Source organism: Alternaria arbusti (genome assembly GCF_024043155.1).
Source record: "Alternaria arbusti strain BMP 1465 chromosome Unknown scaffold_23, whole genome shotgun sequence".
NCBI lineage: Eukaryota > Fungi > Ascomycota > Dothideomycetes > Pleosporales > Pleosporaceae > Alternaria > Alternaria arbusti.
The window spans coordinates 1-103943 of record NW_026249963.1 but is presented as its reverse complement, the minus strand read 5'-3'; the positions used below and the strand labels follow the sequence as shown (position 1 = coordinate 103943).

The 103943-nt window shown below is 53.2% G+C and overlaps 35 protein-coding genes across 35 annotated transcripts; 20 read left to right on the top strand and 15 right to left on the bottom strand.

The window, feature by feature from the left end:
• Positions 1 to 878: 878 nt before the first annotated feature.
• On the top strand, positions 879 to 1396 carry RPL33B (60S ribosomal protein L33B; the record flags this gene model as incomplete). Its single annotated transcript, XM_051451070.1, has 4 exons — positions 879 to 947; positions 1003 to 1072; positions 1139 to 1212; positions 1277 to 1396. 4 exons carry the CDS (start codon positions 879 to 881, stop codon positions 1394 to 1396), a joined length of 333 nt encoding a protein of 110 aa, XP_051297733.1.
• An 801-nt stretch (positions 1397 to 2197) lies between these two features.
• Positions 2198 to 6136, bottom strand: J4E86_010571 (uncharacterized protein; the record flags this gene model as incomplete). The annotated part of the gene is made up of 1 exon (XM_051451069.1): positions 2198 to 6136. The coding sequence occupies one exon, from the start codon at positions 6134 to 6136 to the stop codon at positions 2198 to 2200; it is 3939 nt and encodes a 1312-aa protein (XP_051297732.1).
• Positions 6137 to 6657: 521 nt separating this feature from the next.
• Positions 6658 to 12401, bottom strand: J4E86_010570 (uncharacterized protein; the record flags this gene model as incomplete). The annotated part of the gene is made up of 6 exons (XM_051451068.1): positions 6658 to 6784; positions 6835 to 9038; positions 9768 to 9976; positions 10060 to 11907; positions 11961 to 12242; positions 12308 to 12401. The coding sequence occupies 6 exons, from the start codon at positions 12399 to 12401 to the stop codon at positions 6658 to 6660; spliced, it is 4764 nt and encodes a 1587-aa protein (XP_051297731.1).
• A 1495-nt stretch (positions 12402 to 13896) lies between these two features.
• On the top strand, positions 13897 to 14486 carry HTZ1 (histone H2A.Z; the record flags this gene model as incomplete). Its single annotated transcript, XM_051451067.1, has 3 exons — positions 13897 to 13915; positions 13974 to 14056; positions 14157 to 14486. 3 exons carry the CDS (start codon positions 13897 to 13899, stop codon positions 14484 to 14486), a joined length of 432 nt encoding a protein of 143 aa, XP_051297730.1.
• Positions 14487 to 16396: 1910 nt separating this feature from the next.
• Positions 16397 to 17700, bottom strand: VRG4 (GDP-mannose transporter into the lumen of the Golgi; the record flags this gene model as incomplete). The annotated part of the gene is made up of 4 exons (XM_051451066.1): positions 16397 to 16836; positions 16889 to 17272; positions 17322 to 17409; positions 17458 to 17700. The coding sequence occupies 4 exons, from the start codon at positions 17698 to 17700 to the stop codon at positions 16397 to 16399; spliced, it is 1155 nt and encodes a 384-aa protein (XP_051297729.1).
• A 541-nt stretch (positions 17701 to 18241) lies between these two features.
• On the top strand, positions 18242 to 18915 carry J4E86_010567 (uncharacterized protein; the record flags this gene model as incomplete). The annotated part of the gene is made up of 2 exons (XM_051451065.1): positions 18242 to 18553; positions 18601 to 18915. The coding sequence occupies 2 exons, from the start codon at positions 18242 to 18244 to the stop codon at positions 18913 to 18915; spliced, it is 627 nt and encodes a 208-aa protein (XP_051297728.1).
• A 671-nt stretch (positions 18916 to 19586) lies between these two features.
• On the top strand, positions 19587 to 20235 carry ADI1 (1,2-dihydroxy-3-keto-5-methylthiopentene dioxygenase; the record flags this gene model as incomplete). The annotated part of the gene is made up of 3 exons (XM_051451064.1): positions 19587 to 19616; positions 19667 to 20038; positions 20098 to 20235. 3 exons carry the CDS (start codon positions 19587 to 19589, stop codon positions 20233 to 20235), a joined length of 540 nt encoding a protein of 179 aa, XP_051297727.1.
• Positions 20236 to 20843: 608 nt separating this feature from the next.
• J4E86_010565 (uncharacterized protein) lies at positions 20844 to 22463 on the top strand (the record flags this gene model as incomplete). The annotated part of the gene is made up of 1 exon (XM_051451063.1): positions 20844 to 22463. One exon carries the CDS (start codon positions 20844 to 20846, stop codon positions 22461 to 22463), a length of 1620 nt encoding a protein of 539 aa, XP_051297726.1.
• A 339-nt stretch (positions 22464 to 22802) lies between these two features.
• On the bottom strand, positions 22803 to 25594 carry J4E86_010564 (uncharacterized protein; the record flags this gene model as incomplete). The annotated part of the gene is made up of 5 exons (XM_051451062.1): positions 22803 to 24212; positions 24302 to 24684; positions 24789 to 24876; positions 25469 to 25488; positions 25561 to 25594. 5 exons carry the CDS (start codon positions 25592 to 25594, stop codon positions 22803 to 22805), a joined length of 1935 nt encoding a protein of 644 aa, XP_051297725.1.
• Positions 25595 to 27897: 2303 nt separating this feature from the next.
• J4E86_010563 (uncharacterized protein) lies at positions 27898 to 29068 on the bottom strand (the record flags this gene model as incomplete). Its single annotated transcript, XM_051451061.1, has 3 exons — positions 27898 to 28720; positions 28771 to 28966; positions 29065 to 29068. The coding sequence occupies 3 exons, from the start codon at positions 29066 to 29068 to the stop codon at positions 27898 to 27900; spliced, it is 1023 nt and encodes a 340-aa protein (XP_051297724.1).
• A 1333-nt stretch (positions 29069 to 30401) lies between these two features.
• On the bottom strand, positions 30402 to 35002 carry INO80 (putative DNA helicase ino80; the record flags this gene model as incomplete). The annotated part of the gene is made up of 3 exons (XM_051451060.1): positions 30402 to 30559; positions 30609 to 34842; positions 34892 to 35002. 3 exons carry the CDS (start codon positions 35000 to 35002, stop codon positions 30402 to 30404), a joined length of 4503 nt encoding a protein of 1500 aa, XP_051297723.1.
• A 1711-nt stretch (positions 35003 to 36713) lies between these two features.
• Positions 36714 to 37739, top strand: J4E86_010561 (uncharacterized protein; the record flags this gene model as incomplete). Its single annotated transcript, XM_051451059.1, has 3 exons — positions 36714 to 36803; positions 36854 to 36912; positions 36962 to 37739. 3 exons carry the CDS (start codon positions 36714 to 36716, stop codon positions 37737 to 37739), a joined length of 927 nt encoding a protein of 308 aa, XP_051297722.1.
• Positions 37740 to 37930: 191 nt separating this feature from the next.
• On the bottom strand, positions 37931 to 38758 carry J4E86_010560 (uncharacterized protein; the record flags this gene model as incomplete). The annotated part of the gene is made up of 1 exon (XM_051451058.1): positions 37931 to 38758. One exon carries the CDS (start codon positions 38756 to 38758, stop codon positions 37931 to 37933), a length of 828 nt encoding a protein of 275 aa, XP_051297721.1.
• Positions 38759 to 39394: 636 nt separating this feature from the next.
• J4E86_010559 (uncharacterized protein) lies at positions 39395 to 40465 on the top strand (the record flags this gene model as incomplete). Its single annotated transcript, XM_051451057.1, has 1 exon — positions 39395 to 40465. The coding sequence occupies one exon, from the start codon at positions 39395 to 39397 to the stop codon at positions 40463 to 40465; it is 1071 nt and encodes a 356-aa protein (XP_051297720.1).
• A 168-nt stretch (positions 40466 to 40633) lies between these two features.
• Positions 40634 to 49074, bottom strand: J4E86_010558 (uncharacterized protein; the record flags this gene model as incomplete). Its single annotated transcript, XM_051451056.1, has 5 exons — positions 40634 to 41263; positions 41875 to 46508; positions 46581 to 48132; positions 48199 to 48311; positions 48363 to 49074. The coding sequence occupies 5 exons, from the start codon at positions 49072 to 49074 to the stop codon at positions 40634 to 40636; spliced, it is 7641 nt and encodes a 2546-aa protein (XP_051297719.1).
• A 526-nt stretch (positions 49075 to 49600) lies between these two features.
• J4E86_010557 (uncharacterized protein) lies at positions 49601 to 51386 on the top strand (the record flags this gene model as incomplete). Its single annotated transcript, XM_051451055.1, has 2 exons — positions 49601 to 49658; positions 49717 to 51386. The coding sequence occupies 2 exons, from the start codon at positions 49601 to 49603 to the stop codon at positions 51384 to 51386; spliced, it is 1728 nt and encodes a 575-aa protein (XP_051297718.1).
• Positions 51387 to 53307: 1921 nt separating this feature from the next.
• Positions 53308 to 55024, top strand: J4E86_010556 (uncharacterized protein; the record flags this gene model as incomplete). Its single annotated transcript, XM_051451054.1, has 2 exons — positions 53308 to 53318; positions 53392 to 55024. The coding sequence occupies 2 exons, from the start codon at positions 53308 to 53310 to the stop codon at positions 55022 to 55024; spliced, it is 1644 nt and encodes a 547-aa protein (XP_051297717.1).
• A 3048-nt stretch (positions 55025 to 58072) lies between these two features.
• J4E86_010555 (uncharacterized protein) lies at positions 58073 to 58823 on the bottom strand (the record flags this gene model as incomplete). Its single annotated transcript, XM_051451053.1, has 2 exons — positions 58073 to 58423; positions 58482 to 58823. The coding sequence occupies 2 exons, from the start codon at positions 58821 to 58823 to the stop codon at positions 58073 to 58075; spliced, it is 693 nt and encodes a 230-aa protein (XP_051297716.1).
• An 833-nt stretch (positions 58824 to 59656) lies between these two features.
• J4E86_010554 (uncharacterized protein) lies at positions 59657 to 60637 on the top strand (the record flags this gene model as incomplete). Its single annotated transcript, XM_051451052.1, has 2 exons — positions 59657 to 60386; positions 60435 to 60637. The coding sequence occupies 2 exons, from the start codon at positions 59657 to 59659 to the stop codon at positions 60635 to 60637; spliced, it is 933 nt and encodes a 310-aa protein (XP_051297715.1).
• Positions 60638 to 61382: 745 nt separating this feature from the next.
• Positions 61383 to 62016, top strand: J4E86_010553 (uncharacterized protein; the record flags this gene model as incomplete). The annotated part of the gene is made up of 2 exons (XM_051451051.1): positions 61383 to 61515; positions 61601 to 62016. The coding sequence occupies 2 exons, from the start codon at positions 61383 to 61385 to the stop codon at positions 62014 to 62016; spliced, it is 549 nt and encodes a 182-aa protein (XP_051297714.1).
• Positions 62017 to 62901: 885 nt separating this feature from the next.
• On the top strand, positions 62902 to 64609 carry J4E86_010552 (uncharacterized protein; the record flags this gene model as incomplete). The annotated part of the gene is made up of 2 exons (XM_051451050.1): positions 62902 to 63177; positions 63356 to 64609. The coding sequence occupies 2 exons, from the start codon at positions 62902 to 62904 to the stop codon at positions 64607 to 64609; spliced, it is 1530 nt and encodes a 509-aa protein (XP_051297713.1).
• A 700-nt stretch (positions 64610 to 65309) lies between these two features.
• J4E86_010551 (uncharacterized protein) lies at positions 65310 to 66791 on the top strand (the record flags this gene model as incomplete). The annotated part of the gene is made up of 2 exons (XM_051451049.1): positions 65310 to 65749; positions 66221 to 66791. The coding sequence occupies 2 exons, from the start codon at positions 65310 to 65312 to the stop codon at positions 66789 to 66791; spliced, it is 1011 nt and encodes a 336-aa protein (XP_051297712.1).
• A 430-nt stretch (positions 66792 to 67221) lies between these two features.
• Positions 67222 to 69206, bottom strand: J4E86_010550 (uncharacterized protein; the record flags this gene model as incomplete). The annotated part of the gene is made up of 2 exons (XM_051451048.1): positions 67222 to 69108; positions 69156 to 69206. The coding sequence occupies 2 exons, from the start codon at positions 69204 to 69206 to the stop codon at positions 67222 to 67224; spliced, it is 1938 nt and encodes a 645-aa protein (XP_051297711.1).
• Positions 69207 to 69932: 726 nt separating this feature from the next.
• On the bottom strand, positions 69933 to 70178 carry J4E86_010549 (uncharacterized protein; the record flags this gene model as incomplete). Its single annotated transcript, XM_051451047.1, has 2 exons — positions 69933 to 69998; positions 70047 to 70178. The coding sequence occupies 2 exons, from the start codon at positions 70176 to 70178 to the stop codon at positions 69933 to 69935; spliced, it is 198 nt and encodes a 65-aa protein (XP_051297710.1).
• Positions 70179 to 70611: 433 nt separating this feature from the next.
• Positions 70612 to 72339, top strand: J4E86_010548 (uncharacterized protein; the record flags this gene model as incomplete). The annotated part of the gene is made up of 1 exon (XM_051451046.1): positions 70612 to 72339. The coding sequence occupies one exon, from the start codon at positions 70612 to 70614 to the stop codon at positions 72337 to 72339; it is 1728 nt and encodes a 575-aa protein (XP_051297709.1).
• A 3405-nt stretch (positions 72340 to 75744) lies between these two features.
• Positions 75745 to 76570, bottom strand: J4E86_010547 (uncharacterized protein; the record flags this gene model as incomplete). The annotated part of the gene is made up of 4 exons (XM_051451045.1): positions 75745 to 75915; positions 75965 to 76032; positions 76096 to 76182; positions 76240 to 76570. The coding sequence occupies 4 exons, from the start codon at positions 76568 to 76570 to the stop codon at positions 75745 to 75747; spliced, it is 657 nt and encodes a 218-aa protein (XP_051297708.1).
• Positions 76571 to 79314: 2744 nt separating this feature from the next.
• On the bottom strand, positions 79315 to 80328 carry J4E86_010546 (uncharacterized protein; the record flags this gene model as incomplete). Its single annotated transcript, XM_051451044.1, has 1 exon — positions 79315 to 80328. The coding sequence occupies one exon, from the start codon at positions 80326 to 80328 to the stop codon at positions 79315 to 79317; it is 1014 nt and encodes a 337-aa protein (XP_051297707.1).
• A 729-nt stretch (positions 80329 to 81057) lies between these two features.
• On the bottom strand, positions 81058 to 82335 carry J4E86_010545 (uncharacterized protein; the record flags this gene model as incomplete). Its single annotated transcript, XM_051451043.1, has 3 exons — positions 81058 to 82017; positions 82064 to 82151; positions 82202 to 82335. The coding sequence occupies 3 exons, from the start codon at positions 82333 to 82335 to the stop codon at positions 81058 to 81060; spliced, it is 1182 nt and encodes a 393-aa protein (XP_051297706.1).
• A 267-nt stretch (positions 82336 to 82602) lies between these two features.
• Positions 82603 to 83367, top strand: J4E86_010544 (uncharacterized protein; the record flags this gene model as incomplete). The annotated part of the gene is made up of 4 exons (XM_051451042.1): positions 82603 to 82608; positions 82687 to 82732; positions 82789 to 83063; positions 83122 to 83367. The coding sequence occupies 4 exons, from the start codon at positions 82603 to 82605 to the stop codon at positions 83365 to 83367; spliced, it is 573 nt and encodes a 190-aa protein (XP_051297705.1).
• A 434-nt stretch (positions 83368 to 83801) lies between these two features.
• J4E86_010543 (uncharacterized protein) lies at positions 83802 to 84687 on the top strand (the record flags this gene model as incomplete). Its single annotated transcript, XM_051451041.1, has 2 exons — positions 83802 to 83841; positions 83900 to 84687. The coding sequence occupies 2 exons, from the start codon at positions 83802 to 83804 to the stop codon at positions 84685 to 84687; spliced, it is 828 nt and encodes a 275-aa protein (XP_051297704.1).
• A 739-nt stretch (positions 84688 to 85426) lies between these two features.
• On the top strand, positions 85427 to 86135 carry J4E86_010542 (uncharacterized protein; the record flags this gene model as incomplete). The annotated part of the gene is made up of 3 exons (XM_051451040.1): positions 85427 to 85459; positions 85526 to 85607; positions 85735 to 86135. 3 exons carry the CDS (start codon positions 85427 to 85429, stop codon positions 86133 to 86135), a joined length of 516 nt encoding a protein of 171 aa, XP_051297703.1.
• A 3966-nt stretch (positions 86136 to 90101) lies between these two features.
• On the top strand, positions 90102 to 91761 carry J4E86_010541 (uncharacterized protein; the record flags this gene model as incomplete). The annotated part of the gene is made up of 3 exons (XM_051451039.1): positions 90102 to 90149; positions 90200 to 91282; positions 91414 to 91761. The coding sequence occupies 3 exons, from the start codon at positions 90102 to 90104 to the stop codon at positions 91759 to 91761; spliced, it is 1479 nt and encodes a 492-aa protein (XP_051297702.1).
• A 1222-nt stretch (positions 91762 to 92983) lies between these two features.
• Positions 92984 to 96357, bottom strand: J4E86_010540 (uncharacterized protein; the record flags this gene model as incomplete). The annotated part of the gene is made up of 10 exons (XM_051451038.1): positions 92984 to 93043; positions 93093 to 93243; positions 93297 to 93491; positions 93543 to 94404; positions 94456 to 94646; positions 94695 to 94728; positions 94782 to 94991; positions 95124 to 95191; positions 95312 to 95925; positions 95992 to 96357. The coding sequence occupies 10 exons, from the start codon at positions 96355 to 96357 to the stop codon at positions 92984 to 92986; spliced, it is 2751 nt and encodes a 916-aa protein (XP_051297701.1).
• Positions 96358 to 97011: 654 nt separating this feature from the next.
• J4E86_010539 (uncharacterized protein) lies at positions 97012 to 100155 on the top strand (the record flags this gene model as incomplete). The annotated part of the gene is made up of 8 exons (XM_051451037.1): positions 97012 to 97146; positions 97201 to 97393; positions 97446 to 97470; positions 97533 to 97891; positions 97938 to 98543; positions 98578 to 98707; positions 98939 to 99121; positions 99171 to 100155. The coding sequence occupies 8 exons, from the start codon at positions 97012 to 97014 to the stop codon at positions 100153 to 100155; spliced, it is 2616 nt and encodes an 871-aa protein (XP_051297700.1).
• A 2367-nt stretch (positions 100156 to 102522) lies between these two features.
• Positions 102523 to 103502, top strand: J4E86_010538 (uncharacterized protein; the record flags this gene model as incomplete). Its single annotated transcript, XM_051451036.1, has 4 exons — positions 102523 to 102625; positions 102680 to 102920; positions 103009 to 103283; positions 103333 to 103502. The coding sequence occupies 4 exons, from the start codon at positions 102523 to 102525 to the stop codon at positions 103500 to 103502; spliced, it is 789 nt and encodes a 262-aa protein (XP_051297699.1).
• Between the last annotated feature and the right edge of the window lie 441 nt (positions 103503 to 103943).

The window sequence follows — 103943 nt, the reverse complement described above, 5'->3', positions numbered from 1 at the left end:
TGAGTATACCGAGCGGCCAGCACTGGTAAGCTAGCTCCCTGGTGGGGCCCGTCGCAATTGAAGACTTGCAGCCATGTTGGCGTGCTGGCTTCCCAACAATGGACTGTACGTGACGTGTGAGCGCGGGAGACATAATGGCGACGTGAGAATTTTGCCGTTGGCTATTTGGGTTCTCCCAGGCCGTGACATGATGAGTGAACCACACCTGGCCTGGCCGGACCGATGACGCATGGTCCTCAGGGCGACGTGCGACACGCGAAGGCTGGTCAGTCAGACGATGGAACATGCCCAGGCGGATTGCTAGACTGATAGTGAACCGCCATGCTTACACATCCGCTGCAAGAGAAAGCCCGAACGAGCAAGAGGGGGCTGGGACGAGCATAAGCGTTGCCGCGGAACGTCGGGAGGAGTTGTGCCTTCATCAATGACCCTACATACTGAAAACGTGAATTCGAGCGCGTCTGTTCCAAAGGTATTGCCAGTCGTCTGACTGCTTCTATTGTCAAGGAATGGTGATGCGAGTGCGGAAGTGCAGACACATCCATACTCGGACCTGCGTGCACCGCAGTGTCTTTGCTATCAATATCTCAATGTGCATCTAAGACACCCAATTGATACTTTCAGAAGACTCATTAATCCCAAAACCTACATTCCAAGATTGTAGTTTGGTGTTCTTCGCGACTGCCTGCGGCGAGGCAACGGCAGCGTTACGCCACACAAACTGTGGCTGGTGTGGCGCTAGTAAGCGAGAACGCCCCACTGGACATGAAGCAATTCGTCTTTCTCTTTGGCAACGACGACTTCTCTGTACTAACGACAGCATCAACCCCGACCCAGACGTCCCCTTCACCCCCCCGAGGCCGCCCAAAAAATTCGCCATGTCTGCCGACAACAAGTCCCACCGCCTTTACGTCAAGGGCAAGCACATCAGCTACCAGCGCGGCAAGGTTTGTGCGCACCGAATTCGCGTATTGACGCTCCCCTTCTGACGATGAACCGCAGAGGAACACCAACCCCGGAACCTCTCTGCTCAAGCTCGAGGGCGTCGACGATGTCAAGGCAGCTCAGTGGTGTACGTCTCCGCGCTCCGCGTGTCCCCCCGACGCTCGAATTTTGATAGCTAACGTACCGACGACAGACGCTGGCAAGAGGGTAGCCTACGTCTACCGCGCACAACGGGCGATCCAAGGCTCCAAGATCCGTGTCATCTGGGTACGAATTCCCATCCCACCGTCCAGAAATCCACCCAAGACAAAAAAGCTAACCCAAACAACAGGGCAAGGTCACCCGCCCCCACGGCAACTCCGGCGTCGTCCGCGCCAAGTTCAAGAACAACCTGCCTCCCAAGTCCTTCGGTGCCTCCGTCCGCGTCATGCTGTACCCTTCTTCGATATAAGCTTCTCCGACACCCCATTTTTTGGCGAGAACGGGAATGAAAGCGGTCGAAAAATAAGGCAATGGTAGTTGATGGATCACCTCAGGCGCAATATTATACCGGGCACGGAAGCAGATTCGAGAACAATTCAGTTATCTTTGGGGAGACACACATGCACAGTCTTTCCCATACACAACGGCAACTTGTTCGGGCTGGGTGCGACGGTGTGAATGTTGATGTCCTGAAAGTCCATAACAATGGCACTTTTCAATCAAGATTCCTGACAAGATCAATGATACATGTTCAAAGTCATTGGGTGCATTGGCGTGATGTCGTGGAGATGGGGTTGTTGCGACAGCTCGGAACGTACAACCATGTGCTGCTAACTGTGTAGGCTATCTTCCGTAACGCTGCTACAAGCACTACCCACCCATCGCGCGATCGCTATACCATTCGTCAACGACAACCTTGGTCGCATGACTACAGACGATGACAAATGATACAAAACCGCATAAGGCCTATCGATACCTGACTAGTCAGGGTCTACAGGATCGAGCTCTCGAACACCACCTATTCTGGCATGTCATGAGCACGCGACACGTCACGATAGCATAAGAAGAAGGCTTGGGTTTCATCGTATTGCACTACACCCTGGGTATCTACCACCATTCCTTCATAACTTCGTAAGGCCAATTGACATGTAGCGAGTTGCCACTCGAACACATGATGCTAACTATGACCTCTATATCCTACATGTAATCGCTGTCCTCCTGCCGTGAACTTATGTACCCATGTCCTCCTTCTGCTGCCCGGGTTGTTAATCTATCGTTTCCATGGTGGTGGATAGAACGACGAGTAGGGACTCCGACCATCCCATCCTACTGGTGGCTGGCTCCATGGATCATCGCCCTGATCGGGATGCTGTGCTACGCTGCTGGACTGACCTCCTGGTTGGGTGTCTGGCAGTCCATGCAGAACGGCCGACTCTCCTGGCTGTGCGTCTTGTAGAGCGTCGTACTGACCGGAGTTATCTCGTCCTGGTTGCGTGGCTGGCAGATCTTCGTCTTGATTAACGTGAACTCCTAGTTCCGTGGCTGGCGGCTCATTCTGACTAAGAGGCTCTCCCGGTTGCATGGCTGGTGAACCACCCTGACTAAGCCGCTCTCCTGGTTGGAAGTCTCTCACTTCTCCATCTTCTTCCTCTTCTTCCTCACTGTCCTTGCACTCTCCCGTCATCCTCCAGTTCGGACCAGAAACGTCAGATCCAAACAAATCATCAACACGCTGTGGCTGGGCTGACGGCGGCGGCGATTGCTCAGAACCCATCACACCCATTGCCGGTGGCGGAGGATCTGAGCGCGCAGGATCAACCCTGAAACTCACGTTGGCGAGATCCGAAATGGAGATATCGTTGCGACGATGAGCTCCAGACTCGGCACGGAGGGTAGCCAGGAAAGCTGGTCGAGCGAAAGGAGGACTGCTCTGTTTGGGCGCCGGTTGGAACACGGGAAAGGACTGCGACACTGCCTGTGCATTACTCATACCTCGCATTGGCGTCATCGCGTTGAAGCCGGCTGCAAACGCGCTGTTGTCTTTGAGCTTGAGTGCCGGCAAGTCGATCTGTTTCGCCTTGTCACTAGCAACCGGCGTCGCTCCACCACCATCTTCATCATCTGACTCGTCTCCTTCAGCACCCAGTCCATCACCCTGCTCGCGGAAGGTGTGGTGGAAATTGAGACCGAAGATACCGGAATCTCGAGGCGCATCGTCTTCCTCCATGTGCTTCAGCCACTCCTCTGCTTGCTTGTAGTCGTCGTCGAGGTTGACTTCGTCGTCGGATACGACAGTGAACGTTCCCTGTTCAATAGCTGAGATAGTAGGTGGACTGACAAGGACGTTGGTGTTTACTCCGTTGTTTCGTGTGAAGAACGACGTGTCTGGTGCATGCGAGGTTTGAGGGAGCGGTTCACGAGATGAAAATTGGCGTTCCAGGTTTGCAATCGTTTTGTCTAGATCACTGTCCATCAACGAGCTAGTAGGTCGGGGCTCCTCCGCTGGTGGTGTACTGTGCTGATTTGAGTCGTGAATACTGGAAGGAAGATGTGGACGCTTCGCGGCCGGCATGGATGTGCCCGATACTTCATTGTCTGCATCGCGTTTACCTAGAGGTCGAGCCCTAGCACGAGCACGCTTGCGAATCTCCAGCGTCTGAGAGAGGCGAGCACGATCAACATACGGCGACAAAACCTGAAGCGACTTCACCGATTGCGATGCCGACTTTTTCAACTGACCCTTCGCAGGCAGAATAGGCCGCTTGTCCACTTCCATTGCCTCATCGATTTCCCTTCCAGTCTTGAAGTTTGACCAGTGACCAGGGCGCTCATAGAATTCACTACCATGTGGCATCGTGGGCAACATCTTCATACCGCCAAAATAAGTAGATAGAAACGCCCCAGCACTCTCGTAGTCGTGGGCAATCGCGGGTGCATGGAAGTTGAACTGGGCGCCCTTGCGAGTGACAGATGCCCAGGGAAGAAGACCAGTGTGAGCAAGGACGACGCGCTGTATGACCCGGCTGAAGTCTGCTGGATCATACGGAGGGAAGTCTTGCGTCTGACGATAGTCCTCGGCTATCAGTCCTAGTTGCTTTGCAAAGTCCGACAACAAGGACAGGGTAATGTAATGACCCTCTAGCTTGGGCTCTCCGCGTACCTCTACCCAGTCATGACAATCTGTGTCGCCCTCATTGATGCAGGCGACAAGGCGGCCAGGAGTTGCCAGGCGATGTAGTTGGGTCAGATTGAACATTCGTGAGGGCAGGTGATACAAGACCTTGTGCACCTCTTCGATGTTTGTAGTAGGCTGGGTCTTGATCTCACTGGTCAAACGCGTGAATGTGGCGTGTAGGACCTCCGGCATGGTACCTAGACCCGCAAGAGCACCGCGAAGCTTCTTGATATCTGCAAACACAATTACTCCGTGCTGGGGTGCGACGAGGCGCTCATACTCCTCAACAATCGCGTGACGCCACTCTGGGTAGGCTTCGCAACAGCTCGCTAGCCAGTGCAGGAAGCAACGCTCTTCGAAGCCACCCTCGACCTGTGCCAATGGCACTGTTCGCTTGACTGCGAAGGTCTGCCAGGGTTCTTCCACCTCGCCGGCAAGTTGTTGGATCTTGGTGCACACATCCCGCGGCGGCAGGTCCCATTGATTGTGGTAGAGTTTCGTAGCCAGGCCGTCTAGGTATGGATGCCCCAGAGTCAATATCATATGCTGCTCTTCGCCGATCTTTGGAAATGGATGCAGGAGCGACCACTCATGCTCCATCTTTTTGATCATATCAGAGCGGCATAGCCCTACCTCACGGCGGGTCGCATTGTGGATCTGAGCGTTTCGAGCAGAATGCCAGTCATCTCGCTTCTTTTGCACCAAGTTGAGCATCTTCTTGCCCTTCTCAGACTCTCGCGATTTGCCTTTCGGTCCGAAGAAGTCGGCGACGACGCGCTCCATGAGAGCGGATTCTCGGCGAGCAACCTCGGTCTTCTTCGCCATGAAGGCTTCGCCGAAGGCATCTTTCGGTGGTGCCTTCCGCAGTTGCCAGATATCGCAGCAGCTCTCAACAATCTCCATCGCGGCGCGACCGTCCTCGATCATCTTCTCCAGAGGTTCAGGCATGCCAGCAGGAAACGACGTTGCCCGTGTATAGTCGACTAAGAGCACAGCTTCGGGCTTGTAGTCCCCTAGGCGAAGCAAGACACCCTCTTTGGTGACGTTTCCGTGAACGATCTTGTGGAAATGCAAGAAGGCGAGGGCTGAGAACAGTCGCCGCAAGAGCTTCAAAGCGATTGTGAAGCGCACGCGCGGATGTTGCTTCTTGATGTCCTCTTCGAGAGCCGCGTATGACTTAAAGCCCTCATGCGTCTCGGTAATGACAGCGGGGATGTGGTTGATGTCGAGCGACTGCAAGTAACGAACGACAGATACATCGACTTTAGCCTTGCCGAACTTGAGAAACTCAGCATCCCGAAGTTCGCGGCGATTTCCCACATGGCGGAAGAATTTCGCTGTCTCGATCTTGCCTGTGAAGCGTTCGAGAACCCGGCAGGTGTTCGCGGACACTTGTTCAGAGAGCGGCAGATAGCGAGTTCGCGCCCAAGCTTCGGGGCGATGAGCGACGTCTTGTAGGTGGGGATGCAGCTCTGACGGCACGAATGTGTCCATCCGGTAGATTTCTCGTACTGCCTTCAACATGAAGATGTCGACTCGCAAGCCGTTGACGAAGACGTGGTTGACTAAGTTCTGCCGCAGATAGATCGCTTGTGGAAAATGGTTTTGTGCATGCGGGTCGCTGAATTGAATGGGCGCACCGTTCACCTCCGTGATAGTCTCAGAAGCGGACTGCAATCGCCAGCTGCCGTTCTTCCAAACTGGTACGATTCCGAACAGAAGCAGGCTGGCCCCATCGTCAGGGAGGTACACATCGCAAGCCGGAGGCTGCGGGCTCTCGAGGTTGGACAGGCCTATGGTGTAGCAGGGTTGACCTTGGACGAGATGAAGAAAGACATGGCAGCCGTCTAAGGACCACTCGCCGCCGGCTCGTGGAGACCTCAAACGCGACTTCCTATAGGCTGTGTTGTGGTTTGCGTGGAAAGCTTTGGGGTCGTGAACTGTGATGATTCCGACGACGCTATCTGGAGAGAGCCCGTCCGGGATAGGAGGATGGCGCGCGTCAATAGGCTCGTCTTCTTGCATATCCGACATGTTTGCAATTGATGTATATAGTCAGAAAGGGCGCCAGGTGTGTGTGGCGGGGGACGGTTGGAGCACGGCTTATAAGGCACAGTGGTCGTTGTGTATGGTGTAGTGAAGTGCCAGAACTGAGTGCTGTAGCTCGTCGAGAGTCCGTTCAGTATTGCCCCAGTGTGCGGGGTCAGCACGAACGGTCTTGCCCTCGGGGGAGTCTTCTGATCACCAAATGACGCCTGTGTCGGACTTGTTCGACTACACCCCTCTGTGCATGCACCAGAGACAGTGACTCACGGCGAGCGTCCGCGGGATATTGCCCTAATGAGCGGCGTTGACACGACAACTGAACCCTCGGGGAAGCCTGCTGATCAACAGGCAGGCGTAGGTCGGACTTGTTATCCTATACCACTCTGTACGTGCACCGGCGACAGTGACCCTTACCGACAGCGGATCGATCATCGGGTCTATCCCCTTAATGGCCGCGAACGGCCCTGAGCCATGACCAGGTATCTGAGAGCCCAGAACAACGACGTAATTCACCTCTGGAACTTAGTCCCAGCAGCAGTGAAATGATCGAGCCAGTCTCTTCTCTCCGGGAAGCCGTACAGACCTAGCAGACTGGGCTTACCTGGTTGGGCTTTGTTGTTGATTGTGATGACATATCTGATGACCAATTAGCTCAGCGACACATCATGTGTAGATGAAAGACTTACACGACTGAGCCCCTTGCTATCTGGTCGAGCATGGTAGCCTTCTGAAACTGGTATGCGTCTGTGGGAAGGGACAGATCCATGTCGGCGACCGCGATAGGTGGGTCCGTTACCAGAACCTCATCCCCTTTGCTCTTCTTAGCTTTACCCCATATGAAGTAGTTGTCGAGCAACATGGCGTGTACTGGAACCCAAGGTCCCTGGCTCTTGAACTTCATTGCCATACCGCCTTGGTGAATAACGCGACGGGCCGGCTCATGCAGGCGTAGTTGTGCAAACGTTAGTGCATCTGTGCGGATACGCCTCTGGAGATTCTGTACATCTTCACGAGCCTGAGCTTCATCTAGTAAGGTTGAGATGGATGTTTTCAGCCAAGTCACGGCCTGTAGAGCACGTCGTAAACGCATAGCCTCCTGGTTTGCTGTCGGGTCATTGAGGGAGTCCGCGATGCTGACAAGCCTCTGCAGACTGTCGATATAACTCTGCATCTGTACCTGAGGAAGCTCCAAATAATCTTGCCAGCTCTTGCCAAAATAAGCGATACTCAGACCAAGTGTGTTGACGAAAGGTGTGAATTTCGGGTCCAAGTTCTGTGTCGTTCGTAGTGAGGAAGCCGCATGCGGCATCTTGCGACAGTATTCTCGATACAGTTGTTGACTCTTATCTACCCAAATATCAATCATGTATGGATTGCAGAGGGCGTTAGTACTGCCAGCGAGATCACGGTCCATCGCCTGGAGCAGATACTGCTGATGAAATGTCGCAAGTTGCTCGCCGATAACGATAGCATCCATATGCTTCTCAAGGACTGGCCATTGTTTTATGATATTATCGTAGAACATTCGTTTCAGTCTCATTATGCGATCAATAAACTTCCTCTCGGCTTCGGCCAGCGACATCCAGATACTGTGCATTTCGACATTGTACAAGGGCAACGATGCCCCAGCTGCTGCAACTTCGTCCATACCACGCGTGGTGTTACATTGAGCGTTGTAAGATGGCTTATGCATGAAGGGCAGGGGCTTTCGCGAAGGTATGCCGGTCGAATTGGGGCTTAACGGTGGAGTTTCGTACACGGTGTAAGACGATCCCGTGGACGCTTTTGATAAAATCGATGGTGCGATGGAGGAAAAAATGCTATCATCAGAAGATACTGAGCGCATCTGGGGCGTTGCGACATGCTGCTCACTTGGGCGGCGAGGAGGCAACGGAGGCGCAGCTTCTGGAACTCCCGTTCCGCTGTCTCCACTAAACGATCGCAGTGGCGCCGGAGTCAATGAGCCATAAGGATCATTCGGTAGCGAAGAGGGGCTCTTAGGCCCTGTGTGGTTGGGAGTCAAGCAAAGTGTCGTGGATGAGGTTTGCGGCATAAAGGAGAGTATGTCGCGCTCAAGGGTATCGAACAAATCTGCGTGTTCATTTGTCGTTGTGGCCTGAGGGGATGGTCCTCTCTCTGTTTCCGACTTCAGTACACTGGGAGGCGTCGTCTCGAGAGCGATCGAACTGTCTTCTGGTACCCCAGTTCCTGTTTCCTCAGACGCATCGATCTCGTGGCGTGAAGTAGACATGGCCATTGCCATAGCCCTACGATACGCTTTCGAGTTGACGACCTCATCATCGAACGTGAACTCCGTAGCTTTCGCGATGGACTCTACATCGGCCTCGCTGTCGTTCAGACTCTTCTGATCAAACAACGACTCCGGTACCTTCAGTCTCGGGTGCGACTGCCGTAGAGTCCTCGACCGCTTTACAACCTGATCGAGTGTCACACTGTTATCCTCAACCAGCTTCTTGATATCCGCAATTGACTCCATCTGCAATCCTTGTATCAGCAAACTGAGCGCTGACTGCTGGCCACGGATCTGGGTGAGCAGCTCTTTGAAGGTCTCTTCCTTGAACACAAACTTCGCTTTGTCTTTGAACTTCAGGTTGTCGTTCTCCGCCTTCACTCTCAAGTCCCGTACCTCCTCTTCTAGGCACCCGTATACAACTCGACACCCCGTAAGCGCACGATCGAAGGTCTCGAGCAGCTGGGGCTTCTCCCGTAGCGCGTCATGTTGGAGGAGGCTTTGGACTTGCGACAGAGACGCCGCAATGACCATGGACTCGGAGTATATCGCGGTAATGAGGACCGAGGCATCTTTGTACTTGAGGCGCAAGTCGTAAAGTTCTTTTGCAGACTGGATGCTCTGGGGCAGCGCGACGAGCTATGGGGGTAGTAGGTGCATTAGCTTGGTACCATAAACCTGGGAAGTTTCCCGGAGCCTGTTGACGCGCTTAGAAATGGCAGGAACATACAGCACCGATTATACCAGACATGTCCACGCGTGTCTAATGACACCAGGGTAAACAATCAACGCGCGCGAAAGAGAAGACGCAGCATTCCAAGCGATCGCAAATGGTGGGGGTCGAAAGAAGCGTGCTTCAGCTCAGAACTCAGCTTAGGCATCCATGTTCGCGCCTGCCCAGAATACGGGGGCCCTCTGTGCACAGATCCCCCGCGGCCAGGACATCAATACGTCACGGCTGCATGCCAATGTATACCTACCTAGGTAGGTATTGAACTCAGGTCATTTGTTCAGGCAAAACGCACATAATCACGCTGCCAGATATTAGAGAAAGTCGATTACTGACTTGCTGGCTCTTGCGTATCTCCCGCTGAGCTCGATCATCCCAATTGTATAATACAAGGCAGCGGAGTCAACATAACACACGGCGCCAGCGAATGCCTGTCTACCAAAGGCGCGTTGAGAAGTAACGAAAAATTACCATCCCACCATCAGAATACCCATCAATCATGCTTTCCCTTTCCCGTTTCGATCAAAATCCAGGGGTATGTCCAGCTAAAAATGCCAATAGTTCATGCGAAACGGAGGCTCAGAAATGCGAGGAGAAGTCGTAGTTGGTGGCTCTGCAGGATACTACCTTGCAAATACCTTCACTATGCCGTCGCCACCTGCTGAGACGACAAGGCGACCGTCCTGACTCCAAACTACGCTGCACACACCTTCGCCACGCATGATACGATGCGCGGTGATCTCCTGTGTGCAGATGCGCTTGTCAAGGGACCAAAAACGAATGGAAGCGTCGTGGCCAGCGGAGACGGCTTCCCGGCCGTCTTTGCTGAGCGACAACGAAGAAATAGCTGCAGGGTGTGCAAGCATGCTGTATGTACATTGTCCTGTTCTTGATTAGCGAGGATGTATTTCTTGATATTGCAAAACGTACCTGAGTTGGCATCGAAGAACCGGATGAGATGGTCTTCGTGCCCACTGATTACAACACCTTCGAGACCGCCATTGGCAGATCCTGTCGGGCCGTGTATACCTTCCTCGTCAGGACCACCGCGACCCGCCTCTTGTGACGAGCCTTCAAGGTATTGGGAACTTGTCACGACTGATGTAATACCAGTCGCTGGAGTGCCGTCATATGACTCATTGCTAGCCATGCCAATCAATTCCTCACCGGTCCTCGTGTCGTACACCAATATAGATGCGTCGGAGAATGAGACAACAAAGTTCTCTCCAGTGGGTGACAGCGGGCTGATACAAGTAGGTGAAGGATGCGTGTCGCGCTCGATAGTATGTATCAACGTGTGATGGAATGGTGTCGTAGTAGCAATGCTGGGCTGCGGTGAGGATGGGTGATGCGAGCCAGATGTGACGGAATGTCTTCGGCTACCACCAACACCACGTCGAGATCCCGTCTGCGGTGAGACCAGCTGAGGCGGTGCACTTACAGCCCAAATTTTGATAGTGCCATCAGCAGACCCAGAAGCAAGTATGACGCGGTCTGGTCCTCCATACTTGCTACTGTCCGCGCCGAAGAGATTAGCACAGTTGGTCGGAAGAACGCATACAGTCCAGACAGCATCTGTGTGCCCTTCCAGGGTGGCCTTGGGATCGACTCGGCCTCGTTCCCATACGCGGATCGTAGCGTCTTGACCACCAGAGAATATCCAGCCATCGCCAGAGACTCTTCCGCCCGTAGCGAAATGAGCAGAAGCGGGGCAGGCTGCCAATGATGTCACAGTGCCTTCATGTCCTCGATGTGACCAGAACGGCTGGATGTCGAGATCATTGTTCATGCTGTGCTGGTTTGCGTAACTGGCGGGAATCATCCATCTCTTGATCATGCCATCGTCTCCTGCGGTACAGATCTCGGGTTCACTAGGGCTGCCGCCCCCGGTGAAAATGACTGACCGCACGACATCAAGGTGACCGCGGAGTGCGAATCGAACTTTGAAACTTTGCGGGTCATTCTTTGCTGCTGACTGAGCTACGGCTTGCTGTGCTTTCTGGTCGTTGCTCAATCGCCTAACATGGTCTTTGCTGGCCCTCTTGACTGGTCGTGGTGGTGATTTTGCTGGGATACTATCCGCTGATGGAAACTCCTCAGTGTCTGGCCGCCTCGGTGGGCCATCCTGAGCTGTCTCCGATGCCGGGTCGAAGATCCAATCATCTGTATCCTTGTCTTGATTGGCAGCCTGGCTTGCATCCGAGGCGTCATCTCCACGTATCGGTATTTGACGGCCTTCGTTGTCGAAAGCATGAGTGACCTTTTCAACCTGCTCTTCGGGCACTGAGGAAAAGTGCTGCTGGTTCTGAACCTGGCGTTGGTGTCCAGCGAGAAGCTCTTGAGCCATGGCAGCGTTGGACGGAAGTGGTTGTTGCTGTGAAGGCTCTCGTGCCATCTGCGGTGCGTGGTGGATTTGATGCTGGTTGGCCAAGCTCTGTAGTTCGGACGGGACTGGTACGTTGGGAGGCTGGTGGGTAGGCATCGATGTGCCTGGCATGGTTGGAAGTTGCGACTGCAGCCTCTGGCGATGTTGTTGGAGGTAGATATCCTCCATGGAAGCCTCGCCATGGTTCATGTAGCCGTTACCGTTTGCGAGGGGCTGCATGTTCTGCTGTTGTTGCGGGGCTTGCGGGGGTGGTGTAAGAAGATATGTTATCTCTTCGACGCATTTCGTGAGGTAGAGCTTCGACTTTTCTCGTAGATTCTCGCGATCGGCCTCTGCACGGTCGAGGAACTCTGAGTCAACGTCGAGGAAGGAGTTGTGTTTCTTATTTTGAGCTTCGCCAGGTTAGTAAGCGTTCGAAATGTGATCTGGCATAAAGTATACGCACGCTTCGTCGAGTTCCTGCCACTCTTCTTGCCCTTGGGGTCCTTGTCGTCTGTTGTGGCCTCGGCGTCACCTCCTGCTGCCTCGCTCTTCTTCTTTCTCTCGTTGGTGAGGGCCTGCTCCAGCATGCGAATGTGCTTGTTCAGCTGGTCGTTGAGCTTCTTCGCACTCCGCACCTCGCCCTCCTGTTTTGCAATCTTGGCCTTCATCTCGGCGCGCTCGATGTCCCAGGCATTCCGTGCACGCTCGTGGTTGTGCCATTCGAGCTGTAGAAATCGCATAACACCTGTGAGGGGGTCAGCCTGCCAGTCTCCCCGCCAGCTCCACGGCATGTCCAGGGGAAGCGCATACCCTGCAATGTGTACTCTGTGCCGGCGGGCGCATTGCCGTCACCCCCTCCGTTGGCACCGCCGCCGTTCATGGCCGAGGGCGACTGCCAGGCCATGACAGAGGTATGCTAGAGCGTCGTCGCGGCGATCGTGGGTGCGTAGAGAGCGTGCAGTGCGGGTTGGCATGCGGCGTCGGGGGTCGGCAACAGCGCGGTCGACGTGTCGGAATCTGGCTCCAGAGCTCGGACCCTGGGGCACCGGACACAGGCAGAGACGCGGATAGTGATTGAGGCTGTAAAAAGACGGGCAGTGGGGATTATGCGCACGCGCAGTAGCTGATCTCGTCACGGCTGCGGCAGCGTCTACACATGTTGTCGCACAGGGGAGGGAGCCATGCAGACGTAGCGCTAGGGCGGGACCTTGACGCACGGGCCATCACGACTGGATGCGGGAGCAGTGAGCAACTGTTCATCACTTTGCTACTCCCACCACTTTTGCGGTGCACACCTGAAACTATCTCAAGCTTACCCGTACCGACCACAGTATCTTGGGATTGGACTCAGAATTACAGCCTTCGCCTGGAGGTGGGCTAGAATTTCATATCGCTTCCAACCTTGGAAGCCATACGTACAAGCGATGAGCTCATATTCCCATCAAACTCACCATCAGTACTGACGGGCAGCCACTGGGTAGTGATCTGGCCTATGATACCTTCACTGTAAGTAATTCCTCCGTCTTGTCTTCTCAACCGTCATCTTTTCCGTCTTCACTCTCGCTACGTCACTGCCTCCCTATCCTGTCGGCAAAACCACTTGCTGCCAGTCGACCGAGCCAGTGTCGTCTGATAGATTATCCTTTTCAAACATTCAAGCGAATCGTGTACACTCTGGTCAGGCCATTGGATGGTCATCTCAGAGCCGTAATCGATCACTGCCGCCCCGCATGGCGCCGTGCTTCTTCATCACACTTCAGGCTCTCCGACATTTTACTGACGGTTATTACAGGTTCAACGTCTTCTGGGCAGTCCTTCGCGTCTGAAATGATCCTATGTACTGTCACTTCCAGATCTTGTAGTCGAAAAGCCGCCGCTTTGCCTAAGCGGACGACCGTGACTAGGCGGCCAAGAACGGTAATATGTTCAATTTCCATCATGTCTCACTCTTAGGTTCACGCATCAGTCACTCAAACATCATCTTCGGCAACTATTCCTCGGCACCCTCGTTGGGTGGCAACAACAAGCTACGTCTGGTGCACCCGCCCCCACCACCTTACCGTCCAGCATTCCACGAGGCATCGAAAATGCAACAATAACATTAGATCAGAGTAACTAGTATCTCACAGTATTACCGACGATCTTCATGCACGCCGTCGCATGGTTGGCGACTGGACTGGTGCCTTACCTTGTACATGCCAAGTGGAGCCTTCCCGATTGGTACAAGAACGTAACCTTGTCACAACAGTAGAACCTCTTCCCAGCAAGACCTGACCACATTCACCCCACCTCTCGCCAAACACCACCACCTCGAATCCGCTTCGAACCCCCGGCATCACGGTCGCGCATCTTTATTGATTCCATCGACACCGACATTTAGCCCAAATAAATCACCCGAGATGGCTGGCGGTGGTAAAGGTACGCGCTGACTTTGCGTCGCGCTCCGAAAGGCCTCGAGAGCTAACAGGATGCGCAGGAAAGACAGGTGGCAAGACAGGAGGAAAGGGCGATGCGCAAGTCAAGACTCCCAAGTCGCACTCCGCCAAAGCCGGCCTTCAAGTGAGTAGCTGCCCAATACGCGTCATCACCATTGCACCCCGCGCAATGCTTCGCGTGCAGCACAAAGAAACCACGCGCTAACGTGCCATCTTCACCACAGTTCCCTTGCGGTCGCATAAAGCGCCATCTCCGAAACCTCACGCGACAGAAGACGCGCATCGGCGCCAAAGCCAGCATCTACCTGACCGCCGTTCTCGAATACCTGACCGCCGAAGTTCTCGAACTCGCAGGCAACGCTGCCAAGGACTTGAAGGTCAAGCGCATCACGCCACGCCATCTCCAGCTCGCCATTAGAGGTGACGAGGAACTCGACACACTCATCCGCGCTACCATTGCTTTCGGAGGTGTTTTGCCGCACATCAACCGCGCATTGCTACTCAAGGTGGAGCAAAAGAAGAAGGGCGGTGCCGCAAAGGCTGGCGAGGTATAGGTGGCTGGTTCTCTGGGCAGTACGCGCACGCGCCATCATCGTGGCAAGACGGACCATTTCGCAAGCCAACTATGGCCTAACAAGCGGTCAAACGTCTGTCACATGTATGGATAAGCACGCTCTTTGTTTGGCTTTACTACACATTCTGCCGTCCTCTTGACGGGAACAGCTCATCTTTCTGCTGAAGTACAGGATGTTAGGATACGGTGTTAACTCTCTTTAGTCAGGCGCGAGAGGATCGGTGTTGAGGTCATGGATTTCATTTGTCCTTTGCGGTATGTAGCAACACTCAATTGATGCCAGTGAGCGACAAGAAAAGCCCATCGCATTCTCCGATCGAACGGTACACGATTTGCACCCAAGACGCGTTCGCGCATATCGCATAGCTACGTCCTCTTGTTCAACAGAAGCGAAGCGCAATGCTCAAACGCGCATAGCACGTGTGTATGTGTGTTGAATTGATGCTCAGACACGCGCTGTGGTGTTTGCGGATTCGGCTTGCGCGACAATCACGAGTATCTCGATTCCGAGTTTGGTCACACGAATGTATACTCCCGTCTCTCAAACCACACATGACGCGAAGGAAGCTGTATGCTTGCAAGGCAACCACAGGGTATACCAATGTCAGCATAACATTTATCCCATCAAACATTCAATCTTTCTTCATCTCCAAACTACCACAATCTATCATTACCATCACTCCACAACTACCCATCGTCAACATGTTTGGATCGCCCTTCAGCCGCGACTACTCTCGCCGCACCCCCATGCCCTCTACATACGTCTACCCAAGCTATACAGCCCCAAACCAGACTGCTTACCACCCTCAACATACATACGACGCACCTCGCCAGCACCGCCATACGCCGCGTCAACATCCCCAACCACAGTACCACTCCCCTCAGCCCCGACAAGGCCGTTTTTCCAGACGCCCCTCACACTACTCCGATATCTCCCCCAGCCCCTCCGAACATGACACCCCAGACGAAATACGCCCATACTACATGATGCCATCCGACGACCCCCACGCAAACATTCCACCTCAGTTTCGCCGCCAGAGAAACCATAGCCAACCTCCACCTCCTCCCTCCTCTCCACCCCCCTCAACAAACACAACCTCATTATTCCGCCCCTTCCACGCCAGAGTCACGCCTAGGGCGGCGCAGAAATTGGGTAAAGACGAGATACTCATCTTACCAGCCATGCTTACGCGTCTGCGTGTGCAGATGAGAAGTAGGGATGGCAATGAAACCCTAAGGGTGAATGTTGCAGGAGATATGCGGATTCGCGATGTTGTTGAGCAGCTTTTGTCGGAGTCGAATTGGAGTGACGGGACTATGGTGTATGTCAAGATGAGGGGCGCGTGGCTGGAACCCGGGTGCGCTCGTGTTAGTCAAATTATGGAGCAAGGAAGGTTTGTGTTGAATGAGAGGGGGGAGGTGGAAGTCAAGATCGAGATTGGGGGTGGTGGTAGACAGAGGGTACGAGATGTGTAACAACAAGACTTTGTTTCCGGTTGAAATGACCTTGGGTGTAGAGAGAACAACAAGAAATGATTAAGGGCAACTCGAAAATATAAAAGGTAGTTGAACAAAATGCTAGTACATCCATTCGCTCCACATACTCCACCACCCCAGCCGGACCGCAGGATCCGCACTGCTTCGATCCGAAAACGCCAAACTCGTTCTAAGACTCTGAATAGTATGGGTAAGATGCTCCAAGGCATGAGAGGTACAAAAAAGTTGACCTTGAGAAAGAGAACCTCCCTAGGGACCCAAAGGCGAAGTGAAAAAAAGGGACATTCGTTCGTATACAATACAATGCGACAATGCCTTGAGAAACACAGGAACGAGAGTCATTTGCCTTCATGCCCGTTGTTGTCGTTGAAAATTTGGGCTGCGACCATGCTCCTATGACTTCAGGCTATCCTGCATGCTGCGGCTGCTAGCGCTGAGCGGGATGTTGGTTGTAGGAAGGACGGTCTTGGGCTTGCTGTTTTGGCGGACTTTGGCGAGGGCGTAGACGAGACCACTGACGAAACCGACGAAGATGGCGGAGCAGCTGCCGAAGGTGACGGGCGCATCGAAGAATACGAGACCGCTGAGCGCGATGGGGAGCTTGTTCAGAGCACCGACCATGGAGTAGGTTGTCGAAGAGGTGACACGGACGGCCCACGCGGATGTGTAGGAGATGAAGACTGTGGAAAGACCGGAGATGATCATGACCATGATGACGGTGTTGCGCTGTTCGACGGGGAAGTTCTTTGCGACGTTGGCGGAGGACCAGTCTTCGACGAGGATGGAGGCGACGAGCAGGATCGGGATTGTGAGGAGGTTGTTGTAGTACATGGCTGCTCGAAATTAGCAATTGCTCCATTTGGTTTCGGTGTTGGATAAACTTACTGTCAAAGTCCTTGAAGTTGGTGAGCTTGATGCGCTTGCGCATGCACAGAACGTAGGTTGCCGAGCAAAAGCAGTTGAACATCATCCAGAGGTATCCGGCGTGCAGAGTCGACATGGCCTCAGTGGTCTTCTCTGCAGCGTGACCCATGCTCGACAAAGCGTGCTGAATGTCTGCCCAGGCCGCAATGACGGAACTGAGGACCATCAGTCCGAAGGAGAAGAGCGCCATTGGTGTAACTGCACCGCCGAACCAGAGCACTTCTCCGTATGCGATCAGGATGATGGTCAGGTTCTTGAAAATGGTGTAGACGGGAATCGAGAGGTACTTGAGCGCCCAGGTACTGGTGTAGATCATGCCGATGAGGAGGACGGAGATGGGGAACCCTGGCGATGTTAGCATCTTCCCGTATTGTCGATGGTAGATTGGACCTACACTTCTTTGCCTCGTCGCTGTTGAAGTCGCGGTAGTTGATGATACCAAGGGCTTTACATATCGAAATGGCTGCTACACAGACGACAGACTGCGATGCGTTAGAAGGGCGGTCTGCTGCTTGGGGGAATCGTCATACCTGTACGCAGAGTAGGAAAAAGTTGAGGTTGAAATCGACGCCAGAAAGGACGTATTTGTTCGTTACGGTCATCATAATAGAAGATCCACAGTATGCCAGAACCGCAGCAATTGGGTTCTCTGTGATGGCTACACCTCCCGCGCGGCTTGAGCCCGCTGATCGAGTAGGGGGCGACGCCGCGCGGAACTCCTTGCCGGAGGGCATATCGACCCTGTAGTCGTCGCTCTTCTTGTCGTCGGACATGGTGGTGGAGAGGGGGTCTATACGCTCGCGTGTGGAGGGTTGTGGTTTGCGGCAGCGACGGGAATGTCCGGGGAGAGGACAGGTGTGTGGCGGCGGGTGTGCGACGTGGAAGGAGGGGCGGTCGAGTGAAGAAGAAAAGACAGGAGTGTGGGACCAGAAGGAAGGAGACGGGCGTCGCAAGAGAGATGCGCAGGGACGCGAAGTGGGTGGGTCTCAGCGCTGCCTCTCCCCTGGCCTGGAGTTGCTCTGCTGTTGGTAGTGGTAATTTCACTCGCCGCTAGGCCGCCTTTGAATACGAGCAACTTCCTGTCAGCACCACCCTGCCGCCTTTACGAGCTGTGTTCTATTTTTCACTGCTAGCCCTCACTGCAGCGCGTAGCGTAAGCTCTAGACGGTCAGGCCAATTCACGCACGCTACCGAGCAGCGTATGTAAACGCGCGTTGTTCGTTCCGGCAGCCTATCGCCACGTGACTTTCCTTATCGAGTCCTGTACTCTTTCCCCTGATCCTTCGACAAGCGACCCCAGACAAAACCAGAAAAATGTCCGCCTTGGATCCCAAAGTCGCCTCCCTCGTTGATCGTGCTGCGCGCGACGACGATTCAGACGAGGATGCGCTTATTGCGTCTCTGGAAGACGACGAGGAATTAGATGCTTTCCGCGAGCAACGACTCCAGCAATTACATCACGAGTATGACAAGGCACGGCGGCTGAAAGAGAACGAGCATGGCAGATACACGGAGATTAAGGATGAGAAGGCGTTGATGGATATCACCACAAGCACGCAATTGTGTGTTGTTCACTTTTTCAAGCCCGACTTCAACCGGTGTCGTATTATGGACACATATCTCGAGGTAAGAACGAACACTGCTACAAAAGGCATTGTCTAACAACGATGCAGTCGCTCGCATTGTCTCACTACGAGGCCCGCTTCCTCAAGATCAATGTGGAGAACTGCCCTTTCCTAGTCACACGCCTAGGGGTCCAAGTTCTGCCCTGCGTCATTGCTTTCATCGATGGTATCGGAGCTGACCGCATTATTGGCTTTGAGGGACTCGGTCACACTGAGCAGAGCTTCACCACTCGCGATCTGGAGGCGCGTTTGATTCGTGCAAACGTTCTTGCGAGAAACAAGGTCAACGAAGAGGATGAGAGGCGGAGACTGCAGAACGCCAGGGCTCAGCAGCAAGAAGACGAGGATCTGGACTGGGACTGATAATCTCCACATGTCAGCTCGGCTGAAGTGTAAGGGACGCCGAATGCCTGGAAGAGGCATTGAGCTGAGACGACGGGGAGGCGCGTGGAAGCACGAAGATTGTAGGTATGCTTGCAAAGCTGCAATAATCTGGCAGTGCAGCAGGCGTGTCGTCAATTGCTTGGAATGCAACATACAAACGAACAACTTGGAAGAGAAGGATTGCGTTCAGACAAATTGCGCATGTTCAGCTAGCACAAGAACCAAAACATCGTGAGACCTCCTTGTTCCAATCAATCAGACGAAGAGCGCACTCAGCATTTGTTCGCTTTCTGGTGCGATATGTTGTTAATCTGTTGCGAAACGGCGTGCTGTACTATGCCTCTCTTCTCTTTTCGCAAGAGCTGCGGCAATTCCGAAGGACGAGTCTACATGTACAAATAGCACTGCGAACATGACTTCATCGCCAGCAGCTCACAGTTTCCATGCTTTGGGCGGTTGTGGTGAATGTCGCGCTCAGGCGGTTGACTAGCTTACCCCCGCTGGGTAATCCCGATGACGCCATTCGCCACGTGCTTTTGGGCATGTCAAATTATTTCCTTCATACCCAACGGCAAAGTCAACCTCCACAACACGTCGCTGTGATACGTTACTCGCGAAACCTACAACCAAAAGATACTACATACTGCAAAATGAAGGCATACTGGTTCGATAACCTCCCGGTAAGTGTTTGCTTCACAGTCTCCACATCCACATGACCTAACCTCCACAGGGCGACCAACGCCAACCCCATGACTCCGGCCGCTCAGTCGACCCAGACTACCTAGAAAAGCTCGGTGTCATCTACCACAGCGTACCAGAAGTCTCGGGCGTGGAACCTATTGCTACATCGCGTAACTACAAGAACCGGGATGAAATCATCGTCAGCCCAGAGAAGATGGGCGACATCTACGAAGAAAAGGTCAAGTCATTCTTCTCCGAGCACCTACACGAAGATGAGGAGATCCGGTACATCCTTGATGGCGCGGGCTACTTCGATGTGAGGAGCGAGGGCGATGACTGGGTGCGGATTTGGCTTGAGAAGGGTGATTTGATTATTCTGCCGCCGGGCATTTACCATCGGTTCACTACTGATGAGCAGAACGTAAGTGAATTGGGAAAATGGAAGTTACGGGAGTAGAGAGTGCTAACATGCGTTTTCAGTACATTAAGGCTATGCGACTGTTCAAGGAGGACCCGAAGTGGACGCCGCTGAACAGGGGGAAGGAGACGGATGAGAACCAGTACCGGAAGCAGTACTTGACAGAGTACTTGAAGGCTAAGCAGGGAGTTACAGCTTAGACTTTAGCTGCTTGCGAACCTGATATTCATTCTCCAGTATTGACAACATGATATCTAGACATTCTTTTCAACCTTGTTCAACCACGCCCTGGTGAGCGCTTACTTTTACCTCAAGTCCATTGAGCCCCCATAGTCTCTCTCACCTCGATTTCGTTCAGCTACGCCGTCGGGAGCATTTGAATCGCTCTCAAGTCTATTGAACCCCGCGAGTTCTCTCTCACTTCAGTTCTGCCGCTGCGTCTCTGTCCAACCATCACGACAGCTTTCCGATTGATGACAATAGCATTGTTTCACCAACTGCTACCAATTGTTACAGCGACGCGCGACCTCCTAAAGTGAAGGTGAAACCGAGTCAGGCCCGTCAATACAACTTGACTCTACAATGGTATTGTCTCAATGCGCCGGACCCCCGGTTTGTGCACAGGTTCACTTATACGCCTCTTCACCTTCTTATTGTTGTGCGCTCCGCAGCTCGAGTCGTTCTTAGCCGCGCCATGTACACCACCTAGCTTAACCTGTACACCATCCAGCTTTTCAACATCGCCCAAGCCAACTGTCTGGCACATCGCAAAATGCATACCCGCTACAACACTCATCATCTCGTCAAAATGCCAAAAACATCTAATGGTCAACACCTCTACATCACAGGCTTGAAGAATCTTCAAGAGCTAGTGCACGAATCTGAGTCTGAGGATGAAGAAACTGTCGTTCGAGAGACCCGTTCCAAGACCTCGTTCAGAGATATCATGGCTCAGGCTAAGACCTGTCGCGATGTGGTCGCGGCAGATAGGAAGAGGAGAAAAACTGCAGAAGAGAAGAAATCAGAAGGATCAGATGCACGAGCGAATACTTCAAGGTCACAGTTGCAGGCCAGTATGTCTGGAATGATGGGGTTGAGTCGTGCTCAGAAGGCCCCACGAGAGAACGACCAGTACCACCCGGAGGACCCCCTCCTCGAGCGCCATCCATTCGCAGGCAAGGATACCAACCATCTGCAATCCAAACGGGACCAGTACTCTTCAGTGCCATTGTGTCAACACTTGGAGTTATTTCTAGACTGGAACATGGACGACCCCGACAACCGAAAAGGCTCATGGATTCTCAACATTGAAAAATACGAGGACCCCTCACCTTGGGCAGAGCATCAACATTGCGCTGGCGTAGATGTTACTAAGATGGCTGATGCCTTGGCGATGAGGATAATCAAGAAGTTCACTCGACTAGACAACGAGCGAGTGAGCCGAGACTTCGACCGCGGAATATCGTGCCGACGACCTCCGGCGAAGCAGCGCTTGACACGAGAGCTATGTAACATGTACTCTCAGATCCACCGTGGCAAGGAGAGCAAGCTTGTCGGTGAGAAAGAAGCGCTTCGCGAGAGCCTCATTGCGGCCGAGCGGCGCAGAGAGCTGGCTGAGGAGTCGCTGCTGCGAGCTCAGAAGTCTCGTCAAAGCAGCGGCGCGGCAAAGCCTGTCAACAACGATGTATCAGTAGGTCGTAACAAGGCATCTTCAGCTTCAGTCTCAGCCTCACCTCCTTCTACAAAGAAGCGTAAGACACCGAAGCAGATTGCAGAAGAGAAGGTAGCTCGGAACCGGAAGCGCAAGGGTTTGAGCGAGATTGCTAGGATTCGCGCTGAGCCTGTCGACCGTTTCAAACCGACCACGGTAGATGAACGAGATGCCCGAGTGACTGGTGTTGCTCAGCAGGTTCGACTTGAACGCGCGGCGGAGACGAAGAAGAGCCCATCTGTGACTAAGCCCTCGTCGAAGTCGAAGAAGTCCGCGGTCGCCATCGATCCTGATGAAGATGTCGAGACCATCTCTCGTCGCCGCGTGACGAAGAAGACCACACTTCCCCCAGCCCCGATTTTCTCCGACTCTGAGAATGAACCCAGTGAAGGAGAAATCGCCACGAAGCGCAACGCGACCACGAAATCTCAATCTCAACAGATGAGCAAACCAGAGCGCGCTCTCCTCAAAGGCATCGCGGAGGCAGAGCAAGAAGAACGCGAAAGGTACGCCCAGGACGAACCCGAACCATTACCCACATCTGAAGAAAAAGAAGCCGCATTCCGGGCTGAAATTGAGGCAATTGGACTGGCACAGCTCGCTGCTCAGAAGCGGAAGTTGAGTGAAATGGAGGATGATATACCGTCTCATGTCTTGCCTTCTTCACGACTGATTAAGAAATCGAAGAAGAATAGCGTTGCGAAAGAAGTTGTATAGGCTAAGGAAGGAGAAGACGATAGACTGGATGATCTGTTCGAGGAGTAAGAAGATACAGGCTGCTGGATATCGGGGGTTTATTCGAACTTGAGGCTACAAGTGGAATGGGGAAGTTCACGACGAAACGTTGTGTCGCTTCTAGAGTGTTATGTCGTTGTACGCTGTAGCTGTCTGATAGTCATACGAGGCAGCAGTTGATTCATTCAACGAGATCGCAGTTGGACTAGAGAAGCTTTGCATTTCGGGTGCAGAAAATGACACTATAGACTTAAACATCTCCTGTTTTCATTGACTACATCCACACCACAGTGTCACCGCCCGCCTACGCCTTGTTCTATGTCAAATAAGCTTAAACACACGAAGCTCACTCTGTTGGTCCTCGATATCATCCCAGCCAAGATGCATATATCTGCAATCATCATAGCCAAATCCCACTCTCTTGAACGTACCCTCGGACGTGAGAGTGACACCGTCAACCTCCCAAGTAATCGGCCCTCCCTCGTCTTCTGGGCCAGCCACCCTTTCCAAGAACAAGCCCTGGCATTGGAGCTTTGGATTGTCGCCGAATATCTGCGGGATGCCTACTATAGGCGCGAAATGTGTGACGCGGGACAACACGGTTGTGTCCGTCGGGTCGTCTGGTATCATGTCGATGACTGCGGGGCCGATGGCATCAGATGATTTATAGCGTTCGGGGATGAGGAAAGGGTTATACGAATGCAAATCCACTTCATGCTCGTGACCCGAAAACGGTGACCGAACCGGAAGGCAAAAACCAAGGAGCGTCAACTCACACTTGCCCGCTCCGAATACCTCTTCCTCAGAGCTATCAGACTCCTTGTGCTCCCAGTTCACTACTCGTGTGTAAGTTACAACTTCCGGATCAAAGATAAACTGATAATACATGATGTTTCCAATAGTCGTCACCCAGGACCAAGATGGCGCCATCTTCCTCAGTGTAGCAACTGCCTCTGAGTCGCCAGGCTGCTTCCGATGGGGACGGAGCCACAACAGCCACTTTTCTAGCTGTAATTTCCAGAGCCCGAAGAGGTAATCTTCCTCCGGGAACTTGTCAGGCATGGCTTGCTGCAACGCTCCCACTACGCCTTGTATTGCGGCTAAGCGATCAGTCCATTTGGTCAGTCTTTTTTCCGAGTACCGCTTTACAATCTCGGCCCATAGTTTCGAATGGTTGAAATGAGGTTGGTCGGTCGCGCGGGAGTCTTCTACACGGAGTAGTTGACCAAGAGTACGCACGTTGAAGAAATGGTCGTCTTCGCCGATATATCGAACGGCGTTTTCATTTGCCTCCTTCCGACACTCGCATCTCTCGTGCTGGCTACACTGCCAGGCTAGTTCAGATGGTGTAGCATATAGTATTCTGCGCGCTAGAAAGCTCTCTTGGAACACCCATGCGCGGGTAGCGAGGGGGGTGAGAATTTCGTCGATGTCGACATCTTCTATATTGGGGCGCGACGAATGATGTGCTGGGTTGCTCCAGTATTGTTCCTCTCGCTCGCGAATGGAGAGTTGAACTGTACGAGACGTGCCGTCTGGCATGTGAAAGGGTACCTCAATACGTTTGAGGGGTGCATTCGCGGCAGGGCTGAGGGACAGAAATCCTTCCTGGACGCTTGATGCACTCTGTGCCGAGATGACCAGCTCGGCTCCTGGGTAGATGAACTTCATGCGTGGAATTTGGTCCGTCCAGTCTTGTATATCATCTTGTACTATGCATAGCGCATCAATCTGTTGTCTGAGGTCAGCTTCTGGGATAGATACAGTTCATGTATTGGTTGCTTTACCCATAGGTATCGCAAGCCAAAAGCCTTGCATACGTGGATGGCATCGGCGAGGGTGCGAGGGAGTGTCGAAATATCAATGCCTTGCATATGGGTCTCGAGATTACTTTTCAGCGTCTTGAGAGAGCCGGTCGTGCCCCATGCGTAACTGAGACAAGCATAACCTTCCTGCTGTTGTGCTGAGGCTGATGCAATCGATGCGCTATCCACAAGGCGAATAGGATTAGTCGCGAGATCGAGGACACGACGTGGCCATTCACCCTTTTCTGATGCACACAACGAATGATCAGCCTTGCATTGCTCGAACCAGCTACGCGCTTGACTCAAACGGTCTTCGAGATTGCTTAACAGCTCTCGGTACTTGTCATTTTCACTGTTGCGTACACCGAGCCACGGAATAGCAGAGTCTTCTCCAGCATCTGTTAGCTTGTTAGCATTATTTCCAAGTACTCCCTCATTCCACATTCGTTTGAAGAAGACTTGGGCTGATAGAAAGAAGCCTGATTAGCTGTAAAGGACTTACCAACCGGAGTGTAGATCTGGTAATCATTCGGTCTCGTGTCCACATACTTCCGGCCAAACAGCACTCCACCGCCATATGATTCACCCTCCTGCTTGCACGCCACATTTAGCACATTATGGGGGTCAAAAAGGTGCCAATGGTCAACCGCCTCTTTGCGCCTAATATCGATAGTCGTGAATTCCGGCCGTCGAATATCGGTGACGGCATCAAGAGCCTGCAAGATGATTGAACATCCCTGACATTCGCCAGCAGAAACAAGGAAGTCTGCCGTTGGCGTGCTGGTTTCCACGCCGTTGGCGAAATGGTGGCATATGATGCATGATGGGGTTTCCTGGTCTCCTCCGTTTATGGGAGGCTGTTTTGTGTCGTTTGTGTCGGATTCGACGCGGTATTGCTCATCAGGAGAAGCTTGGAGATGATCCGAGATCATACCCGCACGCGCCGGCGATGATGCAGCCCGAGATTCCTCTACCCCTCGGGCAAAAGCGTCTGCCATGCGCTCTACGAGCTCAGACCAGTCTGACGTCATCGTCACTTACCCAAGATGCTAACGAATCGAGTCGCCTGCGATAGCACCTGATCGATGCAGTAGTACCGACCTATTTTACAGAAGTCGGGAAAGATAGAACTCTTGTGTGTTTTAAGGCACGTCGCATTCGTATGCGAATGCCTCAGCTGACTTGGCAATCCTTCCAAGGTCCTAAAGCATACTTCAGCCGCACAGAATTAGGCAGGTTCGAACAACTAAGGGCCGAAAGCTCAACATACTTACCGCAAAGATCAGCTGGCTCTAGGCTTCCATCCATACTCAGGTTTGCATCCGGTCCAAAATTCGCGGAGAATGCAGGCGATTCACGAAAACAAAATCAAAGTTCTGAACATCGCATGCGTAAATTGCACACCAAGATATATCCAAAAAAGTTCATGATTCATAGGGATCACCTCTAAAGCCATCGAAACCCAACAATACACCCGCCTAAAACCTTCAAATGGTATACCCAAAACGCCAATCCCTATCCCCTACACCCCCTAGCAACCTCCACCACCACCACCACCACCACCGCCGCCATCTCCACCGCTGCAACCTCCACCATCTCCTCCACTAAAGAAGCCACCGCCGCCTCCGTATCCTGCTGTGTATGCGTATGCGCCTCCCGTGTCGCTACCACCGCCGTAATGCCGCTTGTTGCGCTTCGAGACCTTTGTCTGCCGCATCGGGGGCGGGTATTCGGAGGGTGATTTGGACATTCCACAGCCCATTTTGGCGGGTGTTGGCTTGTGTTGGTTTGCGTTGTTGGTGTGAAGGTTTGTAGATTGCGGGATGTGAATATGTGATCGTATGACTTTGTCAAGTTTGGTCTTGGGTGATGTTGATATCCAAAGATATGTGGGTTTGAGATGAGTGAAGTACGAAGATGCGTATGGGTTCTCTGTTAGAGAAGATAGCGTGGATATGTCGAAAGTTGGTTCGTGATGATGATATGCCCTCATCCTCCCACGGAACCCTCGACCCTATATACCACCCACAGTACTCATCATGCTCACCTCACCACACTACCAGCCACAGAATCTGCCTTACCCGTACACAGCACTGTCATCAGGCCCCCCGAACACAGCAACAACAGCACCGACTACCGTCACAACACCTACCCTCATTCAGTCCCAACTACACTCGACATCCAGTCGCATCCCCCACTAATCCCACAAACGTGACCGCCCCAGCCCCAACCCATCAGCAACCAGGCGTCCAGCGTCCGACCACTACCCAATCCAGTTCGTCCAGTTCGTTTACTCGGATAAGGCATCCCCCACCTTTGGATCAACAAAACGACCAACACGCATTAGGAAGTAATCGAGCGCATACATACTGCGCACAGGTGTCTCGCAATGCCACAAATGCGCACATCATTTACCGCATGTGCTTCGCAGGGCTGAGTCCACGGTGAGAGTAGGTGGATGGAAAGACGCTAGAAGCGAGGCTGTGTTCCTTTCTGCCGATCACGTGGGACATCAAGCCCACACGTGGACGCTGGCTACCTGGAAGACACGGAATAGATGGCCTGCATCATACATTACTACCTAGGTATCAGCACGAAAGCCTGCAATATCTTAACACAACCTTAGAGCTTAGGCTTCTGGTGCTTCGACTTCCATCCTCCTGTCCCGGTCGCTGTTCAAATCTTCCCTAGAACGCGGTGATCCAACGACCCAAAGCCTACGTCGGCCCGAAACCTGTGGTTCGGTGTCCTGCATCGGGTATAGACCAATCTCTGATGGAAGCAGCGAAGAACATTAATTATGGAGTTAGCATCGCATCTAGAAAGCTGTCAGGCAGAGAGTTAAGATGGCGAGCTGTGGCTGTGTATCATTGCCGATCGATCGCTTGGTGCGAGGAATGAATTTGGTAAACTTGTGATGCAGCACGTACGTATACTGTGGGGTCCAATGAAGGGGGACCTGCGTAGTGATGTACATACAATGCGATGCTGTCATGTCTGCTATAGAGAAAGTCACCTCGCCTGCGATGCGTGTATTGCGCCGAAATCAGATAAGGCGTCCCGATTTGCCCTTAGTCTTCATCCGTCAATCTGGCTACTAGGTACCACCTCACAGCCTCCCATCTCACATACGACGAAAACCCGCATATTGAACTTTCAAAATTATGTCATTGGAGTATATAGCGCCGTGTCGATCGATAACATTCACAGAGACCCGAATATATAGAAGGAAAAAGAGGTGGAAGGGAAAAAAAGACGCTAGAAGCATACACACAAGAAAGATGGGGTCTCCAAACTCCCGGCCGAACCGCCCGTAGAAAGTAAGGTCTCAAGAAAGCGCCCGTGGTCTCCGAACCGTTGCCAATCTAGTCGTCGTAAAGTTTTTCTTTTTCGCGGGGGGAAAAGGCGTTAAAAAGTCTTGATCAAAGAAGAGGCTGCAACTCCCCCATTCTAACACGTCTGCCGTGAAATCTCGATCCAGAAATGCGAAAAAGCGTGGAAGTAGCCAAAGAAGTAAAAACCTCTCGTATCCGCCCAAAACGCTCGTTGTGCGACGTAATCAAGTCTGCCCCAAGTACGCGCGTGTGACTCCAATGATGTCGTTTCGCGTCTCACTTTCCACCCTGCTTCTTTGCTTTGAGCGCAAGATGCGAGTACACCCATCCACCGCCAAGCGCGAGAAGTACACCGAACCATTCCCTTCCGCTCAATATCTTGCCCTCGCTGTACCACCCTATACTCAGGATCATGATGGTCTTGAGATGGCTGACAATGTTGAATGTGAGGGCGCTGGTGCGACCGATGATCAAGAACTGACTCAGGTTGTACATCGAGGCCATGATGCCGGAGGCGCATACGCTCCAGAGGATGTCGGTGGGTACGGTTGATAGGTTCGGGATGGTGTCGAAGAAGGGCACGAAGGGGATGAGGAGGCAGACGGAGATTGGCGCTTGGTTGAGCAGGAGTTGGGGTGGCGAGACGGCGAAGTCTTCGATCTTCTTGCCGATCCAGATCTGGTACAGAGCGGTACTGCAGAATGCCAGGGTCGCGACGATGACACCGAACAGCTGGGTCTTGGCCGCCTCGTTGATGGTGAAGGAGACGCCAATGCATGTTGCGAGAATAGCAGCCAGCATGTATCGTGTAACCTGCTTTCGGAAGAGGACGAAGTTGATGAGGACGACGGTCGGCGTAGTCATGACCTTGGAGAGCTGGTAGAAACCGATCGAGTTGAAGGTCAAGCTAAGGTTGCCAAGCACAACGTAGCCGGCGAAGAAGCCGCAGACGGGCAGCATGTTCCAGACATTCAGCCGTACGGCCTTGAAGGCATGGAAGGGTCGGAGGGTCGAGATGAAGAGGACGAGACCGGTGGCTGTGAAATGCCACATCACGACCATGAGCTGGCATCCTTTGAGCTGCTTGTCGCTGAACACTCTATCCGACTGTCAGCGGGTCCCCCACTAGCTCTACTGCATGTTGCATACCGCTTGCTCAGGAAGATCAAGCCCAGTGTTGACAGCGTATTCAGAGCGATCCAAAAACACGTTATCAACTTCTCCTTGAGCGGTACTGGCGTAGGCTCGGCTACGGGCTTCTCGAAAGTGGGCAGCTCTTCGAGCTCGTGGGACTCTCGGGGGTCAACATTGTCGACGAGACCCTCGATTGAAGGGCGCTTCTCAACTGCGTGTTCAGTTAGTCCTGGTGTGTCTTATTCCTGACAGGTGATATGCCGACGCCCATGTGTCAAGGGTCTAGGCGGTGTCCGGGGTTCGACGTACCCATGGTATGTGATATTGAGTTGAGAATGTAGCGAGCGACGGTGGAGGGCTCGTGTGGGCTATGCCTTCATGCCAGTGCCAGTGGGAAGGCGCGAACTGGCAATGCGAGCGGAGGCGTAGGACGAGGCAGGCGCGGGCTGACTTGATTGTCGCACGGTAGCGGGTGGGCCGGGGAGGGTTGCGGCGGTGCAGCAGATCGTCCGGTGTGGCTTCAGACGCGGACGATGCAGTTGCAGCGACCAGAGACAACAACAGAGAGGCAAAAGAGGATGAGGCGGTTCGGGGAGGGCTGCCGGAGAAAAGAGACAAGGCGAGGCGGGGAGGGCCAAGGGGGTACACGACAAAAGGCCCAAGTAAGATGCTATCCGAAAGGGATCCTCAGACGCCAAGGCGACTGCTGAAGGGGGCGAAGACGATGCAGGGTTCGTTGTTCAGGCACGTGCCCGTAAGCCACAAGCCTCATCTCCACGGCCAATCAGTCCTACCTTAGCGCCACCGTGTCCAGCCAAATCTACGAGGTTAATTTTAGGCCTCGATGCGGTAGCGCTACTGCTTTTGGTTCCGTCCACTGTCTATACGGGCTTGCAGCATCGTGAAGAGCTTCAATTTCCTCGAACTCGCAGTGGGATATACAGTGGTGATCAGCTTGGCACTCTCCCTTACCCACTTCCCAAGACACATTGGTCGTTTGAGCGTTGCTTCTGGAGTGCCGACACATCCGGCTCCGCTCCGCCCATCTCGGGCAGAATATCTCCCTCGTAGCACCTGTGTTGCTCCGATTACGAATCTTGGTGCCCTAACATGGCGGACGCAGCATTTGGTGTCCCTTCCGGATCCGCTGGGTGGTGCCACCTACGATTACCCGTACCGGTAATCTGCATGTTTGCGCGTCCTGATGCATAGTCGCAACTCTGCAACTTGTTGGCATTGTGAAGGTTTTGGGGGTATGCTTGTACGGTTGCCAGCGGAGATTTCGTTGCGGACTCCAAGATTTAGTTGCACCGAGCGCCGAATCTTATGTCAGTTTGGTCTTCTCATAGACTCAATTCAGATAAGGAAGGTACGATCATGATACAGTCCACCAATCCTGTGCGATATGGAAGTAACGTGTTCTCTTGAATTTTCAACTCCTGGTTCTATGCAGAAGGCGTAATTAACAGCCTTCAAGTGATCGACCCTAGCGCATAGAGAAAGACGGATAATGTACACTCGCAAGAACCCACACCGTACAAAGAAAACCAACATGATCAGTATCCCAGCGGCAGCTCCATTGACTACCGCATCCGCATCGAATTATAGACATGTAATGTGTTATGTCGTCGTGGTGTTACAGAAAATTATACCTCGCCATCGGCCACAGCAAGACGCTGCTTGGCTGTCTTTGCCTTCTTGCTCAGCCCACCCTTCTTGCGCTTGCCGCCGGCGGGGGCTTCAGTGGGTGGGATAGGTGTGGCTGCACCACTTGCCTTTGCGCTCTCGTCAAAGTGTCCTTCGCCTGGGAATGGTCAGTACAAACATTATTCAGCATGAAGCGATCCACTCACCCTCGTGGTACATGTCGTCGAGGTTGGCCTCCGCCCGTTGCTTCTTCTTGCCACGCTTCTTGCCTGGTGGAGCATTCTTCTCTTGCTCCGCCAGCTCCGCCTCCTTCTTTTCGATCTCCGCGGCCTGGTCATCATCGACAAGCCACATAGCCATGTCTTTGGTCCTGTTCTCCCTGGAGCGGGTGTTGAAGTCGACTCCAGCGCCGCCACCTCCGGAAATGACGACACGCTGCACTTCTTCCTTCTGAAGCGCACGCTTGCGGATACGTTCTTCGATGGTACCGCGTGTGATGAGTCTGTAAACAGTGACCTGTCGTGTTTGTCCGAGACGATGGGCACGGTCCATAGCTTGCGAATCGATGGTGGGATTCCAATCCGAGTCGTAGAAGATGACCGTGTCAGCGGATGTAAGGTTGATACCGAGACCACCTGCACGAGTTGACAGGAGGAAGACGAAGATGGACCGGTCGCTCTGGAAGTCGGCGACTGTATCACGACGATCTTCGAGCTTGGTCGAACCATCAAGACGGCAGTACTTATAGTTCCTGTAAGTGAGGTATTCTTCCATCAGGTCCATCATCCTGGTCATCTGGAAGTACAGCAACACGCGATGATCATTTGCCTTCAGTTCCTTCAGGAGTGCATCCAACTGAGCCAGCTTGCCGGAATCAGTAACGAAGCGCGACATTGACGGTGCCTCAATGTGAGTGAATCGTGTGCGCTCGTTGGTGGGCGGCGGGAGCCTGTTGCTGACAGTCAAAGCAGTCGACTCCTTCTTGGCTTCTAGAAGAGCTTGCTCAGTGGCCTCTGATACACCATAGAGCGCGGAACGGATCGGAGCGTTGAAGAAGAGGTTCTGTGTCTCTGCAATAACACCCTGACTAGCGCAGTAGAGCTCGACTGGAGGCGCAGATGCTTTTGGCTTTGCACAGGGTTCGATCACGTTCAAGCCTGTCTTTTCGAAAGCTGTTCGGGCAACATTGAACAGGTTGCGCATGTGTCCATCGGCAGTGATCTCGGCCAAAGGTGCACGGTCCTGGCGATCAACAATGTTAAACATGGAGTGCTTCGGCTCCCACTCGCCGTTGTCGTTGTCGTAGAACACATTGAACCGGCCAACCTTATTTGGCTTTTGCTCTGCAGCGAGAGCTCGCTGGAACAGACCGCTCTTGGCAATTCGGGAGGCCTCGGTGGCCGACAAATCAGAGAAGCGGAGCCATGAAAATGCTCCGGCCTCTCTGGCCGACTGCGCAATGTTGTCTGGGCTCCACACATTCATCAGGTTGTCGAGATAGCGTCCCTTGAAGCCAGCCTTCTGATTATCCGGACCAGCAAGCTCCAGTCGACCACCCTCACGACCCACGAGTCTTGGTAGAGGATACTCGATCAAGTTGCGTGTAGAGTATCCGACCCTGACATTCTGACCTTCGCGTAGGAATGAGGCGGTCTCAGCGAAGGAGGCGAAAGAGAATGGCGACCAAGTGTCGGCTCGCTCGAATAGATCAGGGTGGTTGCAGACCTTCCTGAACTGCATAACCAAGTTCATAAGGGTTGCGCTGTCCTGCTCGTCACCAACAGCCTTTTCGACCAAATCCATAATGTTGATCTTCGCTCGGAGGTTGGCGTAGTAAGCCCGTTGTCGGTATGTCAAGTCGCAATAGACGTCCAGCTCGATCTTGTCTCCAAGCTCCTTCTGGACATGCTTCTTCACACGACGCAACATGAACGGCTTCAAAATCATATGTAGTCGTCGCAGTTGGTCTTCGTTGAGCTTCGTGTTACTCTGTGCGTGACTCTCAATATCCTTGGAGAACCATTCGCTGAACTCGTCGTGAGAGTCGAACAAACTAGGCATGATGAAATGGAGCAGAGCCCAAAGTTCCTGCATGTTGTTTTGGATGGGTGTACCCGTGAGGAGCAGCCGGTTGCGAGAGTGGAAGCCTAGAAGACTCTTCCATCGAGAACTCTGAGACGACTTGATGGCTTGCGCTTCGTCGAGAATCATGTACTGCCAACGCATCTTCTGGAAGTATTGGGCATCCTGAACGACCAGTTGGTAGGAAGAGACCACAACGTGGAAGGGCGAATCGCGGGTGTACGTAACGTGCTTCCTATCCCAGAGCTTACGGAGGATCTTTCGGTCCTTGGCCGTACCCCAGTATGGAATCACGTTAAGATCCGGGACGAACCTGGTGATTTCCTGTTGCCAGTTGTGCAGTGTTGATGCGGGTGCAATGACGAGGAAAGGTCCCCAAATGTTGTACCTCTCAGCGAGGTAAGCCATGACCGATATCGATTGGACCGTCTTTCCGAGACCCATCTCATCAGCAAGAATACCGTTGATACCCTGCTCGTACAAGTTGACCAACCAGTTGAGACCCTTCAGTTGGTACTCCTTGAGCGTACAGTTGAGAAGGCCAGGTTGAGGAATCCAGTCTTCTTTGTTCTGCAGACCAGAGGGGTTTTGGAAGTTCATCTCGCCATCCTCTTCGTCATCACCAGACTTGTTGAAGGCACGGGCACGGTCTTGAGCCTGCTGGATAGCATGCTGGGCGTTCGCCATGGCGGCCGCGTTGAGCGCACTTTCGTCCTCGTTGTCGAAGTCAAGATCCTCGAAGTTGGTGACCTTGGCGCCTCCTTCCGCCGACATCTCCCCAACGTCGATACTAGGCTTAGCTGCTGCCTGAGGGTCAGCTGCGGCAGCGTCGGCGTCGTCGGTGGAACGCTCAATCTCATCTGTCCTAGCTTTCTTGCCGATGAAATGCGAGTAGAGCTCAGTTTGGGAAATAAGGAAGTTGAGCTTCCGCTTCTGTCGGTTTGCTTCTCGATCAGCCTCAGCCTTCTTCGCGTTCTCCAACTCTTGACGCTCAGCGTTCTTTCGGGACTCACGCTCATCGCGTTCGTTCCTCTTCCAGAATGCAAGCATCTCACGCATACCACGCTTGGCCCTAGCTTGTGTGTCCTTCTGATTCTTGTTGGTGCGCATCTGCCATCGACGGGCCTCCTTGGCAGCCAGTTGGGCAGTCTTGCGAAGGTTGGACTGCTTTGTCGAGAGCGAGTTCTCCTTGATGCGGACAACCTTGGGAACATCCTTGCGAGCGAGATCCTTCACAATCTGCTGGTATAGGTTTCGGTATACGGACGAGTCGTAGGAAGTCAGGACTACGGGGCCCAAATCCTCTGTGTAGCTACGGCCGCGTAGGGAGTCAAGGCGTGCCTCCTCGCGCGGCGCGATCATGGGGAGATCGTCTCCGCGGTCGATAGCAGCCTGGCCGGCAGCGGCAGCGTCCTTCTCAGCCTGCTTTTGCTCCTTGCTCTTCTTAAGACGCCCGGTGCCGCGGTTGCCCTTGCGCTTTCCGCCAGCGAGGTCGTCGGAGGCCTGGAAGGAGCTCATGGTACCTCCTTCCATATTGGGTCCGTGTGGAGTGACTTCGCGGATGTCCTTGCTAGGGGCATTGCCTTGCAGAAGCTGAGTAGTAGTCTTCGCTTTCCGCTCGGCTTTCTGTGCAGCCAGCAAGTGACGCTCCTTTTCTTCCTCGTTCTCGGCTTGACCTGCCTTTGCGAGGGCCTCGGCGCGTTTAGCTTCCTCGTTCTGGATAGTCTTTTCACGCCTTCGCTTGCGCTGCATGTCCTTCTTGCGCTCCTTCTCTTCAGCGATCTCCTGGCTCTGGACCTGCTGCCATGCGTCGCCCTCGTGCTCAACGTTGTATGAGTGCTTCGCGTAGTCGCGGTTGGCAGCGGACACGTCCTGGTAACGTGTAAGGAAAGCAGTCCGCCGCTTCTTGCGCTTGTTCGCCTCGGCGGTTCCAACTTCTAGGACGCGCTTCTGGCTCCTTTGCTTGTAGTCTTCGAGATCGTGTGGGATGGCCGACTCGTCAATGTCGCTCATCTGCTTGGTTTCGATGTGTGCGAGAGCAGCCTCGATCTCTGCTTCGTCTGGCGCAGGCAACTCGCGAGTCGCAGACTGTGAAGGGGCATGGAGGCTGCCGACCGGCGGCATAGCATCGTACACGCGGGGGGCATAGCCATTTTCCTGATGGGGAAGGTCAGCGGGCGCCGGAGACGCCATTGCTTCTTGCTTCACGAAATGAGAATTGTGCTGAGGTTTTGAGGTTTGGTAAGGTTCGGCGGCGAGGTTCGGCAGTGGCTGAGGCTTTGGCGGAGGCTCGTTGTCGGCTCCGGAGGACATTATACTGGAGAGCGACATGGGATCGGCACGCGTTGGTGGCGGCGCCTGTTGCAGTGGTGAGCAGAGTGAGAGTGGAAGTCGCGAGTTCACTTACCTCTTCCTTGTAGGATGGCCTCCTAGGGTAGTCGATGGGCGGCTGCACGGCGCCTCGATTCATCGACTGATAAACCGATGGCGACACGGGCGAGTGAGACATGGCCTCCATAGTGCCGGTGTGCTGGTGCTGCGAATGGGGGCGCTGCAGCGGCGAGTGATGCGCGTACGAGGTCGTGACGGGTGATTGATAGACCTTGTCGTAGGGGCTGTGTGCCGCCCGAGTCTGCGTCTGGGGTGTGGGTTAGCCGCGTGTCCCTGAATGCTGAGGATGGCGATGGCGTGAAGTGTGATGTCTGAGGCATGAGGTAGATGAAACATATGATGGAAGACGCACCTGTGCAGGAGGATACTGGGTATTGATGTCGTAACGCGCCGGGTCCCGTGCTACGCCGCGGTCTCCATTGTCTGAAGTCGGGTCGTAGTATCTGGACGTGTCGCGCGAATAGAGGGCCGTGCTGATGGGCGGCAGCTCGGTGGTGCTGGGCGACGGCGGAGGGCGAGGGTGTTGATGGGATGGGGGGTGGTGAAGGCTGGCGTGGTGGAGAGGCAAGGGCGCTGGAGTGTTTGGCGAATGGTGTTGGTATGGTTGGCCTGCCTGTGTCGGCGATCTGTGGTAAGCTGCTGGCACTGGCGTAGGTTCCCCTTGGTGCCCTGGCGGCTTTCTTTCTCCTCGCGAGTGCTCCTCCCCATCATCGACGGACCGCCGCAGGACCGGATCGCGAAACATGACGGCAGCGCGTAAGGGCTTGTTAACGGCGGAGAGGCTGCTCCATGGGCCGCAAGCAGCAGGCACTGGCGGTGGGGCGCGCAGGGAGCGCGGCGACGACAGCAGAGGGAATGCGCCGTGGGCGAGGGCTGCCGGCGATGGTCGTCGGGCGATTGGCGATGTGGATGCGACGACGAGATGGAAGAGGGAAGATGGGATGGGGGCTGGTGTGGAGCTGCTTGAGCGCCGTCTAGATCACACACGAACGGTTGGCAAGTCAGCTTCTGCTTAGTGCGGCTGCGGCAACTCTGTCCTGGAGCAGCTCCGGGCGTGATGCAGAGCCGCGATGAGGTTTGATGGAGAGCCTGCGACGCCCTACACGCTCGCAACATGTGACACGGCGGGCTGCGGACTGCGTCGAGCATGTCTGGCATGGCCGCATTACGCGTGGGGACCTTCATTGCGACGCTGCTGCGCTGCTGGGCGTGCCTCTTAACAAAGCACCTGAACCCCATCTCTCGTAGGAGCATACACGCCCAGATGGGTGCATCGACCAATAATTGCGTGCATGCAAACGGCGCCATGCAGCGTGCAGCCGCTTCTCGTCTGTGCCGGTCTGCCTGAGTGTCCTCGATTCCGGCACTCTGCTGCTACTCGCTGCCGCCGCCTGAGCATTTCTTATTTCCCTTCTCAGCACCTACAACTCGTCGCTGCTCCGCGTGCCGGGTTGAGGCGTTGCCAGCTTCGGCTAATCTACCACGAGCCTCTGGACCACGGCGGACGTGCGCGTCTCATTTCCTCTCCATCCGGTGGCTGACTCTGTATATACTGCCATTTCCACCAAGTCTCTCGTGCACGCGACAATGCCAACACGCAGGCACAAAAGCGAGCAGGGCAGAATGTTGGGGCTGCAAACGCCCATTGGATGAAGTCTCACCACGACGGTGACGGAAGGCGCGACCATGCCGCGAAGACTCCATCCGCTCTAGCTCTTTCGGTCGTAGCGCGGCCCAAGCGTAGATCGCGCTAAAACTCTGGGCGGCATCAATTCTCGAACTTTTTTGCAGAGGCGCATCCACCCCGACGAGCGCAGCAACAACCGCCTGAAATCACCATGGCTTCCGTATACAAGACCCTGTCCGGCGCGGAGAAAGAGGAGAAGGAAACGGGCGTGCAGAGAAACAAGCAGCGTGTCCTTATTCTGGTACGAATCCACGCGCGGCGCAAACCGAGACCCATGCTGATGATTGCTAGAGTTCAAGAGGTGTTACTTTCCGTCACCGACATTTGCTACAGGACTTGTACTCGTTGATGTGAGTGGTCTGCGCGATCAGACAACTTCGTTTACTGATATCTTGAAAGGCCCCATAGCCGGAAAGAGGCCAAACTTGACACCAAGACCAAGCTTTACCAACTCAACGAACTAGCAGAACTTTACAACTGCAACAATGTCCTCTTCTTCGAAGCTCGCAAGGGCAAGGATCTTTACTGCTGGATGTCCAAGCCACCAAACGGTCCTACTGTAAAGATGCACCTGCAAAACTTGCACACCATGGAAGAGCTCAACTTCATTGGCAACTGCCTGAAAGGATCGCGACCAGTTCTCTCTTTCGACGCCGCGTTTGACAAGCAGGCTCATCTCCGCGTGATCAAGGAGCTCTTCACCCAGATTTTCGGCGTCCCCAAGACGAGCCGAAAGGTTAAGCCTTTCGTAGACCACGTGATGGGTTTCACAGTCGCAGACGGCAAGATCTGGATCCGCGTGTTCCAAATCAACGAGAGCGAGACCAGCAAGAAGAAGCCTGCGGATGGCGAGGAGATGGACGTCGATGAGGCGCCTAAGAAGAAGAAAGGAAGCGAATTCGATGTCAACCTAGTCGAAATCGGTCCCCGTTTCGTCCTCACTCCCATTGTTATCCAGGAGTCCAGCTTCGGAGGTCCAATTATCTACGAAAACAAGGAGTTCGTTTCGCCCAACCAGATCCGTTCCGACTTGAGGAAATCAAAGGCTGGCAGGTTCAACAAGAGGACCGACGCGCAGAGGGATACCCTGCTCAAGCACCAGGACCTGGGTTTGACATCGCACGGTGGAGTCAGGAAAGAGAAGGACCCGCTCAGCGACAATGTGCTGTTCGCGTAAAACTGTTTGCCATGTTTCGAGGAAAGGAAAAATGGCGTTTATGGAATGCATCGTCTTATTTAGATTGGCGTCGATTCTGGGCTGGGCACAGGCCCGTATGTATGTATAGCGATATACCCAAAAGCTATCGTTTAATGGGTAGCTCATTGCGAGCGACCGTTGACCCAAGTACTACTTGTCCTTTGACGATATCAGTGTGTCTTGTCGGCAGTCATGCTCTTCTCCAGGGCTTCTTTATACTCATCATCAACACCACTAACAACTGCCTGCCTGACTCCATATACAGCCCTAAAAGGATCAAGCACTAGCTGTGTCTGCGCATAGTTACTCTCGTCCTGCACACGATGTACCCGTCCACTGGGAAACCTCACGCGACTAATCGCGCCATCTATCAGATGCACCTGCAGCCGATATATCTGCGGCGCAACAGCCAACAGATCAACCAGCTCCCGTACTTTACTCTTTATGCCAGCCGGCAAGCCTCTGCCCCCGCAATTATACTTGATCATCCCCGTATAATCATCCACAGACTCAACATTAACAACATAATTCCTGATCCTCAGCAGATTCCTCTGCGAGAAGTGATCCAAGAACGGATACGTCCGGTTCGGCGTAAGATTATTCGCCGTGCGCCATCGATACCGAAAGTTGATCGCGTCGAACGTCACGTCAATCACAAAGGTATTGTCTCCGTATAGCATGTCTGCAGCTTCCTCGTGGACGTATCGCGACACGGCGAGGAGGCTCGTGTGCCCGCGCCGCCAGACTATGTCGTTGCCTGTCTCGCGCTCTGTGCGTGGTAGTGTGCGTTGCATGCGCCAGCCCCCGTCGCCGTTCTTCTGCCGCACAAAGGTCAGATTGTATTCGGACTTTGGGGGTGGGTCGGGAGGGTGCTGGAAACGCACTTCGAAGGTGGTGGTGTGGGGGAGGACGTGGCTGTAGATTAGGCGGCGGAGCTCGATTGGGAGGCGGAGGAGCGGGGACAGCTGGGAGGGTGTGGTTTCTGTGGAGTGCTGCATTGTGCGCTCGTTATCTCGTGGCATTGGACCTGCAATTGCACGTTGTGAAGATATGCGCGTCTTCGTGTGGCATGCCTGGCGCTGCTCATTGACGCCATCGGTACTGTCCCGTCTCCACGCCGATTGGCCCCCACAATCCGGGTTAGCCCCCCTTGGCGGCATCCATCACGTCCACGGTCGTCACGACTGGTGACTCCTTTCCCTCTCCCCAACCACTAACGATGACCTTCCATTCCAGAGACAGCTCGCCAGAGCTTGCATTGACTTGCACCATGTCTTTCCAGAATGTCGTCGCGTTTTCTACCTATAGCCCCAACGGAGGGGTCCGATTTGTTTGAACCACGCGATACGTGTCGGTGTAGAGGCGAGATAGCTACGCACCGATTAGATCGATAGATCGATATACGAGATTGAGGTCGAAGGATAGTGAAGAGAAGAAGAGATTGATTCAAATCCGCATCACTATCACAGGAGACAACTCAGCACCTACCGTGGGCTGAAGACACGCGTAAACTTGAAAGATTACAGGTGAGTTCCATTCATACTATCGTGCTATATGGCATTTATCACATGGGTCTCTTATTGACTGGAAATGCAGCCACCAAATCGCTCCCCTACCCTACAACCACCTTCAAGATGCTGTTCGAAGACCTCGCAACGGAGCTTGTTGTGCAGGTGTTCTTATCATGCCGTTCAGTCAACGACGTGACAGCTCTATCTGCCACCTGCCGTCGTTTCCGCAACATCTATTCTTCCTCCCAGAAACTACCCATACTCGAAAAGGCCGCTGAAACGCAGTTCGGTCCGCTAGAAGACCTCACTCAACTCCTCACCCACAACAAAAGCCAACCTGCGCACATCGTCCGCTCCGTTCCTTTCTCCCTCGCGTTGCTCAAGCAGATCGTGCAGCATGGGCGCACAGCTGAGAAATGGTGCGACATCTACCCGTTCAAGAAGTGGAAGCACAACTTCGAAAGCCGGCGTCTCTTGACAACAGACGAGCGCTATCTCGTGAGACGAGCCATCTATAGAATCTGGCTCTACTCCCGCGCCTTCCACAACAGCGACCACCCACGTGAAGCCCGCGCGTCCCGCCTCGTCCTACTCAAGCGCGCAGCCCTCCTCCACAACTGGAGCACCTGGGAACTCGCCGAAATCGCCGACGTCCATAGCGTCATCCGCGAAGTCGTACAAAGCAACGTCTGCCCCTCCAACGGCACCATTGCCCGAAAGTTCAAGAAACGACACCCGGGCAACGAGCACTCCCTGCTCTTCAACATCCACCTCAACTACCCACCCACCGTGCCCCAAGCCTTCAACCCTTTCACGCCAAACCCCCTCGCCACCCACTTCAACAACACACCCACCTACACCTCCCGCTACGCCGCATCCAAATACTCGCTCCACCCCTCCCACGAAGTCGGGGCTGAAGGCTGGGGCGACGATATCCCACATTACTACGTTATCGAGGACTACATGAAGCTTGATCCTGCTCAGATACTTTACTTGAAGGAACATGCTCCGCTGAAGGGCATGGTGGAGGGCTACGTGCGCAGCTTGTGTCCTGAGTATGATTGGTTTACGAATAATGGGGAGACGTGGGTTGCGACGTTGGAGTTTGTGCTTGGGGAGCGGGGGGAGGATGTGGGGGATTTCATGGGGGCTATTGCGGAGGGGGAGGCCGGTGTTGCTGTTTGTGAGGAGTGAAGCTGGGGTGTGAGGTACATGCTCATTGAACGTATAGTGTGAACTAGGCGATTCGTCACATCAACACTACGTTTGCGAGATCTGAATGCACTTCATATCGACAGCGAAGGAGATGTCATAATTTATCCGAATGGCCCGGCCGCGCTTTCGAAATATATCTCACTCTAGTTACACAAAGTCTTCCTCTTGTCCATCGTAGTCCTCCAACTCGTCATCAATGCCGTCCTTCTTTGCCTTGCTCGATGCAATGTGCTTCCTTTCCCTTGCACTCTTCATTCGTCTCAACCTACTCGCTGTGCCTGGTTCCGTGTCTTCTCGGATGTCATCAGCTAATGCTTTGTTGGACTTCGTTTCTCTCCTCTCCTTTGCGCCCCTGCCATCTCTCCAACTGCTAGCTTGACTTGCGCTGGCAAATTCTCTTGTTGGTTGTTCTTCCTTCGGTGCCATACTCTCGTGCTCTGGCTTCGTGGTTGGAGCGATCTCAGAATCAAGAGGCTCGCCATCGGAGTGGCTGCTATCTCCATCGACGCTTCGGGCCTGACTGTGGCTGCGCTTGAATATGCCCGCGGACCATCGTTTCTTCTTTTCCAAATATCTGCGTTCTCTTTCCTCGTCTTCTGAAGTGTCTTCTTCGAGCTGTAACTCGTTCATCCTGGCGAAAATACTTGCCTTTGTGCTGTTGTCAACGCTCTCTACAAACTCATCACGATCTGACCGCCCTGTCTGCAAGTCTTCCCCTGAATCGCTGCCTCGTTCGGCAAACACGGATTGAGTCTCTTCTGGAGGTTCCTGCCGGATCTGGGAGTCCTTTTATGTAGCTCTTTCGTCCGCCTGAGCGATTCCACCGTTTCCTCGGGTCTGATTTTGCGTTCCATATAATAAACACCAGCTTCCTTGTCGGGTTTAAACTCTTGTTCTATATGAATGCGTTCGTCGATGAAACTTGTAGGAATTTGTGTCCGAGGTAGAGGTGTGTGATTCCAGGGGTGATTATCATAGCTGGAGAACTCGGAAACATGAATCTGTCCGCTGGTAATTGCAGCGTCCATGAATGCAGATTCTGAACCGGTCGGCTGAATGTGCGTCGTCGAAGCGTCATTAACAGGTGTAACGTTCTCCACGAGTGCATCTTCCCGTTTCGCCGCTTGAAGTCCAGCTTGGGACGAATATAGATTGCCCATGCAATGAGCGCACAGCAGATCCTTTTCATCGACGTAGTCGTAATTTAAAGGATGACCTTCCTTTTGCCAGTGCGTGCATAGATACTTGTTCTAGCCTCCATCACGACTAGTAGAGATATATATGTCTGCGTCTGCCTGAGTCGATCGTGGACGAGAATTTCGAGTACCTGGAACAAGGCCTGTCGGAAGTATCGCGGTCCAATTAGACCTATTCTCGGTATTCTCCACCAAACCATCAGAGCCCAACTGTTCAAGCACTGGTTGAAGCTCAGCCACCGGAGTATCGAAAGTATTCGCGAGATCCGAAATGTTCCCGCTCATTCCAGGTAAGCTTCTTAGATACGACAAAGCGCGATCAGAGAGTTTGTTGGAAGCATCCTCATCGGAGTCAGCGGGTTTGGCGTTCTGGGCGAGCTCTTGTTTCGCTTTTTCCAACGTGTACTTCAACTGATGTGCTATGGAGCTGCCCTGCGTGGTCAGAAGCCACCGCTCTCCATCAGATTGTACGGACACTAGCCCCTTCGCGGTTAGTCGCTGAATGACAGGCGAGATCACTAACGTGGGCATCTGAAGTTCGGAAGCCAGACTCGGAATGGTCATCCCTTTTCCCACGCGCTTTATGCATAGCAAAACCTCATAGGCTAGAGCATCTTCAACTTCATAGCCTAGCGCTTTCGATAGCTTGGGCCCAGTATACTCAGTGCCCGGTTTCGAGATGACCCACGTATTGGTATCCACAGTGTTATGAACCTTCCCCTGAGTAGCGAGGTTTCGCAGAACATAAGCGATGAAAGTCGGGTAGTGTGGCTTAAAGGCTGCAGCTATGTCCTCGATACGTTGACCTATGTACGAGCCAGGTCGTGTCTTAAGGTCTTCGTCGAGGTGAGTAAGAATCTGCATCTCCAGCGTAGACTCTCCTTGATCCTGCTCAGAATTGTTTGACACACCACTGGAAGTGGATGTAGGGTCTACGTGCGCGACGTGCTGTGGATCTGTGTCTTCGTCGGTGCGGTGTTTGTCATCTACTTGATCTTTGATGTCGCGCAACCATTTTCTCCATTCAGGAAAAGACAATGCATCGAAAGCTTCTCTAGTTTCCTCGCGTTGTGCAATTGGCGCAGTCGTTGGTCCCGGGCTTGTCATTCCTTCGACATCAGTGGACACTATTCTCTTCCCCACTTTCTTATTGCGATCGACGGCTTCCTGGAGGACATTGAACATGGCGTCTGTATCAGACTCTCCGTGGCTGCGAAAATACCATGTCTCCCTTGGTAAAAACCATGGCTTTTCCCATTCTCCCCTTCTTGCCACCTGTAGACACGCCATATTCACGTGGTCGATTTCAGGACCACTACCTTCGCGGCCCAGATGTGGAAGACCATTCGTGAGGTCTATTGTCGCATATGGCTGGTCTGGGCCATCTTTCTTCTCGAATTCCACAACAATCTTGCCCTCATAAACGTATAGAATGGCGTTCGTCCAGTCGGAAGCTCCGCGCGAAGCGCGAGCCTCGACACGGATCACAGCACGTGGCCCCGCATCTGGTGCAACAACATTCGCATCCTCGGCTTTCGAAGAGCATGTGGCCATGTCTTCCGTCTGTGTTTGGTCTTCCAACTTCGCTGCATCCGGCTTGTTGACGTCAACAAACGGATCTCCAAGGACATCCCGTCCGCTTTCTGCGGCAATCGCTGGTTCCGGGCTTGTTGCCTCTTCAATCTCAGCTAACACATTCTTTTCCCGCTCCTGGCGACTACGATCGAGGGCTCGCTTAAAAAGTTCAAAAAGCGCGGTTGAATCAGCAGCGTCAGAACTGCGGAACTGCCATCTTGCTTGCAATTCTGATCTTCGCTCTGCTGTCCATAAAGATACTGCCGTGGTATGGTCGCGGGTCAATTCTGTGACGGTCTCCATGAGATCTATCGATGCATCCGGGGCATCTTCAATGGACTTTCCGTATGGATCAGGTTGATAATCCCCAGGATACATCTCAATCTTACTCCTGGAGACTCGAACCCAAGAGTATGCCCAGGTTTCAGTATTGACAGATGGGAGTTTGATCTCCACCCGGATTACTGCAGGTTGTTCTGTAGCCTGCAAGACATCGGGGTCACCTGAGCGCAGGCGTATCGCCGCGACGACCTCGTCGCTGAGTTGTTGATAAACCAGGTCCTTCATTTTCTGTGAGTCAGGGAGCTGGGATATCTGGTCGCGGATTTCTTGACGATGACTCTCTATCTTCTTCTCAACGTCAGAGCGCTGGTGTTTCGCTTCTGAAGACTCGTCGTGGGACTTGAAGGACGAGTCGGAAGAGATGAGCTTATCGAGATTGGCCATATCAGTCTTCTCAACCTGAGCAGTTGTATTCTCACACATATAACGTCCGCCTTTTGCAACAGTGGAGATTAACAGCATGGAACGGGGCAGCAATTGTTCCATCGGTATCTCCAGTTGCTCCCTTTGGCCCTGCTTGTCCGCTTTGCTGTACAAGATTGCATCTTCAGACATCTCCGTTCGCTGCAGGACTGCTTCGGCCAAATGGGAGCCGGGCTCGCACAGTCGGTGGGTTCTCTCATGGAGGCCGTTTTTGCAAACTTTGCAAGTTCCAACATGTAGCTCGAAGTCCATCAAAGTTTTGGCTTCATCGTCATTCCAGGCCCGTGACTTTACTGGCTGCTTGCCGGATCTGACCTCGGTGTTGGCCGCGGCTTGGCCCATAATTCCCGTCATTGCGAAGTCGACGGCAGAGGCCACCTTGGGGGAGGCCTCCGTTCCAGCAACCGGCAGAGAGGGCTGATCCGTGAGAACCGGTAATGATGAAGAAGAACTTTCTTCGACCCGCGCGGGCTGTTGCGCCAAGATAGTAGGCGATGTATTACCTTTCGTTGGCGGAAAGTAGACCGGCAAAAGGCTCTTGTAGACGAACTCGTCATTGGAAGAGAAGACCACGAATATAATCTTATCAAGCCCATTACCCGGCTCAGCAGATTCCAAAAAGCGCTTCACTTCCTCCATGGCCAATGACGCGCAGTCGCGCCGCGGGTAATTCCGCATGCCGGTTCCGATACTCGGTATCGCAATGGAAGTCGCCCTCATGAGTACAGCATCATGCAGGATTGCCCGGTAGATATTCCTCAAAATGTTCTTGGTATCGCTCCTGAACACTCCAGGCGGAACGACATGGAGGATATGTTTGGCTGGGAGAAGGTATCCAGCAGTTGCTTTGACGTCGCCTTCTTCACATTTGCCGAAAGCCGAAACTTCCGAGCGCAGTTCATCGCCTCCTTTCTTGAAGATGCTCCGATCTAGAGTGCCCATGCCGGAGAAGCTTGGATCGGTTGAGTTTACCACGATGTCGACTTCCAGCCTCGTGATGTCCTCTCTCAGTAGGCACACAGTGTGGTTGAATAGAGTGGAGGGTTTCGCCATTGTAGGCTTCGCTTCCAGTTGGCCCAGTATGTAGAGCCTCGCTACCGGGGGTATTTGATGAATTTGGATGAGTCCGCGAACTTTGGGGGTAGGACGTTCAGCCTCACGGACGTACAGCACCTCATCCAGGTGGTCGCGGATACCTTCGGCATCTTGGCCCTTCTGCTTGACACCATAGGTCTCCAAGATCTGACGCGCTCTTCCCATCGCATCTGGTTCTGCTTTGCCAAGTATCAGGACCTCTTCTAAGCTGTTGGCGAAGATCCAGCTGTAGTCAAAGACACTCGTAAGCTCGAATCCATGCTTGGCTCGTATATCGGTGTTGGCTTCGGTCCAGATAGACTGCGTATTTCCAGCACGGCCCTGTTTACGTGCTCGCTCGGCCATATCCATAATGTCAGCACATGCCGTAAGGATGACGGAACATAGTAAGTTGAGATCGCCCAGACTGCGCTTGAGCTCTTTCGACCCTAAGAGATATTTGCGGATCGAACTCAGCGTAGAGTCGATCCTGCGCATGTCGTGAGCACAGACCGTACTTTGCGTGCCAAAGTCGTAGGTGACAGTGATTGCAGTCAATGCATTTTGAAGTTGCGTACGTGCCTCTAGTACCTGAGCTGCCAGCGCAGCACGATTCGCGGACCAGTCTGAAGTTCTTGCTCTGTCCAAGTCTCCATGTGTGGGTGGAAAGAATACCGGTAGAAAGTCGGTATACGCCTTCTCATCGACTGCTGCCCGTACGCAGAAGATGATTCGCTCAGGTCGATGTGTAGGATGTGAATCCAGGTATTCCCTTATCTCTTGTAGCGCTATACGTGCTGCGACACGTGCAGGAAACATGCAGCCCCCAGTACCCAGACAAGGAAAGGCAATTGTTTTGAACTCGTAGTTAGCCGCCATCCTCATGGCACTCCGATAGCACTCGGAAAGAACGTTGAATTGGCCAACCCCTTTGCGGCCTGTATATCCTGGTGCAGCTGCATGAATCACCCATGAGCTTGGAAGATTGTGGCCGTGCGTGAGCTCGACCTGGCCCACTTTGACCTTGGCTTTTGATCTCGCCTCTTCTCTGAGACCTGAACCGCCGGCTTTATAGATAGCGTGATGCAGAGAATCGGGATCAGGATTGGCCTGGAAGTTACCTGAAGCATTGCTGACGATGGCATCCACCCTCAATCTCGTTAAGTCGTAATGACAGAACGAGATCATCTGATTGTAAGCATCGTTTGGCGCAAAGCTCTGATCGCGCTGCAACAGCCGCCTGGACTGATAAAGCGAGCGTAACGTGGGGATCTCGGCAGTCGTGATGATTGGTTGTCTGCTTGATTCTTCAACTTCTTCGTCATACGTGTCAGACCCGGATGGAAGAATGTCGGCTTCTTCCGTGGTCTGTGTATCCACTGTTGGCTGGCGGACGAAGGAGCCGTCCTTCTCTACAGCGAAAGTTCGTCAGTATGCCGTTTATATTGCAAGCTTTCGTGAATCTCATCTAGACATTGACTTACTGCTCGTGCCAGCGGTTCTGGTGAATGTCCACTTGCTTTTGTTCTTTTTACTCTTGAACACAACGTTGGGGAATCGTTGATAGTCATACAGCGCAGTTGCTTGTTCGCCCACCAGATCATCGGCGAACGTGATAAGGCCAGTCCATGAGCCGTAGCCGCGATAGAATCGTACCGATAGAACTCCTGGTAACGATGAGACGTGTTGTCTAAACGCCTCCCGTTCTTCCAGATGTTTCTGGTGCTCGGGCAATATGTTCTCATCAGTCTGTTCATTTTCGGGTAGCTCGTCTTCCGAGTCGTCCAGGTCGTCCACTTGATTTGAAAACATTGCCAATCGATTTTGACTTTCGTCTGGAAGTTGCTGTAGCATCTCTGCGGACAGCAAACCTGGGCTGGTCCCGACTGACTGCGGTGACTGCTTGCTCGGTCCCTTGTATAGACGCTCAATTCGAGGCTGGAATCTAGGTGTTATGTACTCTTTGCCAAAGGCTTTCTGGAAGCGCGCTGTGATATCCTCCCAAGACACGTTCTCTGTGTCCCCGAGCTGTAGTAGTAGGAGGTCTTCCTCACTAATCACAGACTCAAGATCTCGCTTGAACCTCTCGTCTCTTAGTCGCTTAAGACGGAGCTGGAGTACGGGTATACGGTAAATTCCGCCGAAGGTCTCCTGGAAGCGCGCTGCGACCTCCGTCCATAGCAAGTGCTCTTCTTCCTTGAGTTGTATCAGCAGGCGGTCTTCCTCATTGAGCTCCGTCTCAACAGACTGCTCAGTTTCCAGATCTCGGTTGAGTGCGACCATCTCATTGCTTGAACCGGTACTTATCGACTCGGGCAAGGATTGAGAGTTAGAGCTCCCACGGCTTGCGACACTGCTTGCACTGTCTTCATCATCTTCTCTGCCATGGGGCAGAGCAAAAGTAGCGAGGCGCTCCAAATGATTGGCAATGTGGCTCTGCAGGTCGCCCAAGCCTTCAGTAGCCGTGGGAACGAAACATATCGGGCACTTCTCCCGCGAGTCCACGGCTATGGTCTCTCCGATCTTAGCCATGATAGCTATCTGATCGTCAGGGAAGCTACCGATATGTTCCTGCCGAAGGTGATTCTCAAGACCAGCTTGGGTGTTGTATAAGGCGTTTACATGTTCAGGGCAGCGCCAAAGCTTCCGATGAGTTGCTTCGTGTTCCGCCCACTCTCGACGACTACGGAAGAGCAGTTCGGAACTCTCGCAGTCCCGGTGTGTACAAATGTACGGCTGGAGGTCTTGTAGCAGATGTGTTTTCCATGCTCGGCCTTTGCCATATCGTGCAGGGCAGACGATCCAACAGTATGGGCACTCGAAGTCTTTGTCGCAGGTAGCAGCCTTTGGAGGGGGCGGTAGATCGATGCCTTTTCCGTCCAAGTCTTTTACGGTGACTGCGTAGCTCGTCACAGATTTGGTGTCCACGATATCGTCTAGAGATTGATGATGATGGGTCGCCTCTGTACCAGATAGTAAGGTTTTCCCGGTCTTTTGACTCGGTGTCGGCTTTGGAGTATTGATCGTTGGCATCGGCTAAGACCGAAGTTAGATCACGTTAAAAATAGTGCGTTAGGAAACAGCTGATGGAATAGTACGTACTGGGTGAGCTTCAAGAGTGTCATGTCGCATCGGAGCTGGCGCTTCATTTGCTGTAGGTTTGCCAGCATCTGCTATGTCTTCGGAATCTGCGGAAGCGCCCAGCTTATCACGATCTATTGTCGTCAGACTGTGCAAGATGCAGCAATATCACTTGTCGAACTTACGACGCTTCCAATACTTGAAATGCCGCCTGCGCAATGTGATTGAAGAGCTCAACCGCTCAGTCAAGAAGTCCCGATCTTCCTCATTCTGTGCAGGATGCGTCTTCCTTAGCTGCGAGAGTAGCTCTCGAACATGCTTTCGATCCAGTTCAGCGTACACACCGAGGATATCCACACCAGTCTCTGGATCCACTGGCGTATAGGCAGAGGCTTTGAGCGATCTTGAGCGTACGGTCGGTGTCCTGATGCGGACGCTGAGCTTGTAGAGGTTGTCGATGATATCCACGATTTCTTCATATCTCATCCGCAACTCGCTTCTAGGCTCGTCGCTGTCAGAGTCGTGTTCCTCTTCCTCGCTGGACGAACCACGGTCGCTATCATCGTCAGAACCCTCCGATGGCGTTTGCTGTTCGTAAGGCAGGCGCGCCTCAGAAACGATAGCATATGTTTCATTCAGATTTTGCTCAAGCTCATTCAGTAGTCTGAGGGCACTGCTGAATAAGACTGGGGAGCCGCGCAGTCTGTAGTCGAGCGAGCTGTGGCCTTTCTGCAACGCTCCCAAATTGCCAGCCCACACTCTGAATCTTCCGACCTCATCGTCGAGTGTTTCGCTTTCAATCCATTGTGACCACTTCCCGTTGCTTGCGTTAAGAGCTTCGGTCAGTATCTGGAAAGCGCGTACGTTGGAAGCTGTCGCAAGCCTAAGAGTCGACATTATGGGCGCTCGGCATGTCGGAGCAGGCGCAAGCGAGGGGAGCCTTGAAGTGCGGCGGCGATCGCACGACCCCAACGCTGGAGTGGTTGTTGATGCGCTGAGCTACTGGTAGCCCAGACCAACTGAGTCGTTGATGCCGACGAAAGGACGGCAGGCAGATGCTCTTGTTACTATAACCTGGACTGCAATGGGATGGTAGATGGTAGGCGGTTAGTCAGCACTCGTGTTGTCAGCGTGCAGCCTGAAGACTGCGATGCTAGGATCTTTCAGGATAGTGGGGGCGCAGTTCAGGCGCCTCGCGGGCAGTGTTACCTTCTGCTGTCGTAAACTCCTGTTGCTCGCGAAATGAGTAACTCATGTCTCCTCTGCCTTATCGCTCGCGATACAGTCATTATGCTTTAGCTGGAAGTCGTGTTCTTCGCGTGATTGCCTGACAGCCCTGAACCCCGCTCGGCCCTCGTTCCTTCCGTCACCCACCAATGACACGCGATATCGACATTGATTCGAAGAACAGGCAATCGCGACGATGAGCGGCATTGAGGTCGCTGGCCTCGTACTTGGCGCCCTGCCATTGATTATACAGGGTAAATTGCGTCCTGATAGCGGGTGATACATAGCAAAAACGGGCTAACCGCGAGCTAGCAATAACGTCCTACAAGGAAGGACTCGATCCCATCAAGGGCTTCTTGAAATGGGACAAGGAACTGCCCAAACTTATCAGAAAACTGGGAGCTCAGCATGACCAATTCAATCAAACCATCCAGATTCTCTTCGGATCCATCACGACAGATGCCGAATGGCTGAAGATGTCAACCGATCCTAGGGCTTCACTAGAGCTATGGAAGAGCAAGGAGACAGCGCTTCAGGAGAAGCTCCAAAACACCTACAAGTCCTATCAGAACACGATGACGGAGATAGCGAGGATAATGACCAAAATCGCAAGCAAATTGGATCTGGAAAAAGCGGCTGAGCTTACACGAAACGATCTCGAGGCAATCCTCGCCGCACATCCTAAGAAGGCTGACGACACATTCGAATTTGGCAAGCGCGTAAAGTTCGCCATGAACAAAAAGAGCGTCAAAGGGCTTCTCGATGAACTTGACGAGTGCAATCGACAGCTGGAAAGATTCACGGAAAAGAGCGAAAAGATAGAAACATTCCACAAGGCTACGAAGCCGTCATACGCTACGCGCTTACAAAAGCTACAACGATATGCCAAGATTTTACACGAGTCGCTCAACTTGTGCTGGTCATGCGCTTGCAAGTCTTCTCATACGGCGAGCCTGCAGCTTGAGCCCCGCGAGAGCGTATTCGCGTCGAAATATCACAAAATGTACAATTCGGCGAAAACAAGTTTCAATGTTTCTTTTTCGACCATCTCGTCGGATAGCCATGGAGCGCCCTGGCTATTTCAGGCTGCTGAATTCCATGTGGACGACGAAGAAGAGGAAGGCTGTCTCACACCGATGCCCTCTCCCAAACCCAGGGTAACAAAGAGCGTCAGCTTCGGATCGCTTCCTCCATACGCAGTCTTAGATCCCGGAACAAGTTCCTTACCTTCTTATGAAGAAGTCAGCGACTTGTGTGCATCGATCCAGCAACTACACAAGACGTCTTCGACTATCGGCTTCTCATTGAACAGCAAGAGCAAACTACGAGGCGCCTACTCAGTTGACAGCGCAGACGCATACATGCCCAGTACAGAGTTGATATCGCTCGAGACCTTATTAGAACGTCCGCCAATGATCAACGGAAAGAAATCCAAGCTGAGTAAGAAAGAGAGGTACAGCCTAGCTTTGACCTTGGCGTCCAGCATACTCTACCTGAACTCAACTCCATGGCTCGCTAGCAAATGGACTGCGCGGGACATCTTCTTCCATCGGACGTCAGATCCTACTCGTCCAATCGACATCACCCGCCCATATCTCGCTCCAAGCCTTTTCGATATTCCAAAAGACGGAGAGAAGAAACCGAAGCCAGTGACTTTCGAGAACAACATACTCCTCGCGCTGGCCGTAGCACTACTTGAGCTCTACTTCGGCACAACAGCCGAGAAATACCGGAAATCTGAGATTGAAGACGAAGTTGCAAACGCACAAGTGCCAGAACAGTGGAAAATGCTTACCTTAGTGCATACTTGGTCACGCAATGAGGCTGAAGAGATGTCTGCTGCGTTTCAAAGTGCAATCGGATACTGCAGCAGTCCCATGGCTAGCTTACAAAATGCCGACTGCCTCCAAGCTGCAGTTGAGAATATTGTGCTACCGCTGCAGGAGGAGCTCAATCAGTTTTTGGGCAAGACATTAGGTTAGCGCAGCGCTCTAGCTATACGAGCAGAGCGGTTCCACACAGCATCAACCTCAAGGAATTCATCTATGATACTGACTCACCCAAATATCAACATAAAGCATCCCAAGAATTAAGCCCGGCGTCAGGAAAAAGCGTCAGAAGCAGACGGAGCCGCGCCTCCCAACTACATGCCGGGTCGGGACGAAGGCCGCTTACCCAACGCGCATCAGCTCGTATCCGACCCACGCGGCGGGCAATACGACTCTGGGGTAGATCAGGCCAACTAGTGCGGCAAATCCCCGAAGCCAAACTGAACGTCGCAGATCGAGCGGCGAGGTCAGAGGTTGCGATGGAGGAAGAACAATGTATCCACAATAGCCACATCGGTTACCATGCGATGTGGCGAGAGAGGGCGGGGCCTAAAAATAGGAGTATGAGCAAACAGCCTCACAGGACCCCCGCACCCCGCTGCTGCTCACGGCGAATTTCGCACAAACGCATGTTCCCGGTTGCGCGGCAAGAATGTGATTCGAAGGGGTGTCGTACGAAGCTTTACTAGTGGAGGAGGAGGCACTTGGCGGGGTACAAAGTTCAAGGACGGGCTCTGGTAGTACATGACGGATGCTAAGGCTGCGTCGCAATCAGGGCTACATATCACAGTGTAGCGGAATTCGCCGGCATGTTAATCTGAAACGCAATCCAAGGCTACACTTGATCACTCGCATTCGCTCGACACAGTGCATGGCCGTCAATCTTACATGTGCAATACGTGCTTGCCGACTATCGGTCTACGTCATGAACTCTGCTGACCGCATCATGGACCGACATTAGCTGGACCCTTTGGGAGATTATGGCGGAAATTGGAGATCTTAGCGGGGGGAGCGCATTATCTGCGTCGAAGGATGCGGTAGCTGGTGAGTGAAGACGGAATAGCAAGGCGCGCATCAAGCCACGCCGGTCAGCCTTATCTACAGCTTTGGAACCTGCTAGAAATTGCTTGTTGTACGTGGCCGAAGCGTTTGACCGAGCTGGCGCGTTTGAGCATAGTGTCTGAGCATAGTGTCGGAGGTGGGATTGTTTTTCCCAAGACACGGCGAGAGCATAAAAGTGGCTCTGTTTCGTTTTACACCGCCTGGACGACGCCAGAGATGCAGCTGCACCTCCTAACGGGGAAGGGAGCGATAACAAGCTAAGCAAGCGAAGCCACCCGGCAAAGCCTCTAGTTGGCGCGCACGACGCCGCCCAAGTCTGAAACAGGCCCACGGTTGGACGAACGGCGCCGACGTGAGGCGGCGAAAATGGGCTGCATGGGGGTTAGGGGAGGGAGTGAATTGGCCACGGCAAGCTGTTGGTTGTGTAAAAGGAAGTGATGTCTGGTGGTGGTGATACTGGGTGGCAACGGCGATACCTAGGGGTGTTAAGCGCTATTAATAAACGCGAGGCCGGGGGTAATTCAAGCTGGCTCCGAAGTGACGGAGAGGAGAGGGGAGTGGAGTGAGGAGAGGAGGGAGCGGCGGCGTTGAGTGGTTGCAGGGCTTTGTTATGCAGGCGACGAACCATAACAACAACACAACCAGCGTCCTCACGACCGCACCACGACACTACTGTTGTAGACTTGTAATCATTCACCCTACGGTTTGGCGTGCTCCTGTCCTGAAGCAGTCCTGCAGTGGGCCAGCAGTGCGCATTCAACGCTCGTCAATCGGTCCAGGGCCATCCCGGTCGAGCTTTGTCTTGGCGTGTCGGCACCCCTTAACGTCACCTGCAATCCGTTTTCTCGATTCCAATTCAAGCTCCTGCCACGCCGACGCAGCTACAAGACTCCCCCAGCGCTCCAAGCCGCCCGACACTCGCTGAGCCCCGGAACACTTACAGCCCGCCAGCGCAGAGCGCACCCTCACGCTCTTTTCGCTGTTCCGCGCTCCCTCGCTCACCACCACCGCCATGGCACAACAGTACGAGCCCCCGGACTTACTGGCGCCGCTCCCCCGCGCAGCACCTGACAGCACCTGGCTAACAGCAGCGCAGAATCACCGCGTCCTTGAAGGACTTCTGGCACACGATGACGTCGTACGACCGCCACGCCTCGCACGACTCGCCCTACCGCACCGGCCGGCACATCCCCATCCCCCAGAGCCGCCACGCCGCCCTCACCTCCATCACGGCCAGTGGCGCCGAGTCCCGCACCGACCTGCACTCGCCCTACCAGCACGACGAGCTCGCGACGAGCAATGGCTTCATCGGCTCCCCCAAGGGCCCCATGTCCCCCAGCTCCCCCTACTCGCCCGGCATGCGCGGCTCCCTCAGCCGCCAGGCCACCATGGACTCGGACTCGTTCCCCCAGGGCGCCAACGGCCAGATCCCCATGCAGGACTTCAACGAGGGCCTGCCCCCGCCGCCGCCTGTCAGCCACTCGTGGCGGCGCATCGACCGCTGGGTCGAGGACCACTACCAAGAGCTCTTCGACAACATGTGCGAGGGCTGCACATCCAACGACGTCAACGAGCTGGAGCACGAGCTTGACGCGACCCTGCCCATGGACATCCGCGAGTCGCTGCAGGTCCACGATGGCCAGGAGCGTGGCGGACTGCCGACTGGTGTCCTCTTCGGTCTAATGCTGCTCGACTGCGAGGAGATTGTCATGGAGTGGAAGAACTGGCGGAAGGTCGCCGAGGAGTACCTCACCACAAAGGTCGACTACCGCACACCGCAGATCCCAGTAAAGGCCTTTGCTGGCTCCTCGACCGCTCCCCCCGTTGCCACAGTACAGAGCACAGGCAACCCGCTCTGGCGACAGGACCTCCTCGCGCGCCAGGACTCACAGCCTCAGGGCGCCGTACAAAAGGCATATGCCCACCCCGCATGGATCCCTCTCGCTCGCGACTGGGGAGGCAACTACCTCGCTGTTGATCTTGCCCCTGGTCCCAACGGCCAATGGGGCCAGATCATCATTTTCGGGCGCGACTACGACACCAAGTACGTTGTCGCGCGCTCATGGGGTGCTCTGTTGGCCATGGTCGCAGATGACTTTGCCTCGAAAGACGTATCCATGGACGAGGAGACGGGCGAGCTGAAGCTGCTAGCTTTCAAGCGCCAAAACGTAGAGCCGCCTTATCTAGAAGTCCTCCGCTGGCGGTGTGACCAGAAGCACGGCCGCCGGCCACCCAAGAGACGCCCAAACAGCGGTCTGCGCGTCAACCCCAATGCGCCGGGTATGGTCGTCCCCAGTAGCACTGCGAGCAGCCCCTACCACAGCCCTGTAATGGGCCCCGAAGACCGCGGCCGAAGCCCCCACCGCCTATCCAAACCGCCCAAGGGCGTCAGCCCACGAGGCAAGCTCTCCAGCCCGCTAGCCCGGGTCGCAGAAGAGAACCCAGCGCCCATCCGCGTACACACCAACCTCGACTCCAAGACCGCGACTCCCCAGGAGAACCTCATCTCCATGGACACCCCGCGACCAAGCGACGAGTTCCCCGCCGCTCGTCTGCCCACACCGCGTGATAGCCTCAGCAGCGACAAGGAGAACAAGGATGTCAAAGATGACAAGGAGAACAAGGACACGAAACCAGCTGCCCCTGCCGCGGCCGCTCCCGCGCGCTCGTCGCTGAAGAGCCCCGTCACTGCCACCGAGGCGGAAGACCTCAAGACCGTCGAGATATAGGAATCGAGGCGCAATCATTTGCCCTTCTAACACCACCACCATCACAATAACAACGCTTCTTCCCACCATTGATGAATCTACTACTTTTTTAGAAAGAGAGCGAGCGAGACAGAAAGAAACGGCTGGATACCTAAGGGACAGAACCAATATACACGTTTACGGAGTAAGCAACGGCGTAGCAGGGAAACTTGGGTGGCGGGAATCAGTGGGGCGCGGATTGGGGATTAAGCATGTGCAAACATTAATTCTTTCTACGGTTTTGACTGAAGTGTGTGTATTGATGCGAGCATTTTCTCCCCTACGTCCCCATTTTCAAGGTTTCTTTGCGAAAGGAAAGGCTGAGGAGAGGCCGATCTGTGCAAATAGGCGTTTCTCTTCTTCGATTCCTCGATTCTGGCTGATTGATTGAATGCAACTGTTTACTACTTGTTCTTCTTTTCTTGCTTCACATGTAACAACTTCAGCGGATGCTTCATCTAGTACGCACGTTTATGTGGAAATGTAACAACACAGTACAATGTCAACCTGATTTCCTCATATGCTACGAAGATCATCGACTGTCGTTCGTTACCTGTACGACACCGCGTACCAAAACTTCCATATGTTTACCATATTTCCTTTTCCCTCACACCTAGGTACCCTTTCTATGCTTCTTTCGGTGTTTTACGCTTGGCCCCCGCTGCCCGCTTTCTTTCGCGCTCTCGAACTAGCTATCTGGCAATCAACCCACTTGGGGCATATTTGCTTCTTCCCGTCTGCATACCATGACTCGGCTATCCCATATCCACGTATCCACTTAGAATGTGGTTGCTTCTTCCCGCGCCCCCTCCCCTCTTTCCGCTTCGACCTTCCGGGAGAGTTCTGTGCTGAACCCATTTGTTTCCGATATTACTATTCTGGGTGGAAGTTTTGGATGCGCGTTTGGGATCATGTTTCTTCCGAGGAGGGTCAGTGAAACGTGTTCTCACGATGATGGAAAGGAGAGTGGATTGGTAGTATCCAGGTGTGTTGCAAGATAGACATGGCATGGAGCTCAGTGGTTATGTCCGCGGATACTGGTCATCTGCGTACTTGGGCCTTGGGACTTGGCTGTGCTGGTGGATTATGCAGCGGGGAAAGGTGAACATTAGGTTTGTACCGAACTTGGTTCCTTGGTCCATGGCATGGGAGTAAGGATGCCGTTTGCTGACTTGAACAGGGCGGGCGAATTACTGTGCCTCGTGACACGGCCTCTCTCTGCTTTGTTCGCATAGCGAACAGCAAGGTCTGTTGCGAACAGCATGTGAGTCAACGAAACGGCGTGCATCAACTGCTATGTTTGACAGCAGTCGCCTCGGTGCTTTCTTTCCTCCACGAAGATACCTAGGTGTGCTTTTTCTACTAGTGACCGACCAGTGTCGCTGTGCTATTTTCCCCTCCCGCCAAGATGACCACATCCCTTGGGATAACTGCATCCAAACGATGTAAGCTAGAAACCCTCCTAGCTAACTCCACGACACTCCTCGGCTGTACGTTAGTCGTTTTCGTCACCACAGTCTTTACCTAGCTTTCTAGCCCAGCGATAGTTCCAACAGCAGTCGTAGCACATTTACTTAATATCAATCCGGGCGTCCAGTCCTTCCTCTGAACACACGAGTCACCGACATTACTCCCCACGGAACTAGTCACTGGACAACTTGTTTCCGCATCGACACTGTTTCTACATCCCCTCGACACAGTAGCAATGGCGCCGGGGATGACGATGCTGAGGCTCGGCATGAGGGTGGTGGAAATCCAGATGAGAAAGATGAGGAAAGATTTGAAGGTGAAGAAGACACAGAAAGACCGGGAAAGAGTTACTTCGTCAAGATAGCGCAGGGCGGGAATGGGAAGAGTATGTTGGAGGGAGAGTTTCGATCCGCCGCTGATATGCAAAATGTGTCACCGCGATTCTGTACTAGATGGGTTGCCCAGGGCCCTTTCTCAGAAGCACAAGAAGAAGCTCTCGACGACGAGTACAAATACGGGGACCAGAACACGAGAGAAGAGAAAGCGCACTATTACTACGTCTCAGACTTCGTAGCCATGCGCCCGCCAACCCCTTCCGACATGCAACTCCTAGCCCATCAACTCGCCCTCTTCCACGCCAAAAGCGCGGAAAAATGCGACGTTCTCAATTACTGCGGTCGGCCGCAAGGAAGGTTCTTCGGGTACCACACCACGACGCACAACGGCAAACTCGCACAGGATAATACGTGGACGACTACCTGGGAAGAATACTTCACGCGCAACATGAGAAGGATGCTGTATTACGACGAGAAAGAAGGCGGCAAGCGCTCGGTCGAAGCAGAATCCCTACTCGACGCTTCGTTCGACAAAGTCCTGCCGAGGCTTTTACGTCCTATGGAGATGGACGGAAGGAAGATCAGTCCGTCACTGTGTCATGGAGATGTGTGGGAGGGGAATGTAGGCGTGGGGGAGGAAGGGGAGGTGGTGGTGTTTGATCCGGGATGTTTTTGGGGGCATGGCGAATGTGAGATGTCCGGTACAGGGCGGTATACTAGGGGAAGATGCTGATGTTCGAATTACAGGTGATCTCAGGACTCTTAGCAAGGAACAGCGGGACGGGTATCTCCGATATGTACCTGCTACCTACCCGGAAGACGACTTTGAGGCGAGGATTATGCTGTATCATTTGTGCGTTCTTTTCCCCCCCTTCCTTTCTTGACGGTTCGCGTATGCTGGAGGCTTTGGTGCTGATGTCTGTAGGAGGAGTTGTCTGCACGATTGTGCGCTTTTTCCAAAGGAACATAGACATAGACGGAGGTTAGTTGGGAAACTTGGTGGTTTGAGTTGATGGAGGACGGAGAGACTGACGGAAGAACAGGTTCATGGAAGAGACTGCGGTGTTGGTGCGGATGTTTCCGGAAGAGTTGTAGGGGTGGGTGGAGGAAAGAGAGCGTGACGAGGATGCGATGGTGATGGAGTGAGGGATTGAAGAAGAATTCGCAAGTCGCCTGAGTGGGCATGGCAGTATTTCTTTAATCAAGCTAGCTTTTCATGCTACCATTACTCTTCCTTGATGTGAGCGCCAGCTCCCTCTCCATCTTCCCAGAACTTCACAGTTCTCTCTGCAATCGTCTTGGGGTTCAGCACCTTATTCTCTGGCGCTACTACTCCCTCGACATAAACCAGCCCAATGTGCACACCACTATCACTGAACGCACGATTAAAGCTCTCCACCATATTCTTCTGCGAAGCCTTCACCAGACTCAGCGAGAGGAGTTGCGGCACAGGATCCCACGGCAGATGGCTGTTTGTAACGAGAAGAGCGGGCTTAAGCGACGAGTTTGACTTGGCCAGGCTCTGGAGTCTGGGTATGTAGTGCTGTGCTATGACGTAGAGGGCGAGGTTCGTGGTCTGCATATCGCTGTTAGCGTCTATTCCCATATAATGTTGTCGAAGAGGGAGTTGTTACCTTAAAGTCTTCCTCAATCTCCTCCACGCTGACGCCTAGAACATCGTTCGGCTTTACGCGAGCAGCGTTGAAGAAGACGACTTCTACGTCTTCGCCGGCGGTCATGCTGTCTAGCTGTTTGAGTACATCTGGGATGGATTTTGTGTCTGCGAGATCGATGCGCAGAGTGTCGACTTTGACAGAGGAGCTACTTTTGCTGACAAAAGGCGCATCTTCCTTCTCGAGACGTTCCGTGTTGCGCGACAGAAGGATGACATGATCAATGCCTTTGGACGCAAACTCAGCAGCAACGTGGTTGCCAATTCCCGGTCCGGCGCCGAAGATGATAAGGGTGCGTGTCATGTTGAAATACTCAGGGTGTGATGCAGTCGATGCCTGGTATGCGAGAAGTGATCTTACCGATGCAGCTTGCAGCTTCGTTTTTATATTTCGCGGCTCCTAGAAACACATTTCCAATCATAATGTCGTCAAAGGTCTGGCTCGCGTATCTTACTACACCGCTTGCCTAGCTGCATCGGAACGGTGCTTACGGATGTCTCCTGTCCCGATGCCGTCCAAAGGGCGTACTTGGGCTTATAAGTCGATGATTACTGCCGCAGCACATTCTGGTACATGATGTTGCCGGAGCTTGCAGAGTGGTGAGATGGAGTGTTGGTGTCCAGGTCTGCTCGAAAGAGGAATGTTCGTCATGGTTTTTGACGCGTCAGGTGCTGGACCCACATGCCCGTCGCGCTAAGCATGTTATGACCTCGCGTCATATACCCATCTCCGCTCTCAAACGCATCACCAGCGTTGTTAGTGATCCTGGAGGCTGGACTGCTGACAGTATTATGTTCTTAGGGTAAAAGTGCGCGTTGCTTAGGCGTGGTCAAGCTTTGGAAAGCTCTCTGTGCTGAGTAAGATGCGACGCCTGCGGGGTCGCTGCCAGATCTACGACCGTACCCAGATTCCACCTCATGTGACACGAATTTGCTGTTCACTACTTCATCATCTTGATGCAAAATGTGACCGCGAGCAACGACAGAGATAGACAGAGGCTAGCATGTATCGTGTATGCTCAGAATGACTCATTTCGACCAAGCCTCTTTGGGCCAGATAAGGCGTACCTTTATATCGAGAACGAGTCGCACTACATTTCCACAATATCTTCTCCTTGATCCGCTCAGAATAAAACCATGTCGCAACGAATAAGAGATACTACGCTCGCCAGCGGCTTCACAAAGACTATACATAAGAAACCAACCCCCGCCTTAGACCCAGCCTCCAAGAAGTTACCAAAGCCGCTCAACGTCCTCATAATCGGCGCATCTCGCGGCATCGGAGCCGGAATCGCATACGCATATGCACAAGCGGGTGCCGCGTGTCTTATCCTAGCAGCAAGGTCATCTTCAGCCCAAGAGCTAGCAGCAGTCGCCAAACAAGCTCAAACCCTCAACTCTTCGACAACCATTAAGAGCCTGGATTTCGACATAACATCCAACGAAAGCGTTGCGCAACTTGCGAGGAACGTGAAAGAAAAAGTGGAAAGGCTGGACGTTGTGATCGTCAATTCGGGGTACTCAGGACCGGTAGTGTTGAAAGTCGACCAAGGCAATCCGCAAGATTTCCAAGATGTATTCGACGTAAATGTACAAGGCACATATCTTGTTGCGCATCATTTTGTTCCGCTGCTAAAGAAGAGTGATGGCGCGAAGACGTTTATCGCCATCAATTCCTTTGCAGCATGCATCACCAACGGCCACATTGCGAATACAGCGTATTGCATCTCGAAACTTGCGCAGGCACGTCTTGTCGAATTCTTGTCGGAACAGTATGGTGCGGATGGTATACTAGCGGTTGCTGTGCATCCTGGGGCTGTGAATACTGAGATGGCGGATAAGACTACGCCTGACAGCTTCCGTTCTTGTGAGTGCATCGCTGCGTGATTGTGGTATTCTTTTGCTGACTTTGTAGATCTCACAGATGATGTTGGTCTTGGTGGCGCGTTTTGCGTGTGGTTAAGCATTGAGAAGAGGATGTGGTTGAATGGCCGATTACTGGGTGCGACGTGGGATGTTGACGAGTTACTGGAGAAGAAAGCCCAGATTGAAGAGCAGGACTTGCTAAAATTTGGCTATAGGGTTGGCGATGCTGCGGCTTTCGGAAAGCGAATATGAAATTGGTCGTACGACAGTGTCTTCGGGCGTTGCCTCCCAGTCTCTTTCCTAATCTACCGATTCAACGTTGCCTCGATTATACATACACGATCTCCTGTATGCAGCAGAAAGCACGTCTCGCAAGCGCTAAGAACTGTAGTTACCTAAGTCTGAGCCCAGCGGAGCCTTCCGTAAACTGGCGCCGACAACGCGCACTTCTACAAAGGCGCCTAGCGTGGTCTGGTCTGTGCACAACTGGCTGTGACCGTGAGTACGTCGTGCAACCCGATCGGTAGGTATTGTCGCAAAGCTATTGTACACAATAGCAACACCGAATGTTGACCTTACTCGACGTGAAGGAGCCTCGCGAGAGTAGGTTGTTGATCACCACTAATATAAATAGCTCTTTTGCTGCATCGCTGCTTGTTACCTACACTTTCCCCTCCATCGCTAACATTGGAAGACAGAAATAGCTTCTCCCGGATTTCCCTACCGCCAACCTTTCGACTTCGCGCGGGTCTACGCGACCAGTGGAGGGGCTGGAAGGCCAATTTATACACCACAGCGACTGATTGAAGTTCGCCAACAGTACTCTTCTCTTCGCCTAAACAGTTCAGCACATCTTACTGACTTGTATGGCATCAAGATCTCTTTCACATTAGTCTCGTACGTCGGTAGGGGAATCCTTACTCTCGAGCAGAACGGCACGACAGCAGAGCTCGAGCTCAGATCCGGAGACCTTCTACAGATCAATGCCCATACCACCATGGACCTCGCCTGTCAAGATCCTGTCGCGATGCCAGAGGGACGTGCGGATCTACCACATCTCCGCCCACTGCAGTTCCGGGCAATGAAAGAGATGCAACGAAGCTGTCCATTCTTTTTCGACATTCACTGGGGTAGCGCGGTCCAAACTATTCCTCTCGACAACGCGCTGAATTTCATGCGCCCCCTTTCTTGAAAGCAGGACTAACAAGTGGGAAGGAAGCGCCGTTCGTGTCGATCTTCTTCACACCCTGCGCCAGAACGCGCACAACATCAAGCCAGTGACTCGCGTCATTTGCTTCGGTCTCGGACCTCTCTTTTCTGGACCGACGTATGAACGGGGTTTCATCCAACATCTCGCAGCTATGGATGTTGCCCGAACTCTAGCGCAGATACAGGGAAACATTGTCACCCTCTTTGTTCAAGACGTACGGTACACACCGGCTTGCAAGACTCTACTGACAGATCATGAGCCACTCATCAACTTCGCTAACTCGACCGTCGCGCAGGGCTTCGATCTCGTAAACGAGCACTCATTCATCATCTATCTCAACTCTAAAGCTGTTATCCTCGAGCCAGCTATACACATTGCTGGACCAGCTGGATCTGCAGGCATTAGTTCTTCCTGGAATTGAGAACGTCGAAGAGAAGTGGAATGGAAAGTGGCAAGAGGGACCTCTGCGTCTGCGGTACGTCCGAGGGTCAGCGGTGGAGAGTGAGTACAGGGAGAAGTGCGAAGTGGTGAAGGTAGATGGGGGAAGCTGGTTCGGTGTTCCTGAGCATTCGGGAGTCAACGCACCTTTATGGGCTGAGCTGATGATCAGGAAGTAGTAGGCCATTACTTTTTGGATGAGGGATGCGAGGTTTGGCCGGGATGGACAATGACAAGTCACAAAGGCTTGTGCTCGCGGCTTGTTCATATTGCCATCATAGAAAACATGTGACTAGAACTCCTCAATCTTACAACTATCCAAATTAATACTGCCACACTTTGAAGCTCGCAAGCTTCGCTATGCTCTATGAATAGGCAACGATATGGCAATTCGAATTCATCATAGTAACTCTACTTTCATCATCTTTTCGCATGATATACGTCCATGCGATGAGAAAACAGCGCGACATTTTCTTCATACAGGCATTCGACATCGACACGTTCTCGACCTTCCGGCTATATACCATTCACTTCATCTGCGACAGATGTCATGGCTGCGTCTCCACGGACCACGACAATTAGCAGCGCCACGGTCATTCACCGAGCGAAGGGAGTCATCACATGGTGGGCTCAGCGGCTCCCTAGGAGTATATAAACGCAGGCCAGCCGCCCGATGAAAGACCTTAACACCCACCAACGAGCTCAACTCTTGTAACCAGACTTCTGTAGCTTTCAACCTTCTTCTCAAAGTCTTCAACAGCGGAGCGCGCTCAGCACGATCTTTCACTCCGATCTCACGACCACCCACTCGCACCACCACAAGACATCAAAGAGCTTCACAATGTCTTCTTCACACGACCGCCCAACTATGACTGCTTCCGTGCCTCTACAGAAGGTCGGCGATACGGTCACCCATGGAACCGTAGGACTTGCTACCAAGGCTGACCTTGACGCGGTCAAAGCGAGCATCGACCAGCTCAAGACTGAGCAACAGGAGATAAAGTCCTTGCTCATGCAACTACTGCAAGGCCGCGCACCCGCGCATCATGCTGCACCAGATCGCGAAACTCCAACGGTCCCTACGTGTGGTCTCAGAGTCAGTGAAGATTCTGCAACAAATGTTCCATCTGAGACGCAGACCGACGTAGAGCTCCGTCCCTCTAGCCTGTAGGGCCCTTGCTGACCAGATCTATTTTGTCACACCTCAAAGAGATGTGGAAGATGTGCATGTGGCGCCTGCAGCCTCCGTATTCGAAAAGCAAGACGTATCGGTTAGTCAGGCTCAGTAGTCTTTCTGACTCGTTCATTAGTAACCAATGCAGCTTTCCCAGCAGCCTACCGACACTGCATCCGTCAGCGAAGTGCCAATCCATGGAACAGCTACCGATACCGCCTCGACCACGGCTACGCTGTCATCAAAGCCAGTAGAACCAAGCGTGTCTACGCTTAACGAAGAGACGGTCTCCGCCCAGGCCGCTGCTCAAGCTGAAGAAGACGCACTGTCGGATGAGGAGTTGAGGGAACTTCGGCCGCTACGTCAGCAATCGACACGTCTTCTCTGCATCAATGAAGACTTTCGCTTTAAGACTTTAGTCGGCTTGTACTGCGCTCTCAAGTCGAGGAACCCAGCCCAAACTTCATCCCGGACCCGCCTCCCTGAGAGCCAGCTGATCGATATGGCGCGCTACGCAGAATTCGACATTCTTCGAGGCATAGATCGAAGGGTCATAAGGAGGCAATTGGCTTCGGTCCCATCGCTCATACTCAATGAGTACTCGACTGTTCGGCAGGAGATGTGGAGCAGCTTCAAGTATAGCAGCAACTTCTCCACGCTGATCCACAGATATCAGCGGTCCGTGCGTGATATCCTGAGGCAGAGTAGACGAGTCACCCGGTCGCAGTCTCCTCAGCAGGTAGAAGCTTTCGTCGCCATTCCTCGTGGCCGTGCTGGATACCGCTATCGATCGGCGTCGAGGTCAATGAGCGCTGACCATGGCGGCAACGCACCGGTGACTAGTTTGGACCAGGGCGTGAATCAGCCGGCGACAAGTAACAGCCCATTCTCCTTCCCAAGCGCTGGTATACAAATCCCCTCCTCGATGGCACCTGGTACGCTCGTGGCGTATAGCGACATGCTTATGGACGCTGATTTGGCCCTCCTCAAAGAGCCCACGTCGGCCAAGCCATATGATATCAAGCTCGCCAAGGATCTTCGCAGCGGCACACTCGTCGAGTTTTACGACAAGCTGGTGGAGGCTAACACCTTGGTATCCCACCTCAAGCACGACGAAGCCCTTCAGCATGCGCTTATCGAAGTCTATCAAGCCATGGGAACAGCGCCATTCTGGAAAGACTACCTACCGCTTGATACTCAGGAGCTCTTCAGGCTAGCGAAGCAAATCGAAGATGATGCTTTTCGCCGCCTGCTATTAGACGTGCGGAGTGGGAAAGCCGAGGTTTCACACGAAAACGCGTACATTCGACTGACAGCGAGGTATCGTCCGGGAACCGACGCCATGGGTCTGAGGGAGTTCGCAGCCAAGGCTGCGACGTTTCTCGACCCGATGGAGGTGTAAGGTACAGAGTCTCTTCTTCGGATGCGCGGCACGCTACGGGGATAGCGCCAGCGCTGCAAACTCTAAGACAGAGCTGTTACCCAGGCGGGAGGGTAGAACGGCGATGAATTGAGAACTATGGATTAATTTTTACGCTGCTGGTCATAGCGAAAAGGAATCCATACAGCAAGTGAATGGCGGAGCTCTCGGCTTCGATGCAAGAGTAGAGTTTGGCAACGTCTCGACGCGCGACGGGGTTGAAGAGATTGAGAACGTGCATGTTCGAGATGGCGGGACTTAGAGCGCGTGGTGCGCAGAACTACCAAGAACGGTTTGTGAAAATATATCTCCAGACGATCGACGAGGCTATGCAGAATAATAGAAGAAGGGAAGCCGTATGACAGTCTGCTAAGCGCAGGCGTTCGCGCATACCGCTATGAGAAAATATGACTTGCGGCATTGCAACGAGATTCGATACAGCTTAGTGCAATGAACATGCGTTCCAATAGTGCAACATGTGAGGCGCGTCAATAGAAAGGACTAGGGAGTCGCGTCGGACCAACGCGCACCACAGCAGTCGCGCTATGACGTAGGCCAACCCAAGCGACCATCCTCAACATCTTCCTTTCTCAACCGCGCGATAACAGTTCGCATTGTTTTCGTTGCCTATTAATCCAATCTGTATTCTTGAAAGCCCTGCGACTGACAATACTCAACAACCATGACGCCAACCAAAAAGCGCCTCGAAAAAGAATACCAAAGCCTACGCAAGACCCCCGCAGCCGGCTACCACGTCGAACTAAAACACGGCGACATCTTCGAATGGACAGGCACCCTTCACGGCCTCTCCGCCTCCCCTTACGAGGGCGGTACCTTCGCCTTCCACATCCAATTCACAGACGAATACCCAGAGGCACCACCCAAACTCAACTTCACGACCAAGATCTACCATCCTAACGTGGACGGAAGAACCGGGGTTGTGAGTTGGAAGATGCTGGGCGAGGAGTGGCATCACAACAATACAATGGAGAAGGTGTTGATAGGTTTGAGGACGTTGTTGGATCATCCGGAGTTGGAGAGTGCGGTGGAGGTAGGGATTGCGAATGAGTTTGCGAATGAGAGGGGGGTGTTTGAGAAGAGGGCGAGGGAGTGGACGGGGAGGTGTGCTAAGGAGGGGGGTGGGGCGGGTGGGGTTATGTAGAGGAGGGAGGGCGATGAGTCGTATGGAAGATGGTGGGACGGAGGAGCTCATCTTCATGCTGTTACCCTTAACAGTCGCGACATATCCGCAATTGCTCTGGAAGATGTCCTTTCCGATACTCAAGTTGGTCGTGTGTAATTGCTCTCATAGTAGTGTATACCCCAAGGCATTATCAAAAGCTCATACGATGCATGTTCGAAGAACGCTCCTAGAAGTCGTCTAATCAAGATCTCAACAATGAGTGCGATGTCCCTGGCCTCCACTTAGCTTTCACTGTCCAATTTTGAAACCACACAGTTAACAGCTTTCATTCGGATATATTCCCATGTTTTCACAATGGTGGAGCGAGCTGCGCCAATAACCACGACTAACTCACCACAGCATAGAGACTGAACAATGTATATACCTGTAGTCATTCCACAGCAACAAAGTACCATCGTTCACAAGGTCAACAAACCCAATTCCAATAACCACTCCGCCAATTCACCCCTTCTCTTCTTCACCTCAGAAGAAAAACAAGTAAAGAGTTTGCCTCCAGACTCAAACTCACAAAACCTTCACATCCCATCGAATTGGCTCAACATGGACCAAACCCGCGCCGAGACAATCACCGATTTCTTCCGAACCCTCATGGATCTCAACGTCAAGATCCCCAAGCTAGCTCGTGGCATGGAAGTGAAGCTACTAGCCGCATGTATGGATGCGGGTGTGGCTCCCTTCTGGGATGACTTCCCTGAGCTTTCTCTACCGCAACTGCTCACTCTGGCGAGGAAGATGGAGCACGAGGCGGCGGATATGGTTAACGCTAAGATGCAGGGCAATAATTGGGATAATGAGGATATGAGGGAGCAGAAAATGGAGTACCTCAAGGCTGTGGCAAAGGTTGGGCCTAATTGTACGCCGAAGGGTTTGGAGGAGTTTGCGGGAAGGGCGAAGATGATGGTGGAGATGGGGAAGATGGAGAGGGATATTGAGAAGGGTATGGAGGGATTGAAGGTGTGAGGTGACGGGATGGTCATGATATATACGAAGGAAGGAATGATAGAAGCAAACCAAAGCTTCATCGACACCTGGTAGTCACGAAACGCGAGCACTAGTAGCCCGAATGTTTGTTCCTGCCAAATGTCAATCCAATGCGATGTGAGGTTGAACAGTGGTGACTTACAAACTAACCTGAATGCGATGAAAGTAGCATCGTTATCAACGACCCAAGCCACTTTGGTCTTGGATCATCAATCCCACTCGCTGTTTGAACATCCGAACACATTCTCCGCACCGCTTACACAGCGATAGTCGTAAGCTGCTCCGCCTCTATGCACAATATTGAGCCAGAGCATTGCTTACTTTCAGACCAGAGTTATAACATATCCCAGTTGCATAACACTAGATCGGCGGGTTTTGCATCGTAATCACGCCGTCACCGGACATGCCCTCAAGATGTCAACTGACGATACTCTTTGACCGTCTCACGAAAGCAGTGGGTATTCTGTATCCACTGTAGAAAGTGGTTCGCAGCTTGAACATATCGAGTCTCTTGCTCCTGATACGTCAAAGACGTGCCGGTGTACTTTTGTTCAAGGTCGCTCCGCATGCGGACTTCCAATCTAAATACCAGATCGGCCACCTCAGCTGGCTGGAGAAGGAGCTGGTCAAGGTTGTGTGTGGCGCCCAGGCTGGAGCTCATGGCGTTGATAGCGTTCGTAAGGGCGGAGATGAATGAGCCCTTGATGTCTTGCACTGGTGGAGGTGGAGGAGGGAGAGGAGAGTGCTGTACTTCAGCAGTATGAGCAGCACCGCTATCGCCACGCAACCCGAAGGCGTCAACGACATGGCCCTTCGCCGACGAGATGAAGTTCCTCAGACGCCGATGGTAGCCCTTCACTTTGTTTACGAAAGAGTTCAGTTTGCCGCAATCACGGAGTTCAGACTCAGACTGGCTATCGTACGCTCTTTCGATTGCCGCGTCATCTCGCTTGAAGATTGAGCCCTGCATTGCGGAGTCGATGCGGTGAAGGACTGCGAGTTCGTCTTGATGCACCATGTCCATCATTTCTGAGGGTTGTAACCGCTCTTTCTGAGCTGATCTTGCTTTGTCGTTCATGCGCTTTGCTTTGCGTAGCATACGACACAGAAAGTGTCGGCGCTTGTCGACAGACAATGCTTGAAGCGAAGGTGGGGCTTTCAGTGGGTTGAGCGCGTCGAATTCTTCTTGGTTGAGCGTCGGATCGGCCCAGCTATCGTGAGCAGATACGTCGGCCATCTCGACGTCTCTGGAGTACAAGACCTCTTTCACTCTTGCTAGGAAGTTGCTTGCTTCGCCCAGAGCGATGAGCTCCATCTGTACACCGTCTTTGTATTTCTCATCAAGCCACGTGTCTGACGGCGGGTTAGAACGAGATGATACTTCCATGTGTATGTCATGGAGGACCTTGGCATCCAGACTATGCATCAGCTCGTAAAGCCCATTCTGATCGAGCAGCATGCCCTGAAAAGGGCTCAATTTGCAGTGCATTCTTTCCACTTCGTCATGGAAGAACTGCAGTGCTTGTTGGCGGAGCTCGTAAGAAATTCCGTCGAGGTAGCCGTGATCCCCTTGCCTTGGCGCTAACTTCATGTGCGCAAGTGTAGTCGACTCCTGAAATGCATTACCAGACTGGAATGTGAAGACAGCGCCAAGGAAAGGAGAGTTTGAGGATCCTGGAGCGTGATCGGTCTGGACATCTGGAGCACCATCGAAGTCGTAGTCCATGTCGTCCGATTCAGCTGCAGTGGTTGCATTGCCCTTATGGCTGACATTCCAATTGGAGCCAGTTTTCATCGGAAGTGTGGTGGTCGGCATGTGCCCAGCGACCGAGCTCGAAGTCACATTCCGCTTGGCAGCGAGGATGGCTGCAGGCACAGGCACCCCCGAGCAATCACTGACCTTGGAGACGAAACGGCTAATTAGAGCGAAAAAGTCCTGCTTGTCTGATATATGTTCAAGCTCGGACTTGATAGCAGCGGTTAACTCCTTATACCGATCGTCGGTGATCGCGATGCCCGTGGCGGTGATGTGGTAGTCGATGGCTTTGCTTAGTATGCCCTCGAGCGAGTCCAAAGCCTCGTTGTCGTTGTGGGAAATCCTCTCCCTGCGGAAGATGCTGTTCAGGGATGAACCGATGTCTTTGACGCCCAGCTTGCGGACTCGCTTGGGCAGAGTAGAGCCGACGACGTATATGACAGTGGTGCGCTCAATGTTCTTATCGATGGCGAGGTCGGCGAAGCCGCTGAGCGCTGCTTTGAAGTGCGCAAGATCATGGCTCGCTGGGGGTTGTGCAGGCTATGAGATGTTAATCACGAGTCTAGCGATCAGGACACGATACCAACCATAGACGAGCCATACGATGCGCCGCTAGCGAACATGGTAGCAGTGTCCATGGCCTTTGTGATGTTAGACCTTGACCCATTGAGTTAACGACAACGCCCTTACAAGACTGCGGTCGACTAGGCTGTGCTCGGAGGTGACAATAGTAGACTGTATATGCGTGTGTGATAAGGAGTGGCAAAGCAGAACCAGTAGGGAGCGATTTGTCTAGCAGAAACTGTGAAGTTCACAGCGAATGAAAGTGTGTGATGGTATAGATCAACCGATAGAAGCGCTGATGGTTCAGGGAACGTAGGTGCGAGAAGTGCGTCTTTGCCAGTGGTGTTGAGCTGGGTAGCAGAGGGGCGATGGTAGTTTACAGCGTCAGAGGCGGCGCAGGATATAGCATTGTTCGACCCGCCAAGACTGCCAGCAAAGCGCGTTGCGGGTAGGGTGCTGTTGTAGCTATTGTGGTAGGTCTTCGTGGTAGTGAAAGTGCAAAACTGCTGGGCACCGGCGCAACGTGAGCTGCAGCCGAAGTAGATGTTACAATGTTTTGCTGAACCGTCTGCATATGCTCATCTCAGGGTCACCAGTATAAGCACTTATTCATGACAGTGGTACGATTGGCATGATCTTCTTGGAGTTCGAATTTCTTGGCGCTCTCTGCGCGAGATATCACAGCCCTCCGTCTAGGTGTTTGCGTCCTGCATCATCCGTAGTATGTACAATCGCCGTGCCCGATATCGACCCCATTGCTTGTCATGTAATCCACACCCCTCTGGGTGCTCATCAAATGCTCAGTGATCCCAAGGGTGCTTCCAGCCGAGAAGCGCGGGTCCGTCCTTCTTCGCGCGGTACATTAACTGCCATTGTTAGCGCTATGCCACCTTCAACCTGGTCGCTTCACGTACGAAGAACCACATGGATGCGCCGAGGCCAGTAGCCATGAATCGGTATAGCGGTCGGACTGGGTGGATGTGGATGGGGTGGTTCGGGTGCGGCGCATATTTGGGCGGGCCCATTCGGGCTCGTGTGGGTTGCATGATGTTTGTGAGCCTGACAAAGTATCAGTATCGTGAGACGTCTTCCGAGGGTAGTAAGGTATCGTACCTGGTTGCTATGGGGTGCAATGGCCTGTTGACGTCTTCGTGATGGAGGTGTGGTTAAGGTCAATCGGAGGCTACGCTAGCGTGCGGCGCCAAGCCAGTGCCATCAACCGTGGATCGCGTTCTTTGCTCCTTCACCTACGACAATGTCTTCGCCTATTATCATGCACACACAATAGCTTCTGCCTCCTAACTCCCATCCATGGCAGCGCATGCCACCGCGACCACGTAAACCTCGCTACATCACGCCACCGGAATCGAGAAATAGCCCGACTCTCCTGCGGACATCTGCGCCGAGGACCACTAGCAGCCGGTACAAAGCGTCGCCGCGAACTTTCCATCGCGAACCCAAGCCACCACCACCGCCGGCATGGCGAACTCGGCAGGCGCGACGCCATCGCAGACCCTGCAGCGACGCTTCAAAGGATGCAGCAAGATCGGCGAATACGAAATGATGAAGAAACTCGGAGAGGGTACTTTTGGTGAAGTCCACATGGCGCGACAAAAGGCTACTGGCAGCATCTTTGCGCTGAAGAAGATCTTGATGCACAACGAGAAAGATGGCTTCCCTATTACGGCGCTGCGAGAGATCAAGCTGCTCAAGATGCTATCGCACGACAACGTCCTCAAGTTGGAAGAGATGGCCGTGGAACGACCAAAGACCGAGGGCAGGAAACGCGCCATCCTGTACATGGTCACCCCCTATGCCGACCACGATCTATCAGGTCTCCTCGACAACCCCGAAGTTCAGTTCAAGGAGGCGCAAATCAAGTGCTACATGCTGCAGCTGTTCAAGGGCCTGCGATACCTTCACGATAACCACATCCTACATCGAGACATGAAGGCCGCCAATCTTCTCATCAACAACCGCGGACGGCTACAAATAGCGGATTTCGGTCTCGCGCGACACTACGATGAGGCGGTACCACAACGAGGCAGGGGCAACGGCGAAGCGAAGCGCGAATACACTACATTGGTTGTGACTAGATGGTATCGACCTCCGGAGCTTCTTCTGCAGCTCAGGAAGTACACGCCAGCCATCGACATGTGGGGTGCGGGTTGTGTGTTTGGAGAGATGTTCAAGCGCAAGCCCATCCTCGCAGGACAGAGCGACATTCACCAAGCCCAGATCATCTTCGAGCTTGTCGGATCGCCAAACGACGACAGCATGCCGGGGTGGCGCGATCTCCCTGGCGCCGAACCCATACGCGCATTCCCCGTCCACACCGGTACTATCGCTCAACGGTTCCGCGAACTCTCGCCCGTCGGCCTATCGCTCATCAAAGACCTCATGAGGCTCGACTGGCGGAAACGAATCAACGCCATCGACGCTATCGACCACCCATACTTCCGAGAGCAGCCCCTCCCCATGCGCGAGGAAGACATCCCTACCTTTGCAGACTCACACGAGCTAGATCGGCGGAACGCGCGAGGCCAGAAGCAAGCACTACCACCAGCACCACAAGGCGGAACCGTCGGCGGCGGGCCCAACGGCGAATGGACCGGCCAAGGACCACCACCACAATCATGGCAAAACGGCGACCGAAGATACGGCGGCCCACAGGATCGAGGCCCACCAGGCGTGGACAGAGGCCAAAGAGGAGGCTATGACCGCCGCTACGAACACCGACCTCCACCCCCACCACCAGGTGGTGACCGCCGACCGAACTGGGGCAACGGCGCAGACAGAGGTCACAACGGTCTCCCACCACCCCCCGCAGACGGCCGCCACCCCCTCCCACCCGTCCCCCGCTACGGCCCCGATGGCGCAGACCGCCGAAGACAACCCCCAGCTACCGCCGGCGGCGACACATACATACCCAGCTACAGCGCAGAAGGCCCCCGTCGCTCCCGCGAACCAGACGATCGACCTCGCCGTGGCTCTCGCGATTCGGGCAACTCGAGAGAAGGATACACAGATGATCGCTCAGACCGCAACCGCGCGTACAGAGATCGACCCGATCGGAATGACGCGAGAGGTTTCGCTAGGGAACGAAGAGATGGACGGACACGATCGCGCAGTCCAGACCGCAGAGACCAACGGCGCGATAACAGAGATAACAGAGAAAGAGACGCGGATATCTACCGTAGACGATAGGTCTGCTACGGTTGCAACAACCGAAAGGCGCACGACGGGATCTATGCCATCGGTACCTGCACTGGCACAAGGTTTCAACAGACACTCGATGAACGGAGTGGTACATGGCAGTTTGAGAGCTTCGCTGTCAAGATGCGTGTGCGTGAGAGGTGGGGTGTTGCGGCTGAACCTGTGGTTTATTAGGATGAAGATCGGGTGGCTGCTGAGATGGGCAGGGGCGTTTCTGGTTGACGGAGTTTGAGCATTTCTCTGGCGTATTTGACTTCTTGGCTGGGGGAGGGGTCTTTATTGATTCGGTCATGGGCATGAATACCAAGTTCTAGTGTATGATAGGATGGACAGACAGACAGACAGACAGAGGGATAGCATGGCATAGCGTAGGTAGTTTTGGTGAAGTAGTGGTAAAGAAACAGATCACAATATCTTCATGCCTTTGTAATCTACCCGCTTCCAGTCTGTGTATGCATTGATATCCATCTCGGACTTAGTTAATGTTCATTCGTATGATCATCAGCATAACATACGCATGATTGGTCATACAGCAGAAAGAATAGAGTGCGCCTTTTGAGTTAGACTGTGGTCTTGTACTGGCTCGGGCTCATTATTAATATTGTAGCTACTTAAGGTTGAGGCTGCTTTCGCTATCTGTCGAGGCGTGCAGTCGGGTATGGCCGACCGTCCAATCGTGTCCAGAATACTCACGTGCGGAAAGCTTTATCAGAACATCTACGTATCAGGTTGCGAGACGACCTTGAAACGGTTTTCGAGCCTTCCGCAGGTGTTTCTTGGCGGGGCAGCTGGACAGGCGACAAGCGGGAAGCCGCGCCTCAATTTCACTTTGCCTCCACCACCATCACGCATTACAGCTGACGACAGGCCGCAGGTCAACACACAGCGATGCGGTGCCGTCATTGACACCGATACTGCTACTGCTTCGGAATCACAGCACACGGCAGATCTGACGGGGCGCCTGAAGATGCGGGCTCAGCCTCAGCGTCTCGGTGGTGCACCCCGCAAACCGGTGAGGAAGGCACAGCCTCGTCTCTTCACTCTTCATTTCGAGTGTACATCTACATTCATTATACTACACTTTCGATACCTGCTACGCTGCCGTCGGTATGGCCACTTCCTGATTCATCGATGCCAGCCTCCGCTTCTTGAACCGGCGATTACGATTCAGACGCAAACGCTCATGCTCAGATTCTGAAAGCGGTATAGCCGTCCTACAGCCTTTCTGACTCGACCGTAGTCTCTCCCAGAACATCGGGTCTTTCGGTTCATTCGGACTGCGAATCCGGTAGGATCAGGGCCAGGTTTTAGGAGCATGCCTCGGTGCTACGAGTGTAGCAAAGTCGCATATCCGAGCGTGTATTCACATGGCATCGACCTTCGCTCATGGTCCTCTGGACCTGAATTAATCGAATCTGCTGCCAGCGGATGCGATCTGTGCTCCTTCATCCGGAAAGATATAGAGAAGGTTTCCGCGGCGAACATGCAACGCCTCATTGATCGAAGTCCGGTTGTGCTCCGAGAGTGCAACGGAAGCCTCATTCTCAGCGCCACGTATTGCAACCTGCGGTTGAGAATCCCCGAGTGTGACTATTACCATAACTTCTGTGTAGGGTCGAGCTCGAGCTATATCATGGAAGAAGCGTTTGCCCTGGAGGCCCCTCACGACCCGGTCTTGCGTGCCTGTGAGCTTCTTAAAGCTTGCGTACTTGGTGAAGAGGACAATCATCATCTCTGTAAGCCATGCGAAGTAAATCCAGCAGTACAGGCATCCTCGCTTCCACGTCGTCTGCTCGATCTTTCTTACGGCGATATCATTCTCACGCTCGACACGCAAGAATGGATTGCTGGGAACCGCGCCACGATAGAGGAGCTTTCCAGATACTGCACCTTGAGCTATCGCTGGGGTCAGGGTCCACCAGCTTGTATGTTGAGAACGCAGCTCATCACAGACCGGATTACCTTCCTTGCCAGCATGCCACAAACCTTCCAAGATGCGATTATCGTCGCACGGGGTCTAGGGATACGTTTCCTTTGGATCGACGCCTTGTGCATAGTTCAACCAAGCGCACATGGGGATTATACGGACTGGAATGCAGAGGGGCCGCGCATGTGGCTTGTTTACCAGAACGCGATCTGTACTATCTCTGCTACTTGCTCGGAGCAACCCAGCGACGGCTTTTTGCGTAAAGTTTGGAGTGACTACAATCCACCCTGTAGCATTCCCATCAATGCTGGATCGCGAGAACCTTTGATCATGTCCACGAGCTCCGAGCCGTGGTACGCCTCGGTCGTCGCTTCCAACCTGAACAGACGCGGCTGGGTTGCACAGGAACGCCTACTTTCGCGGAGAATACTACATTTTACTGAAGAGGGGGTCTTTTGGGAGTGTCAAGAAACCCGCAAGGACGATTATGAGATCGATGATGACGATTACACCCTAGTCGGCAGCGGAACAAACATAGGACCGCACCACGCTTCCCTGATGGTCTTTGGGAATTGGCTAGCTTTCATTGAGCTCTATTCACTTTCGAAATTCACATTGCAAACAGACCGCTTAATCGCTTTGTCATCGATTGCAAGGTGTGTACCAACTGAACGGTTTGGACATGAATATTACGCTGGCATGTGGGGGTCGCAACTCCTCAGCTGCCTCTCCTGGAGTTCTCTCACTCTATGTTCCACTACAGCAAGAGAGTCGTGCCTTGCCATTGCGCCATCTTGGAGCTGGGCATCGGCAGCGGGCGGAGTTCGGTACCCTACACGTAAGTGGGGTGCGCAGTCAAAATCTTTGCTAAAGAAGATGATCAGCGTGCAAACGTCACTAGCCGAAGCCAGTAGCCAGTATGGGAACAAGAAGAAGGGCGCTTTGAAGCTTCGTGCTCTACTGTGTAGTATGTCTCTTCCTACAAACGGAAAATATTCTCTGGATCTCGACAAGCCTGGTTATTCCGATTCCGTGGAGGGCCGAGGACATCTGGCCTGGGATGAAGACCAGAACCCTTCCACCGAGATGGAGGAATACACTGTTCTCCCGATGGGCATATATCATCGAGATGAAGCCGTCTTGTTCGACGCTTTAGTTGTCATCTTACTACCATCAACAGGTGATGAAGACACAGGCGGTTCGTGTGAAGTGTACCGGCGTATTGGGCATATCCATTGGGTGCTCTATGAATCCACGGGTTTTGGAACGACACCAGGCTATGCTCGATCTGTGGTTCCGGCCTGGACCGATACTTTGTTTCCCAATGTTACGGAGCGGACTATTGTAATAATATAATTTCGTACGATATACAGGCAGTAGTTCTTGAAACAAAGATTCATGTTACATACTTACTGGGACCTCATATTGTACGCTAAAGTACGGCCGTGGCCTTTGCCTCTTACCCATAATCACTTGCCACTGACATGCAACGGTGTAACACTCCTCAGATCACGCAGCGAACTGCTCGACTCGAGTATCTTCAACAGCAGAGTCGGATAGTCCCATCCCATTCCAGCAGCAGCCAGTGCCGTCAGGCTGGCTTGGTTCTCTCTACCAGGCCTACCGGGACCTGTCATGTTCTAGTCACAGTTCAGCCATGTCATCAACGGCAAGTCTCAATTGACCTACCGGTTTCATATTGACATCAAATAGAGCGAACGGTGACGACACATCCTCCGTGAACCGACGAGCGTCGACTCGGATAGGAGCAGTACATTGAAGCAACTTCGCCACCTCAACACACTGTCGCTGTACCTCACCATAGTGTGGATCGGCTATGTGTTCGCCTTTGGAAAGACAGCGAGAGTTCTGAAGCACAGCAACGATGCCATTGTATGGTGCAATACCTGTAAGTAGTCAGTGAGCATTACATACACTTCTCCAAGTCCACGCGGCCAACGCACCATCAGCGTGATTAAACCGTTCCACAACCGGCATCGCCCAATACCCATCCCGTCCCGTTGCAGGCGCAGGCGGCATCACAGTAACAGTGACTTCCTGACCCGCAAGAAAGTCTTCGACGATGACGGACGCATCCTCTCCCAGTAAATCGCCGCAATGGTCGATCAGTTCCTCTTCGGAGCGACAAACTCTCACACCATAACTCCCCCGTCCTCTAACCGGCTTAGCGACAACAGGATAGCGAAGATCCGACTGGAGCACATCCGCGAGATCTTCCTCATCAATCATATCCCGCGCCTCCGGCAGCGTAAACCCACCACGAGCACGAAGCATGTTGTTGACAAACGCCTTATCATCGCACAGCTCAACTAACTTCGGTGGCTGTCCCACAACCCTTACCGTCTGCGCCACACCCGTCAGACTATCTGCCGTCTGAAGCGGATGCTTCGCAAAGAGTATAGTGTTAGCCCAGAGATGCGTGGCTCCCTTCTCCAGTGCCCACGTAATCTCAGTCTCTGTATCTCCAAAACACCACTCTTCATCTTTTTGTGGGTTTGGGGCGGAGGCGGGTGTGATGATGGAGACGGGGCTGTGGTGTTGGTGGGTTAGTGCGTGGGCGATGTCTGCGCTGGAGTCGATGTAGCCTTGGTAAAGATGTTAATGTTGCGGGAAAGGTTTCTGTATAGAGGAAGACCAAGTACCTCCAGGTTTCTTGGGCTTGCGCACTCCTTGGATCAGTGGTAGATCGAGTTCTTGGTATAGGACTGCCACGCGTGGCGCGGTGGTGGTGTACATGTGTCGACGGGTCGTAGGCACATTGAGGCGGCGTCCAAGAGCTGAATTCGCACTGCGCTTCGTGAGACTGATCATGACTGATCGGCAAGCTAGAAGTATCCGTGAATGGTTGGAAGGCTAATGTTGAAGTACACGGTCACGCTCGGAAAGGTCCGACGAGTTTTCGGAAACGTTTCCGAGCAGGCCAGGTACCTAACCAATGGATACGATATCACACATGTCGCAATTGCTACGTGCGCATGGGAGGATGCTTTTGCAAAGAGCAGGATAGCAAAAGATGTTCTACTATCTTTTGACGTTCCGGAAGCCAATTTGGTTTTCGTACATGGTGACATGGTCTCTCCTACGCTAGATATTGCAGTGCAGGCTCAGCTTCTCATCTGTCTTTCGCGCTCGAGCCCGAGGGGTCTTTGCGCGAGGGAACCTTGGTTGTGTACATTGGGGGCAGGCTCAGCTAGTTGCCACCTTCTGCAGCCAAGACATCGCGCGGCCTGGGACGACGTCTTCCACGCTAGAGATTGCAGTGCAGGCGCTACGATCCAGACGTTCCCGAGGTCGGGTCACCGCCGCTCTCTGTTTCCTGGGTAGTCAGCTCCTCTACAATTGAGACGCTGGTCTAAGGCAGGGATTCCATATAAGTATTCTGCAGCCTGGCAGACGCATGACGAATTGTGCACGAATGCCGAGCAATGCGTGACGGGCCTGCGCGAACGCCCTGCATTCATGGCTTCCAAGGTTCCTTGGCAAAGAAACCTGCTCCTTCGCGCTAAAGATTGCAGTGCAGTTGTCCGCCTACTTGTATTACACAAAAGTAGGCAAACTCGTAGAAACCCAGAGCCGCATGATGCATCCACAACGACCAATGAAAACCCCGGCGACTTGGCAAAGTCGACCCCTGTGTCAGCTTCACTGGTGGGCAGTGCATGGTTGTCCAGCCACAATCTCTGCGCGTCCCTCCATACCAGTGGTTCCCGAATCCGATGTCGTATGAACCCACGTGGCTCGTAAGTACAGGCCGTGCTCTGGTAGGGTCGAACGGCTTCTTGAACCGTTTCCAGGCATGTCCTACACCAAAAGACATCACACCTGCCACATCACGCATCTGAACGAACCTCCGCGGGAACTCGGATAGCACGAACAATTGTATCTCCATTGTGAAACCTGAAAGCGCTCTCAATGTTAGTACGCACGTGGAAAGGCCTCGTCCAGGCTAGAGATTGCAGTGCATGTCTGTATTTGCTTAAAAGTCGTTGAATTGGTACTAGTACCTTTTTCCAGGTACCGTGTCGCTGGCTACTCCCGGACCTAACCCGCGTGGCTCGTTACATTGCACGACGAGGCTGTGGAAAATCAACGCATTACTGGCTACTTCTCGGCATCATACCTGTTCCTTCGCGCTAGAGATTGCAGTGCAGTGTTTTGGAACAAGGATGGAGTGCCCCTTTGAGTCAGACTGCGGTCTGGTTCTGGTTCGGGCTGGTTATTGGGTTGTGCTTTGGTATAGTCATTACGTTGCGGATACGAACATCAATCTTGCGAACAGCCGGATAATACAAAATAGTGGATTACCTTCGTAATGTTGCCAAAGCCATTTCGGTCTTAGCACGTGAGTGAGACGCCTCTTCCACGCTAGAGATTGCAGTGCAAGCACATCCATGGACGAGTCCAGCCACCACCAGATACGGCAATAATTCGTTACTCTTGGCAAAACGTCAGCTACTATTAGCCCAGTCAGAGCCTATATGTCAGTAAGCCTTACCTTAACAGGAGATGGCAAGAGTCTCACGAATTCTTGCCACCTGGTGCCACCATTTCTGCGCGTCCGTCTCTACCAATGATGTCTGAAGCCGATGCGGTCTGAGCCCGTGTGGCTTGCAGTGATGCGTAACAGGGCTGTGCAAAAGACGTGGATTATTGGCTACATCCTTCGCGTACGTGCTCGTCGCCGCTAGAGATTGCAGTGCACTGTATCGGCTGAGCGGTACTAAGACGACCCGGTGTGAACGTGCACATGACAGGTTGCAATGACCAATTGCGGTGCTCTATATTAACCTTTTCACAGCCTTTGCATCCTCAAGAGAGCCGCAAGGTTGACTTCCTTCCCCACGTACATAGTCGTTCGCGCTAAAGGTTGCAGTGCACTGGAGGTGTGTTGTGTATGCATGAGTGGCTACTTCCCTCACATACCTTCTCTTCCACGCTAGACATTGCAGTGCAGTGCAACACGTTGCTTCCACAGTCGCCGCCTATCCCACACCCACGCTTACTCCAAAGCCTCATCCTCACAGCCCCTCCCACTCCGGCCGACACCGACACCCCCTCCGCCTTACATGCAGCACCCCCCTCTCCGCCGCCTGTACCATCCACTCCACCCACTCGATCTCATGTTCGACAACCCCCCTCCACTCCCCCGTCTCAATCCTCTCGTCCTTACTCTTCACCAACCAATCCCTCAGCCTCCTCACACAAGCTTCTAGACTCTCCGCCACACTATCTTCGGTCGCACCAGGCTTCTGCTGCTCGAGATACATCATCCGCTCCATCCGTGTTAGCAGTGCAAGCTGTATTGAAGCCGACTCTGTGTATTTTGAGAGGAGTAAAGTGGCGGAGGCGCGGAGGGCGAGCGCGTCTTCGCGCGTCGCGGTTGTGCAGGGGAGGTGTCGTTGTGGGCGGGCGAGGTGGAACGAGCCTGGGGCGCGGAGAACGACGAGGTCGTCGAAAGAGGTTGTTGGAGTTGGTATTGTTGTTGTGGAATCTCGTGATGATGGCCTGGTTGAGGACTGTGATTGTTGTGATAGGTGAGATTGTTGCACTTGTTGTGATTGTTGTGATCCTATGCTGCCGTCCCAATCTAGATACGGATTGCTATCCAGTGACCTCGTGGTGTGTAGTTCAGACGCTTGGTCGTCAGCATCCCCGCACTCCGTGTCGGGGTAGTCGTCTGAATCGTACATGAACGTCTCTGAGTAGCTGAATCCATAGCCTTCTCTTTTCTTACCCGGTTTGATCAAGACCGGGGGTTGGTGGTAGATGGACGTTTGTGGTTGGATTGGTTGGACCGGCGATGCTTTGGTGGTAGATTGTGAACTCGAGGAGGAGAAGCTCGCACCGGGGGTCATGGTCAACCCCGAGAAACTCTGGTTGAAGTTGTTCTCGGAGTGGACTTGTCGCTCGACATCATCGATGAAGGATTCAGAGAATGAGAAGCGGAGTTGGATATTTGATGATGGTGGTGGCTGGCTCTCTTGACTGCTCTTGAGATCACATGCTGGTATCGACTCTCTTTGCGAAGGCATGGTTGGCGCTGGCCGGTGAGATAAGGGGTTGTTGTTTTGCAGCTGCGGCGATATGAGCCCGGGTGACTTTGCGCCATGTATATATAGCACTTACAGGCCCTCGCCACCTAGGCGGTCGCTTGCTCTTTCCCTCGATTGCTCGACGCTCTTGTAACTTGATTGTTTCTGTGATCACCGGCAGAGCAAGTGCATCGATGCTTCTGCTTCTGCGCAGACTGACTTGTCGCTGCTTTGTTGGGCCTTCTCTTCTCTGATTGATGTTAGTCCGATAATCATTCAACGCGCAAGTTGACCTACCTTTACAGGCATGATCGGAGTATGCATGCGCGTCGCGCGTGTTCGGTTATTCAATATACCAAGGTGGTCGCACGTGTTTCGTATAGGAAGCGGGGACGGGAATATCTTCAACTTGGAGGGACGCGACTAAGATAACTGTGTTGATTGTTGATGCGTTGTGTATATATCCCGGGGTACATCTGTCGGAAGGCGCGTCCGAGTCGCGTGGGTGTTGACTAGCGTGGTTAGCGCAAAACACGACTCTCGTCCTATCACCACGGTGATCTTGAGTATCCTGAGACACCCTGCCCCACTTTCTTGTAGTGTATCATCACGGCTGCGATCTTTGGGTGGTGCGGATGTAGTCTTGTCGCGTTACTTTTGCGCATTCCAATGGTATCATTTCTAGCAATTCGCTCTTGTCCTCGTTCCACAACTAGTAGCGCGAACGTGCTACTTCTTTCCAGTCTCCAACAACTCCACGCCTGTCCTCACAACGCCGATCGCTGCGCCTGTTTGTATGGCTTCGTTACCACCTCCGCTCAACCTGTACTCGATGTCTGCCAGACCTGCCATCCAAGTCACCATGACCTGCGGCGGCACGTCGTTGCTGACGAGCTCCTCGCTGATCGCTGTCAGGATATCTGCCAGCGCGAGTCCCTTCATGATCTTCAGGTTATTGACCGTGCGCAAGCACTCTGTCATGTCGTTCTTCGATAGTAACGTCTCGATGATGTACTTGATGTCTGACGGGTGTGGTGCTGCTATGCAGTCGTAGATGGTAGTCTGCGTGATCTCGTCGCGCACGATCGTGGATGGGTCGGGTGCGGGCTTGCCAGGTGTCTGAAGCGGCGTGCTCGATGCGTGGCAGGCCTGTAGAACGTTAAGTGCTCGCCTCATGTCTCCTTTGCTGAGCGTGACAAGCGAGTCGGTTGCGTCTTGCGTGATGTTGACCTTCTCCTCCTCAATGACCTTGTCGACCAAATTCCTGATGTCCTGATCCTTCAGCGGAGAGAATCGGAACCTCGTGCATCGTGATAATAACGCTGGCGAGAGCTTGTGTGTGTAATTGGCGATAATACAGAAGCGAGTGTTCGCGGTGTACTTCTCCATGATTCGTCGCAGGGCCATCTGCGCGGTCGCAGTCATGGCATCGGCTTCGTCGAGGATAATGAGCTTGAACGTTGCCAGCGATGAGTCTCCAGCCTTGGGCGCCGCAGAAAAGATCTGCTTTGTGCTACTGAATGTCTTGATCTGCTCCCGCACAACATCGATTCCTCTGTCGTCTGAGGCGTTCAATTCCAAGACCATCTGTCGCATGTTCTTATTTCCGTATATGCGGCGTGCGAGTGCGAGGACGGTCGATGTCTTTCCGGTACCTGGAGGGCCGTAGAGGAGGAGATGAGGTAGTCGCTATGAATGTCAGCGATTATGTTTCTGGGTAGGATCTTCGTCATACATTTGAGTCTACAAACTTGTTGATGGTGGCTATTATGTCCTTGTGGCCTTCGACGTCATCGAGGGAATTTGGTCGGTACTTCTCTACCCTATCTGATCTTTAGCAGGTGTGCAGAAGACGACACGGATCGAGAATTACCATGGCAGGGAATCCTCAGCTTCAACGGGTAGATTGGCAGCGCTCCTCTTGCCCTTCTTCTGGTCTCCACCAAAAGTAATCGAGTTGTCTACCGCGGGCGCATCCACGTCCATCTCATCTTCGTAGTCCGACATTGCGATAGCTGTAATGACGATTCAGAGAGTCTCTGTATGTATTGAGGTCGAATTGAGGTAGCTAGAACGTTGATTGGCGGTTTAGAGGCTGTTCGTAAGAAATCCGAGGGAGACGCGCCGCGCGCAGGGACGCGTTGATGGGGCGGCTTAGTCACCCCCCGCTGCTCAGCCCTACCAGCACACCTCACCGAGCGGAGCTGCGCCGTCACCTCCGCCGAGCTCCCAGAACACCGCCAGACACCAACAAGCTAGGCGACAACACCCAAGATGCCGGTGAGTTCTAGCATCGTTTCTTCAGATTGATGCCTCAGGGCATGTTCAAACATCTAGAGCAGCAGCTGACACACCTAGGCCTACCACTCCGTCTTCCTCGATGAGCCCAATCAGCAATTGATTGGTACAGCTATACTCTCCAGCTTCACCATGAGCGAAAATGACTGACCGGCGCATCAGGCAACTTTGCTCTCCTTCCACTCCGCACACGCACCCGCGGCCCTGCCATCCAGCTGCCAGCTCTACCTGCCGATGTCACAGAGCTCACCATCGATGCCTCACACGAGTCGTACGATCCTCTAGACGAGATCCTTGCCCTCTTCCGCGCCAACACATTCTTCCGCAACTTCGAGATCAAGGGCCCCGCCGACCGTGTCCTTATCTACGGCATCCTATACGTTAGCGAGGTACTGGGAAAGATCAAGCCGGGCATGAGTCGGAGAGAAGCCGAGAAGGTATGCTGTCAGGAAGACAGATGAAGGAGGTGGATGTTGGAAGCTGACTATGTGGCAGGCTGTCATGAACATTGCACTGGATACCAACTTTGCGATTCCAGGAGACGCAGGCTTCCCGCTCAACCAGGCCTTCGAGGCGCCAGCCGACAGGAATGGAGCTGAAGTACTGCGACAGTACATCATGCAGATGCGACAAGAGCTGGCGACACGGTTACTGAACAGGGTATACGCGGATGAGACAAACACACCCAGCAAGTGGTGGCTCAGCTACACCAAGAGGAAGTTCATGGGCAAGGCTTTGTAGATGAGCATGGGCTTGGTTACTGCGTGGTTGAGGTTGTGTGACAGATGTCGCAATCAATGAACTAACAAGACATTCTCTGGTTTGCGACAATGGTGTAGTACTACCTTCTCATCATGTTCATGTGTCTCTTCTGTCAAAACGTCCTGGCCCAGTCTCGACATCCCGTGATTTTGTATAATTTCCAGGGTCTAGTCACGCGCTGACGTCATGAGCTCTTGCCCTGCACTACCTGCGTTTGGGCAGCAGGCGCGGACGCTGGCGTTCTATTTGCTTGATCGCCGAAGCCTGCACTCCCGCTGCAACATCAACGCGCAACACCCATCTTCTAATTTCTAATTCCTTATTGTGCGCGCACTCGATTCGGCGGGGTCATCTTCAGCTGCCCTTATCATCGCTCGCTACACATGCCCCGGCTGCCCTTTGGACCTAGCCACATGTCAGCTCCACCGACAGGCCAAACAACAGAGATGCAGGGTATGCCAAGAGTTCCGGAAGGCTTACGCCTGATGTCCAGCGCTAACACATGTCGAAGACGAAGATGAATGGACCGATGTGTCCGACGACATTGCTGGACTTGGTTTGGACGGCCATGGCAAGCCTGACGGTGAGAGCAACAAACCGCTCTCTGAGGAAGAGCTTGCGCTATTACCCAACAGTAGGTCTTTCAACTTCACGAACATCAGTCCCGTGACAGCAAGCCCCGACGCACGCCATTCAAGGTGGTTAGCTGACCGCGCAGTGCCCATTCTCTTCAGCAACGATCTACCACCATGCAGTCTACTGCCACAACTTGCATACGAGAACACCGTCCATCGGCTGCGCAAACTCTGGCTCGAGCGCGCCCATCAAGAATCCGCGGACATCCCGCTCCCCAGTCTCTGCCGCTTAGTTCTGGACGACCTCAAAGCCGAAGAAGAAGAGCTCCCAGCCGGCAGTCAAGCCGGAACCAAGAACCGCACTCCTTGGCGCCGCGAAACCGTCTTCCAGTACGAACTCCGCTGGGTCAAGTACTTTGTCAGGGAAGCCGAGACCGCGGAGAAGAGAGTCACGATGACAGAGAAGCAGCTCGACAAGCAGGACTTTATGGATAAGATGTACCCGATACCTAAGGAGTTGAAGATTTATGTCAACAACAAGAAGAATCAGAAGATGGTGTCGGATTCGTGGAAGGTGTGGCATCACAAGAAGAGAGGGACTGTGGAGCAGGAGAGTGCGGGGCTGGGTGTTGGAGGATCGAAGGAGGAGGATGGTGAAACTGCTGGGGAGGGTGGTGAGGATGGTGAGGATGGGCAGAGACAGTTTGTTGATCCGACGGCTTAGGAGCTGAGTCGGCAGGAACTTCATGAATGGCTGCTGGGTTTGGGATTGTGAAATGCCTTGTAACAGTATGTTGCTTTTGAGAGTATTCGGTACCTTGATATCTTGCTTTTACAACTTCTTCCGCATCGAAAGAATATAGCGCGAAGTGTTGGGCTCGTGTCTGTGTCTTTGTGCTTGCAATAAGGGCGTAGTTAAAGGGGAATAGACAAACATACAGGGAGATATTGGCACCTTTGTGGCAGTGAAGATGACTACCCAACTGCTACTAATGTCAACTATCCCCATCAACCGCAGCTCACTCATCCATTTTCGCCAGACCATTGCTTTCCTCGCTCCTCTCAGTACTGTCCAGCGGCCGATGTCCCTCTATTCCACCTTCACCTCGCCTCCACCCTCATGGCTTATCATCAAGCGAGCTGTTAGCGCCATCCCCACTGCCAGAAAAGTGCCAGTCTCTCACCTTCACCTCGTCGCGCGCTCTGCCTCCCCAGCCCCGCCAGCAAGATATAAAACCCCGCCCTCCCACCTTCCTTCCTTCTCTTCTTTCCTATCCCCATCGGACACCATCAATCGCCCACACCGCGTTTTCATCAAGCTTTCTTCTTACCTTTGCTCTTGCATAGCACTTAGCTTCGCTCACATCTTACAAACAAAACATCACAAAGTAAGTTCGTTCAGCTCATGCTGTCGCATATATACTGACTGGTACCGCAGAACAACCTCCAGCACTACCGTCAAGATGGTTAACTGGACTGCGGATAAGGATCAGATCGTAAGTTCATCTCGCGTCCCACTGGCTTTTTGTTCACTTCGTCTCAGCTGCTGACCAGAGTGCTAGATCCTCAAGGGCATCTTTAAGTTCCATGATATCAAGAGTAGCGCGCCGCTCCTCAAGTACCTGTCCGAAGAGATCGGTGGCGGTAAGTACATTCCAGCTTTTGAGTGCCGTCGCACTGCCCATATCCACAACCTACGGACCCCCAAATCTTCACTTACAGCTCTTTACACTCCCATCCATAGCCATCTAAGCTAACACTCAACCCTCAGACTGCACCCCCAAGGCCGTCTCCCACCGCCTCACCAACATCCGCAAAGGCGGCACAGCCCACGCCGTCGCCTCACCAACTCGCACCGCTTCCACACCCAAGACTCCTCGTTCGAAGGCCAAGCCCGTTCCCCGCAAGAAGAAAGCCGTTTCCGAGGACGCCGACAGCGACGGTCCCCAAGGCCTCATGGATGACGATGAGGTCCTGTCTCCGACTGCGGCCCATGGCAAGCGCACGCTGAACGGCAAGCGTAAGCCTACTTATGACGAGACCTCAGACAAGGAGGATGAGGAAGTCGAGGTTGAGGATATGTATGTTCCGATGGCTAAGCGGGTCAAGGAGGAGCCGGTTGATGAGGAGGAGGGTGTTGTCGTTGAGGAGCTTGTTGAGGAGGAGGTTTAGGAAGTTTTCTGAGTGCCTTGGTTGGTGGCGTATGCTCTGCGACGCTGCGAACTTTGTCCACTGGAGGGTGAGAGGAAAAGTTTCATGATTTGCATTTTGGCGTTCGGCGATCTGGGTGCTTTGGATGTATGGACTGGTGAGCACCTTCGGGTTTCAGCATCGGGAGTTTGAGCTGGCGTTATCCATATGGGAGAAGTCGTGGGACTGAGTGGTAGCTAGTTCGTTGCTTCAACGGCCTGCATAGTACTTGCGCATGCATCAAGAACCAAAACTTCACCCTCACAACAAACCGTGTTCAAAGTCTCGTTCCCTATATATGAACAAACTGACCCAAATAAATGAATAGAATCCACCGACCTGTAAGTGGCTGTCATCATGTGTGGCGTTTCGACCGAAGCAAAACCCATGGCTCTGCCGCGAAAGCAAAGGCATTCGGTGCGCCCCGCCGCGACGTGGCGCGCTGCACTGCAATCTCTATCGTCGACGAGCCGGTGTAAGCAGCAAGGCGGTGGCTGATCATTCATTGGGGGGATCCCTCGATGACTTGCCGTCCGACTTGCGCCTGCAATGCGATTTCTAGCGCGAACGAGTGTATGGTGCGAGGGAAATGATGGCCAATCGGTTGTTTGAAGCCAGGTACATAAGTGATTCCCGTTGATCGGTAAGAAGAATGCATGGATTGCACTGCAATCTTTAGCGTAGAAGACGTCGTACCAGGCTGTACCTGCCGTCCAGGCATCGAAGGCCACAACCTGCAATCCAGTATTGGGCATGAACGAGGCCATCAAAGTCACCCCTCTCGTGATCAGGTGTCCTGGACCGGTAACTTAAGCTTTTGAAGCTGCGGGATTCTGGATAGCCGCAAAAAGAGGGTTGCGCTTCAGGAGTTGCGGGGCCGTATGGTTCGTGAGCGTCCTGTTGAAGTTGAGTTACTGCAACCTCCTGCGCGGGTGTCGTAGAATCCGACGAAGATTCATATTCGCATTCTGAGTGCATGCGGCTGCAACAGCAGTCTTCTCGAGGTAGCAAAGGCGGCGCTCTGACTGGTGTGCACTGCAATCTCTACCTAGGTAGCGTTGATGAGGTTGTTGCATGTGCTGTTCTAACAAGCTAACAATAGGCCAAATACATCCATAGATACCCAACGCATACGAGTCCGTATGTGCCCAGGTGGGGATCAGCCCCAAGCCCGATTAACGCCCTCTCGTTTGCACTGCAATCTTTAGCGCGCAGGAGCACTTGAGGGCACGCTAGCACAGTATTTGATGCGAGGCTAGTTCTGACTGGTGTGCACTGCAATCTCTAGCCTGGACGAGGGGTCAGGTCACGCCTCTTGTGATTAGCCATCGGCGATCGTGGAGCAGTGACTTCGGTCTGTGAGACTGCAAGACTCTGTGTAGGCTCAAGAAGAGAGTTGCACTTCATGAGTTGCTGGGCCGTATCGTTGGTGAACGTCCTGTGGAAGTTGCGTTAGTGTTGTCTCTGGCGCGTGGGTTGCGTGAACTCCAGGGCTCTAACTACACTTCAGCCGCGCATTTGATCGCGTGCGGCATCAACAGCCGTTTCAATGCCACAGCCAAAAGGCGCCTAGTCGTGGCCTCACGCATGCGCCCCGCTACCCGATGCCGCTACCCAGATGAGGTAGGAGTTGGTTACTGTACTGCAATTTTTAGCGCAGAAGAAGAGGCATCCGAAAGTAGTCGCTAACCAGATCCGGAATCGTTCTGACGTGCAAAAGGATCTGCAAGGTGTCGACAAGGCACCTGCGATGCAATTTCTAGTGCGAACGAGTACTTGATGAGATGCAAGTGCAGGGTATGCTACATTTCTCGACCAACGTGCATCGCCAGCCACTAGCCAAACAACACCAATCACACCTGTCTTTCCATGGGTCCCTAGGATGAGAACAGCCTGGGGCGCAGCACGATGGAGGACTCTCGCTTCCAGATTGAGGCGCGCTCTATTGATCGCTAGTGCTCCAGCCTGCTGTCATCTTGGGCTCCATAGCTTCAATGTTGGGTAGCTGCACTGCATTCTCTAGCGCGGACGAGTGTACGTGAAGGAAAGCGATGCGCTTGATTGGCTGCCAGGTCACACCACCGGTGAACGTCCTGTGGCGGGACGCTCAGCCACCACCGTTTCGGGTCGTAGGACGCGTATCCCTACCAATGTCAACTCCGCAAGTACACCGGTGTAGGAGTCAATACCTCCTTCGCAGAGCCAATCGTAATATGCTTGCACTGCAATTCCTAGCGCGGACGAGTCCATCTGCGAAGCATGTCGATGACGATGCGGCTGTTCAACGTAGCGCGTCTCTACAGACACGACAACCAGGCTTAGAGAAACGGGCATTTGTTACTGAACGCCTTTCAGTCGTTCAATTATACAGTACGTTCCAGCATGTTGGACGTATAACGATGGCTTTTGCACTGCATCTTCCAGTGCGAACGAATACGCATCCTGTAGGAGGAAACGACACTTTCCCACGTCAACGAGACCTGCATCATCATCATCATCATCATCATCACCATCATCGCAGTTTGACTGGTGTGTAATACAGTCCTCAGCGAAAGCGTTCGTGTATGCGAAAGAGAGGCCTCCGGAAGATTGCCCTGATATGCACTGAATCGTACGTTCGGTGTAGTAAAGGGCATCTGAGTCGAAGGACGGAGTGTGCGTGATGGATGGTACTCGTTCGGCAGCCATTCGGTACTCGTTTAAGAGCTGCGCTGTATTGCTCAGGATCAAGTGCACAAGAGCGATGGGAGGCGGTGGGAGGCGGTGGGAGTGCACTGCATTTCCTAGCGTCGAAGAGCACGTGTAAGTCACGTGAGCAGGCAAGCAGGACCACCTGGGCAGGCTGAGTCTGACTGCTCTCATTTCAAAGCTGCTGCAACGGCACCGCAACCTTGAGCGTCCACAGCAAGCCTGCACTGCGATCCCTAACGCACCAGAGCACGTGTACGCCCACCTGGATCTGTTTGTCCGCCACCGGCTGCCTAGGTGGGCAACGTTGCGTTTATACCCCCAGCGCGGAAGAGCGAAGAGTTTTTTTCCGAGACGCGAGTGCGCGATGGCCTGAGTGTCTCGAACAATATGCGGAGACATAGAGACGAGGAATCGACCTTGCGCGTACTGACGAGGCTTTCGCACTCCTCTCCCAATACGGAAGGGATCTGTGTTCGTTGAGGTCATGACCGACCGGGTTCTTCCAAGATTGCTGGACTGCAAGGTAGAGGAGATTTCGCGCGCCGCGATATTTGGTGCGGAGGACAGCGTGCTGCATAGAAGGCTCATAACATTCGTCCTGCGTGACCATTGTTGTATGAAACATGGAGCGAGCGTTGGGATCGGCTAAGATACGGTATATACGCCAGACGTGGGGTAAGACCGTTGCAGAAGCTTGGCACGCTCGGATGGTCAGCTCCATCATCCGCTCGGAAGCCACCCGCACTCACCTGCAACTCAGCCGCACCAACAGATTGCGCAACCGCCTCGCACTTACCATTCTACACTAGATCGGAAGAGAATACCGTCCATGTACGCGATTTACGATGGAAAGTGGGAATATGGGTGAGGACGGGAGCCGGAGCAGGTGCGATCCGATCCTAGCGTCCCAAGGGCAGACGACGCTCACCGAGACTAACGCCGCGGGAACACTCGAGTCCCGAACGATACACCCAGTCGTAGCCACTGGATTACTTCCCAGTGTACTGATCAGATCCACCCAAATTGTTAAAGCAAAACGTTGGCAGGCATCACCCACATTGTAGCCATGGATGGGTATACGAGGCAAAGAGACTATTTGACCGAGAAGATGCTGGTTGAGAACTTATATCATGGTGTCATCCGGTGTGAAATACTCTCGCCATCCCTTTACACCAGCTGGCATTACATCCCACGCCGTGTATTCGAGAACCAGCATCCCTATACCCCAGGCAATCCTCAACTTCCTTCCGCGTTGAGATGTCGTTCCAGCAGACTGCAGCTGCAGCCCTCCTGCTACTCGAGCTTGTAAGTGTCTACATTTTGATAATGCAGCCACCTCCTAACAATACCCCTAGAGCGTTGTCGGTGCATTGGGCCTTGCATTGTATCGCCTCTATTTCCACCCTCTCCGCCGAATCCCCGGACCGAAGCTTTATGCCGTCTCTGGACTGCCGCTGGCCGTCAACAATCAGTTCAAAGGTCTTTTCAACAGAGACGTCCTGAAGTTCCATGAGAAGCACGGAGATATTGTTCGTACCGGACCGAACCAACTGTCCTTGAACGGAAACTTTTGGCCTGAGGTTTTCGGACTTGCTCGTAGTGGTAAACCCGAGTTCTCTCACTGGGATGACTTTTACCAGCACGGAGACAAGTCGAACCAATCTCTTTTTCCTGCCGACAAGGAGAATCATCGACGCCAACGCCGTGTCATCGCACATGCATTCTCAGATGCTGCCGTCAAGGAGCAGGAGACACTGGTCAAGAAGTATGTTGACATGCTCTTCGACCATCTTCGGAGTGACGCCGTACAAGGCCAGCCAACGGACATGCTCAAATGGTACAACTTCACGACTTTCGACATCATCGGAGACCTAGTCTTTGGGGAACCATTCAACTGCCTGAGCAATAGCAACTACCATCCTTGGGTCGACGCGATATTCGGCGCCATCAAGTCCGGCACTCAGGACGTTGCATTGATGAAGATGCCTTGGATCCGCTGGCTTCTTGCATTGATGGTATCCAAAGAAGACTTGCAGAAGCGTATCGATAACAAGGCGATGAGTAAGGAGAAGACGAACCGGAGACTAGCACTTGGTCCAGCACCCAATGGCCGAAAGGACATCATGACTTACATCCTCCGTCACAACGACGAGAAAGGCATGACTCATGCAGAGATTCACGGTAATGCTGAAGCTCTGATATCGGCTGGTAGCGAGACGACAGCCACCGCACTTTCGGGCTTGACCTACTACATCACCACGAACCCGCAGGCTCTGGAGAGGATCCAAGAAGAGGTTCGGACAGCCTTCGAGACTGAGGACGACATCACGATGACTAGTACGGCGCAACTCAAATACCTGCACGCCTGCATTGAGGAGACGCTGCGATGCTATCCGCCTGTCGCAGAGACACCGCCGCGTGTGTCGCCCGGAGAGTACGTGAGCGGGCACTATATTCCCAAAGGTGTGAGTAGAAGCCCTCTCTTACCCTGTCCCGATGTATCACTACACTAAATTCCATAAAAGAATGACCAAGACTTGACGCAACCACGACTGACCAAGCTTCTTAGACTCAAATTGTGATGCACCAGTGGGCCATCTACCACAACCCCAGCAACTTCGCTGAACCCGACGCCTTCAAGCCTGAGCGCTTTCTCAGCCCCGAGCACCCGTACTATGACCCGCAATTCAGCGCAGACAAAAAGACAACGTTCCAGCCCTTCTCGTTCGGTCCGCGAAACTGCGTCGGCAAAAACTTGGCCTATGCTGAGCTACGACTTATTGCTGCTCGCCTGTTCTGGAACTTCGATTTCGAACTTCGCCCCGAAAGTCATGACTGGCCGGATAGACAGAAGGCTTTTTTGGTGTGGGAGAAGATTCCGTTGTGGGTTCAGCTGAAGCAGGTGGAGAGGAATTAGGGGCGTGTGCTCGCAGTTGCTGGAGATGCGCCGTGTGCTGTGAGGTGTTGATAGACTGTCTTTTATTGTCAGGGTGGCGTCTTGTTAGAAAATGTGATTGTGTCTGTGTTTAGCTGTTCGGTATGAAATGCGCAGAAATTATCTATCATTCTTTAAGTCTTGTAGCGCAAGGCAGATGATCTGTCGTGAAGATTAGGCTCTCAGGCGTCTTACAGCTTCTAACATGGAAGTCAGTAGCCTGCAAGTCACCGCGGCCTCTTTGCACTGCAATTTCTAGCGCGGGCGAGCCTATGGTTAGACAGATTGACCAATCGGATCAGAGGTCTGATGATCTATCGGGACGGGTTGGCTTTGCATGGCAGCCACTCATAAACCTGTTTGGAGAGACGGAAAGAATCCTGCCGCGTGGCATCGCGTCTTGCACCACACCCGTTGGCGTGAAAGAGACCGTTAAGCCCATGTATGACAGGAAATAGAAGCGGATAGGCCCCTGCAAGACTGTGGAACCAACTGCATTTGCACTGCAATCTTTAGCGCGGACGGGTGTGTCGTTGGGAAGAGCGATCAATCATTGTAGAGGGATGATAGGTTGCACTGCAATCTCTAGCCCTCCGGATTGGATATACACGCATGCCAGTCACTCCATCTCCCGCGCTAGAAATTGCAGTGCAGCGCCTCCGTCAGACCCTCAGCTCCGACGCATGCAGAAGGCACTGCAGTGCTTGCCCAATTCCGTACAAGCTCTACTGCGGGCGTGCGTCGTGACCAGTAACAATGGAGACACGGGTGGAGGGATGATGAGAGGTAACGAGGGGTGTGGTCAGCTGCGTCGGGAAACGGCACAGCTCACAGTCGATGGTGGGGGAAGACGGGAAAAACAATGCTGCATTTGATAGGTTACATGCTGCATATGATAGGTGACATGATGAGAGTGCACTGCAATTTTTAGCGCGCAGGTGTGCGCGCCTGGGCGGCACCTGGTGGCGCAGCATTACCGGTCAAGCCGTCACACCGATGTGAGCGCATCGCTCACCGGTTTATCAAGTCACTACCCGTCGACTTGCAAACGTAAACTAAAAACGCACTCAAAGCATTCTAGAAAGCTCCATAGACGGGAATATGGAGCGCGTTGACAATACATCCACGCAATAACACAGGATAGCGCACCGTATGATTGGAGTGGCGCGGGAGTGGCTGCGACAACTCGCCGGACAGACATAACTCAGCCACTTTGAATGAGATTGGCCCTTTCCAGTTTGGTGTCCTGCAATGCGCGCATGTCCTGATGAAGTCAGTAAACAAGGATGAAGTCGACCCCTCGTTGTGCTTACCTGCTCCACCGTCTGCTCCACAACATAGCGTGTCACCAAGACTGCTTGCTTTTGTCCAAGACGCAGGGCTCGTGCGACAGCTTGGTTTTCGACTGAGGGATTCCATTGGGGTTCCACGATGAAAACGCGGTTCGCGGTCGCGAGATTGAGCCTAGCATATGTTATCAACGATAGCAGTCAATGATAAGTATGTGGCCGACTTACCCTACCGCGCCGGTGCCGGTGGTCATGATCAGTACTCGCAAATTGGGGTCCTCCGTGAATTGATGCAAGATACGTTCGCGTTTGGTCGTTGAGCATTCGCCGTCGATGCGCTCATGGGTCCACGTGTTATTAGACATGTAATGAAGATAGCTCTCTAGCAAGTTCAAGGTGCGCGTCCAGCAAGTGAATATAATGCTGCGAGCTTGTTAAGCTTGCCACTCATATGAGAGATCTCATCGTGCATACCTTTTCGTATCCCATATATCGACGGAGACGTCGTTCATCAAGACTTCCATCTTCGAAGACCGTCCGTTCGCTCGAAAGTAGGTGTCTTCATGTGACGCGTCCATGAAATGATGTGCCTCGGTGGACATATTCCACAGGGGCTGGCATAGCGGGCATTTGCTGGGTATTTCGTCGTGACCACTAGGCGTGCTCTGGGTTAGGCATTGAGAGCACAAGACATGCCGGCAATTCTCGGTATAGCGATGGAACATGGAGCCGCTATTGAAGGCGGGCAGGGGTTGCCGGCATACTGAGCACGTGATCTCGCCGTCTCGCCCCAGGGAGATCTCCATGGCCTCCCTCTCATCCAGTAAATGCAGTTTGCGGCGATTCCAGGAGAAGGGTTGCTGCCAAGTACCATGGTTGCAGAGAATCCGCAGTTGAAGTTGTACCTGGAACATGCCCAGCGTACTCTTTTGATCGAAAGTGCCATTCTGGTTGCGAACAGCTCGGAACATGATCTCTTTGGTCTGCTCGTATTGCAATCGCTCTTCTGATGAGAACGGTACCTCTCTCACTCGATGCTGCTCAGCCGGCAATTGCAGGACATCTTTGGTTCTGCGTAAGCACATGGAGTCCAGAAGACGAGTGAAGCGCTCAATCGCAATAGTACGTCTCTTACCGCCCTCATCAAAAGGTATAGCAATAGTCTTTCGAAAGTTCGACAAGCTGTGAAACGGATTGACTCTCAAGAAGGCGAACAAAGAGCCGATGTCCTCCAGGCGATTTTGTATAGGCGTGCCAGTCAGACACCATCTCGATCGGGCCGCGATGTCAGCTACAGTCCGGTACAAGATGGTGGATTGCCGTCGTATAATGTGGGCTGCGTGATAGTCGTCAATGGTGAGCGGCTGACGTTCGATAATTTACTCACCTTCATCAATGACAAGACGATACCATTCAATATGCCTCAACTCATGCTTGGTCCGGGCAAAATCTGACGCGAGCGTATGATAGGTAGTGATGACAAGGTCTGCCTCCATGAGCCTCTCCAGGGAAACGTGTCGATGAGGGCCATGGTACTTGATCGCTTTCAAGGCTTTACGAGTAGGCTCGTCAAAATGCCTTTCAAGGTGAGCAGCTGGAGAGTATGCAACGACCTATGTGACTTACTTATCTAGTTCCTGAAACCATTCATTGATCATGACTGCGCCGTCAGTACAAGAGCACTAGCATGTATCACTAGAATGGTATACTCACGGTCTGATGATGCAACGATCAGGGTCGCTCCAGAGCGGCGTCTCTTCTTTGGTATTCCCGAAGTCGCATCGTTCAGATCATCGATGCGGATAGCCCAATCGTGCGCAGTGTTTAGCGTCCGTAGTACAAGGGCTAGTACAGAGAGAGTCTTTCCCATCCCCATCTCGTCTGCCAGGATACCACCGCCGGTTTCCTTAGGCTCAACCATGGCTATCGAGTTCTTAGTATACTTCCAAATCAGAACGTGTAAAAAAAGAACTCACAACGTCCTTTCGTCAGAACATGACGATAGCTGTCAGTGGTGTCAGCGGTATTGTGCAAGGCAGTTTGCAGGATACATACCATTGGACTCCATCTTCTTCGCTCGGCCTCCAGAGTGTGTACTCGTCTGGTATGGGCCCGTCTTCGCGCTGCATCATGAAAGAAAGTGCTGTCTTCTGGTGCCTGGGTCTATCAACGGGTGATCGCGAAGCATCGATATTCGGAAGTGAGAGCAAAGGGTAGACGGAGACGAATTGAAAGGAACTTACAACAAAAGATCGGTGTTGAGGCGCTCGTCACCCTCTAACCCGTGCAGGTTGCGATCTCGCGTCAAAGAGGAATACACATTGTGGAGGGTGCTTCTCAATGTCTGCAGACCGACCTTGTCAGGTAAAGGTTCTTCTGTGATGGTTGGTATCTCAGGTGTCGAGCCTTGGAAGCCAGGGAGGGTGAGGGTATGGGGATTCTCGTATCGATAACCATCTCGTATGTACACAGGGCGTTGCAGATAGATCTTTTGCTGCGACAACTCCTTGCCGATGTCGCAAGCGGCTGTCGATGGGCCGTAAACATTTATTTGTACCCTTACTACGGCTTCTTTGTCCTTCGTGGCGCGGCCTATGGTCTCCTGGATGACCACCGTTGGCGCGAAGACCTCTAGATCGATCTCATAGCCTTGTTCTGCGATGCTCGTTAACGCTCCGTCTAACTGGGCGTTCACATCCCCTACGACACCTCCTTCGGGGAAAGCGACAACGAATTGGGCTTCGGGTTTGATGATAATCATTCGCGCATGGCCTGTGATCGGGGATGATGCGATGTTGTTGAGCTTACGATGAAGCTCCCCCATGTCGCCTCGGAGGCGAACAGCGGCTCTAAAAACCTTGAAACGTATCAGCTCGCCGCTAAAATGTGACAATGTCTACGCAATTGTTGGTTCCCTACTTACCATGCCATAACAGATATATTCCTGCTCATCTAGAGTCTGCTCCGCAGTGGACTCATGCTGCGCTTGCCCGGTCGTCCAGTCTTCAATATCGCGACTCGTCTCTTGAAACGAGCCGTTAATATCGATTCCATCCAGTAGTGGGTCGCATTGTGCGTCCTGTGACCCAAGCAGTTCGTCCACGTATTGATCCCAGGATTGAGTTGGTAGAGCCGCCGTAAAACTACGATCATCAGCCTTGCGCCCGATCCTAGCGTCTATCGCATACTGATCCAAGGAATCTTGCTGGAACCAGTTGAGATGCGGACTGTGTCTCTCGTGGTGAAAGTTGACGACATCGTCGTCGTTGAGTAGGTGCTTGAGCGCCATGATGCGTGACGTAAGCGCGTTCTGACCTAGCGGCTTGGCAACAATGCCACCCGAGCAGATGATCGGTTCGCGGAGAAGGATCTACTTCAACCAACTTCTAGACTACACTCGAAATATCTGAATCGACATCCGTGAGACGTGCGAAAGAGGCGCTGCTTGGTGTGCTGCGGATATGTGGTCTTTTCAGCTCGTCGCACCCGGGAGGCTACGTTGCAGCCTCTCGCCGCGTCCTGCATGCCGATAAGCCACACGCACATCTTCAGCCTTGCTCCGCCCCCTCCACAGCAACGCAGCTGGTCAGTCATGGTCTACGCACATATCTTCGACTTTAGTGCTGCCTGGCATGGCGGCACAATCATCCCATCTTTGACTGGCAAACCCAAACATCCACACCACATTTGATGAGTAAGTTCAATGGCGGGCCCAATACCTTCGCAATCGGCTAGTCGCACATCGACAGGCGCTCTATCCCAGCAACCGACCCTTGTCGGAGGGATCACCCCGCCACGGCATGCGACAGGAACCGCCTTGACCCGTGCTATCACGCAGTTTCGCAACAAACTCACAGGCACGGAACTCACGGAGTTTAGCACGACGACATACGATCAGCTCTGCAAAGCATTAATCCAGGTTCAACATGAGCAAGAGCACCGAATGGAAGCGATGAACCTCGCTCGTGTCAAATCATGTCTGGAGGCCATGCACCAATTCGGCCAAGTCATAGAGATCTTTCTCAACGTTTCAGACGCGGTCGCCTTCGTCTGGGGTCCTATGAAGTTCGTCTTGTTGGTAGGTACACTGACGGCCAACGAGGAGCGATGCCTCAACTGACGCATGGCATAGACGGCTAGCACATTTGCCGACTCATTCGAACAACTTCTGGACGCGTATGAGAGAATTGGCGAACAGCTACCGTTGCTGGTCGAATACGAATCATTATTCCACAAATCTCCCCATATGATTGACGCCTTAGAGATGATGTATCTGGACATCTTGGAATTCCACCAACAAGCGGTCAAGTTCTTTTCGGGCAGATGTAGGCTAGCCCTGCCGGATTTCCGCGCATGCTTTAGCTGATTTTGACACAGTATGGACTCGGTTCTTCAAATCCATGTCAGTATCCTGCGTGCGGAATCCAGGAGAAAATGGCGCTGATGCTTAGTCTTGGGATACAGGTGGAAGAACTTCCACACGAAGTTTGAGGGAGTTTTGAGTAGTCTTCGCCGGCACAAAGACATAGTTGAGTGCCGTGCTAGTCTCGCCCAATACCGACTCTACCAGGACGATGTAGCCGACTTCCGGGCGAAGCTGGAAGAGAATGTCAAACGAGAAGAGACCAAGAAGCTGATGCTCGTCAAAGACTGGCTGGCTGTTGGAGACTTACCTCGGTTCGATCATGACAGCTTCTGCAAGATACGGAGCGAGTGCGCGACCACTGCCAAGTGGGTAACACAGCACGAGACCATCAAACATTGGATACACTCCGATATCCCCAGCAGTCCCGTCGTCTGGATCTACGGAATACCAGGAGCTGGTGTGTATTATTATTGTATCGGCAGAGTGACGCTGATTGACAACAGGCAAGACCATACTGGCATCGGCCATCGTCGAAGAGTGCAAGGCCAGGCCTGACTTCATCACCTGCTTCTTTTACTGTCACGATGGCGACCTCACAAGTAGCACCGCGGTTGGTATACTGAAGGGTCTGGCAGATCAACTACTAGATCAATATCCACAGATGCTGCCTCCCTGCTACACACGGCGCAGCTCGAGTGGAGAACCGTCCCTCAGATCTCTCAACCAAGCGAAGAGGCTTTTCGAAGATTTTTGCTTCACCATTCCCAAACTCTTCATCATCGTTGATGGGCTGGACGAGTGTGAAGGGTCAGAGAGGGGCCAAGTGTTGGACATATTAACCGAACTCGTAGGTCAGCGTGATGCGGTTGATCCGGGAACTATCCGCCTTTTGATCGCGAGTCAAGACCACGCCGATATAAGGAGAAAGCTTCATGGCTCCGCAATTACCAAGATAGCGCCCAAGATTCTGCAGATCTCGGAGAAAGATAACGAAGGCGACATCAAGGCCTACACCAGGATGTGGGTAGATCGGATTGAGGCAAAGTTTCCATTATTCACGGAAGACATGAAAGAATACCTTCGTAACCTTATCGTGGCTAACGCAAAAGGTGAGTCGGCTGATGAATCCCTACACGCAGTCAGGGTCTAATTCCAAGGCAGGCATGTTCCTTTACGCCAAATTGGTTTTGCTTGACCTTCATGCGTGTATGACGCTAGCGGAGCTTTTGGACTATATCAAGACCGAGAACTTTCCTCCCGGACTCGCACAAGCGTAGGTACACACCGAATGGAGCCCGCGACATCTTCTGGGCTCCGTGTTCGTACATTCGTTACGGAGATCGAGTGTTCATTAACCGCGTCGACAGATATGAACGGATAGTCACACGTGTCAAAACAAGATCTGGCAGAGGATGGCCGAAAACCAAGCAATTACTCGGATGGTGTGTTGCCTTCTGATCCCAGGACCTGCACATTGTATTCTGACCACGACTGTGTCTTGCAGGTTGGTGTGTGCCAAGCGCCGGCTTACTTGGAAGGAGATACAGGTCGCACTCTCGATCGACGTAGACTATCAAACCATCGATTACGAACACCAACATCTCCGCGATCACATCTACGAAACATGCGGCTCACTAGTACTTGTGAATGGCGACCGAGTCTCTCTCGTCCATAGCACAGCCAAGACGTACGTCAAACTGTCTGCGTTCGTGACGTGCTTATCCTGACTGGAACAGGTACATCACTAGCATCACGGAAGATATCCACGAGCCATCCATCGAATGCGAGTTGGCGACGTTGTGTCTACAATACCTTACTTTTCCCTGTTTCGACGTCGACGATCCAGATGATCAAGCGCAACGCCGACGATACGTATTAGACGGATCGATTGCTTTCCAGGACTATGCCATCGCGAAATGGTTCCACCATGTCAACGCTTGGGTAGGCCAAGGCGAGAGATTCCTCGACGAGGCAAATGACGCGGCAGGACAATTACAAAGCATCTTCAAAGCCATGGATGATTTCATGACACGGTATGGCGACGTGGACTGGTCCAACGGCCTGGTGGACGATTGTAAGACCAAGTGCAGGGTGTTCGAGCATCTCGACCTCCACGATCATCTAGTGGAGCTCACAAGCCACATTTACACGTTCCAGCAGAAAGGCTTCGATGCACAACACAAGATCAGCATTGAAGACCTCTCGAAGGCCTTGGACCGGAATCGGAAGGCTCTTGAGATATTCCCCAAGAGCAAGCCTGGCCCAACTGCACACGAGAAGGAGGCATACAAAAGATTCTACGACGAGGAAAGGCGATTCAAATGCACGAGGATCACATGCAGGTACTTCTCAGAGGGCTTCAAGGATGAAAAGGCTCGCAACCGACACGTCAACATTCACGAAAGACCGTTCCAGTGTGAAGTTCCAGATTGCCTGGGCGCTGAAGGATTCGCCAACGCGAAGGATTTGGAGAGACACACACGCGCGTTCCATCCCGAGATGAGTGACTTAGCCGAGAAGTTCATTACTGCTACAACAAATCGCGAGGCATCGACCCACGCCTGCACGATGTGCGGAAAGACGTTTTCGCGCAACTTTCATCGCAAGAATCATGAGCTCAGCCATCGAGGGGAAAGGCCGCACGAGTGCCCGGAGTGCGGCAAGGCTTTCACGCGGCTGAACGATCTCAAGAGACACCAAAAGATACATGATAGAAAGTAATAGACCTGGCTACGTGGTCGATGCCGTACCTATCGCTTTACTGCACGCTCGCCGCCAGCTGTCTGGCTGGGTCAAGTAAAGGCTCCTCTCTCCCATGAAGCTGATGCGTCGAGAGCTGATCCGTCGTACCTTTTGAGTCTTCTTGTCAACAGACGACATACAGACTCCCAGTATAGTACAGGCTCTGAGTCGGTGAGAGCCGGCAAATGATTACCCGGGGGGCGTATGCGGGTACAGGCACCTCGCTTCTCATCATGCACCGGTCAACAAGGATCTGTGGCGTGATCCGTCCTTTGTACATCCGGGCCTCTCTTTCGCGCTCAAGATTGCAGTGCAAGGCCCGTTGTGGTAGAGTTTCAAGCTGCATGTGGGCGGCACATGTACTCAGTGATCACCGCCGGGAATGACGATTAGTGTCACGCGTCGCCCCAGAAAGAACGACTTGGTGCATGTGCATCTTTTGGATCAGAGAACGCAGTGCAGCGGTGCTGCAGAGCTGTGAAAAGACTACCATGCTCTGCAGCCATGCAGCACATAGCCGTGCCTCTGCTTTATGTGCATGCGCATGTTATGACGCCACATCATGGCAATGCCGTGGGTATACGATTTCAGAAATATTCATGCCGTTGAAAATCACCGGGGTCTTACTTCCTCCGACTGTAGCTGCTAACGGCAAAACGCACGCATGTCGGCCTAGATCCGATCGCCAACTTCACTACATTTGCATCGGGAAATGGTACGATCAGCGGGCGCGATAGGAAGTAACGATTTTGGCCACGTGATAGCCACGCCACCTGTATCTGCAATGCTCACTGACTACGATTCGTGATCAGACCCGTCATGCATCCGGAGCTTTGCAAACACGTCAGGGAAATCAGCTAATACCTTTTGCTGTGAAGCCAATGCATCATGTATCACATCTCGGCACATACTTTGGATTTACCTTGTGATCAATGCGCCGTGCATCAAGAAGAAAGTAGTAGTCCTGGAACCGGTGAGAGCTGACGATCCAAGGCCCGGTCGGCCCGTGCGAGTGCAGACAGCGCGCGTCCTGATGCTCAACATCTGACAGGAATCCGGGCTGTTCATACCTTGTACGCCTGCGAGCTGTCTTCCGCGCTAAAGATTGCAGTGCACTGCCCTGTGCGATGGTTTACGTCGGTCGCGTATGTGGTGCCCACAGTTGCCGCAGTGTCGCACCTCATGGGAAAGCGATTGGTGGCAATCGTCGTACCCGACAGAGTACGTTGGTGCCTGCGCACTCCCATTTCGCACTGGAGGCTGTGATCAAGCTCTCATCTAGGGTTGAGAGACGCTGGCCGCGTTGTAGTGCGTTGCGCTCGTTCCGCAGATAGCTTCGGCTTTGTTTCGTGTGAAGATGCAACACCTGGGCATGCTGGTATTCTCAACGATGGCATCGCGCTCAGGTTTACCAGATCCGACTTTCCAGCTGCAAATGGCAAAGACGCGCAAGGCAGCGAGCGGATGATCGTCAGATTCCCCACATTGCAAAATGACACGGGCACGGGCAACGGGTGCGGCGGTCTTGGCGTTCCGGTTCTGACGGGAGGGAGGCTGAGCAGCCGAGTGGCGCTAGTTCACGCGTCCTTCGCTACGCGATGCTTGCTGCGCCCCGGTCAGTACCACCTTCGCGACTTTGCCCGTTCCTGAATTGTCACGAAGGGGAACGGGTCAGCCAAAAGCAAGCCCACCTGGGCCTGCACACGGAGAGTGTGTTGGCAGCTGCATAAAAATCACCAGGTGTCTGTTGGGTTTTCGAGTGGTAGTTTGAATGTGTGTTCAGTAGTAGCGAAGGCAACTGAACCACAAGTGCGCATCCAACACCTCCCGCAGACACTAGGGTCCGAGAAGACGTCCGAACTTCTTTTCCGCGGACGCCAACAGGGACCTACCTGGCGGTGCGCAACCAGTGAACGCGCAATGATTGTTAATACGTACAAGTCACTCTCCATAGTTTCCAAACGTCATCACGTTCACCGTACCACTGCTCGGGGGTTCGGGCACCGAGAGTGCCTCACTGATGACCAAATCCAGGGGGCCTGAGTACACTCATCTCGCGCGATGAGCCGGAAGGGGCTTAAGTCGCGAGGTCCACGTAATGAGCACTATAGGAATGTTTGAGATGCCATTTAGGATAGAGCGACTTTAGTTCAGGCCAAGATGACCGAGTGCGGGCTATGCGAGTTTGTTCATCTTACTATGTGGAAGGAAATATAAGATAGATCTGAAGCGTGTTTTGGTCAGATTCGTGCATCCCGTTTACATTCAGTGCGACAGTGCGACAGCAACAACTCACTACTTCTCCAAGTTACCCACCTCACATATATTTTCTTCCCAACGAACAACATGACACGCGTCTCATCTCTTCTCGTTATCGCGCTTGGAAGCGTCGGCATCGTTAACGCTCAAGGCTCTCTCGCAAGCTGGCACCCAGCTGGTCCAGGGGAATGTACGTTTGCTGTCTTTCCAAATGCTCACCACAGCAAATACTGACATGCTCCAGCACGAGGCCCATGCCCCATGCTCAATACACTGGCGAACCACGGCTTCCTCCCTCGGGAAGGGCGCAACTTTACGCTTCCCCAGATCAAACACGCCCTTGGAAGCGCCATCCACGTCGGCGATGACATCTCAGAGTTGCTGTATAACTTTGCGCTGACGACGAACCCCGGCCCGAACACCACGACTTGGGGGCTTGACACGCTCGGCAACCACAACATCTTGGAGCATGATGCTAGTCTGAGGTATGTCCCGCAGCCCTTTGATAAGTCCGCTCGTCGATACGAGCGCCTAAACTGCAAGGCGCATGACTAACATGACATCTCAATCTAGCCGCTCAGACAAGTACTTCAATGACGATGCCATCTCCTTCAACTCCACCATATACGATCAAACCCGTGCCTACTGGACAGACGACCTCATCGACATCCAGATGGCTGCTAATGCCCGTCTCGCCCGTATGATCGATTCGGTTAAGTACAACCCCAAGTTCGCTTTGTCAGAGCTGGCCGCAGACTTCAGCGCAGGTGAAGGCGCCGGGTACATGCTCGTCTTCGGCAACAAGACGGAGAAGACGGCGAGGCGAGATCTGGTGGAGTACTTCTTCGGTAGGTATCGAAACCTATGTCCTGCAATTCCGTGCTAATCGTCGTGTAGAGAACGAGCGTTTGCCGACGGAGCTGGGCTGGAAGGCCCCTGACGAGGTGATCAGCCTGGACGATCTTCTGGGCTTTTCCGACGACATCTACAGTGCGACTTCTTACGATGCTCTCGAGACGAATAAGGCAATGATGCGCAGGAACGGCATGGTGGGGAAAGTCTTTTAGAGTATCAAGCGAAGTGTATAGTATTTGCACTACCTAACGAGCACACGAGAACCTTTCTTCCGCGCTAGAAAGTGCAGTGCAGGCAAAGATATACAAGGTCTTGAGATTTTCGTAGGGCTTGTAAAATCGAGACTAGCGGCACTTCAACAGACCTTGCGACCTATCGGATGTAACCTAACCAATATGAGGCGACGAGGATACGTATCCTCGCGCTAAACTAGGCTAAGCGTTAGGGCTCGCTAACCCAGAACAGCGGAATCTGAGAGTATCCTTGTTTAGTATCCTAACTAATATAAGGCGACGAGGATACGTATCCTTCTATTAGAGTTAACTCCGTTGCGTGCAAGGCGACGTTGCGTGCAACACTAGGACACCCTATTACCCTATTGTAGCTCCCGGAGCCACAGCTTTTCACGTCCTACCGCAAGGTACACAGGTCTT